We start from the raw sequence: 144,179 nt of genomic DNA on the forward strand, positions 1-144,179 counted from the left end.
AACGAGGCATTCCCAATGCCAAAATCGTAATCAATAAATAATCATAGAGATTTATTTCAAACGAACTCCATTTATAAATAAAGTCTCAAATAAAAATTCGAATAAATAAACAAGAATTTATTCCATCGAAATCCCATTTCGAAAATCTTTCAGAAATCTCAAATCGACGATTATAAAGATAATATAAACAGTATAAATCTCAAAAATCACATCGAAAATCAATTCGTCGAAAATCAACATCATTTATAATTTCGAATCCGAGCATAACATCTTCATAACCAAAACTCACAACCGGTAACAAAACATAAATACTTCATGAGAATCATTATTTAAAAGTAAATCCATGAGATAATTCGCAATTATCTTTATATGCTCGGAAAATACGTTAATAAAATAGAACAAGCTTTAATAAATAAATGCATGCATCACTTATTTAAAACAAACGTCCACTCACAGTACTATTGGGCAACCACGCAGACGAGTTCCTTCATCTAACCGTAGCTCGCGACATTGCCCTGTACACAATTATATTTCCATAAACGGTAATCCGATATAATAATTACGAACTTAAACGAAATCCGAAAATCCCTATCTCCAATACTTCTCAAATTCAACCCAAATCTCTTCCACAATTCTAATTCCTCAATTTACATATTCCAAAAAGAAAACGTGGGAAATCCGACGGCCGGATTTCCATAATTCCACCACAAAACTCCAAACTTCGAAAATTCACAAACAATTCCAAACTCCTCCAAAATTCACCAAACTTCACATATAAGCTCTATGATAATTATAGAATTTAACTAGCTAAAAATTGAAATTTATAAACTACCCTAGCCGCCGCTACCGCCGCCCACAGTGGCGGCGCCGCCGCCACCATCTCCGATGGCCACCAAAATTTGACAGTAGCACCTTCTCAACACACTGATTCAACTTCTCAACTACAACATTCCCAAATAACAATTAAAAACGGCCGAAATCGATCAATGAACAAAAACCCAGAAATCCTCAAGAACCCTAGAATTTCAATTCGTCGATTCGGCATCTACACAACAAATCGTGATACAAGGCCATAGGGGAAATGATCAGTGATGAAAACCGAACCTTCGACGGCGAGATGGGGACCGGAGGTGGCCGGAATCGCCGGAAATCGGCAAAAGTACCCAACTGCCACCGCAGCTTCCTCCGCTCCAAATCGAGGTTCTCCGGCCAAATTGTCGTGAAATACCTCCACAGACGTGACAAGGGGAAGAAACCGAGCTTGGGGGTGGCCGGATTGTGTCCTGGGTCGGCCGGAGGAGGAAGAAACCGGAGGAAGAAGCAATCGGGCCGAAGAGGAAGGAATCGGGGGAGAGGAGAGAGAAACAGCCGGGTAAGTTTCCAAAAATGGAAACTTACCACAGTAACTCGGCTATTTATAGAAACTTACCATGAACAGTAACCGTGAACAGTAATTTTGTATTTCGCTTATAACTTTTGCATACGAGCTCCGATTTTAGCGTACCACATATCCACGCGCTCGGTTTAACGTCCCCTACAACTTCCATGAAGAACATTTTCTCAAATTTTGACCCGAACAAAAAGTCAACTTTTAGGGCCACTAAAAGTACTAAACCGAAAGTAAAAGTGAAAGTAAAGGTCGTTTACCGTCCCAATGACTAGTAAACCGGTGAATTTAGGTTCGGGACGTTACAGAAGGTGATTCTAATATCCTTGTTGATGCTTTGACTAGCAGAATTCCTTCTCCCTGGCATGTTAAATCTATCATTCATGACATCCAGTCCCTTGCTCGTCATCTTTAGATCCGGCCTATTCATCATGATCACCGAGAAGCCAACTTAATAGATATACTAGCCAAAATGGGACAGCCTGGCGTGGTCTAATTCTCTTCCACTTGTGGCTGGACATGCTTTCCTTTTTTATTCTTTAGTTGTAGGTTGCCTTTTACAGGACCCGCCCCGAATTTCACCCTAAAATCCGAGGTGGGCCTGTGGGGCCCACCTTAGGAATAGCTCTACCGAAAATTCGGCAGAGTCACCCCTAAAATGGACTACCCAAAAACCTGTAAAACACACAAAACACTTCAAGCAAGCCAACCTTATACTCTTGGAGCCACCCTGCTCCAAATTACTATCAACTCCACTTTCACAAAACACAAAACTCAACAATACTAAAATCAAAGGTTATCAGAGCAATTCTAATACACAGGGATATAAAAAGAGGAGTAAAGGATCAAGGAATCCTACAATGCGGAAGTAGTGACAATTATGCCTCATATGCCATGTACGCCCGACCTCCACTAACTTGCCTGCAAACTGGGCATTTGAAACCGAAGGGCCCAGGGGAAAGTATTGAAAAACACGTTAGAGTGAGTGGACAAAAATAAATAAATGGAATAATTCAAATGAAAGTAAAGCTTTGATACTTTCCCACATCTATTCCTTTAAAACCTTGATGCATGCAACGTATATAAAACATATTTCTCGCAATACGAAAATTCGTGAAAAAGTTCTAGCCCCGTTGGTCAAAAGAAATCGAGCTAGCCCCGCTAGCTGAAGGTATCAATCAAATATGGGGAAGAAGTTCTCACCATACAAATAAGGGAGCCTCCCAGGCTCGGGTCGGAGTGTCCCACACTCTGGAGCATCTCATGCTCTGCTCTACTCACCCACAAACACATAGTAAGCAGGGAGGAGTACCACTACACCAATTTTGTTATCAGACAACGGCAGAAAACCGTTGTGTGATTTGAAGACCCACCGTTGTAGAGTGAGCCGTTGTCTGATGAAAAATCAGACAACGGTGGAACACAGTTGTGTGATAAACACACAGACAACAGGTATGTGTTATAACTGTTGTGTGATAGCTCGGCAGATGTCAAGCGCGCAGCTGCGCAGCAGTTGAGGGGCGTCTTCAGACAACAGTGCCAGTTTGCAACCGTTGTATGTTAAGCATGTCAGACAACATTTTTTTATTTTGTCTGTTGTCTGATTGCTCTTCAAACTTCAGTTCTTAGACTATATCTGTTGTGTGATTAACTTTAGGACAACAGAGTTCAATTGCTTCCGTTGTGTGATTAACTTGTAGGACAACAGAGTTCAATTAATTCTGTTGTGTGATTAGCTTTTAAGACAACAGAGTTCAATTAATTCTGTTGTCTGAGTATTAATCAGAAGACACTGATTCGTTAAAAACCGATGTGTGATATATTGATTACAATGTGTTTTTCTCCCATTTTTGGTCATTCAGACAACAGGCAGTGATCATTAGCTTTGGTCTGTTGTGTGATCATTTGAACATTCCATTCCTGAATTAGATTGGGCATTCATTTGGTCTATTTACGAAATGAACAGTACTCTATCAAATACAAACATTGCAAACCATCAAATGATTCATATAACCATTACTTTAAACTTCAAAAGCAAAAGGGATGCATTTCCCAATCATTGAAACCAACATTTTACACAAGAAAAGCATTCTAGTGCATGCCCATCTACTTGGGACATCAAAAAGCTGATACACATATATTGTTCCAAAATATGCCACACATGGTGCATGACAATGTACCAGCAGAGAAGCACAAAAAAGATGCTTTCCTTATCTAAAATGTACCAGCAACAAGTGTGCTACTTCATGACTCGTGCACATATGTGTTGACAACAAACTTCCCCCACTCATTTCGCACTTGATCAATATCTGCCTGGGTGTATTGGCTACTGCCTCTCCTCTCCCACTGAAATCAGTTAATTATATCAAAAGGATCAGTTAATCATTTTGGTGAATGAGGCATAGATATAATAACACACTTAATAGAAATTGAGTCAAGTGACTATATTTATAGCTATATATGTTGATACCTTGGAAGGAAACAATGACATGTCTTTATCCTCAATGATATCTCTCATGTATCGCATGATAAAGTACCCGCACTCCTTGTTGCTAGGTTGGGGAGGAATGCCCTAAACACAAGCAAATGAATGAACAAGTGAAAACTTGGCATGGAAAACTGTTTTTTGAAAACCACAAGTGGTGAAACTTACAGCCAAATTTTTCCAATGGACTGAACTCCGACTTTGCTTATTCTTTTCAGAAATATACAAACGCATAGCACTACACCAAAACAACAATATGATCAATGATGTACCATAATGCAAGGGAGGCAAACAAGTGTATTAAACAGATTTCATAAAATTGAGGCGTTTCGATCAATATGTAAACGAGGGACTTACGTATCCACGATAGACATCCAATCTCCTGTGGGTAAGCATCTTTTCAGCGGGTCCATAAAATAGGCAGTTCCTTTCTCCGGATCAACAAGTGTCAACACCCAATGATCACTACATGTATACAAAATGTCATATATCTTGAACACTAATTTGTTATATATGTTCAGACACAATAGATATGAAAGTTTGCAAACATTCATTAACTTACCCTGAGTTATATGGCAGCATGAACATCTGCCCTGGTTTAGCAGTTACAAGCCTATCTTTGATGTGTTGGGCCTTGACAGTTCCATTCCCACACCCCACAGCACCAATAAGTGAAGGGTCAACAAATGCAACCATGTCCAGCATTTTATAAGCCTTCAACTTATCATAGAGGTACCTAATAACAAACATTTGCACCAACTCATTGGGTTTCAGCAACTATACTCCTTATCAAGGCATTACGGACAAAGCATATATATATATATATATATATATATTTATATAATATCAGTTCAAGGACTTTTTCTACCTCTGATACACAGCAATGCAAGTTCCAGTTACTTCCCTCATGCTTGCAAGTTGCCTAACATATTTTCCCAATATAAATGTCTTGCGAGAATATCCAAACACTTCAGGCTCCATGTAGAAGTTGATTGTATTCCCATCTTTGAATGCATCCTCACCCCACAAACATAACATCTTCAATGAAGCTAGCAATGATGGTGCCAATTTGGCCAAGCCAAATTCAATCTCCGAGTCCTCTTCCCTATCTCTTTCCTTTTCTTCTTCTTATCAGCTTTATCCTTGGTAGGTTTCTAGAATAAGAAAATAAATGTAAGGTACAAATCATAAATATAAGCTGCATCTCTACAATTAAGTGAATTTCTATAAACAAATGAATGTTATCAAAGTAGCTACAGGTTGAATTATACACAGTTCTTACCTTGACTACAGATTTTATGACTAGGTGTTTAGGCCATGCGACCCAACTCCCCATAGCCTGCTTCACTGTTTCAATTTCATCTTTCACAGGAAATGACACTTTTGCTTTCTCCTCAAGCGCGGCATAGATGGAAACACGCACATTACCATCCCCTAGTGGAGTGCCATGACCGAGTTGGGAAGGATCCTCGCACTCCATAACAGTGGCATAAGCAACAATATGTTCAACAGAACCTATTGCCAACTTGCAATCAACCTCAGCTACGTTTGACTAAAAAATGGACCAAAAAACAAGATTTATAGTTGTTCCCTATATATATTCGAAATAGTAACAGATTTAAATGTAGTCCACAAGCATACTCATAAGCAACTCATAAGCATTCTATGAGTAACAACATGCTGCAAGCTTCAGACAGTTTCAGAAAACTGGTAACTTGAAAGAAAAATTCACCAACAATTATTCTTTCAATGATTTGAAGCACAACTTCCAGATTTCAAGTAGACATGCAAAGCTACTATTTTCCAGAGTTTCATGCTATTCGCAGTTCAAATGAATTGTCAAACAAGAATCTAAAATGATAGAAACGCTGAATAAAACAGAAATCCTGAAACAGTGCAATTTGATCAAAATAGCATAAGTATTTCATTTTAACTTTGTTTTTCACGAAACCAAGTTCAAAATGATCATTGAAGAGTCTCCTTTAAGCTGTCAAAAACTGGGAGTATAGCTACAAGTAAAGGTTTTTCAAAAATCATGAAATGCCCCACTGGTTCAGCTTGGGTGTCAAACACATGTATGCAGTAATCGAACTTTGATCTTTTTCCAGTTCACTATTGGCTTTAAGTAAAACCAAATTACCTTTAATGTAGGTTGACGCATCGTCAAATCCACATATTCTGCCCCCTCCTCATTCTCCGGCTCCTTGATATCTATCATATTGACATTTTCTTCAACAGCCTCATTGACCTCCTCACGGTTGACAACTACTTTCTCAAGCAACTTGGGAAACTCATTCCCTTTCTTGCACCCAGGACTTTTATCCAACCTGCCTTCCTTAACAACCTTTGTCCCTTTCCTTTTACACATGATGGTTTTGTTTTCCATTTCTTCAAAAACGCTCAGAATTTTAGCTCCATCCACATTGTTCACTACTTCTTCCAACGAACCTTTATTCGTTTCTTGAGCAATCTCATTAGCTGTCATTGAGCAGCTTCCATGGCCAGATACATGTGGGTGAATAGTTGCAGCCTCTTTTCCATTTATCTTTGCTTCAAGTTCAGCAAACTTGGCCGCCCACATAGCCCTCTCATCTGCAACAATTTTTTCCCTCGCTTCCTTGATTATCTCCTCCCTTGCCTCCTCTAGTATCTTCTCCCTTGCCTCCTCTACTATCTTCTCTCTCTCCACTGACAATATTTTCTGCACACTAAGTCTGACAGTAGCTTCTATGCTCTCCTTTCTACGTTTAGGGAGGTGGAAGTAAGTAGAGGGAGTGACAAAACCTCCTACTCCCCTCACTCTTCCCCCATGCTCCGGAGTCCCTAACGCCAATGTTAAGACATCATTACTTCCTTCAGCGCTTAGCTCTCCACTGTCAAGCTTTCTTTTCAAGTTTGTCTGACAGTTTAGATTAGGAAATATCATCACATATCATCTAAACAAACCTTATACATACAAAAATAGTCCAATAAATATATGGACTTACTATCTTTTCAGCGGTCTTTGCTGACTCCTCATCCTTGAAACTGCCATCCTTTGTCTGTCGTCCTCTTATCCACAAAGTGGCCCTATCAACTTCTCCATCACTCATTCCATCAGCCTACAAAATAGGATAGTTAATGCATACATTACAACTAGGAACCCCACATAAGTAAGGTAGAAAACAGTTTCACTAACCAACTCAGCCTCCAACCCTGCATATCACTATGCCAAAAACTGCATCAGACGACAGACAGAAACTGTTGTCTGATTTGGAGTGCCACCGTTGTAGAGCGAGCCGTTGTCTGTTGAAAATTCAGACAACGGTGGAACACAGTTGTCTGATAAACAAACAGGCAACGGGTATGTGTTATAACTGTTGTGTGATGGATCGACAGATGGCTCGGCAGATGCCATGCGCAGCTGCGCAGCAGTTGAAGCGCTGCCTTCAGACAACAGTGCTTGGTTTCAAACTGTTGTATGTTATGCATATCAGACAACATACTTTTATTTTTTCTGTTGTCTGATTGATCCTCAAACTTCAGTGCTTGGACTATATCTGTTGTATGATCAACATTTGGGACAACGGAATTCAATTGCCACTGTTGTCTGATTTAGTTTTTGGACAACAGAGTTCAATTGCAACTGTTGTGTGATTTAGTTTTTGGACAACAGAGTTAATTGCTTCTGTTGTATGATTAATGTTTAGGACAACTGACTTTAGTTGCTTCTGTTGTGTGAGTAGAAATTATAATACACTGATTTGTTAAGAACCGATGTGTGATATGAATCATGGCAATCAATTTCTGCCCCATTTTCGGCCATTCAGACAACGAGCAGTCGACATTATATATATTCTGTTGTGTGATCACCTGAATTAGATTGTGCATTCATTTCGGCTATTTACCAAATGGACAGTACTCCATCAAACACGAATATTGAAAACCATCAAATGAGTAATCTAACCAATACTTTAAACTTCAAAAGCAAAAGAGGTGCATTTCCAAATAAGAAAGCCAACATTTTAAACAAGAAAAGCATTCTAGTGCATGCCCATCTACTTGGGACATCAAAAAGCTGATACACATATATGTATTGTTCCAAAACATGCCACATGGTGCGTGACAATAATGTACCAGCAGAGAAGCACAAAAAAGATGCTTTCCTTATCAAAATTGTACCAGCAACAAGTGCACTACTTCAAGGCTCATGCACGTATGTGTTGACAACAAATTTTCCCCACTCATTTCGCACTTGATCAATATCTGCTTGGGTGTATTGGCTGCTGCCTCTCCTCTCCCACTGAAATCAGTTTATTATATCAAAAGAATTAGTAACCAAACTTATTGGTGAATAAGGCATGGACATAACAACAAAGTTCTGAAAAATTGAGTCTAGTTACTATATTTATAGCTATATATATGTCGATACCTTCATAGGAAACAATGACATGTCTTTATCCTCAATGATATCTCTCATGTATCGCATGATAAAGTATCCACACTCCTTGTTGCTAGGTTGGGGAGGAATGCCCTAAACACAATCAAATGACTCAAGAAGTGAAATCGGACAAAATGAAATATTGTTTTCTGAAAATCAGAAGTAGTGAATCTTACAGCCAAATTTTTCCATTGGACTGAACTGCGGCCTTGCTTTTTCTTTTCAGCATTATACATACGCATAGCACTACACCAAAACAACAATATAATCAATACTTCTGCCATATATGAAAGGAAACAACAAGTACTGTATTCAACAGATTTTATAAAATTGAGGCATGTGTGATCAATATATAAACCAGTGACTCACGTTTCCACGATAGACATCCAATCTCCTGTGGGTAAGCGTCTTTTTAGCGGGTCCATAAAATAGGCGGTTTGTTTGTCCGGATCAACAAGTGTTAAAGTCCAATGATCACTACATGCATGCAAAATGTCATATATCCTTAACACTAAATTTTTGTTTCTGACACAAGTTACTTAATTATGAAAGTTTGCAAACCTTCGTGAACTTACCCCGAGTTAAATGGCAACATGAACATCTGTCCTGGTTTAGCAGTTGCAAGCCTTTCTTTGATGTGTTGGGCCCTGACAGTTCCATTCCCACACCCCACAGCACCAACAAGTGAAGGGTCAACAAATGCAACCATGTCAAGCATTTTATAAGCCTTCAATTGATCATAGAGGTACCTGATAACAAACATTTACACAATGCAAGTTTCAGCAACTGCATTTCTTATCAAGGCAACAAACATTTACACATAGTAAGTTTCAGCAACTGCATTTCTTATCAAGGCAACAAACATTTACACCAAGTCAGTAAGTTTCAGCAAGATGCATTTCTTATCAAGGCAACAAACATTTACACAAAGTAAGTTTCAGGAACTGCATTTCTTATCAAGTTAACAAACATTTACACCAAGTCAGTAAGTTTCAGCAACTGCTCCGATTATCAAGGCAACAAACATTTACACCAAGTCAGTAAGTTTCAGCAACTGCATTTCTTATCAAGGCATTGGGGAGAAAGAAAAAAAAAAAATATATATATATATATATATATATAATAACAGTACTGCATATTTCCTACCTCTGGTACACTACAATGCATGTTCCAGTTAATTCCCTCATGCTTGCCAATCGCCGAACATCTTTTCCCAATATATAAGTCTTGCGAGAAAATCCAAACACTTCAGGCTCCATGTAGAAGCTGATTGTATTCCCATCTTTGAATGCATCTTCACCCCACAAACATAACATCTTTAATGAAGCTGGTAATGATGGTGCCAATTTAGCCAAGCCAAATTCAATCTCCGAGTCTTCTTCCCCTATCTCTTTCCTTTTCTTCTTCTTTTCAGCACTATCCTTGGGAGGTTTCTACAATAAGAAAATAAATGTGAGGTATATATCATAAATATATGCTACAAATCTAAAGTTATGTGAATTTCTATAAACAATTGAATGTTACCGAAGTATCTATAGATTGAATTAGACTGAGTTTTTACCTTGAGATGTGATTTTATGACTAGGTGTTTAGGCCATGCTATCCAACTCCCCATAGCCTGCTTCACTGTTTCAATTTCATCTTTCACAGGAAATGGCACTTTTGCTTTCTCCTCAAGCGCGGCATAGATAGAAACGCGCACATTGCCATTCCCTAGTGGAGTGCCATGAACAAGTTGGGAAGGATCCTCGCACTCCATAACAGTGGCACAAGCAACAATATGTTCAACAGAACCTATTGCCAACTTGCATTCAACCTCAGCTACCTTTGACTAAAATGTAGACAAAAAAAAACAAGATTTATAGCTGGAAAGTAACAATAACTTGCAAGCTTGAGACAGTTTCAAAAAATTGGAAACATGAATAATAGTTATTCACCACCAACTATTGTTTCTTCGATTTGCAGCAAAACTTTCCAGATTTCAAGTAGACATTCAAAGATACTATTTTCCAGAGTTTCATGCTATTCGCAATGAAATTCTTTAACTGTGCAGTAACTTAAAAATAGCATAATGGACTCACTTCAACTCTGTTTTTCTCCAAACCAAGTTCAAAATGATCATTGAAGATTCGCCTTTAAGCTACCAAAAACTGAGAGTAAAACAAGTACAGTTTTTTTGAAAAATCATGAAATGACCGACTGGTTTAGTTTTGATAATTAAACTTTGATCTTTTCCAGTTCATTATTGGCGTTAAGTAAGACCAAATTACCTTTGATGTGGGTGGACACATCGTCAAATCCACGTATTCTACCCCCTCCTCATTCTCCGGCTCCTTGGTCAGATTGACATTTTCTTCAACAGCCTCAGTGACATCCTCACGATTGACAACTGCTTTCTCAACCAACTTGGGAAACTCATTACCTCTGTTGGAGCAAGGACGTTTATCCAACCTACCTTCCTTAGCGATCTTTGTCCGTTTCCTTTTATGTATGAGGGTGTTGTTTTCCATTGCTTCAAAAATGCTCCGAATTTTAGTTCCATCCACAATGTTTGCTACTTCTTCCAACGGAGCTTTATCCGATTCTTGAGCAATCTCATCTACTGTCCTTGAGCAACTTCCTTGGCCAGATGCATGTGGCTGAATAGTTGCACCTTCTTTTCCATTTACCTTTGCTTCAAGTGCAGCAAACTTGGCCTCCCACATAGCCCGCTCATCTGCAAGTATTTTTTCTTTCGCTTCCTCAATTATCCTCTCCCTTGCCTCCTCTACTATCTTCTCTCTCTCCTCTAACAATATTTTCTGCACACTAACTCTGACAGTAGCTTCTATGCTCTCCTTTCTACGTTTAGGGAGGTGGAAGTAAGTAGAGGGAGTGACAAAACCTCCTATTCCACGCACTCTTCCCCCATGCTCTGGAGTCCCCAAAGCCAATGTCAAGACATCATTTGTCCCTTCAGCATTTAGTTCTCCACTAGCAACCTTTCTCTTCAAGTTTGCCTGAAAGTTTAGAGTAGGAAATATCATTACATATCATGTTCAGAAACCTTATACACCTAGTCATAGGCTTTCTATATTGGACTTACTATCTTTTCAGCAGTCCTTTTTGACTCCTCATCCTTGAAACTGCCATCCTTTGTTTGCCGTCCTTTTATCCACAAAGTGGCCCTATCAACTTCTTCGTCACTCATTCCGGTAGCCTACAAAGTGAAATAGTTAATGCATGCATTACACATGGTGTAAACTCCATACTAGTAAGGTAGAAAACAGTTTCACTAACCAACTCATCCTCCAACCCTGCATATCCCTTACGGGACATTCTATGAGGATACTTATTCAAGCTGCGCCTCTCTTGTTGCTCACGACGCTTTTCCTGCAAAATAAGGATACTTAGTTAAATGAGAAGTCTATATATACATAACTGCATTTGATATTTGTACAAGTAAATGATTTTAATAGAAGTGCATTTATACCAAGAATGAGGCCTTCGTCCGCATTTTCACAAATTCTGTCCAATGGTCAGCAAGGATGAAAGGATAATCATCCGGAGGATATCGCAAGGCTTCATGGTCATCCAAATAGGGGATAATGTACTTGGAAGTAAGTAGAGACTTGAATTGCCTCCACTTCGTTGCAGCAGATTCCAAGACCAATTTTTTAGCTTCAGGACCAATCAAAAATGGAACCTGTGCGTGTTTCGTTGCTAAATATCAGTTCAAGGTTAAGAAAATAGCGAAAAATTGAAACAATATAATGAACACTATTATACCAAACTAACTAACTGCACCTTTAATTCTTAATAAAACTGAGACTGATTTGCATACCTGAACACGTTGCCAGATTTTGTTCTTCTCTTCATCAGTTGCCGCTTTCCAGTTTTCCCTTATTATCGGTACTTTCCTTCTTGCCAATACACCAATGTAGCTTTGCATTTGCTTAGCCACCTTCCCACAAGGGGTCCCTTTTCGGTTAAATAAAACAACCTTCTTCTGAATACGATTCTTGCGGCTTGTAATGCGTGACATAGTCACCGCATGCCGCTTCAGCAACTTTAGGCCCCCGGTTGGTTCAACTTCTTTCTTTTTGGACTTTCCCTTATTTGAGTGAGATCCATCAGAAAATGAAGATGTTGTTGGTGACTTCAAAGACTTGGTCTTCTTATGCTTCGCACGTTTTTCCTTCGACTTTGTCTTCTTCGATACACTAGCAGATGGTGATCCCGCCATTATCTACACAAATGTTAGCCCCATTAGTACAGCAAAACAGAAAAATCATAGTCATTTCCAAAACAAACACTTAACACATAGTAGTACATAAATCTGCAAGTGTTTAAAATAACACACTTTAACACATATTACTACACATAATTAGTGCAGAAAATAAGAGTAATTAAAATAACAAACACTTAACACAAATTGAAGCAGAAAGTAAGAGTAATTAAAATAACATAAACTTTAACTTGGTACATTAAACTTAACAGAAAATAACCAACGTTGACCACACATTTAGTTAGCCAAATATCCTTTACACATGTCAATTATAAATTACATGAATACTACTATGTGAACTACTCTCCCTCAACTACTATATCCTCATCCCCTGCACGCCTATAACCCATTGGCTCCTCATCCGGATAGTTATCAAGTGACTGAATAGTAGGCATCGTAGTTGCGATGGGGGGGGTGAGAAAGAATGGTGTCCCCAACATCATCATACTCAACAGATTCATGGTAGTCTCTTTTTGGGACTCTTACCACAACATGCCACCTACGATCTACAGGGTCTTCAACATAAAATATTTGCTCCACACTTTTTTCTAAAACAAAACTATCGTTTAGATAACCTTTCCTATTCAGATTAACCAAAGTGAACCCAAGATCATCTACTCTAACACCCTTTTGATTCTCTACCCAATCACACTTAAAAATAGGAACCCTAAACTGACCATAGTCAAGTTCCCATATTTCAACAATCACCCCATAGAAGCTCATGTCTTCAGTAATAAGGTTTTTGTCCCTAGCAGTAGCTACTTGAGGTGTTTTGGCAACCAAATAAACCCCACTGCTTTGTGTCGACCGAAGATCATCGCGAAACTTAGTGTTATATTGCACCCCCCCTATTTGGTAACCACTAAACTTCGGGACTTCATTGCTTGGTTCATCTGCTAGCCACCTCACAATCTCTGGGATGTCACAACCTGGTTCTGCAAGCTGTGATTCAACCTACAAAATAAAATATAGCAGTCAACATTTCTGTGCTCAAATCATCCAAAACATTTCTAGCTACAATTATATACAAGAAATGGAGAATACTTACCCTCTCCTTCACCCACTGGCCAAAAGTCTTGTTTTGTTTGTCCAGCAGCCATTTTTTATTCTTTTTGTACTTGGGAAACTCCCTCTTCAAATGCTCCATGTGTTCCCTACAAGAATATTTGTAAAGTGTTAAGTGTATAAGCATTAGAACAACAAAATAAACAAAACTGTAAAAAACAGAATTTAATGATTGACTTACAAAAAGTAGCTTCTAAATTCATCAGTGTTTTGAAGCACGCATAGATGAGCTTGCTGAAATTCTTTGCCATAAACTGACTCAACAGTTGCACCGGAGGTAGGCTTGTCAACTATGTATTTTTCTTTTGGGATGCCAACAGTCTTGTCATCAAGGAGAAGTTCAGCTAAGAACTCAATCGCCTCTTCAGCTATATAACACTCAGCAATGCACCCTTCCGGATGCCTTTTATTTCTAACATACCCTTTGCACACCTTCATATACCTTTCGAAAGGGTACATCCATCGAAAACAAATCGGTCCACATAGTTCAACTTCTCTAACCAAGTGGACTGTTAAATGAACCATTATGTCGAAGAAAGATGGCGGAAAATACTTCTCAAGCTCACACAAAGTTTCGACCAGATTACTTTGTATTTTTGGAAGCCTTGAAGCATCTATAGTCTTGCTGCAAATTTCATTAAAAAAAAGGCAAAGCCTGATTACTGCAACTCTGACCGGTTTTTCCAACACCCCTCGGATAGCAATTGGGAGTAGCTGTTGCATTAAGGCATGACAATCATGGGACTTAAGTCCGGTCAGCCTCAAATCATCCATTGAAACAAGGCTCGAAATGTTTGAACAATAGTTTTCAGGAACCTTCATGCCATGAAATGATCCACACATACATTTTTTCTCATCTACTGTTAGGTTCCAGCTTGCCAATGGCAAGCGCTTCTTTTTCGGACCATCTAGATTTGGGTGCAGCTGTTGCCTTATACCCATTTCCGCCAAATCCAAACGAGTTTTCAGTCCGTCCTTGGTTTTTCCGGGAATGTTCAACAACGTCCCTATTAGACTATCACACACATTTTTTTCAATGTGCATGACATCAAGGCAGTGCCTAACAGGGAGATACTTCCAATATTCAAGCTCAAAGAATATCGACTTCTTCTTCCAACATGGCCTGGTTTCATCCTCAGCACCCCTATAAGTAGGAGGAGGTTTTTTTTTTCCAAACGGCCACTGTGGAACTTCCTCCTCCAACCTCCTCAACAATTCTTCTCCACTCAATGGCACTGGAGCTGTTGCATGTTCTGGCTGGTTATTGAAAGCAGCCCTTAGCTTTCGATAAGGATGGTGTCTTCCTAAAAACCGCCGATGAATGGTGTAGGCCATCTTTCCTCCATGAACTAGCCTTGTAGGTTCTGTTTTATCAAGGCAAATAGGACATGCATTATAGCCTTTCACTATACTTCCTGAAAGGTTACCATAAGCTGGAAAATCATTGATTGTCCAGAACAGTAAAGCCCTAAGGGTAAAATTTTCATTCTTAATGGCATCGTAAACTCCATTCACCCCTTCCCATAACAGCTTCAAGTCATCTATTAACGGTTCAAGGTAAACATCAATGTCGTTTCCCGGTTGTTTAGGGCCTGATATCAATAAGGTCAGCATCATGTGTTTCCTCTTCATTACCAACCATGGAGGCAGATTATAGGTTACCAAAATAACGGGCCAACAACTATACTTGCTACTTAAGGAACTATGGGGATTGAACCCATCTGATGACAATGCAAGCCGTAGGTTTCTTGGCTCACTACCAAAATCTGGCCATTTATCATCTACCAACTTCCAAGACGTAGAATCTGCAGGATGCCGAATTAAGCCATCCTTGTTTTTATTGGTGGCATGCCAAGTTAAACTCTTCGATGTTTCAATTGATTGAAACATTCTTTTGAACCTAGGAATCGGTGGAAAGTACCACAACACTTTTGCAGGTACTCCCTCCCTTTCTTTTTTGTTTTTGCAGACTTCCCACCTAGAAATACCACATGTAGGACAACACATTTCATCAGCATACTGTTTTCTATATAGAATACAGTCATTCGGGCAAGCGTGTATTTTGGTGTAATTCATTCCCAATGCACTCAAAGTCTTCTTTGCCTCGTACACAGAGGCAGGTATCTCGTTTCCTATGGGCAGAAATTCAGCAAAGGCAATCAACCAGTCAGAGTATGCTGCATCACTCATACCATGCTTCGCTTTCAAGTTGTAAAGCCTAACCAACACATTCATCTTTGTGTGCCTATTGCAACCCGGGTATAAGGGTTTGTTGGCATCTTCTACAAACTGCCTGAATTCATTACACTCAGTTGAAAGCTCATCATTCTCATTGCCTTCCAACTCCACATCACTATCTAATTGTACTTCATAATCTGCCCCTGCATTACCCTCCACAGATTCAGATTCAACACCCTCTGTCTCTGCGCTATCAATATCACTATCTGATTCTGACTCTACCACAACCTCCCCATGTTCTGTCCATTTATCATAACCTACGTCTATCCCATTCATAAACAAGTGATCCTTTATCACTTGTGCAGAAAAGTCTTTCACATTTCCACATTTTGTGCAAGGACAACAAATGCGATTAGGGTCTCTAGCATTATCAACAGCAAACTGACAAAACTCCTTCACTCCTAGCTTATATTCATAAGACCTCCTATCAGCATGCATCCATGACCTATCCATCTACATTACACGAAACTAATTTATAACACAAACCAGGCCTACATTTACCAAACCATTTAAAAAAGACAGCAATTTGCATATATATATACTCCGATATCAAGTGACTAAGCAAAGCATCTATATAAACCAATTTACATGTCAGAGAAGTAAAAAACAAAATTGTTCGACCAAAAATTCATTCAAAAAGTACCTTAACAGTGCTCAGAAATATATAGGTACTCAACATCAAATTAGTTCAGTCAATACATGATATAAACAACAATTAGCATAAATATATGGATATTACGAAATGCATCTCTTTTAATAAACTTCTAGTAGCCTACCTGTCTTATACATTCAAAATGCATTAATTAATCATGGTAAATGCAGATCAATGCATAACCATAAGACACCAAGTCAAACCATACCAAAATGTTTGGACAACATTTTCCCAACTAATAAACATGCTCCACACTTAGTTTGATGTAATATTTTATTGTTTTCTACAAAAGCTTACTGCCCACACAGAGATAAAACAGCCTATTTCAATAAACAAACAACATAGATGCAGATCAATGCATCATGGTAAATGCAGATCAATGCATAACCATAAGACACCAAGTCAAACCATACCAAAATGTTTGGACAACATTTTCCCAACTAATAAACATGCTCCACACTTAGTTTGATGTAATATTTTATTGTTTTCTACAAAAGCTTACTGCCCACACAGAGATAAAGCAGCCTATTTCAATAAACAAACAACATAGATCAATAATTCACAACCATTTTTTATGAATCATATAAAGAATACAAAGAATCATTTTACAGAAAACCTTACCAGTTAAGCTCCCAGCAATACTCTTGCTTAACTCTAGCTAGCTTCAATCTCCCAACTCTAATGGATAAAACCCTATACAACAAAAGCAGTGGTTAAAAGCAAAACCAAAACATGGAGCCGAGAATTTAAGGCGGACCTTCAAAATTAAATACTCTTGTTTTGTATAAACCAAAAGCATATCCAGACTAAATTAATAGAGAACTGAAATCCCTACATCAATACTTCACCAAAACTCAATGCCTTATCAAAGTTATTCACATTGTCAAAAGTGGGAAAAAAACTCAACATATAAGCCACCCTCATTGACCAGTTCACATTACTATGTACTTCAATTAGGTATCTTGATTACAACAACAGAACATAAGGCGGTTTATTTATACTTTTAACTTCATTACTATATGTTAAAAAAAAAACAGGAAAACTAGTTTCACTCTCATAAGTCTACCTCTAAAAAAGTTCAGTTCTTTTGCTCTCAAACAGTGTAGTATACATTACAAAACGAACTGCAATTTGAGCTCATAATATGAATAATCCTTGAGCCAAAAAAACACACCTGAAGTTTAACAAAATGGGAATGGTATCCTACAGCATTGACATTCCATTTTCTTTCAACATCCACATTTAGAATCAGAAGCAAATTTCGACCCAGATTTGTTGTTCTTAGAACTTCGATTCCTCCCTGCAATTCGAAAACCAAAACCAACTTCAGAACAACAAAAAATGTAAACTTGTTTCATTCAATGCACACACATACATAGGTTTCTACTCAAGAAGATTTACTAAGTACCTACAGACAACAAGAATATCTAAATTACAATCAGGTTGTTCATACAAAACATAATAAAGAAAAATTTCACCAACAATTCAATAAACAACTACTAACCACAAAGTCCACAAACCAATTAACAAAACGATCAAATAAGTATAATCTACCAAGAATTAACAGACTAAAAAGAATGGTCTTTCACCAAACAAAGATGGCACCCACTTTTGGACAACTAACATTTACATTTGAAAATATACCCATCTCTTTAACACCTGACAGAAATCGGAGGACTTGACAATCATCTAACAAGGTAAAGTTAGAACAACCAAAGAGAAGAATATGAACGATTGCACATGCAGTACCAATTAAGGAAGTCGCACTCACCCCAAATTCCTAAACGGAACAAAAATAGAATTCAAACACATGCAGCTCAATTATTTTTTCCCAATTCCAAACTTTACCTTGACAAACAGACCACCTCGGGCAGAGGATATCGACGATGATCTTCTTCCGCTACTGTTCCAAGTAACCCAGCTCGTTGTTCTTGTTCTTGTTCTTGTTATTGTTGAGTCTTCGTCTTCCTCCTCATCTTCTTCATCCAGATTTAACTCCCCCCTCCCTCCTTTTCCTCCTCCTCCAAATCCCCAAATTGAAAACCCTAATCCCGTGTTTTCAGAAGATGGTGTTCTAAGAAGATGGGTTATGGGAAGAAGATGGGTTTGGAGATGAAGATGGGTTCGATCCGTAAAGAGAAGAACACGGCGGGGTTTTGCTTTGAGATATGAGTTTTCAGGTTTTTGTCGAAGACTAGCTACACCAGTGTTGAAAACGGCCAAGTACATTTAAGTTTCGCTGTTTTGTCGAAGATGGGAGACAATATGAATGCCCTAGCTATTAATTCTTGTCAGTGTGGTAGCTAGACATGCGTTTAAGTTTAGTTTTTTATTTGTATAACCAATTCAGACAACACAGAAATTCATTTTGGTTGTCTAATAATATACAATGAAACTTCAGCATAGAGATCCATGATTAGCAAATCTCCCGCCCAGACAAATCACAAACTCATTTTTCCCTCCAAGGATTACCATCGCACATTCACACAACAAAAATAAGTCATTCCGTTGTAGGAGCTTACTATCGTGTAACAGCATTTCACTCAAATATTGGTCTTTTTGCGATACTCACTCACATTTTGGGGTACATGTGATTTTCTTCCTAACTTGCACAACGGAAACAAAAAAATGCGTTGTATGTTATTTTGCAACTTACTCTCATACAACATATACAACAATACTGTTGTGCAAGGTGAGTCAAAATTTCGACCCAAATTTGAGCAAGGTGAGCGGGAATTTTTTTTTCATTCAGACAACAGACAAATCCTTAAAACTGTTGTACAATAATCTTGGACCCAAAAAAATTTATGAACAACCCCCTTATACAACGCCAATCTCATTAAACCTGTTGTGTGATGCAGTTTCAATGATCACACAACGGAAATTTTTTTTTCGTTGTCTAAAAAGTGTAGTGTGATGCATTTTTTGGCATAGTGTATCCTTTACGGGACATTCTATGAGGATACTTATTCTTGCTGCGCCTCTCTTGTTGCTCACGACGCTTTTCCTGCAAAATAGGGGTACTAATTAGTTAAATGAGTATTCGATATTTACATAACTGCATTTTATATGACTACAACTAAATGATTGAAATACAAGTGCATTTATACCAAGAATGAGGGCTTTGTCCTCATTTTGACAAATTCTGTCCAGTGATCAGCATTGATGAAAGGATAATCATCTGGAGGATATTGCAAGGCTTCAGGATCATCCAAATAGGGGATAACGTACTTGGAAGTAAGTAGACACTTGAATTGCCTCCACTTTCTTGCAGCAGATTCCAAAACCAATTTTTTATGCTCAGGACCAATCAAAAATGGAATCTGTGCACATTTCATTGCTAACTATCAGTTCAAGTTCAGAAACTACTAAAAAATGAAAACAATGAACACTATCATACCAACCTAACTAACTACACCTTTAATACTAAATAAAACAGATAAGGAACTTAATCACCTGAACACGTTGCCAGATTTTGTTCTTCTCTTCAAGAGTTACGGCTTTCCAATTTTCCCTTATTACCGGTACCTTCCTTCTTGCCAACACACCAATGTAGCTTTGCATTTGCTTAGCCACCTTCCCACAAGGGGTCCCTTTTCTGTTAAATAAAACAACCTTCTTGCATTTACGACTCTTGCGGTTTGTAATGGGTGACATAGTCACCGCATGCCGCTTCAGCAACTTTAGGCCCTCAGTTGATTCAGGTTCTTTCTTTTTGGACTTTCCCTTTTTTGAATGAGATCCATCGGAAAATGATGATGATGTCGGTGACTTCAAAGACTTAGTCTTCTTAGGCTTCGAACGATTTTCTTTCGACTTTCTCTTCTTTGATACACTAGCAGATTGTGATGCAGCCATTATCTACACAAATGTTAGCCCCATTAGTACATCAAATCCACATATATGAGTAACTTGTATAACAAACATATAAGCTGCATATTAGTAAACAAATCTGCTAATGTTTAAAATAACAGACACTTTAACATATATTACTACAAATATTAATGCAGAAAATAACAGTAATTAAATAAACAAACACTTAACACATATCCAAGCAAAAAATAAGAGTATTTAAAATAACAAACACTTAACACTTGGTACAATCATGTAAACAGAAAATAACCAACATTAAAAACATATTTAGTGAGCCAAGTATCCTTTAGGCATGACAATTATAAATTACATCAATACGACTGTATGAACTACTCTCCCTCAACTACTATATCCTCATTCCCTGCACGCCTATAACCCATTGGCTCCTCATCTTGAGAGTTATCATGTGACTGAATAGCTGGCATTGTAGTTGCGATGGGGGGGTGGGAAAGAATGGTGTCCCCAACATCATCCTCCTGAACAGAATCAATGTAATCTCTTTTTGGGACTCTCACCACAACTGCCCACCTACGATCTACAGGGTCTTCAACATAAAATATTTGCTCCACAGTTTTTCCCAAAACAAAACAGTCATTTAGATAACCTTTACTATTTAAATTAACTAAAGTGAACCCAAGATCATCTTCTCTAACACCCTTCTCATTCTCTACCCAATCACACTTAAAAATAGGAACCCTAAAATGACCATAGTCAAGCTCCCATATTTCGGTAATCACCCCATAGAAGCTCATGTCTTCAGTAATAGGGTTTTTATCCTTAGCACTAGCTACTTGAGGAGTCTTAGCAACCAAATAAACCCCACTGCTTTGTGTCAACCTAAGATCATCGCGCAACTTAGTGTTATATTGCACTCCCCCTATTCGGTAACCACTAAACTTCGGGACTTCATGGCTTTGTTGATCTGCTAGCCACCTCACAATCTCAGGGACGTCACAACCTGGTTCAGCAACCTTTGATTCAACCTGCAAAATAAAATAAAACATTATACCAACTGTGTTCTGCATTATTAAAAGCTTTATCAGTCTATAAATTACAGTTACATTAAATGGAAACTACTTACCCTCTCCTTCACCCACTGAGCAAAAGTCATGTTTTGTTTGTCCACCAACCACTTTTTATTCTTTTTGTACTTGGGAAACTCCCTCTTCAACTGTTCCGTGTGTTCCCTACACAAATATTTATTAAGTATTAGTGTATAAGCATTAGAACAAGAAAATAAGCAAAACTGTAAAAAACATAGATAGTGATCAACTTACAAAAAGTAGCTTCTAAATTCTTCAGTGTTTTGAAGCACGCAAAGATGAGCTTGCTGAAATTCTTTGCCATAAACAGACTCCACAGTTGCACCAGAGGTAGGCTTGTCAGCTGTGATGTTTTCTTTTGGGATGCCAACAGTCCTATCATCAAAGAAAAGTTCACCTAAAAACTCAAGCGCCTCTTCAGCTATATAACACTCAGCAATGCACCCTTCCGGATGCGTTTTATTCCTAACATAGCCCTTGCAGACCTTCATATACCTTTTGAAAGGATACATCCATCGGAAGCAAACCGGTCCACATAGCTCAACTTCTCTAACCAAGTGGACTGTTAAATGAATCATTATGTCAAAGAAAGATGACGGAAAGTACTTCTCAAGCTCACACAAAGTTTTGACCAGATCACTTTGGATTTTGGGAAGCCTTGATGCATCTATAGTCTTGCTGCAAATTTCATTAAAAAAAAGGCAAAGCCTGATTACTGCAACCCTGACCGGTTTTTCCAACACCCCTTCGATAGCAATTGGGAGGAGCTGTTGCATTAACGCATGACAATCATGGGATTTAAGTCCAATCAGCCTCAAATCATCCATTGAAACAACGTTTGAAATGTTTGAAGAGTAGTTTTCAGGAACCTTCATGCCATGAAATGATCCACACATACATCTTTTTTCATCTAATGTTAGGTTCCAGCTTGCCAAAGGCAAGCGCTTCTTTTTCGGACCATCTAGATTTGGGTGCAATCCACATCTTATACCCATTTCCGGCAAGTCCAAACGAGTTTTCAAGCCGTCTTTGGTTTTTCCTGGAATGTTCAACAACGTCCCTATTAGACTATCACACAAATTTTTTCAATGTGCATGACATCAAGGCAGTGCCTAGCAGGGAGATACTTCCAATATTCAAGCTCAAAGAATATCGACTTCTTCTTCCAACATGGCCTAGTTTCATCCTCAGCCCCCCTATAAGCAGGAGCAGGTTTTTTTTTTTTCCAAACGGCCAATGTGGAACTTCAGCCTCCACCCTACTCAACAATTCTTCTCCAGTCAATGGCACTGGAGCTGCTGCATGTTCTGGCTGGTTATTGAAAGCAGCCCTTAGCTTTCGGTAAGGATGGTGTCTTCCTAAAAATCGCCGATGAATGGTGTAGGCCATCTTTCCCCCGTGAACTAGCCTTGTAGGTTTTGTTTTATCAAGGCAAATCGGACATGCATTGTAGCCTTTCACTATACTCCCTGAAAGGTTACCATACGCTGGAAAATCATTGATTGTCCAGAATAGTAGAGCCCTAAGAGTAAAAGTTTCATTTTTGAGGGCATCGTAAACTCCATTCACCCGTTCCCATAGCAGCTTTAAGTCATCTATTAATGGTTCAAGGTAAACATCGATGTCATTTCCTGGTTGTTTAGGGCCCGATATCAATAAGGTAAGCATCATGTGTTTCCTCTTCATTACCAACCATGGAGGTAGATTATAGGTTACCAAAATAACGGGCCAACAACTATACTTGCTGCTTAATGAGCTAAAGGGATTGAACCCATCCGTTAACAATGCAAGTCGTAGGTTTCGTGGCTCATTACCAAAATCTGCCCATTTTTCATCTACCAACTTCCAAGCCGCAGAATCTGCAGGATGGCGAATTAAGCCATCCTTGTTTCTTTCGGTGGCATGCCAAGTTAAGGCCTTTGATGTTTAAGTTGATTGAAACATTCTTTTGAACCTAGGAATAGGAGGGAAATACCATAACACTTTTGCAGGGACTCCCTCTCTTTCTTTCTTGTTTTTGCATATTTTCCACCTAGATGTACCACATGTAGGACAAATAGTGTCATCGGCATATTGTTTTCTGTACAGAATACAGTCATTAGGGCAGGCATGTATTTTGGTGTAATCCATTCCTAATGCACTCAAACTCTTCTTTGCTTCGTACACAGAGGAAGGTATCTCGTTTCCTTCCGGCAGATACTCAGCAAAGGCAATCAACCAGTCCGAGTAAGCCGAATCACTCATCCCATGCTTGGCTTTCAAGTTGTAAAGCCTCACAAGCACATTCATCTTGGTGTGCCTATTGCAACCAGGGTACAAGGGTTTGTTGGCATCGTCAACAAATTTCTTGAATTCATTACACTCACTCGAAAGCTCCCCATCCTCATCACCTTCCAACTCCACATCACTATCTAATTCTACTTCATAATCTGCCCTCATGTTACCCTGTACAGAGTCAGATTCAATTGGCTCTGATTCAAGACTTTCACTATCCGTATATGATCCCGACTCCACTACAACCTCCCCATGTTCTGTCCATTTCACATAATCTGTGTCAATCCCATTCACAAACAAGTGATCCTTTATCACTTGTGCAGAAAAATCTTTCACATTTCCACACTTTGTGCAAGGACAACAAATACGGTTAGGGTCTCTAGCATTTCCCAAAACAAACTGACAAAACTCTGCCACCCCTAACTTATATTCATGAGATCTCCTATCAGCATGCACCCATGACCTATCCATCTACATTAAACAAAAACCACAAACCAAAACTACATCATCGAGCAACAAAACCCCAATCACATATCCTGCATGCATTCACTAAGTTCCATAAACTCGACCAATTCAAACTCTGGTACTCTTAATCACCGACAACAGTTTATTTACATATATACATGCTCCAATATCAGGCAATGAAAAAAAAAATATCGACATATATTCAGCTAAGCAAATTCAATAACAAGGACAAAACAGAATAGCATAATATATATAGAAAAACAAATCGATATACATTTAGGGTAAGAAAATCCAATAACAAGACAGAACAGTATACCACAATATATGAAGAAAAACAAATCGATACACATTTAGGCTAAGCAAATCCAAAAAAAAATGCAAAAAAAAAAAAAAAAATTAAAGGAGGTTCATGAACAAACACATATCATATTCTCCATTGGGAAAAGCTATGCTAAAACAACATCCAAACAATTCTCCAACAAGAACATTAACTGCAGATGTAGTATATATGAACCAAACCAGTCCTACACATTTCACCTGAACAAATCCAATGATACCATGATATATATTAAGCATAGAACAATAGATTTCAACAAATTAAAGCTTCAAAACAAATTTAATAGCAGTCCACAAATTCAACAGTGAAGCTCATAGTACTCTCCAATCCAGCTCCAGCAATGAATACGAACAATTGCAGTGAAGCTCAGTGCACGAGTCCAACTCACTCTACAGCTTCTTCCAACTCCACCAGATATATATGCCTTAATTGTGCGGCTGCTGAGAATAATAAACAAGGCCATCAGATTTAGGAAGAAAGGTCAACAACTCCTAGCTTCCATAATGCATGACTAGACAAGACCTAAATGAAATTTGTTCAATAAAACCACCAGCGCTTAGTACTCAAAGGCCATAGTTTTTTTCTAACCTATTGGCATTCTTGAATAAAGACTAGAATCTGCAGGATTTGGAAGCTTGTACAACATGTTTTGTTAAATGCTGGCAATTCTAGATATTAGTAGTGTTGCTAAGCCGTAGTTTCTTTAAATGAGGACTTTGAAAATACTTTCAGTCAAGTTCCCTAACAGCCTTGGGAGGGAGTAGAGTTTAAGTGGTTCAAATTTAACATTTGAAGTCACAATATTGAACTTTCAAAAGCAACAACATTGACCCTAGACTGAAACAGTTTCGATGTATAGTCTATGAGACCACTCTTGGTAACCGGATGACAGTTCTACATCTTTTATGTCTTCTAAGTTCAGTAATCTAATTATGTCTCGACAAGCTAAAACAAATTTGCATCATGTTCAACACTGCATCACATGATCACACTATCCTCATGCATCTTTCACAACAGTAGATGATAAACACATAACAACACTGAAACATTTGTAGAGTCAAAATGTGGGGTAACTAACTAGCACTTGAATGCATGCATAAAACAACCATTCACTTAATTTCATTTTTTTTTAGCCTTCTGTTGGTATTTGAGTCTTTTGAATATCTCCTCTTCCACCCTATCAATTCCCAAGAGGGATAAGACTCTTCATATGATTGTAGGAAGAAAGGTCTTAAGCACATATATCATAGGACTCCCTTCTTCCCTAAAAACTAGCTTTTACCACATTATTTCCTCCCGTTAATAATAATCACATCACTTTCTATAAGCAAGATTAGCATGAAAAAATTCATTGCAAGCCAATAAAACTCATTCTTCCCTGTCCCAACAAGAAGAAACTGAAAAAAGAAAAGCTCAGAAAACTAGTTCCAACCAAATAGATACATGTTTTTAAAGTGCATATTCACAACTTGCTTTTCGTACACTATCATACTTGAGGTGAAAAACAAATATATCCAAACTTCAAAACGATATTTGTACACAAAAAAACAATTAGGCCTGTTTTGAAATGCTGTCCTTGACTTATGGAATACTAATTGAAGAAAAATCACCACATTTTCGGTTTGGAAAGTAAGATTCACATTCAACATTCAAGCAATACAAGCCAATGGAAACTGAAAGTCACCATGATACTCCACACTTTCAATATTGTAACCGAACCCTCTATTTTTCCATGAATTTACAATCACTTTACTGCACAGAATATACATCTTCAATCAAGGCAAATGCAAAAAGAACACTGAATCTACTAAGCCTAAACTAAATTCACTTTCTGGGGTCTAACAATATCATGAAAAGATCAAATCACATTCCAAACACTAACACCATCAACTCACCACCAATTTAGATAATCTAAATTGTAAGTCTGAACCAATCAAATACTATTTTGTTCCCTGGACTCTAATCAAACAGAGTTACTATTTGTTACGACATTACTTGAGCAATTTACTTATGTCAAAAACCTTATCTCCAAAACCTTATCTCCATTTTGACAAATCAGTTATCCAATTTCCTAAAGCAACAGTCTTTTCCATTGAAAAAAAATCCCCAAAAAACCCTAAAATCAAAATTAGGAAATCCAAACATGGTAGGATGGGGCGAACAGACCAAATTTAGAGAAGGAGAATTCGTGGGAAACCACTCACACAATCACAGTAACTACATCATTTTTTTTCTTTGTAGGCATGCTCATTTTTTTTCTTTGTAGGCATGCTTGTTTTTGCTTTCTTAGTTCAATACAATCACATAACTAATGAAAATAAGCATGAATTACACGAATTTAGATGACCCATATTCGAGAGGTGGAATTGGAATCTTACCTGAACCCACAAGCTTCGACAGATCACAGTGGAGGTTAAGTCTGGTAGGATTCGCCGTCAAACTGCTCACTATAGACGGGTTCGTGGCCGGAGCACCATTAATAGCGAGTGACGGATAGAAAAGAGACAGAGAGAGAGAGAGAGAGATCTGCTCAGTGGTTTCAAGTGGGCTGCGCAAGAACAACAAGGTCAGTGCTTCGTGGTGATTTTGCTTAGAATCAAAACTCCAAGCGGCTTCCTATTTGGTTTGCAGCTGAGGGGAGATGAGAGAGGGAATGGGTTGGCATGGCTTCTGAGAGATAGACCTAATCGAGATGCATGTGTTTTGTTGACAGATGGTGTTTTCATGAGAGAGCCATGGTGTTTTGATGAGAGAGTGATGGTTTTTGATGAAGTTGAGAAGAGAGCTACTCGACGAGAGGAAACGGCTGTTTTGACAAAGTGTTGACGCGCGGGGAGAGTAAATCCAATAAACCTACCTAGCTAATTAAGTTGTCAAAGGCGGGCTTTTAATTTTTGCTTTATAAATCAGACAACATAAACACGAAGTTTTGTTGTCTGATTGTGAACAAATTAAATCTCAGCTAAGGTTCCAAAGAGGGAAAAGTTCCCGCTATAATATGCAACCAAAGTAACATGCTAGCCAATGCTCATTTACACAACGGAAACAACTCATTTGGTTGTCTGATTATCAATTTGGTGCTATATTTCAATCAAAACTTGGAGGTTTTTGGGGGGCTCCAGTGCCATTTTGGGCCAAATAAAGGCACATTCAAATATTTCCCACTTCATCACACAACAAAAAGTCAAAAACCGTTGTATCATGTTTTGCATGGTACTCTCATACAACAGATATAACTATACTGTTGTGCTATGTAGTACCAATTTGGAGCCAAATTTGAGTCGATCTGGGAGGGAAATCTGCCGCTATTTTTTTTTATGATTCAGACAACAGATTATTCTTGTAACCGTTGTGCAATGACCTTCTAAACAAAAACTTCATAATCTTAACCACCTTATACAACGTAAGTTTACTAAACATGTTGTGTGATTCACTTTTCTTCATCACACAACACTTTTTTTTTTTCGCTGTGCAAAAAGTGTTGTCTGATAACAAAATTGGTGTAGTGAGTACTAATAGGCTAGCTAGCAATAAATATGACGACCCAAGTATGGTGGTTTAAAACCACACGAAAAACTCGAAAATCCGTAAGGCTTCCCCAATATCTCACGAGAAAGTACATAATCCAATGACGTGGCCCCGCACGCCAAAATATTCTCGAAATCATAAACCATTAGGCGAGAAATAATCAATAAAAATAATTCCATCGAAAATCTCATTTTCGAAAAATATTCCTGAAATCTCAATATCGACGAATAGAAATGTATTATAAATTTCCGGAAATCGCCTCGGAAAATAATTCTTCGAAAATCACTTAAATCGTGATTTCAAACAAAGGCCATATATCGGAGACTCAAAATCCATTTCCGAAACACAATTGAAATAAATCATAGTTAATCTCCGAAAATTAACTCATATTTCCGAAAATAAATCATAACCCCAAATCCGAGCATAATAAATTCGTATCCAAAATTCATAAGGAAAAACAATGCCAAAATTATAAGCAAACCAAAATATTATGCTCGATGAATAAAATAATCAAATATTTCAAAATAAATGCATGCATCATTATTTAAAACAAAAATCCACTCACTGTACTATTCAGGCGATCATGCATACGAGTTCCTTCGTCGAGCAATAACTCGGTACATCGCCCTGTACACAATTATTTTCCGTAAATAACCATTCAACAATTAAACACGATTCCCATAATCAAATCCTCACAAATCATCTCTCCACTTGTTCACGGATTCAACCCAAATTTTACCTCTAATACCAATTCATTATCTTAAAGGTTCCAAGTCAGAACTGAGAGATATCCGACGGTCGGATTCTCGTAAATCGTAAATCAAAACCCTAAACTTCAAAAATTCATAATTAATTCCAAGCTTCTCCAAAATTCACCAAATTTCATATACAAGCTCTACAACAAATACAGGATTTACTTGGCTAAAAACAAGAATTAAAAACCTGCCCTACGCGCCTCCACGCGCCGCCGGCAACCACCTCAGATGACCACCAAAAATTGGCAGCACCACCTACTGAACAGACCCAACATTTTTCTCAACCACAACACAATCCAATTTTTACCTTTAAGAGCTCCAATTCGACCGGTGAAAAACATTCCAGAAAACTCCAAACCCTAGGATCGGGTTTTTCCTTGATTCTGCTTCTACGCTGCAAATCGTGGCTCAAGGCTAGGGGGAAAATGATCTTTGGCAAAAACCGCACAGTCGACGCCGGTTTGGTGGCCGGAGACGGTCGAAATAGCCGGAAATCGATGAAACTTCCGAACTGCTACAATGAACTTCACGGCTCAAATCCGAGCTCCTCCGGCCGAATCGCGACGACGCACGACCACCAACATGTAGAGGGGGAGGAGGTGAGTCGGTAGCCACCAGGGTTTCACCGTTTGGTGGCCGGACAACGGCAAATCGAAGGAAAAAGGGAAGAGGGCCGACGCGGGGGAGAGAGGGAAGGAGAGGGTCAATCTCGGGGGGTAGGTTTCCGAAAATGGAAACCTACCACAGTAACTTTCCATATATATAGATAGTTACCGTGAACAGTAACCATAAACAGTAACTTTAATCTTTCGCTCATAACTTTCGCATACGAACTCCGATTTAAGTGTACCACATGTCTACGGACTCGGTTTAACGTCCCCTACAACTTTCATGAAGAAAATTTCTCAAATTTTGGCCTAAACAAAAAGTCGACTTTTAGGGCCACTAAAGTACTGAAACGATAGTAAAAGTGGAAGTAAAGGTCATTTACCGTCCAAATGACTAGTAAACTGGTAAATTCAGGTTCGGCACGTTACAGCCTTAGTGGTTATGGATTGTAATTTTTCTTTCAGCTTTTTGAAAACATAAAAAAAAAAAAAAACATTATACTCCGGAAGGCGAACAGAATTATGATCATTAGTATTTGCATGAAGCCATAAATAATGATGATCAGAGTTTAAATTTGACATGAATCATTGAAAGTGCCGCCAGCAAGCTGCTTGTGTAACACCGCCAAAGTCATCGTCATAGGAACGATCACCGTCCTTCAACTATGCTCCAAGGAAACATCCTTGTATGGAACTGCAGGGGTATTGTCAACCTTGAAACACAACGAGCATTCATTGATCTCATTCATGCCAAGAAACCTAGCCTAATTTTTCTATCAGAAACCCTAGCTAGCAAAAAAGAGTTTGATTAACTCTATCATACACCGTCTGGGATTTCAAGACAACATTTGTTTTGATTGTCAGGAGGGCTCTCAAGGAGTAGCCCTGATCTGGAACAATGAAACACACGCAGACCTGAGATCTTCTTCGGCTCATCACATTGATGCTGTGATTGGAAAACCTGGTGAAGAACTGTGGAGATTCACGGGCATATATGGCTTTGCAGGTCAGGGACAGAGAGAGAATACCTGGCAACTTATCCAACAGCTTGCCGGGGAGGATTGTCAATTGGCCTGGGTTATGGATGGAGATTTCAATGAGGTTATATCTTCAACAGACAAGTCTGGCGGCCCGCCGAGATCTGCAGCAACAATGGCACAATTTCGCCATACCATGGCACAATCAGGACTTGTAGACATGGGTTTTAGTAGAAGTAGATTTACGTGGAGCAATAAGTTTACTAAGGAGATATTAGATTGAAGCTTTCAATCCCCACAATGGAGGGCTCGTTTCCCATTCAGCAGAGTCATCACTTTGCGCCCTAGTGAATCTGATCACTGTCCTCTTCTCATAGAGGTTAATGCAGAGAGGGCTTTGCGTAGAAGAGTTGCACGTCGATTTCGCTTTGAAGAGATATGGTATGGGAATGAGGAGTGCAATACTATTATCCAGCATGAATGGGCTACACCAACTACGGGTAATGCACTCAGGCAACTCGGGTACAAAATCAAACAAGCAGGCATGAAATTGAGTTAGTGGCACAGAACTGAATTTGATAAGCAAAAGATTGAACTAAGGGTTATTCAAGAGAAATTGTTTGACCTCATGAAGCAGCCCTACTCTCCTAAACAATATGAGGAACAACGAGTCCTCCACACAAAGCAAAGTAGTCTACTTGCAGTTCAAGAAAAATATTAGCGTCAGAGGTCTAGGGCAATCTTGCTTAAAGATGGGGATAGAAACTCTGCTTTCTTTCTCATAAAGGCTAGTAATCGGAAAAGTAGCAATACCATTCAGGGATTGGAGGATGAGCTGGGTGTACGGCGCACTGAACCTGCTGATATTCAACGTCTTATCATGAACTATTTTACTAAGTTATTCTCCACCGAAGGCTCTGATCCTATAGCCCTTCAAGAAGTTATGGATGCTACTCCAGTCAGAGTAACCAATTATATGAATGATGAACTTACAAAACCCTACACAGATGAGGAGATAAAAATAAGCGGTCTTTCAAATGCACCCTTCTAAAAGTCCAGGGCCAGATGGCATGACACCTTTCTTCTATCAAAAATATTGGAGTACAATATGTCTTGATGTGTGTACTGCTATGAGAAATCTCCTTGATGATGGAGACATGTGGGAGGAATCGAATTACGCACACTTATGTCTGATTCCAAAAATAAAAGATCCTAAGGTGGCTATGCACTTTCGACCAATTGCTCTATGCAATGTTATTTGCAGAATTTGTTCTAACGTAGTTGCAAATAGATTGAAATGTTGGTTACCTGATATCATCTCTCCTCTTCAAAGTGTGTATGTACCTGGACGATTAATTTCTGACAATACGCTTGTAGCCACAGAAGCAGCCCATTTCATGCACAAGCTCCGAACTCAAGAAGCAGGTTTTTTCTCTCTCAAACTTGATATTAATAAGGCATATGACAGACTAGAATGGAATTTCTTGCAAGCCATTCTCACAAAATTAGGTTTTTCCCCACTGGATACAAATGATAATGAAGTGTGTTGTTTCAGTGCATTACTCTATCTTGATTCAAAGGGAGCCTACACCTGTTATCTCTCCCACAAGAGGAATAAGGCAGGGAGACCCTCTATCCCCATATCTCTTCATATTATGTGCTGAAGGATTGTCAGCATTCATCTCCAGGGCAACTGAATCCAATTTGAACTCTGGCCTAAAAATGTGTCCAGTGGCTCCCACTCTGCATCATTTATTATTTGCAGATGACTCTTTTCTCTTTGGCTCGGCTAATGCAATGGAATGCGCTCACTTTAGAAGAATACTTGACGTCTATGAGAAAGCCTCAGGACAGAAAGTTAATTTTCAGAAGAGTAGTGTGGTATTCAGTAGAAATGTTCATACTATCACTCAGCATGAATTGGCCTCCATTCTAAATGTGAAGTGTGTTTAGGAGCATGATCGATACCTTGGCCTTCCTCTCAGGGTTGGACGTTCCAAGACTGCAAAGTTTGAGTAGATCAAAGAGAAACTGTCAAAGAAGCTCATCAGTTGGAAATCCAAAATTCTCAGTAGTGCTGGTAAGGAAGTTCTAATAAAGGCTGTTGCTCAAACTATGCCATTATATGCCATGAATTGTTATTTGCTGCCTAAAGGACTATGTGATGATATCCATCAGTTGTGTGCCTCCTTTTTTTGGGGTGACATAGAGGAAAAGAAGAGAATTCTCTGGAGGAGTTGGGAAAAGCTATGCCTCACAAAAAATGAAGGTGGAATGGGTTTTAAAAACTTATATGCATACAATTTAGCAATGTTAGCCAAGCAAGGGTGGAGTTTAATATCTAATCCCACATCTCTTATTGCTAGGCTATTGACTTGATGCATAAACTCTCGCAAGCGTATGAATCGTTGTCAAGTAAGGGAAGTATTAAAATCTTGATTATCGTACCTCGGGGATTAGGTGTTGGACTAGAGTGACTCAAAAGCATACAATGAAAAATAAAAATAAAATAAAGTAAAATAATATTCACAAGGTAACTGGCGCTAGAGTGACTCAAGCTACCTAATCCCCGAGGTAATTGGCGTTAGAGTGACTCAAAAGCATACAATGAAAAATAAAAATAAAATAAAGTAAAATAATATTCACAAGGCACCAAGCCTCGGCAATGCTCGGCTTAGCTCACATTAAGCCTAATCAAAGTCACTAACTTGTAGCCCAAATGAGTTATGCACAATGGAAGGTAGAATTTTGCTTGGGAGTTTTGAATGGAGAATTAACTAAATTAAATGCAAACTAAAATAAAAGCAAACAACTAATTATCAAGCAAGAAATTAAATTCGGATTTCAAATTAATAGAAACATGGGAGTGTCGGGTGATTCACACTAACTATCTTGCAAATATCGATGTCAATTTCACAAATGCGTGCATTTCCTATATGTGTCGAGTCCCGTATCTAGTACCGGTTAAGGCTACTAAACCTAATTCCTTTCGGTGTTTTGATTATGCCGGTTAAGGTCACAATTAACTCTCTAATTTGGGCATTACGCCGGTTAAGGCCGCAATATCCAAAATTAGAGGCCTAGAGAGCAAGATAATAGAGACTCAAGCAAGCTTAGCTACAATTAAGCTGGCTAATAGTTACCACACTTAAATCCTAGATGTAACAAGACCAATAAGTTGTCAATTTATCAATCTATTCATCACAATTGCCCACAACATAATTTCAAAGGGTGACAAAGCCTAGAAATATGCTTCTAAGGACCAATACATTCGGATTTAAAGCATACACAATAAAAATTGTATTTATTAAAATTAAAGCATCAATATTTATACAAGGCCCATACTCAAATACATCACCAAAAGCATAGAAAAATTATGAAATAGATAATAAGGAAGAGAGGGGAGAGTTAGCTTGGTCCCTTCTAGCTATGGGCTAGTATGAACCAAGAATTTCTTCACCCAACTACCCAAAAATAAGATGTGTGCTCTTGATGATGATTCCCTTGAAGCCTTGAGTGTCCAATCCCAAAAGATAAAATTAAAAATGAAGGGAAAAAGAGAGAGTGTGAAGTGATGGGTGAGAGAAAATGGGAAGAAAAATGATAAAATCAAGGTGGGTGTATGTTTCGGCTGTAGAGAAGAAGGAAGAGAGAAAAAATGGATCTGGGGTCTTCTCCGCCTTGCAGCTGTTTTGGGTTTGAGGTGAGAGTAATTGGGCGTGCAGCTGCCCTTGAGAAGAGAGAAATATTACCATATATATATATGTGTGTGTGTTGAGAAATTTTTCTATGCTCCTGTCATTCCACCTGGCATATGTGACGGCAATCCTATTGGTCCACGTCATTACTGCTTTCTCTCCTTTAAACCACCCCTCACCTCTGTTATCTCTTCTATGAGGAATATAAAAAAATCAGAACACAACAGTAAACATGGATCTGGATCTGGAAGTTCATCCCTCCCTAACCATTTGCAATTATGCGAAGCACTTTGCAACCAAACTGCCAGTAATACTTGAACAACAAAGTGAAGACGACTTGGCAAATTGAAAGATTTAAACATCAAAGTGATGATTTGACCAGTGAGGACGTTCCTGGTTTTCTCCTTTCCATAGTCAAGTTGATTTGGGTGCTTGGTTTTTGTTCTCTTAGATTTGGGGTTTGATTATTCCACTGGAAGTCTAAATGATCAAAACCCAGTCTTCCAGGAAGACTTCTCCCTCCTTCTTTTGGATGTTCATATCAATTGTATTCATTCTTGTTTGAATATCAATTCTTCTCGACATAACAGTATACATGTAGGAATACCATTTTCTTCTGTCACTCGATCTAAAATGACGAAATTCTTGTATTGATCCATTTAGATATCATATATTTGTGGATAGTGCCTTGGATTTAAGGTTTAGAGTTTCTGGCGTTCATCATTTTTTTTGTTCTTCATGAAAGAGATCTCAGAGCTGAAGAGGTAACAGAGGAGATGGGTGATTTAACTGAGGGGAAGGAGAGATGACGTGGACCAATTAGGATTGCTCGTCACATATGCCAGGTGGTGTGACGGGAACATAGAAAAATTTCTCGTGTGTGTGGTCTCCCCTGCCGTTTTTTTTGTCACCTAGAGGAATAGATGGTTGTGGCTAAGATTTGAATGAGGAAGACCATGTGGCAAGCTGCAATTTGGTAGAGTAATTGCTTAATTCCCATTGTTGAGCACGTGATGGATGATGGATGATGGCTGACTTTGATTGATTAATCAAAGGTTTGATTAATTAATCAAATCATTGATTGACTAAAAGCAATTTTCTTCTTCTTCTTTTCTATTTTTCTTTCCTCCTTTTTTTTTTTTTTTTTTTTTTTTTTTTTCCAGTTTCTTCTCTTCTTCTTTTGCTTTTCCCTGAACTCAAACCAATGATTTTCACATATTTGCTTGCATTGACCCGCTGACCATTGTTCACTTTTCGTCTTTTTGTCAATAACTCCAATTAGCTCTATTTTCGCTTTGTTTTCTCGCATTTCCATAACTCCACTTATTACCTACAAATAAATAAAAATAGATTAACTATATATTAATTAACTTGAGGATTAGCTTAATTCTAGTATTTTATATATAATTACACATATAAAAATGCGTGTAATCAGCTATACAAAGTTAGATATTATCCCAATACATCCTTTTGGGAAGTGGAACTAGGTGAAGCTCCATCTTTCTCGTGGAGAAGCATTCTACAAAGTCGTTCAATCCTAAATACAGGTGTACATTGGTGCATTGGAGATGGCAGCATGGTACGAATTTGGACAGATAAATGGATACTTGAATGTCCTCAATATCAAATTCATAAGCCCCCAAACTCGTAGCTAGAGATGGTATCCGAGTTGATAGATGAAGACACCAAAACTTGGAAGTCTGATGTTGTACTTCCGCTTTTTTCAGAAAATATTGCTGATAAAATTATGTGCATTCCTCTAAGTGCAAGAACAAGTGCAGATAGAATTTTCTGGAAGCCAGAAAAGAAGGGTTTTTACTCTGTCAAGACCGCCTATTCGATTGCACGAGAGCAAGTTCTAAGCACAACTTTGGCCTCCACATCACAAGGAGATCCTTTCAGACCTTTATGGCAGCAAATCTAGAAATCAAAAGTTCCAGGTAAAGTCCAGATCAATGCCTGGCGTGCTTGTAACAATTTGTTGCCCACAAAGGAGTCTCTTCTTCAGAAAGGGTTCACTGGTGATACTAGCTGCCTTCTCTGCCCTGCCAAGTTTGAGGATAGAACGCACATCTTTTGTAAGTGTCCTATAGCTCACAATATTCTCTCTGCACCACCTTTTAATCTCCAGCAGCATATTGCACCAAATATGGACTTCAACTATTGGATGCTCGACATGGCAACAACGATGCAGTATGATGTGTTTGACAAGCTGCTCATGAGTCTTTGGGCAATATGGAAAAATCGGAACAGCATGTTCTGGCAAGGTATTTCTTAATCACATAATGATATATTGTTTGCTGCATTTTCATGGCTTGAGGAGTTCAGAAAAGCAAGACAATCCAACCAACCGGCCAAAATAACAAACCGGAAAAACAAGTGGCAACCGGATATTCATGGTAACTGGAAGCTCAATGTGGATGGTAGTTTTGTTCCAAATCAAAACTAAACTAAACTAAACTAAAGGAGGACTTGGTGGAATCCTGCGCGATACGCAAGGAAATTTTAAAGCTGCATTTACGTTACCAGTTCAACATGTGGAGAGTGCTAAACAAGTTGAGTTGCTGGCAATCAACGAAGGACTAAAATTGTTGTGCACCTTTCCAAGGCAACTGGTTGTTATTGAAACAGACTGTTTGGAGGCCACTCTGGACCTCAAAAATCCCAGATTTGATCTACTGGCATATGCAGCAATAATGGCTGATATTCATGCTATGCTGAAGGCCAAACCGAAACTGAAAGTGTGTTTTGCTCCTAGAACTTGTAATGGCGTGGCTCACTGTTTGGCTAGTCTAGCTTTTGATGAGAGTGATAGACATGTATGGAGAGATACTCCTCCTGAATGTATCCTAGATGTACTAGCCCCGTAGCCCGAGATTATAACTCAGGCTAATCTCCCATTAATAAAGATCATTCTTTTACTCAAAAAAATTTGACATGCATCTTATTTGAACTCCTAGGATCTAGGATGGCCCAAAATGATAACCTAAAATAAAAATTTAAACCCTGATCCAAATTCACATACCATTCATGTGGTGGCATCGCTCTTGAATGAATTATTCTATATATATATATATATATATATATATATATATATATATATACACAGAACCATTCTCAGGTGCGGACGTCCGTACCTAAGCAAAAGGTACGGATTTCCATTTTTTTCCCCCTTTCCGATCACACATTTAGATCTTAACCGTTCAGTTTTTAGGTCCTAATGTATAGATCATCCCTACAAATTTCAGCCAAATTGGTGATCGTTAAGGCATTCAAAACTGCAATTTACGACAATGAATACGAACGGTTCCGAATCTGTCGAACCGGAACCGTTCGTATTCATTGTTGTAAATTGCAGTTTTGAATGCCTTAACGATCACCAATTTGGCTGAAATTTTGTAGGGATGATCTATACATTAGGACCTAAAAACTGAACGATTAAGATTTAAATGTGCGCTCGGAAAGGGGGGGAAAATGAGAAATCCGTACCTAAGGATTAGGTACGGACGTCTGCAGCCAAGAACTCGTGTGTGTATATATATATATATATATATATATATATATATATATAGACACACACACAGAGGTGTATATAGGTACACCCTTGATGACCTTCTAGATATATTCTTTGTTTCTCGAGTATGTTGTATGATATCTAGAACTTGTATGGTGGAATATGGGTCTCGGAGTTCAACGGTAATTTAACTGATTAATTTTTCTTCTTTAACATGATATAATCAAGGAACAGACTATTTTTAGTTTCACGTGACAAACAAACCAAACTCGTCTCATGCCACCTGACTTAAGAACGCGTACTTAATTATTGTTCATGTTTGACCCGTGGATTGTTCTCATGACTCACGTAAATATGCTAAGTGTATAAAGCTTGCTTGGCAGTAATAATTATGGTACGCGTCCTAACTTCTCATCACTCATTATTCAAATTACTACGCACGGTTGGGAGTTATTTTTCTACTTGCTTCACAAACTATCAACTCTCAAGAATAATTAATTAATTATAATAGTCCAGGTCGTTTGTGCGGTGAAAGTTTGACCTAAAGTATTGAAATAAAAGAAAACTATATACTTTCAAAATGAAAACTATCCACGTGGGAATTAAATATTGAACTTGTGCCCGCGAGGTAAAACTAGTAATATATATATAACGGGCGGGGAACGGAGATGAAATGAAAAGAATCATAGAATGGAAGAGCATAGTTCATCAGCCAAATCTGGGCAGGAGATGAGTGAGAAGATAGCTGTTGTTTCTTATGATGCTTACAAGACCAAGCCAAATCTGGGCAGCAGTTTTCTTGAATCAGCAATGAGGGCTTTGTTCAAGTGCTTGGGTCAGTTGGGTGTTAACGTCGAAGCTCCTTCAAACACACAAGTTTCTGATCAATCACCAGACCAAGTTGATGATCTACCAGCAAAGACAGCAGTGGATCAAACCTCAGTATGATCTCTCTCTCTCTCTCTCTCTCTCTCTCTCAAAAGAAGAACCTTATTTAGCATATGTGTTGTTGATATTGTACAGGGCGGAGTTGTTATCGTTGCAAGGAGTACCTTAGGCACAGGGAGTGGTGCACAGATAAATTGATCAATCAATTTATTGTGAATGAGGTTGATTAATCACAAATCTGCTACTTTGAGTTCGTCGCAAGTTAAACCAGCTTTTTTCCTCTTTTTTTTTTTTTTTTTTTTCAATAATAATAGGTTTTGCTCATCTGAGGGGGCATAACTTGCTTACATGAATTAGTATGTAGCTATTTAATGTATACTCTTACGATAAAAGAATTAGTCCAGAGCTGTAATTGTAGCTTATATATGAAATATACATATTTCCACATCTTCTGGTTAGACATTTGTGTATTTTACTTTATAAGCGGCTTTTACTTAATTTTAGCCTCACTTTTGAATTCTCGATGATATAATTAACACATGCAGTTAGCTACACTCACTGTGTTAATTATATCTAATCTAATTGTCTGTTCATGATATTATCAACCCTTTTAGCGCATTGCCTTGTATGGTGTATGTTGCTTACATGTGAAAACCTAGTGGATTAACAAAATTAATCTTTTTATAAAGCACATGCCACAAACCACGAAGAGGGCTTTAAAGGAATAATAATTTTTGAAATCAAACATAAAATTCGAAGTCCCTAAGCCACATAACCGTAGACAATTTGCCGAACGCCGCCCCGGGGGGGGGGGGGGGGGGGGGGGGGGTTGGGGTTCCTACGAAATTCCGATGTGGCATGGGGGGAGGGAATTTCCGAAGTCCGACGTCTCTTTCATGCATCCTCATCATTTATTTTTTATTTTTTATTTTTTTATAAAGATGGCTCCCCGAGCTTGGGCAGGGCAATATTGAATGCTTATTAAGCAACCTAAACATGCAATTTTTTTTTTTAAGGGAAACAGATCAAATCAGGTTCCATCAATAATACCAACGATTACACTCGGTACACATATTAAAGCTGCACAAAGCAGAAAGGTCTAAAAACAAAAATTCAAACTATTAATACAAAAAGAAAAAACCCCACACCTATCCAACCCTAAAACAGAGCCACTGTCTTGACAAGTATAGAAGCCTAAAAACCTTCTTGATGTACATCACTACTCATCAACCAGCATACGACTATGACCAAGGACAGAACATGGTAAGAGCACTTTTTTCTTCAAATAAAACCCAAACCTTCAATCGACTTGCACCAAACTTTTTTATTTATTTATATGGGGAAATTACTGGTCACTCCCTGTACTTTTAGGGCGTCGACAGTTCAGTCCCTGCTATCCTAATTTCGACAAGTTACTCCTCAGACTTTCAAATCTCACACAATTTGGTCCAAAATGACTATTTTGCCCCTCCCTTCCTCTTTTTGTTTTTTATTTTTCTCTCCTCTCCCCTCCTTTCTTCTAAAATTCATAATTAATTCATACGAACTCCGATATTTGCGTTCCATATATGTACGAGATCGTATCGATGAGCTCCACAACTTTTATGAAGAAAGTTTTTCCAAATTTTGTATGTATAAAAAGTCAATTTTCACGACCGCTCCAAATAACATTCGTTTCGAAAATCCACTTTCTTCTAAAATTCATAATTAATTCATACAAACTCTGATTTTTGCGTTCCATATATGCACAAGATTGTATCAACGAGCTGTACAACTTTCATGAAGAAAGTTGTTCCAAATTTTGTACGTATAAAAAGTCATTTTCACTACCCCCTAAATAACGTTCGTTTCGAAAATCTCCTTTCTTCTAAAATTCATAATTAATTCATACGAACTCCGATATTTGCGTTCCATATATGTACGAGATCGTATCGAGGATCTCTATAATTTTTATGCAGAAAGTTTTTCCAAATTTTGTATGTATAAAAAGTCAATTTTCACGACCCCCCCCTAAATAACGTTCATTTCAAAAATCTCCTTTCTTCTAAAATTCATAATTAATTCATACGAACTCCGATATTTGCGTTCCATATATGTACGAGATCGTATCGATGATCTCTACAATTTTTATGAAGAAAGTTTTTCCAAATTTTGTATGTATAAAAAGTCAATTTTCACGACCCCCCCTAAATAACGTTCATTTCGAAACTAAAATTGATACGAAACCGAATTTCTCGTACAACTACTTATGAAATAGTCTCAATATTCATAATTCAAATATTTGATATTTCTTGGGTTGAAATGTGCATAATGAGAGAGAGTGTGTGTGTGTGTTATTTTGTGGTTGGGGGGGGCGGGGGGGTCGTGAAAATTGACTGTTTATACATACAAAATTTGAAAAAACTTCCTTCATAAAATTTGTAGAGCTCATCGATACGATCTCGTACATATATGGAACGCAAAAATCGGAGTTTGTATGAATTAATTATGAATTTTAGAAGAAAGGAGATTTTCGAAACGAACGTTATTTAGGGGGGTAGTGAAAATGACTTTTTATACGTACAAAATTTGGAACAACTTTCTTCATGAAAGTTGTAGAGCTCGTTGATACAATCTTGTGCATATATGGAACGCAAAAATTAGAGTTTGTATGAATTAATTATGAATTTTAGAAGAAAGTGGATTTTCGAAACGAATGTTATTTGGAGCGGTTGTGAAAATTGACTTTTTATACATACAAAATTTGGAAAAACTTTCTTCATAAAAGTTGTGGAGCTCATCGATACGATCTCGTACATATATGGAACGCAAATATCGGAGTTCGTATGAATTAATTATGAATTTTAGAAGAAAGGAGGGGAGAGGAGAGAAAAATAAAAAACAAAAAGAGGAAGGGAGGGGCAAAATAGTCATTTTGGACCAAATTGTGTGAGATTTGAAAGTCTGAGGAGTAACTTGTCGAAATTAGGATAGCAGGGACTGAACTGTCGACTCCCTAAAAGTACAGGGAGTGACCAGTAATTTCCCCTATTTGTATTTATATTTATTTTTATTATTATTTTTATTTTATTTTATAAAGATGGCTCCCCGAGCTTGGGCAGGGCAATATTGAATTCATTTAATAAGCAACCTAAACATGCAGTTTTTTTTTTTTAAGGGAAACAGATTGAATCAGGTTCCATCAATAATATCAACGATTACATGCGGTACACATATCAAAGCTGCACAGAGCAGAAAGGTCTAAAAACAAAAATCCAAACTATTAATGCAAAAGAAAAAACCCCACACCTATCCAATCCTAAAACAGAGCCACTGTCTTGACAAGTATTGAAGCCTAAAAACCTTCTTGATGTACATCACTACTCACCAACCAGCATACGACTATGACCAAGGGCAGAATATGGTAAGAGCACTTTTTTCTTCGAATAAAAACCAAATTAGGGCTCTGTCACTCCCCCAAAAGTCCACAATAGGCCCGATCCGACAGAGAAAGATGAAAGGAGGACGAGCTAGCCTAGTCAAGCCACAAACAGCAGCGCAACCAAGCATAGGTCTAACACCTCGTCTCCCTCAATCGACTTGCACCAAACCTTCAAAGGGTCAGCCTCCCGTCAGCAGTCTGGTGGAGGGTCGCGATCCTCGCCATCGCCATGGTCAACAAAAGAAAACTCCTAAAACCCCGACCTGGAACAACAAAGATCAGACCGCCGCCCTCGAACTCAGAAACCCCTTCCTCAAGAGTTACAACCACCGCCGCTTCCTTTGCGGACCTCCGATGTCGCAAAACTCGGCACGAAAGAGACCACTGCACACCCAGACCCGCACCCTCAACTGCCTCAGCCGAGAACTGCTACGATTGGAGCCTTTACGGCCTCAACTTTTTCTGTCAAGCAATCCAACTAAACAATGACGTTGATGAACAAGAGGCCTAAACCGCTTGATGCAACTGTAGCGCTCTTCACTGTAGATTAATGACTCTTGATAATACCAGCGGTTGCCCCCTCATAGGCATGGAACCCTTCCACGCACAGACGATTGGAGAGCGGAGACACTTCAATTTTCTTCACGCACAGACGCTTCAATTTTCTCCACGCACAAACGCTCCAATTCTTCTCTTTGTCTTCTCGCTTCAATCGACTGATGGAGATATCTCTTGAGGGTAAGCATGTTGAAATGGAAAATCAAAGAAATAAGGGAACTATTGGTTTGGTGGGTATCTAGATGATTACCACGTTTTTCATCTTTTACTACCTAATGTGGGCTATGCATATAGCTAGCCATGTTGCAAACTTTGATTTTTCATTGTATATATACTGCATTCTCATATGCAGATCGCATTGGTCAAGTTTCAATGTTTGTCTGATAGTTGTGTTGTAAGAATCCCTGTATGAGGGATCAAGTAGTACATTGTAGATCAATTAAACTACCATCAATAGATAGCCCTAGTTTTCTTATGAACAATATCAATTTCTGACTACAAACTGTGCAAATGAGTCCGTTGATGCTCAGAAAGTGTTTGTTATAGTTGGTTCCATGTATCTAAGCCCTGCACTAGAGAAGATGAGTGATGCTCTCCGCAATAGTAGACATTTAAGTTATATACTGTTCCAATTACCTTTGACAGGGTGAGTGTTAATGGTAATGATGCACCACATGGAATCAAATTGCTCACTGTCCCAGTGTTAGTAGATAGAGAAACAAAATTCAGACCTGCTGGAAGGTAAAGAATGTAAAGAAAAAAAAGGACATCAATTGAGCTTGAGGCACGGTATTCCCATAATATTTACAAGAAAAATATTCTGGAATTTCTAAACTTTGACATTCTATGGAATGTGGGTTACACAGAAAGGGAATGTCATTTAAACTATTTGAATCTAGAATGAATTCATTGTTTATGCTCACTGTGTCCTTGTGATCATCAACAGGGAGGGCTCTGATTCTGACTGTTTATCAAATGAGACCAAACTAGTTGGGTATCCACAGGTGTGTGACAAAGAAGTAACAGAAAGGCAACCTGTAGTAGGAAGTGTGCAGAGAAAAAATATTAAAGATCTCAGGTGAGGCCTCTCAATATGATCCTCATCCATCTTACTATTTGCTGTTATTGTTTGAAGTTGAACTGTTGCTGAGGCCTCTCAATATGATCTCAGGTGAGGCCTCATGGTTTTAGCTTTCTTTATGACAACTAGTGTTGGATGTTAATTTGGTTTGACATAGAGAACTTTAAAGGTACCATTTTGCTTCTATTGCGTTCTGGTCTTATTAACAGATGTACGAAATAAATTGTGAACATGTTCCATGAGTAGGGTTCTCTGTATCTTTTTTTGGTTTGGTCTATGCTCCTTTGAACTTCAATGATTACGCATGTGAATTTTCTTAGCAGTGAATGAATTGGAGTGAATTTTGACCGAGTATCTGAAAGTTTTATACCAGCCAATCATATAGAATTTGACATTACTATGTATAAATCCTAAGCCTATATATATAAGGATTTCTATGGTAAAGGTTCAAAACTGCAGAAATAAGTAGATCCTATGCTAATTGATTAGTTCAATGGTGATGTTTTCTTTGTAAATAGCTTCCTGAGCAGTTTTCTCTTCGTGAATCTAATGCAACCAGTTCTTGTTGTGTCAGGTGGTAGAGAGAGCTCTGTTTCTGTGGAACAACGATCACATTGAGAACTTGATCAAACAAAATCATAATACTGCCCATTATGTTAGAGAAGGCAATGTCCAAAGATTTAGTTTAAGGTGATATGTTGGATTGATGTAAAATAGCCTTGTTGAGGCATGATTGACATGTTTATATTGACCTGGGCTTTGATGCCTTGCTGGAACTATTTAGTTGCTGATATTCATTATTGTAGCATCATATGAAGCTAGCAAAGTATAAACAGATTTACATGTATACATTGCCATCTTCTGTAGATGTGATTAGTGGCAATAATGTTTATTAATTTGATTCCATGTTAAACTTGGGTGTTGGCTGTTGTGAGGACTTGGAAAATTTCTTGGAGAACTTGGGTGCTTGTTGTGTTTCATCAGTTCATGATAATAATGAGATTTAGCAAGACTAGAGGTATTCAAAAGAGTAAGATCCTCAAAATAACCTGCTATATAAGCTTGAACTACATTATATTACCAAACAATCAAGGCAATATAATCTTTCATGTCTAAATTGGTCATTCCACAAACAAAAAGTACGAGCCAGTTTTGAGTTTTTTAAAACACATTGCCATTGACAGCACTTATAAAAAGTCAATTTACCAAACGCTCAGGTGCTTTGCTTTTCAGTCACTTACTCTCAGAAATAAACAAAAGCCAGTTTTTCTTAAAAGTACTATCATATCAAACACACCCTAAATTGAAAGATTTTTGGTTGTCAATTCCTAAGGGCACAATATATATTAATTTTTAAACTCGTTAATTATGTCAGAAATAGGTGTAGTCTTTTGTCTTGTAGCCCTAAAAGAATATTTATGACATCATCTGTAATCTTTGCTCTATTTATACTCTAATATTTTTGTTATTGGGAGTGGGAAATGACCTATTTCTCGACATCAAGTCCTACCAAACCCTTAGGCTATTGTTTAACCATGTCAACTAGGTACTGATGTGGTATTGAGTAGACCTGTCAATAGACTTGATTTCGATCTTTATCCTCTTAGAACTGTCAATGGGCTATCCTTTAATCCTTCAACTTCAAAATCAAATATGAATTGATGTTAATCTGATGCATCAACAATCAGCTGGTTGGTTTTTCATCATAAAAATAATAAAAGTATTAAGAGAGTTTCTATTGAGACCTCCAAATTTACTCATTTGACCTCATACTCTTTACACCTCCTTTGTGCTTTTAAATACAAATATTTGCTCACTAAACCTCCTTTTGAATTCCTCAAATAACCTTAGTTATATTATTCACATACAAAAAATAAAATATACTCATTATACCTCTAATTCACTAACTACACCTCCATTCCTTTATTTTTTTTATTTTTTGCATGCAAACCTAAAAAATGGCCAAAATAAATTTCTAGAACTTTAAATCATGAATCAAATGGTCATAACACATAAATTGATCAAGCAGTCATAAATCAAATGGTTGGACATGATTCCTATGTTTCTAACTCTTATAAAAAATGAAAATGAAAGGTTACAAAAATTGATATAAATAAAAAAAAAACCGGAACACAAAAAAAAAAAAAAATTAAAAACCACCATATCCCACTCAAAGCTCATACTCCAACCAAACCTTGAACAGAGTCTAGTTGATTATAATTCATTGTCTATAATTGTCATTTTATAAGAGAATATATATGTAATTCATTAATTCAAATGATATAGAGGTCAAATGAGCAAATTTGAAGGTTCTAATAGAAATCCTCAAGTATTAAAAGGATTGGAATTCTAATAATCATTGATTGATACTAAGGGAAACAAAATATAAACAGTACTCCAACTATGGTCCATTCTAAATTTTCATACCCAACTTTCCGAAACTATCACATTGGTACCCCAAATAGCCAGTCCGACCCAACATATGTACTTGCCGTCCATAACGGCGTTAACTTGCTCCTCTCGTGGCATCTTTAAATCATGCCAGCTGTCAGAAGAGTTAACGTTGTCATGGACGGCGTGTACGAAAATTGGGTTGGATTGAGTACTCCAAGTATTAAAATGATAGTTTCCAAAAGTTAGGTACAAAAATTTAGAATGGGTTTTACCTCAAGTACTGTTTATATATTTTTCCCTTGATACTAATTATGTTGCTCAATTTGCCCAAAAGCATAATCTTATAATATATAGAGTAAAATTTGTAAATCATCTATGTAAATTGGCATGGGATGATACTCATTATTAACTTTTTAATTCAAAAATATTTAATTTCACCCGTGCGATTTTTTAAATTAATCAATGTTGGTCTAAGATGTTGGACATTTGGACGGAATCAAACCCCTATACTCGCCTAATTATCAGTTCTCTCACCACTTACTAAACTCAAGAGCTTAAGAGACATCTCTCCTTAACTTTATGCCCTCACTCTGGTTAACTCATAAACCGAAATAAAATGAAAACCACAAAAAGACAAGTCGGAAATGGCACCACTTGTTACGCAGGCTATTCATTTTTTTAAATTTTTTCTTTTGATAGACATTACGTATGTAATATTTCTTTAAGAACATATATTCTGCAAGAGTTGGTAGCATTGCTCTTCTGGCTTCTTATATAATTTTAGAATCCCACCTAATACAAACCTACGAATTAAGAAGCTTTACATTATTACTTACCATGCGTGATCCTTTCGGATAACGGAATACTAATTGCTACTGCGCACTGGCTACTACTTGGCCCCATGAAAACTTTTATTCATATATATACAAATCCATCATTTTCTCTTACAAACCATTTCTGCAAACCAGGTCAATCACATGGTTTGTATGCATAAGATCATGAAAGAAGCCAGAAACTAATGCTGTCAGTACCCTTGGAGGAGATTCAATTCATTGAATTATCTATCAGTCAACAATGTGCATGTGAAATAAACTATTTGTTGGATATGGTTTTAATTGGCAGCATAAATTATATATTTGCAAGTTTTGTGCAGGATTTAAAATATTTGAACAATGCACTTAATTGGGTTTCAGGTAAAGTGGTGAAGTAGCTAGACTGTGACACTGTGTATTAGTTGATAAAGACAAGGTAAACCAGCAGGGTACCTTTGTAATTACAAATCTGAAAGAATTAAGTTATTTAAGTCGATCTGAAGGGAGAGAAGAACCATTTAAGGGCGCCATCAATGAATTACGTGAAGCTCTTTCTCATAGACTCAAAGAAGTAGAAGAAAAAGAGGAGGAGGAGGAAGAGGGGCATTATTGAAATGGAGTATTCGAAAGTAACAGCTCTTGATGAGGAGGAGAAGGTGACAGACAAGAGACCTTCAGTTTCCTATCATTACTTATATCCATGCGATTTCCTTGAAGAAGCACTAAGGGCCCTGTTCAAGTGTTTCGGTCTTGATAACAACTCACAGGCCTATGAAGAACAAGAACCAGAGAAAACCACCAGAGCAAACCCAGAGACAAGCACTCCTAATTCAACCCCAGAACTACAAGTTGCAGATCCATCTGACCCAAAAGAAGCTGCTGATCCTCCATCTTCAACCTCAGTAACCACTGTATGATATATAATTATCCTTCGCTCTGTCATATTCTAGACAAAATGTCATATCTATTAAGCACACGAAGGTCTTTGTTTATTGTGTTCATGCAGGAAATTGCTGCTGCAAGCACAAGGGCTGTAAGTCCACCAATAGGCAGTGGTAGAGGACCGCAGATTAACTAATTATTTTGAAAACTGAGATCTCCTTACTATGAATCAACCTCGTTCTCTACTGGTCAACAAACTTAATTTTAATTAGCTTGTTACATATCTACATATCTACAATCAATGTAAAGTAGCTACCATTGCGGGAACTATGCATAATTGATCTCTTAATTTCCAGTTTCCACTTTCTTAATTTTTGGATTTCTCCGTGTTTCAAAGTTTGTATATCAGAGATTGCAATTGTTACTAGTTTACATTTCAAAGAATCCATTGTGCAACTTCAACTACATCGAGTAAGCTATGCTTTAATTGGGTGAACTAGAATAATGATAATAATAATAATAAAAAAGAACAGAGTTAATAAGAGAGACAAATTAGACATAAAAATACCTATGAGCGAATCACACTATGTAGGTAAATTTCACAGTTGCCAACAAAAAAATCAGAAACTTAAGCATGTCAGGTAACATTTTTAAAAATGATTTTCAAAAACAAATTTTGAAAATGAAAACAAGAAAACAAGATTGTATTTTTGAGATCCAAAAAGAATTTTTGAAAATGAGAACGGCAAAAACACTTCCAGTATTACCGTACGAAAATGCAAAACACAATGAAAATGTATTCAGTTGTAGTATTTTTAAAATCTCATTTTTCAATAATTAGTGTAGAACTCAAATTTATTATAATTATTATAACACAAATATATTACCATATAATAAAAATAAAGATAGTCACAAAAGAAGTGTCACTAAATTAATTATCAAATTATTCATCAAAGAGTGAATAACAATCTTATTTGTACGAAGAAAGAAATACTCAAAATCCTAATGAATTTCTAATGACTAACTTAATGAAGTGTGACAGGACCCGCCCCGGATTTCACCGTGAAATCCGAAATGGTCCTGCAGAGCCCAGTTTAAAAGAATTCTACCAAAAAATTTAACGGAACTTCTCCTAAAAGTGGACTACCCAACACCTGTAGAAAACAATTACACTTCTAATATCAAACACCATTCTCAACTCCTAGAGTTACCATGCTCCCTGAATCACAACAAACTCCACAACACAACACAAGCCTCAATTTAAGAACATTTAGCCCACAAGTTATTAGTGTACGTAATCTAATACACAAGGTATACAAGAAAATAAAAAAAAAGGTAAAGGATCGATAAATCCTACAACGCGGAACCAGTGACAACTACGCCTCAACTCCATGTACGCCCTACCTCAACTAGCTGAATCTCCAAACTGGGCATTTGAAACAGAAGGACCCAGTGGAAATTAATTGAAATACGTTAGTGTGAGTGGACAAAAATAAATAATTAAAATAAATAGGAACCCGAGAACTCATCACTTTCCCACAGTATACTTTTATAATCAATGCATGCAAGTTTTAGGAAAAAATATTTCTAATGAAATTTAGTTCAAGAAAACCAAACTAGCCTCGGTAGTCATAAAGAACAAAGTAGGAAAACCGAGAAGTTTTGATAACTCCTAAAAATAGGGCCAACCCTGCTAATCGAGTAAAATTAGACTAAACCCGCTAGTCAAGTATAAAGTAAAGTATGGGGAAGAATATATCAGCCATACAAGTGAGCCTCCCAAGCCAAAGTACTCCCATACCTCCGTACCTTTACGTCACAGAGGCGAATAAGGTACCGGGCTTTCATGATACCACCACTAAGGTAGCATCAAATCACCACAAAGGTGGAAAGGGATTCGTGACTCCACCCTAAAGGTGGTAGTCACATCGACTCGAAAGGCAGAATGACATGCTAGCATGGTAATATGATCACAACAAGTATGGCATAGGAAAATCATATGGAAAGTCGAAAGTCAAATAAAGCTTCCTAAAAAATCTCACAACAAACAAGGTGCGAGTATGTTCCTAACCGTACTCAGAAAGTCTTAAATAAAACCATGCTGACAAATATAGTAACAAATGCGATTCTCAAATATCACACGATTTTCCAAATCGATAATGAATAAGAGCGAGATCAAAGAGATTCAAAACTTGATCACTAAACTTATTTCGGCAAAGTTCAACGCAAGCCCAAAGTGAAATCAAATCGTAAAACAAATCCCTTCCCGAAATCAATCCTAGAGATACATCACGATCCAATACCGAAATCAAATCAATAAATTAAAATCAGTTAAATTTTATTTTCCAAACCCAAATCATATGCATCAAAACAAATAAAATGATAATTAATAAAAATTCTTGCATGTACATATTTAAAATGAAATTGTCCACTCACAATATACAGCTAACGCACCCAAGCATATGGATCTTTGTCAAGCGATGGGTCGGTACCCCGTCCTGTACAAAATTATATTTCGTAAACTACGATTACAAAATTAAATACGATTCAAAACGATACCCCGAAAACCCCTAGTAAAAACAACAACTCCATTTCTTCTTAGATTCATCCCAAATCGATTCCTTGACTTAAGTATTATATAATAGAAATGAGGGATATCCAATGGTTAGATTCCCGTAAATTGACAACCAAAACTCCGCACTTCAGAAAATGACAATTAGTACCAAATTTCCTCCGATTTACACCAGAGTTATCTCTATAAGTTCTACACGCTACAACCAACCCAACCAACCAAATTAAGAGGCTGCAATCGGCCCCAAGGAGCCACCAACAGTGGCTTACGAGCTGCTGAGCCAAGCCCCGGTTCGGGTATCACCACCTATATCAAAATCTTCCTCTCAACAGCCCTAACAACTTCTTCAACTACGACATTGATCAATTTTGAGTGTAACATTCAGAAATTACCTCGAAATGGAAAAGAAAAATCTTGAACTTCAAATCCTCGATTCATCCTGCTTGTTGCGAATTGGTGCAAGCCCTTTGGAGGGTTTGATGTACATTGGAAGAGCTCCAGAAAGCAGGTTGTCTCTTCGCTTATGGTCACAAGAGAAGAAATTTCCAGCCAGGTTGAGCTCACAGACCTTCCCAAGCATGAATCAGACCAAATTGGAGGCATAGGGTGGTACGACATGAAACAGGAGTTCAAACACCACCGGTCCGGCGGTCTGGGTAAGTCTGACTGCGGAGAACCTGTTGGGTTGTCGGGTCAGGCCGGAAAACCGAGTCAGAAAGAGAGAAATCTAAGTTAGCGTTTCGGGGTAAGTTTCTGAAAATGAAACCTTACCAAAATAAATGGACTATTTATAGTAAATTTTCCCAGATCACTAACTTTAGTTTTCTGATCATAACTTTCACATACGAACTCTGATGTGAGTGTGCTGTATGTCCACGAATTTAGTTTGACGTCCTATACAATTTTCATGAAGAAACTTTTACCAAACAAGGAATGAAACAAAAATTCAACTTTTATGTCCATTAAAAGTATCGAAATGAAGTAAAAGTAACAATAATTATCATTTACCGTCCAAATGACTAGTAAACAGGTAAATTGAGGTACATGACGTATCAAAGTGTGTATTATACTAATTAAGTTTCTCGCGGAATAAAATCTTTCCTCAAAGTTGCTGCAGTCATATCCTTGATAGTGTTCATTATTGTAAGGTTTGCTGCAGTCATATCCATATCTGGTACTGACCTATGTTCTGTATCAAATATCATGTCTTCTACACCAAATGTGATGCCCCGGAAATTTGTTATTATTTTTCGAGGATTTTTCGGAATCTAATTTGTGGTTATTGGACAGTTTCGTGGCTCGTGGACGGAGCGGAATTGTTTCGGACGAATTTTTATTCGAAAAGTGTGGATTTAGGGGGGGGGTTCAAGGTTGACTTTTGATATGTTGAGATTCTCCTAAAATTTTATTCATGAAAGTTGTAGAGCGCGTCTATACGAGTTCGTGGACATATGGAACGCGTCATTTGGAGTTCGTATGAGGAAGTTATGGCTTTCGGAAAAAGTTTCCGTTTTAGTATAAATAGAGGATTTCCAGAAATTATTTCATAATTTCATTTCCTTTTCCAGAAAGTTTTCTTCTCTCTCTCTTTTGTCTCTGCTACACCTTCAGAATCAAATTTTTTCGACTGACCTGACCAGAACCCGGCCGACCAGACCTGGCTTTTCCGGCGATCTCTGGCCGTGAAACTTGGTCAGCTGGTTTGTCTCCTCCGTCTGGTCATCTCTGTGGCTTCCTCTAGCGGCGATATCCATTGTGTGCGGCGCAGTTTGGTGTTTCCGGACCCGACAGGAAAACATAGCTCCGACGACGGTACAACTTCAAGTTTCCTTCTTTGGGTTCGTGGAAGCCTTCTGGATCGATCTATGGTGTTTGTTTTTATCGATTTACGTGGAAATCGGTTCAACTTGGATTGAGCAAAATCCAAAGCTTGTGAGGTAGTTTTTGACCCTTTATGCTTGTTTTCTGACTTTGAGCTAGTTTTTGACCCTTTATGCCTAGATGAACAGCTTTGATGTTGGGAGTTTTGTGAAATATTGAGTTTTGGCTGGTGGTGGTGCGCCATCTTCTGTGGAAGCGTTTCGGTGATGTTCCAGCCATGTCAGGGACTGTTTATGGTATTATATATGTTCTACTCGTTGATACGAGCATTTCGATATATAATACGCAAATTTTGGAGTTCGTATGAATTTGTTATGATTTTATCCGTTTCATACATGTTGATTTATTCTATCCGTGAGGATCTGAGCGTCCGATCGACTTGTGGATTGGACATATCGATCGTGGAAGTATTCTGGAGACATTGGGTGGTCTCGGATATGGTTTCGCCTTAATTGGCATCACTTTGGGAATTTAGGTTCGATTTAGGGTTTCGAACGTTATTCCTTGTTCATTGACTGAATCAAGGCTATACTTTCCTTAGGTGCTTGACAGAGTGCATTCTATAAGTAGTCTAGTGGTGTGAAGACACAGTAGGAGTTTCAAGGTGAGTAATCTCACAAGGTTCATTAATGAACGGAATACCTTTATTTTTGAGAGTTATTTAGTAACTGCAAAATATAGTTGGTATTAGCAGGCATTCCTAAGCGGATGATTACGTATATATATATATATATATATATATATATATATTTATTTATATTTACATGAAATATATATGTTTTGGTGATTTGTGGATTTATGAAAACAATAGGCATGAATGATGCGTTTTATTGTTTTGGGTTGTGGCTTTTGGAAAACAAATGATTGTGGAAATGTTGATTTCGATTTGTTTTGAAAAGTATTGAGATTTGGGAAAAGCTTTGAGATTTGTGTATGAAAACAATATGCATGGAAGGATGCTTTTTATTGTTTTGTGTTATGGCTTTTCGGAAAACAATGAGTATGGAAATGTTGATTTCGATTGTTTTGAAAAGCGTTGAGATTCGTGTAACATTTTGGGTCCAGTGTGACTCCTTTAATGTTTTTCTCCAAGGGACTGTGCGGCCCGAGGAATGAATGTCTATGACCTTAGGTAGAATATCAAGTAATCACATCTTTGGCCGGACGTGTGGTTACGTTTCAGTTAGAGCTCTAGTTTGTCTGCCATATAGGTAATTCATGGGGTAACTGGAACTGGTTATTGATAACTCATGACATTAAGCGTTTTTAGGGAACAATGTATGAGTTGCTTCCTTATTAACGGTTTTTAAGGGGACAAGGTGCAAGTTGTTTTCCTTATTAACGATTTGATAGAAATCAAGATGTGAATTGCTTTCTATGGTATGATTATGGTACAATTGATAGAATTTAAGGTGCAAGTTGTTTTCTATGTTATATTTGATAGAAATCAAGGTGTGAGTTGCTTTCTATGGTATGATTATGGTACGATTGATAGAATTCAAGGTGCGTGTTGTTTTCTATGTTAAATTTGATAGAAATCAAAGAGTGAGTTGCTTTCTATGTTATATTGATAGAAATCAAGTGTGAGTTGTTTTCTATGGTACGGTTTTGGTATAATTGATAGAAATTAAGGAGTGAATTGCTTTCTATGTTTTACTGATAGAATTCAAGTGTGAGCTGTTTTCTATGGTACGATTTTGGTACAATTGATAGAAACCAAGGAGTGAGTTGTTTTCTATGTTTCGTTTTAAAAGGAATCAAGGTGTAAGTTGCTTTCTTTTATTTTGAATTGAATGGAAATTAAAGTATGAGTTATTCTCCTTTATTTCATGTTTTAAGGAATCAAAGCGTGAGTTGTTTTCCTTATTTTTGATGTGAGTTGTGTTGACTGTTTTGAGTTACTCATACGGGCTTGCAAAATCTTACTGGGTTTGTTGTGCGGCAACCCGATACACTATTCAAACGGTGTAGGGGTTAATCTTGCAGGTTAGAAAAATTGTGGTTGAAGCTGAGGTAGCGCGCGCCTTTGCAGCTTTACGGTAGGAAGCTATTTCTGTGACCTTATAAGGACTTCCGTTGTAGTAAACTCTGAGGAGTATTTACGTTTATCTTGTTGTTGACAATTTAATTCGTAAGTTTATGTAATATATGACTCTGCGGGCGGGTCAATATTGACATAGTGGGTTCAAGGAATCAATACGTATGTAGTTTAAAGGGGAAAAAGTTTCCAGGTTCTTGGTATTGATGGTTGAACGATCACGCATATGTAATTATGAGATTATATATCTATTTTTATTGTATTAAAAATCAGGAGCGTGACACCAAATTCATCAAATAACCTATCACGTTGATCTTATTTTTGAGTAAAATTATGTAAAACACAACAAGTAATAGGAATAAGTCTTTGCCTTCGTGGAGGGTAATGAGACATGACCTTCAAAGAAAATCGACATTTCAACACACCGAAGCACCGCTCTATTATATATGTAATGAGGAATGTCTATAATTGAACAACTCCGTGGAACCTTTCGGTGCATTGCAAGGTCCTTTATTATCATATAAATGATATCGCCATCCTCGATAAGGTGCCAGAAACCCAGGCATGTTTGAATATTCTAGAATCCACAACATAGCAATATCCTGTTTAGATTTGTTATCACTTGATTGTTAGATTAATGCAAGCAATGATAAAAATAATCGATACCTTCATCTGGATGAGGAAAATAATTTTCTTCCCTTGATCGACACTGCATCTAAGAATACTCTTGTATCGTTAGCAGTTCCTTTCCATTTGGTGTAAACAAAAGTGAATAACATATCAAAAGAGCATGCAAGCATGACGATTTGAGTAATCAGAACCTTTCTTCCTCGATATGATGTTTGTTTCTGAGCTGGTTCCCATGCAGCAACATGAGTGCCATCAATTGCACCCATACATTTCTACACAATGCATTTATATATAACTAATATAATAAGTAACATAACAACTATCAAGGTTACAAAAATAAATTTGATTATAGCAAAGAGCTTAATAACTTACCTCAAAATATGGATAAAACTTTCTTCTATTCAAAGTTTCAGGAGTTGTGTCCCTAACACTATGGGGACGTATAACATTTGGAGCATACCAACATAAGGCTTTCAACACCTATTTAAATACCCTGTGAATTGTATCCTTACATCATTTAAAATGCTTTGCAGCCATTCCCATGCGTTTACTATGATCCACAATGTATAAGAAAATTGCTACTGCATTTTCAACCCCCACATGTCTATCATGTTCCAATAAATGTGAAGACTGATGTGTAGAGCACAAAATTGTAACTACAAATTTGTCCACGTGAAATGAGTCATACATTGTATTAGAATGTCCATTCAACAACACTTGCACATAATGTCCTGATGACACTGAATTGTGACATCGAATCATGTTTACATATGTCATCTAATACTCATAAAGTTGCAAACACGCATACACATGAATACATGTTCTGCGAACTCTTTAAGATTTGATGAACTATCAGAACTAGAATTGTTATCTTCATTGACAATATACACCTAATAACATCAAAAAGAAAAAAGTTACTAAGATGTAAACAAAGTATCCAATGGATTAAACATAATTAGCACACCAGACTAAAACATAAACAATTAATAAAAATACTCAATTGATGATTAAGTAATAGATTCACCATCTTACAATAAATTCACCTTAACAAAAACACAATTCATGAAAATTCACCTTACCAAAGTATTTATCTTATGAAGTGTGAAAATACTTGGATGAAACGTTTTTCTGTGGTTTCGGGGATTGATAGACACGTTGCAATTCTTACTGGGCAGAAATTAAAAAATTCACACAAAAAGCACAATTTTGGTTACGCAGTGAAAACCTCAATTTTGAGATTAAAAACACTGCGGGGTTCTTACTCTTGAGAACCCAAATAAAATCAATCAACTTATTGATAAAGGATATGGTTCTTTACAAACACATAAAGCTCTCTACGCGGCTACAATCTCTAGACTCACTGGATAGGTGCTTGTCTTGAATCTTGACCTTCTTCTTCACTTGAACGATTTGCAAATATCGCTCCATTTGCACCACCAATCTTCTCTACTGATCTCGAGACAATCAATGCATGTATATGAATGAACAATGAAACACTTAGACGCTGAACAAGTGTTTCATGGACTCCTATGGAACTCTTTCTAAGCAAGCAAGACAGACAATAATTCTTACATCAAAATCTCTACATAATCAACTCTGCTTTACTGAATATATTGAGGAGAAAATAAATTCTCAACAATTAAGACTTAACCCTAATTGGACTCCCACTAGGAAAGATCTTTTAATAAAAGATATCCAATTAAAATAAACAAATCCTAAATCACCTAGGACTTCAAAAGCACTATTTTATCAGTTGAAAAATATCTTTGTAAAATAAAATCTAAAAACCAAAAGATACTTTCCAAAATTGGACTCCCAAAAACGTAGGGTTGACTAGGACTGACTCAGGCTGACTCGGGGATTGCAACATGTGCTTATGCATGAGATGCAATTACCTGTAATTCTTTGAGATCAGTTTTGATGAACTTTGTAGGCTTCTTCAGTCAACTGTAAACCTTATACCTACAAAGTGCAAATCATGACTAAATGAAAATCATATTTCATAATTCTAAAGACTATCTAACCAAGCCATTCTGCTTGCATCTGACATTTTAAGAAAAATTTTCCTCCACTCAGGAGTGACACTTTTATGCATCATCTTTATGAAGGCAATATGATCAATGTCTCCCATTTCCTCTACAACTTACATACACTCTTCAATTGAATACATCTCTTTTGAATTAACGCTTCAATTTTTCAGCCATGACTTCACTACAAACATATAAATAACTCTCCACTTTTTCCCATTTCTTTTACTTGCGATCATATGAAGAAGGGGCATCAGTTGTAGCTTTTCTTTTTTCCTTTACCTCCATCACATTCTCCATCAATGTTGCATTCAGGCAATGTGTGCATTCAAGGAGTGCAGCTACTGCTTTAATAACTATCTCTCTATGTTTCTATGTGTGTGCACTTGAGTCATGCACACATCCACCACATTCTAAGTTTATTTTTATTTAGCTATTTACTTTGTTGCCATTTGTGTAAGTTTGAGTATACAGTCTTGGAGCAGAAGCAAGATGTAGACGCTAAATATGGTGAAAACATGCAGGAACTTCTGTACAGTCTAATGAGTTTTCTTGTGAACCAAAATATGCTTGGATAAGAGGTGGGAGGACTGAACCTTGGTGGCAGACAACTGATATATGTGTTAATTGGATTTGTCATCTACTTTTACTCTGTAGTTATTTCCTGAAATTATTCTCTTTGGTTCTATTTCATATATTTATAAACTGAAATTATTCTCTTTGGTTCGGTTAATTGGATTGCTCATTTTGCTCCCACATTTGCTATTTTGAAAGATCACTTGTCTTCTAAACTGGGGTAAATGTAAGTCTTTTTATTTTGTTCTTTCATGCAGCTTCTTGCATGTGTCATTTTGTCGTGTTGCTTATGGGTAGTGTGGTTTTTTGATGTGGGAGTATTGTATGTAGCTTCTTGAAACAAGTTGATGTGGTGGCAAAAGCAGAAGAAAAGAAGAGAAGCAGTAGGAGCAAGCATTAGTTGTGGCCGAAGTGGGCAAGCAATCATAAATAGTCCAATAATCACTGATCCATTTCTAGCATACTAATATTTTTGTCCCTGATACAATGTTTAACAATAAATTGTCACCGATTCATGATTTTGTGGAAAAATGACCAATAAGAATTGTATCTTGGTGGTTCCAATGTATTTTGAAATTTAAAATATTGGTTGGAGTACTATTAGTTCATTTGATTGGTTGCATCAAATTTTATTTCCATTTGATCATTACTGTTCATTAGGTAAAATGGATATTTAAACGATCATACAACAGATTTCTCATATATCAGACAATGGTTTTTTTTTTCAAAAAATAAGTCTTCTAATTTACTCTCACACAACAGAAAACACTAGAACTCCGTTGTCTGACAAGCTTAACAAACTACAAATTCAAACAAGTTTTGTTGTATGAAGGCAGCGCCTCAACTGCTACGCAGCCTCGCCTGGCATCTACCTAGCTATCTGTCGAGCTATCACACAACACTTATAACACATACCCGTTACCTGTGTGTTTCTCAGACAATTGTGTTCCACCTGTTAATGCTCAAAAAGTCTGGCGGCAGCCAAACTTTGGTCTAACGCTGGTCCGGCGGGCGGACCGCTACTCTGCCGATCTGAGGATTACTGCTAGCTGCCAAACACAAGACAGGGCGTTAGAGGGAGACCGCGTTGGGCGGTCTTCAACTCTCCGATGCCTAAGTCAGTCAACGCATATAGGCAGCATAACAATAATGAGTAGTAAATGCGTAATTAATGAGGAGAGAGGAGAGGACCTTTTATAGGTGAGGAAGAGGATGATCTTCTCCTTGTTTTCGATGTGGGACTGATGTGCTTCAGTTCCCAGTTTTAGTAGCTTCTGATGCTAACTTGACACGGCGCGTGGTGGCGCGTCGGCGGTGCTTTGGGGTTGATCCGGGGCTCAGGCGGTAACCCGGCTAGCTGTCTTTACGCCAGTCACACATATGGTGGGCGTTGGTACCCCTGGCGGTACAATGAGCGTGGCTCATTATAGCTAATTATGCTTGCAAATGCACATGTATGTACACCACCGTTGTCTGAATTTTCAATAGACAATGGCTCGGTCTACAACGGTGGCACTCCAAATTAGATAACGATTTTCTCCCGTCGTCTATTAAGGTTTTTGGCATAGTGTATGCTTTCAACATCTTGATTGCTATGTTGCTTTTGTGAGATTGCTTAATTGATTTCGAATTACAGATATCTCTTGTATGCTTGTTTTATGTGGTTGCAAACATATAGGATTTGCATGTGATTGGAGATAGATTTAGGTAAACAATTCACCTAATAGTTTTTTGAACTTATTTCAAAAGTAGTAAAGACTTTGGACAAAAGTCAAGATCAATTAAGAAGGATTGCAGTTAGAAAAGCTTTCTTGTACTAGGTTGTGCACTTGAGTTGACATTCTTTTTTTGTTCTTATTAAGTTGATTGTGTTCTTGATTAGCTAGCTTTCTAGACTATCATTGCATGTTCAATAGGTTTAATTCAGGTGATTTCACTTAGATTAAATATATTCAAGGAAAGTAAAATATGGGAAATAGTTTGCTTTTAATGTTTCACATGCTCAACTTCTTTCTCATGACATAGACAATTGAGTGTAGGGAATATAACTTGTTTCATTCATATATTTGTGGTGGATTCCTTCTGTAAATCCCTCATTGTTTATATGTTTTACTTTAATTTCTGTATTACAAAACCTAAAACCCCATAATTTACGATTTCATAATTCTTTGATTCTTTATCTTTATATTTTGTGAATAATACTATATACTATACTTTTTTTCTTTTGAAAGAGGGCCGGTGAGGCTACCCTCAAGCCTTGGTTAATGAAACCATAGAATTAATGTATTCTAACATGCACCAGTTAGCAAATAGTGCTCGATTGGGTACTCTATTTTCTTTGATAAAGTGGTTACATAACGAAATTAAAGATAGCTCTACTAAGGAGAAGCATCTTAACCAATAGCGCAACTTTCCTACTATTTGCAATATGGAATAATATCTGGTGACTCTTCGTTTCATCTTGCCACTAGGAGGTTGTTTCAATTTAAAAACAAATAGCCGTCTCGCTAGGCTAGATAAGGCACACTGAATGTGCAAACCTAAACAATGCCCACATTCACCTACCATACTTGGATGGAGACTTATTGGAAACACTAAGCAAATTAACACTAGGGAAATAAACAACTTAAACTAAAAACCAGCAGAAACCCAGCAAAGTCCAGGCCCACAAAATTTTTTTCAGCCCATCTCTCCAAGCCCAAGTTAGCAGCTGCAACACCACCTTCATCTCGTCACCAAAACCACCTAATCACTACCCGTGTCGGATCCCCATCACCAATGTGCCTCCGCCGCAATTGAACCATTGGCCGGCGGCACAAAGCAGTGTCGTCGCTACCCTGCCCTGCCTGAGTCCCCATCCGCAACGCACTGCCTCCCAAAAGACCTCCTGCCCCCACACCGCCAGTCTCAGGGCTCCACCCCATAACCACCCACAGATCCACGATGGATGTACACCAGATCCTACATTGTACGCCAAATCAACGGCAACCACCAAATAATCGAGCCATTAATCTCCTCCCTCTTTCCCCTATGGCGACATGTCTTTGTCCAGAGCCGGGTACGATCTGGCCCCTCTCCTACCCCACTCCACCGCTGTATCTCTTTCCCAGAAGCAGTCACTCCCTTTAGCACCGAGAAACAAATAACGACTCCTCCCGACCCTTGACTTTGAGCAATAGATTTGCACATAAAGCAAAACTTGATCGAGCTAATATTTTCTATGTTTTTAGTACATTTCTCTCTACATTTTGCTTAGTTATTCCTTTAACAATATCATTTCTGACTTAGTTTTGTGTTTTTAGGTAGAAATGAACTTCAAACGCAAGAAATGAGCTAAGAAGAGCTGGAAATGAAAGAAATGAAGGCAAGGAGGAAATGAGGCACAGAAATGGGAAAGAAATGGAGAAATGGAAACCTTCTTAATCCAAAACAGGAAATCCCGGTTGAAGTAAGAATCCTAATGCAACTAGGAAAGAGCTCGGAAAAATGATGTTCGGAAATGAGAAATGACAGAGTCCTAGTTGGACTAGGAAACCTGATGACACTAGGAGTCCTGGTGGTACTAGGAGATGCTGTGTCTTGAAGATGACTCAAGATAGTTCAAGATTGTTCTAGAATACTAAAGGAATTTCGGCAATGTTGATAATGGATTTCGAATTGGCCCATTTGGGGAAGTTTGGCCCTAAGTTTGAAGCATGTGACGTGCAAATGGGTCTCCAGAATGTTCCTTGACGTCTTGAGGTATTCTTGGCCCATTAAGATTGCTTTTTGCCGTGATATATACAAGAGATACTTAAAGATTTCGGCAAATATATTTTATGGGATTATTATTGGATTTTCTTGAGATTTTATGAGAGAAAATAGAGGAATAAGAATTGATTTATGACTCTACATACATGGAGGCCGAAATTGAGTCTAAGTACATGGAAGAATTCGGCAATAGAAGGTTACTTGCTCTCCAAGTTCATATGCCATTTTTCTATTTGTCGAAGTGATGCAATTCAAGAGAAATTCAAGGGAACTATGAGCCCCGGAAAAATGTATTGAGCTTAAGTGAAATAGTTCGATAATTTACTTATCGATCTCGATAATCATCCAAGCGCTCAAGAAAGTTTTCAGAAATTTTCACACAGTGAAATCCTTGCTTTAAGAGTTGGATGATAAAGTATGCGACACGACGAGTTCATGGAAATTTTCGGGGAATTTTTCAGACAGAAGTATTTATAATGAATTTCCGAAGTTTGGAAATTATGGAAATTCATTTAAATAAAAAGAAAATTTCTGCAGTGCAATCCTAACCATCCATAAATCCACCGCTTCATCCTAGCCATTAAAATAGTTTGAGCTTGGGGTTATAAATACCCTTTGATCAGATCAAGGATCGTGATCAATTGCTCCTAGAAAGCTCGAGAGAGCATCAGAGCTCCCTTACCTGGACACAATCGCAACCCGAGTGAGAAACCCAACCGAAGCGACGCCGTCCGACCACAGATCGACCACGCATGACCACCGATCTCTTCCTCTCGTCGTTGCCGTCACGACTGCAGTCTTCGATCGCTCATGCACCAGACGAGGAGGGAGAAACAACAGAGAGAATGTCTGACTGTTCTGGCAAATTCCAACAATTTCAGGCCACCGTCTAGGCCGCATTCGGTATTGAAATTCCTCCTCTTGCCTTTCTCTACACTTTAGATCAATTAGTCTTTGAAATTGATGGAGTTTTGCTGATTTCGTTTCTGGGTTTGGTCTCGGCTGCCGTGTTCTTCGACTCCGGCAACCTTTCCAGCTTTCCTTAGCTTGGTCTCGGCCTCGACTGCAACTGTAGATGAGGAATTAAGGAGCTTTCTGGGTTGTAGCACGAGGAATCATCAGTTCATCCCTTTCCCAGTCTCGGCAATGTGTTGAGCTTGGTTGCAGTTGATTTCCGAAGGTATAATTCCAAATCTTGAATTAAAAGGTTGCCCCTGTGATGAATTCGAAGTTGCGGTCTGAAGAGCTCTTGAATTATATCTGCCTTGGTATTATGGTTACTGTTGCCGGTTAAGTTTAGTTGAGTTTGGAAGATTATGTTGTGTTGGCTATGCGATGTACTTTGCATGTACAGAGTGTGTGTTCATGTTTTGGTTGGAATTGGTGGAGTTGCGAATTGAGAAATTGTTCGAGTTGTGTTGTTCCGTTTGGAGTTTGGATAATGTTGAGGAATCTGTGTTCAAGACTAGTAGTTGGCATTATAGTTTAAAATTGGAATTATATTGTGGGAAATGGCCTAAAGTAATATTAGGTGTTATGTGACGAAGTTATTAAGTAAAGAAAAGAAAATAACATTTTGGGTGGCCTTAGTAATCGGGTGCACTCAATATATGTTTGGTCGATATCGTAATTTCAAGTGAATGTTCGATAATCTAAGTTAATTATCGAACCTATCTCGATTGGTCAAATGTGGTCAAATTGGTCAACTCTTGGTCAAACCAGGAAAAGTTGGTTGGACGATCTATTAATCGTCGAGATTTCATATAATTGTTATTGTGATATTAACGGTCGAAATGTCGGAATCTAGGACTCCAGTTAACCGAGGAACGGAAGGTTCGCAACTCTTGGAGTACGTGAAAGCAAGCACCAGAATCCAGGTAGGGATTCAGGACTCTTCTCGGTTGGTGATTTTCTTTTATATTTTATTAATGTGATGCATGATAAGTGGTATGGGTTGGTTATGTAAAATGCAATGCATACTAACCAATTCGTGAGAAAATGTGTGATGGCTTGAGAGCGAAGGGTGGCTCTGACTTCCTTGGGTTCGATCCCCTTAACCTCCGGAGGGTTAGTTACGCCGGTCGTCCGGGTATTCCTATCGTAATAGCGGGCCCGGTACGTGTGTGTAGCTAGGTAGTGGACACTCTCGCTACGCTTACCTGGTGATAAATTAATTTGAGGTAAGGTCGTGTAGTGGGTCTATGGGACCGGCCATCAGGTAATACTTGGTTTTGGCGCCGTATTTATTTAAGCATCATGCATCGGTTTTCAAGTTGAAAAACATTAAAGTTTGTCGTTCTTTTAAATATTTGGTTTAAATATGTTTTCATACTGGGCATCCCAAATAGTTGTTTATTGGTTTTGAGTCTAGTTGAGGTAGAGTTCCTGTTGAGCAGCGAGGACGAAAGCTCACCCCTACAACAGTATGGATGCAGGTACTGTGCACTAGTGACGTGACAATGGCGGACGGAGCTGCGTGTGCAGAACAAGTTTGGTAAACCACCTTCTGGGCTTTATTCTGAGTTCCATTTCTCAAACTTTGTGTCCCGGAACTTGCGTGAAACTATTCTTGAGTCAAATCTAGCTAAATTCTTATTCCTTAAATTTTGTACCTCTTGAGTGAGCATTCAGTTCAAGTCTAGACGAACAAATTGAACCTAACGTTTCAAGGATTTCACCTCAAAAATATTTGTAGCTTCTGCTGTGTTTTGCAAAAAGTTTTCTAACAAAATGCCTAGCGGTTCTCTAGGATGTAAATCGAGCGTTCGGTTTATGTTTTAGAGACTCGCGGCACTGTGACATGCTTAAGCTGGTGAGGTGCAGCTTGGGGCGTTACAGGAACCCTAGCCCTTGCCGTTCACTATATAAGGGAGGCTTTGTGAAGACATTCAACACACCAAAAAATTCAGAATCAAAAGCCATAAACACTCCCCTTTCTCTTCCAAGTTTCGGCAACTACAAGGAGTTCAAAGATCAAGACTGTGAAGCATCCATTCCTCCATTCTTCATCCTTGCCGTAGCTCTCCTCCATTCCATCACTTTTGAAGCTTCTTGCGTCCTTGAATATCAAAAAGTGTAACCATGAACACCATACTTTGTTTTCGGTTTTGTATAAAAATTCTATTTCGGGTTTTATTAAATTTCGATTTTGGTTTTCTTTCTTGGATTGATAATTTGCGATTACTTGTGTGGATGAAAGATTGAATTTAGATATGTGATTTCCAAATACTATGAAGCATGATTTTGGTTTTACGTTTTCAAATTAAAAGTTGCGATTTCATTATGTTCTTGCATGATTGTTAATTTCGAACTTCAATCCCATCTTTTATGTGTTAATTGATCTTTGGATGCATACTTAGGTTGATAAACATGTAATTGAATCCATATTAAGGTTCTAGCGTTCTAGGCTTTAATAAATTCGGTGGAAAACCTATAAATAATTAGGTGAATTAACAATGAGTTTTGCATGCTTGATTAGCATTCTAACTTGTGTTCTTGACTTGAATTGATCAAACTTTCATAATTCTTAATGCGTTATGAGTGTTTTTGTTAGTGATTAGCTACCACTAGTAATTGCATGATTAATAGGGTTAATTATGGTGCGTTCATCTAGTTAATCTAATTAAGGGAAGTAAAAAGAACTTATGCATGCGTCCGTGGTTTGTTCTTGATCGATTCTATGCTTGGATATATTTTGATTCATGATTGGATGTTTGAAACCTTGCCAATGTGTTAATAGTAGTTAATTGCATGATAATTTCGTTCCATTCATTTAATTCTATTTGATTTTTGGTTTTGATGTGTCACGTGTATATTACTTAGTTGTTAGACAAAATAAATCTTAAACCCCCTCCTTATTTTCATAAATAATGTATAGATGTATTCTTTAATTTGTTTTGCTAACGTTTATTTTTCAGGAATTAATTAGGCCCTAATCCCCAGTTGAGAACGATCCCTACTTATTCTTACTACATTGATAGGGTTTTAAATTGATACACTAATTTGTGTACGTCAAAACTCCTGTCCGGCAGCAACCCCTATATCCTGGCGAGGCCAAAGGCCATCACCAGCATAACAGCACAGCCGGACAGGGACGCACAAGACCAGCGAGTTTAGGAGCGCATTCTAGAGAGGAGTTGATTGATTTCTATAGTTTTTGTTCTCCTATATACTGTACTTTAATTCTTTATTTGTTACGTGATTACTTGTGTACCCTCAATCATCGACTTGAACGATTTCTACTTATTCTATACTGATAATTGATATTTTTACAGAGTTAAATTGCTTGCTACTTTTAGCATATCAACGCTCCTTTTCAGAGTTTTGTGGAACTTGGCCAGATGCATAATGCAACTGACTTGTTGTAGTAGTGTTGTTGAATTATTTTAACTAAATTTTAAAAGTGGGCCAATCCTTTTAGCTGAAATTTCATCATCTTTGGCCTTTTCTAAAAATCATAGAAATCACCAAAATTAGATACCAAACTTTGCTAAAGTCAATTAATGAAAGGAATTGTGGAAATCTATGGCTTGACATATAATAATACCTAAAGAGAATTATCCCAAATATCTAGAGATGCGCGTACTGTGTTGGATATAGAATGCCACCCAAATCCTGTATGCTCTAATAAATAGAGAATTCAAGATGTAAAATGGGAAGCCTATTAAATTTACCAGTGACCTGGTCAAGCGCAAATTGTTTACCTACTTGTGCAAACAATTCATCACCTTTCTCTACCCAAGTTTTTGCTTTGAAAGTAGTAGAAATTATTCTATGCACCGACGGTGTAAGTGAACCAACCCTTATAAAATAATCTCAACCCTTGAAATTTATTATCAACTTTATTTTTAATAAACAAAAAGTGTATTTAATGCAATCTAACCATTCATTTTTGTTGGTGCAAGTGCACGACGGTGCTCTGAATAATCTCTCTGAAAGTAGATGCCTGCAATTCCCCTTTCTTCCTAGTTGAAAAAAAAAATGCCCTTTCTTCATATGTTCGTACAATATATTTCTTCTTTATTGTTAGATCAGTCAGCTGTTTTCTTTTCATTATCATCATCAACATTCTTATTCTTGGCAGGGGCTATCTCCTGCTATTTTTTTAAGGGCCATCTACTAGAAAGAAAGGGAGGAAAACAATATCCTAAAGGTATTCTAAGTACTGTTGGTTTTGGGTAAATATAATATCTAGAATCTAGACTAAGTTTGGTAACTTATAAACTATAAAAATAATAATAATAATAATAATAATAATAATAATAATAATAATAATAATAATAATAATAATAAAATTAGAAAAGGTTTTGTGGTATAAGTTAGAGAGTAGCAGATATTATCACTTATACATGCATGGATTCATGATTGCAGATTATGATCAAGCTTGACATCAGCGAAACCCAACTTTACAATTTAAAGACCTTCATATAATAGACCAAACAAATACAAATAAAACCACAGGGATTCATGATCGCAAATTATGGTCAAGCTTGACATCAGTAAAACTAAGGCTGTCAATGGGTCGTGTCGGGTTGAGTTCGTATATGGTCAAGGTATTTATCGTGTCATAGGAGACAAACCCAAACTCAACCCATTTAATAATCGTGTCAAAAATTTAAACCCAAATCCAACTTATTTATTAAACGGGTTACCCGTTTCCAACTCATTTAACCCATTTAATAAATAGGTCATGTCGTGTTAGACAAAATGACCCATTTAAGAGTTAACAATGCGACCCATTTAACTAAAAAAATGCATAAATTGATTAAATTCACTAAAAACTCCACAAGACGAAGAATATAAATAATAATATATAATTCATAAATAATTAAATCCAATGATTATAAAGCAAAATATTTCAAATTGTCTAATCCTATAATCAAATACTCCCAACTTCCAAAATTTCAAGATGAAGTATAGCATAATCGGGATATACAGGTTCACTTCGTGTTGGCAGGTTAACCCATGGCCAACCCATTTATTAAATGGGTCATATCGGATTGACCCACGGCTGACCCGCTTTTTAATCGTGCGGATTTCGAGTCGTGTTATTGGGTCATGTAGAAATTAACAGCCCTAAGTAAAACCCAACTTCACAATTTAAAGACCTTCATATAATAGACCAAACAAATGCAAAGTAAACGAAACAGTAAAAAAATAAATAAATAATAATAATAAATAAATAAAAATCTTACAAAACAAGTCAATTTAAAACAAAGCATAACCAAATTGAATGGAGATCACACACTGTTAATCAATAAGCCTTATACCCTAAAACATCTATAGGTATTCCAAAACTTAAACCTTAAAACACAAACCCTAAAACATACGCTCTCGTAATTTTCATCTAGAAAAGCGAATAGATTTCATGCAAAACTCATAGAGATTCTTATGAGAGCTTGGATTGATTACTTAAGAAATACATATTGTAGCAAGACGACGGTAACATTAGCTCCATACTTCAAATCGTTATATATATATATATTAGGGTTATATATATAGGGTTATATTGTCACGCCCCTGATTTTATACATAATAAATCGATATATAACCCCATAATTACATATGCGTGAAATGTTCAGTCATCAATACAAAGTACTTAGAAACTTATTCCCTTTTAACCCAAGTACATATTGATACCCTGAACCCAGAAATTCTATATTGACTCGCCCCACAGAGTCACACAACGCACAAGTTTACCAATTAAATTGTCAACAACAAAATAAAATGTAAATACTCCTCAGAGCTCACTACAAACGGAAGTCCCTATAACGGTAAGGTCACAAAATTGACTTATTACCGTTAAGCTGCAAGCACGCTACCTCAGCATCAGCCACGATCAACCTGACCTGCAGAAATAACCCCTACACCGTTGGAATGGTGTACCGGGTTGCCACACAACAAACCCGGTAAGCTTTTGCAAGCTCGTATGAGGAACTCAAAACAACTCACACCAATTCACGGGATGAAAGCCCACACAACTCACGCCAAACACGAGGAAAACCTTTCAACTTGAGAATAAGGAAAACATACCATGTTTTCCCAAAACAGTACATTCTTTTCCCAAAAGAAACAATAAAGGTCACACCGTGACCAAATCATATAAATTGAAACTCTGACAATTAAATATGATAACCAAGTCCTCCCAGGATATTTAAAAGAAAGAATCCCCGAAACTCCCTTTTAAAACACGTACTTAAATCAACACAAGTCACCCCGTGACAAAATCATAATAATTGAAAACTCCGACAATTAAATATGATACACAAGTCCTCCCAGGACATTTAAAAGAAAGAATCCCCGAAACTCCTTTTTAAAAACACGCACTCATGAGCATCATATAGCTTCCTGCTACCCCCCATGATGTACCAACAACAAATCAGTCCAACCTAGACACACAACACAACAACACAGATTCACCACGAAGCCACCAATACATGAATACATGTGTGTATATATATATATATCCCATAATATATATATGTACACACATAATCATTCACTCAGAAATGTCACCAATACATGAATACATATGTATATATATATATATATATATATATCCCATAATATATATATATATATATATGCACACACGTAATCATTCACTCAGAAATGCCATTAATATCATCTATAGTCACAGTTAATTCCATAACTCAAAGACAACATGGTAACTAGACTCATAACACAGATAAATCATTGGTCACCATCTGTGCTCGGTCACCATCTGTGACACATGATCTTCAGACCCCGTCTGGTCATGAAATCAAACATCAAGGTCACCGTTTGTGACTCTTGGTTTTCATACCCCGTCTGGTCTTAGAACCAACCGTTGGTCACCATCTGCAACCCATGCTTTTCAGAGCCCATTTGGTCTCAAGTCAACGTCAAGTAAGTCACACCTGACTTAAAAACGTTACGACTATCTAGTTCCGGCTTTCCCCATCCCTGCTCACCATCTGTGACCCTTGGTACAAGGACCAATACATTTAAAATGAGTCACACTTGACTCCAAAATGTAACATCAAACTCAATACTTTTCAAACAATAGAAAACATCTTTTTCCACAATATTGTTTATATGAAAAGTCCCATTCAACAATAATATGAACCTATCATGCATATTATTCATCACACATCATCCACAAGAATATATATATATATATATATATATATATATATATATATCACATAAATATATATATACGTAGTCATTCGCTCAGGAATGCCTACTAATACCAACTATAGTTTGCAGTTAAATAATTAACGCCAAAATGATAATGGTGACAGGACCCGACCCAAGAATCACCCCGAAACCTGGATACGAGCCTGCGGGGCCCACGTTAGGTGAAATCCAACCGAAAAATCGGCAGAACCTCCCCTAATATGGGCTACCCAAATAGTTCACAAACCTGGATATGATTAATATTTACCTCCTAATCAAAAACACAAAACCATATTTACATTCCAAGCATATATGTTACCTTCGGAAAGTTCAAATCCCATCACAACCTCCGTAATAAACATCAATTCGAACAAAAACATCCACCAAATTAAAAAGGGTTATCAGAGCAACACTAATAACTAAGCCGATATCATACAAGGTAGGTTAAGTAATAACCTACGGACAAAAACGGAAGCGCTGATTCCAAAGTCTCTAGAGCTTGGACGCGATCTCGGCAAATCTGAAATCTGGGCATTTGAAAACGAAGGGCCCAGGGGAAAACATTTAAAATCCGTTAGCGTGAGTGGACAAAACCGAAACAAAATTTGAAACAATTAATGGAATGCTTCCCCATTTCTCTTTTTAACAAAACCATCATGCAGCAAGACTCCATAAAATTCCAACTCAATCCTTTTTCCAAGAAAACTCATTTGATGACTAGGAAGGACTGCTTCCTAGGCATCTCATACCATCTGGGAGGGACTGCCACCCAGATGACGCATCGGAAGGGACTGCCAACCCGAATAGGAGGCGGTGGTTAGATGGGACTGCCAACTAGCCACAAGTAGTAGACGGGACTGCCGACTAACTACCTCATGTCATCTGGAAGGGACTGCCAACCAGATGATGCATCGGAAGGGACTGCCAACCGAGCTGTAGTCTGGATGGGACTGCCAACCAGACTATTACCTAGAAGGGACTGCCAACTAGGTAAGATACGCATGTGCCAAAACTGGCCTCCTTGTCAACTGCTTTCTTTTTAAATCTTTTACTTTCCATAGAGTCACATTTTCTCAAATAATAAATCAACTGAAAACTTATTTCCATGCTGCATGCATTATTTTAACAAAATAAAAGTCCACTCACAAGTGAGTCCCGCAGCTAAACCTGCTGCCTGCCCGTGTCACCCTCGCTCGAGGGCTCAATACGTCCTGTAACAATTGGCAGGATATAATTAACCATAATGAGGAAACAATCTAAGAAACAAAGCTTAATCCTTCGGAAATTAATCTCATTACACATAATTCTTCTAACGACCAAATTCTCCAATTTAGGATTAAATTCTCGAATTTCAGAATTTCTTAAAATTTCAACGCCCTCAAAACTCTTTAACAACTCAACCGATTTTTATTTCGTTTCCTTAACCATAATTAACCACAAAAATTATAATACAATTCCCTTTCCGAAATTCCAATTCCTTCTTAATTTTCCCTTTTCAATCCACAACTTCATCTCCAAAAATCTCAATTTCTTTCTAAATTTTTCTTTTTCAAATCACAATCTCCTCTCCAATTTCCCAACAAAATAATTCAACAATAGCCTTTTACCAAGAGATTTAACCCAAAACATTTATAAACCATAATCATCAAACAACCATATTCAACATCAAATCCCAAAGAAATCTCAATACCCAACAATCTCAAGTTTAACACAAAACTCAAAGATTAAATCCAATTCCAATCAACCTATTTAATCCAAAATCATCTTCATAACACACCCAACCATCTCTATACCTGCAATAGCAACCAAAAACAAGCAGAAATATCCAGAAAAATCAAACAAGAACCCAAGAATTCGAGAGTTACTGTTCACTGTACTGTTCACAGTCTCAAACACCTTCAAATCTTCCTCCACCGGTCAAAACGAGCTGCAACATGGTTAGGAACAAGTTCAGCACTTCCCCAACAACCAAACCCCCCAAAGAATCCGGCCGGAAATCGCCGGAAACCGAAGATCAAAGCAAAAACTAATTTTTCCCATTTCTGGAAATTTCCTCTTCAAATCTCAAAAACCAAAGCTACCCAAGTCAGAAATCTTACCTTAGATGCAAGAGGAGGAAGAGAAGATCCTCTAATGGCCGGTGGTGCGGCCGGTGGCGGTGGTTTCACCGGAAAGAAGGAAGAAAAGAAAGAAGGAAGAAGGGAGGGGGGGGGGGCGGGGTTGGAATCGGGTTTCCCGATTTCTCTCTCCTCTTTTTCTGTTTTTTTTCCTCCTTTCCACAAATAGGAACTCACATTTTTAAAATAGAAACCATGTTAGTAAATTTCCATTTTTGGTCATAACTTTTCCGTAGAAACTCCGATTTAAACAAACTTCGTGTCCACGAACTCGATTTTTCGTATTCTACGACATTCTCAAACAATTTTCTTAACTCAACGGACGAGGAAAAAGTCAACTCCTTGGTCAATAACGGTAAAAAGTAAATAGTAAAAACTTTAAGGTACGGGGTATTACAAATGGTAATTCTGTTCATAATGAACCTTGTGAGATTACTCACCTCGAAACTCCTGCTGCTTCTTCACACCACTAGATTGCTTACAGAACGTCCTCTGTCAAGCACCTAAGGAAGTACAGCCTTGATTCAGTCAATGAAACACAAGGAATAACATTCGAAAACCCTAAATCGAACCAAAATTCCCAAAGTAACGCCAATCGAGGTGAAACCACATCCGAGACCACCCAATGTCTTCGGAATACTTCCACGATCGATATATCGAATTCACAAGTTGATCGGACGCTCAATTCCTCACGGATCGAATCATTGAACGGTCCGAAACCGTAAAAATCACAACATATTCATACGATCTCCAAAAATTACAAACAATATATCGAAATGCTCGTATCGACGATTAGATCGAACTCAGGAACAGAAACTATCCCTGAGGTGGCCGAAAACCACCGGAAAACACCACCACAGTGGCGGCACTGTCGCCGGACCAAAGTCAGAATTTGACAAAACTCCCAACACCAAAGTTCTTCATCTAAACCCCAATTTCAACTTTCATAACTACAACAAAGTCCAAATATGAACCAATCGATCGAATTTTACCTTAGAACAAAACAGCTTGATTGAAACCCTAGAATTTCAATTCCAAAATTCGACCTCCACGAGCTGAATCGATGCAAGCCACCTTGTGGGAAGCATCAACGTCCTCCAAGCTAAAAAAGCCCTCAAGAATCACCGGCAAAGGTGGCCTGAATCTCCGACTCCGATCAAGGTGATTTCATCCCCGAAGCGGCCACTTCCAGTTGATGTAGCTCCCTCCACAGCTCGAATCTCTCTTCAATCCTTCCACAGACCTCAAGAGGGGATTGAGGCGAGCAAAACCCACTTTTGAATTGAAGCAAATGGTGGCTGGAGGAGCGAGAACGACGCCAGCGAAGTGGAGGCTGCTCGAGGGCTCGGGAGAGGGCTGGGTTTCCGTTTTTGGAAATCTGGCCTTCTTTGCAATTTCCGGAAAATTTCGTCCTTTTATACCAAAATGGAAAATTTTTCCAAAGCCCATAACTTCTTCATACGAACTCCGATTTTCGCGTTCCGCATGTCCACGAACTTGTATCGACGCATTCTACAACTTTCGTGAAGGAAGGTTTTGGAGAATCTCAACGTATCAAAAGTCAACCTTGAAACCCCCTAATTCCACACTTTACGAATAAAAATTCATCCGAAACACTTCCGCTCCGTCCACAAGCCACGAAACCATCCGATACCCACAATTTAAATTCCGGAAAATCCTCGGAAAATAAATACAAATTTCCGGGGCATCACACACACACACACATATATATATAAACAACACAAATAATTAATATAAAAGAAATTTTGGTAAAGGCTGTTGGTGATGAAAGAAGAGAGCAACCAGAGGAGATATGAGAGATGAGAGAAAACCTGAGAAGAATAGAGTGACGTAAGAATATGGAAGATAGCACGTTTTTTTTTCTTATTCTCTTTATTTTGGAAAATATTTTTCCATGTTTTCTAAAATATGAGGGGATTTTCTTAAGTACTCAGGTGTTTGGCATACAACCATTTTGTTGAACATTTTGAACCATTGGCTTAGCAATATATCCAAAATATTTAAAATTTGGTAACCAGTTTAACCCTTAGCCTCTTCAATCAATTGGATGAATGGTCTTTATTACTAATTAGTTACATCATTAACTAATTAATATTTGATTATCAATTAACAATTACACAATTGACAATTATGTTTTTTTTTCATTTTAAATAAACTTCTGGTGGCGCGTGGGGGCACCTACCACCTCTTTTGGCTTTCTAGTTTGGCCTATTGGATGTGCTTGTCATTACGAGCTTGTGGATATGAATTTGGTTGAATTGGTAAAGGTTTGTTATCGATCAAAGAATTCCAAATTTCAGAGCTTCGGGTGTCGATTTTCAGATATCGGATCATTGGATTTCCATCATTTCCGTTCTAGAACACTAGAATCGATGACATGCTGATACTGGTGAAGTTTGGTTTGATTCTAAGGATAATTGAAACTTTTAGATTTCAAAGGGTTGACTATGTCGAGTTTTCGGTTTAATTATTTTATTTCGGACCTTTTGTTCAATTATTTAAAACATAATTTGGTGTATAGGACGATGTATAGATTAAGCTCGAGGAGAAATTCATTGGACGACGGTCATAGCAGAAATTCAGTTAGTGGAATTTCAATTTTAAATGACGCATGTAATTATTTTTCCTAATTAATGATTTATTTAATTACGTTTTATTTGTTGAGCATATGTTTTAGTTTTGGAATACAAATTGAGATTGGTTTATTGATTAAGTTAATTTTAGATTAAGATTTGGTTTTGGATTATATATTATTATTGATTTCGGAAAATAAATTGCCATGATGAAATTTCTGTGCTCAGATTTGAAATTACGATATTAGTCATGACATATGATTTTCGATAATACTTGAGATTTTGATAGCGGTCATGACTTATGTTCTTGAATAATTGCTTTCTGAGGAGTATTCTAGAATAAAGTACGATTTACGATTTCTAATGATTTTTGACGAATTGTTTTCAGAGGTGATTTTCAAAATTGAATATATTTTTAATCGTTGATTTTGAGGTTTTTGAAAATGAAATTTTAGATGGAAATTAAATTATCTATTATTTATCGGCGGTTGATTTTATCAGTGGAAATGCTTTAGCAATGATTCCTTTGGGTTTTGTTATGAATTTAAATTTGGATCTTGATTATGATATTTAGTTATAGTTTAAATCTCTCATATGAACTTTATTTATGAAATTGTTATGATATTTTTTCAGTACTCGTGTTTTTTATTTTATTTTTTTAATTTTTTTTTTTACGATTATTGTTTATTGAGAGATTTTGGGGAAGGTCTCCTGTTTTTATATTTTCGTATGTTTTTGTTCACCATACTTGGGTTGTTATATTTTATTGCTAGCTAGCTTATTGCTCATTTTCACAATTCTTTGTGGGTTGTAGTCGAGCCTTTAATAGCTCCTCCTCAGAATACTTTGTGGGTTGCAGCCGAGCCTAGAGTCTGGGAGCTCTCTTTACTATATGGTGAAATTTCTTCTCCATACTATACATTTATGCTTAACCAGTGAAGCTAGTTCGTTTTTACAAAATTTTTAGTTTTAAAGAAATGTATTTCATATAGGGAAAATTTCACAAACAGTATACCAAATAAAGGCCACTAATAATTCTTATACATAAAGTTCCAAACCAAACATTTCTGAAACTCGACCCACTATCAACACACGACATCAATTTTTGACACCAAAATGTCTATTATGCCCTCAGTTCTTTTTTTTTTTAATAATTTTTTTTTCTATTATTTTTTTGCCTTCGTTTTTATCTCTTTCTTCTTCCTTCTTCCGGCTCCATCAAACCCACCTCTGTTTTCATGTGAGAAGAAGCCCGAGCTCACCCACCTCTGTTAACTTCTCAGCCACCAAAATAAGATAACACAGGTGCACACGCACTCTGAAAAAAGAACAAGATGTGAGAAAATTTTAAGATCAAAAGAAAGAGCAACGAACCAATTCTCTTTTCCTCTCCTCTAACTTGTCTAGTATAGCTTTCTTTGATGATTCCATGTCATCTCCAGTTTCAACTGATGTTTTGGAGTTGCCAACAGCTTCATCTGATCCGCGAGATCAACTGGTATCCAATGCTGTTTGTGCATTTTCCAGCTCATCTCTCAAATTCTTTTCAGTGTCCTCCAATTCCTTATAACAATATTCATCAATTTCAACAAATTGGCTTAAAACTTAACTACAACGCATATCCTCAACATTATAAGACATATTTCTTTTCAAGTCTAAACTTCTGAATTACAAATTACAATCACTAGAAGAAGGCACACCAATCAGATACACAGTTCCAAGCATCAGGGGAACTTTTCACATGACTAAATATTGGCTGAGTTACAAATATAAGCTGTAGGATCATAAATCTCATCTCTAACTTCCTCCTAAGTAACTCCACTTCCTCAATCTTCTCTTGTATTTTACTTTCACAGTTTGATATAGCCTTTTCATATGCAGCATTTTCCTCCTGCAATGTCACCTCTCTCAATTGGGCCTGTCCACAAGTACAAACAGGAACTATATCAACAAAGGAAACATAAAAAAGCACTGATCACCTACAATCATGAAACTCAACAAGGACCAAAAACAAGGAAAAATCCCTGAACTTTAACACAATTTGCAATAGCCACAGCTACACCACAATTGTCTCGTAGAGAGAGAGAGAGAGAGAGAAAGTAGAGAGAGAAAGAGTGTAAGACCCCGGAAAAAAAAAGTTATTAATGTCTTGGAATTTCCTTGAATTAATAAAGTGTTCGTTAGTACGATTTCATGGTTCGAGGGTGGAGTGAAATTATTTTCGGGCGAATAATTATTCGAAATGCATAGTTTAGGGGGGGTTGCGAAGTTGATTTTTTTTACGTAAAGAATTTGAGGAAACTTCGTTCACGAAAGTTTTAGAGCTCGTCGATACGAGTTCGTGCATATGCAGATGCAAGAATCGAAGTTCGTATGAAGAAGTTATCGCGTTTGGAAAAGTTTCCATTTTGGGTATAAAAGGATAAAACCCTAGCTATTTTTGGAAGGTTGCCAAAAATAGCCGGATTTCCATTTCTGGAAACCGACGTCTCTCTCTCTCTCTCTCTCTCTCTCTTGACCAAAACAGGGTATCACTTTGCCAGGCGATATCTCGCAGCTCCGGCCACCAAACCACACCAAACCACTTCCTTTGGCTTCGCCTCAATCTTGCGCAGCTTCCTGTGGCTGCCTTGCGCTGCCTTGTGCCTTGGCGACGGCGACAGCACGTTTTCCCTTTCCGATCGACTTGGGGTGCGAAGGGAATATCCCGAGTTCTAGGTCACCAATCTTCGAGATTCTTAGCTTGTTGACTCTCCTTGAGTTTCTGATCAAGATTCTAAAAGACCTGAACCGGAGGTGAACGTTTTCATGCTCGTCGGAGCTCTCACCGGTTTCTGCAAAAATTTAGGCCAAACCGGATTGTTTTAGGTAATTTCGACCACTTCCACTCATTTTCTGACTTTGTGCTAGTTATGAAACTTTCTCATATCGATGAAACGAAGAGGACTAGCCTGGCCCCGAAGCTGTTGGCGGTGGTCGGCGGCGGCTCTGCCTCTAACTCCGGCGGCCTTTTCCGGCCACTTTCGGTGACCCCAAGGGCAGTTTCTGCCCATTTTTATGTTCTACATGTTGATATGATCATTTCAATTTATAGCATGTAAATTTTGGAGATCGTATGATTAAGTTATGAATTTTACGATTTCGATCGATTTCGATCGTTCGATTTGTGATCTGTGAAGATCGGACTGTTCGATAGACTTGTAGTTTTGATTTAATGATCGTAGGACTGTCCTGATGACTTTTTGTGGTCACGGGTGAAGATCCGACCGTTGGATCTTCGTATAAGTGCGTTTTATGAATGGTGTGCTAAGTTGAGACCCTATTTGATTAGGTGATTGACGGTTTGAGTTGGCGAACGATTGTGAATCGTATTTCTAGCCCTTAAGAAGACGCAGCAGGATTTGAGGTGAGTAAACCTCACATGGTTCATTTACGAACGGAAATTCTTTAATTACATTTAGTTGTTATGTTTGAAAAATGATTTTAAGAAAATGAGTTTTTAAGTATATAAAAATGAATTTCTCGGTTTTTACTACGTGTGAACTATAGTTAGTATTAGTAGTCAGTCCTGTGTGGGTGACTACGTATATATATAATTACGTGGAATATATATATTGGATGATATGGCATTGGGTGAAGTATTGATTTGATTGATTGATTTATCATTTCGAGCATTTCTCTTGAAGATATAAATTATCATATATTGTTGAGTTGATGTTGATAAGGAGTAATTGAGTAAAGTGTGATCCTTTCATTTATTGTCCATGAGAGACTTGGATCATTATTGATTGTGGTGTTGATTTGTATGACTTGATTGATTCATGATTTGGGGAAATTATAGAGCATGTGGGATTCGATTTTGATGATAGCTTGGAGACGAGAACATATTATTTGGAATTGGCTTTGCTAATTGTTGAGGTTGTGGGAGATGAGGAAACAATTTTATGCAACGATCTCTGTGATTACATGTGTGGTGACTAGTGTGAGGGTATGGGATCGGACGCCATAATCCTAGGTGGATGACGGGCTACGATTGAGTAAGTGTGATCGAACGCCATAATCCTGGGTGGGTGACGGGCTACGATTGAGGAGAGTATTGGATGCCATAATCCTAGGCGGTGACGGGCTACGATTGAGGAGAGTATTGGACGCCATAACCCTAGGAGGTGACGGGCTACAATTGAAACGAGTTATTTTGTGAGATTATGTAATCAGAATCGAAGGGTGAATTCTTGGTTTTAGCGTGATTGTTTGATTTATTTATTTATATATTTCTTTTTCATTTCTATCGTGTGATTTCTTTATCTACTTTCTTTTTCATTTCATTTGTTTGATTTTAATGTAATCTCCTGAACTAAATTATATGCAGGGATTACTATGATTTTGTTTGTTTGTTTAATGTGATCTCCTGAACTAAGTTTCTATGCAGGGATTACTGATTTTGTTTAATTCTTATTGTGTGTACGGTTGGGGGTTGTGATCCGTAGCGATCGTGAAATGAGTTGAGATGTCATGATTTTGGCAAACGCTTTATGTTGAGGGGAGTGAGCGTGATTTTGTGGTTATGCTGTTGAGGCAAATGATTGGTGATCTGATAGATTGTGGGGACGTAAATTGTTTAACATATTTGGAGTTATTTTTGTAATTGGAGTTGTGGGAAAAGAGATAAAATGAATTGAGAGATAGAGCATGTGGATTTTAGTTGGATTGAAATTTTTGAGCATGATATTGATTGATATGAACTCGACGTTTTTGTTGTGATAATTGCTTATTGATTTTGTTAGATTGAGATAGTGAAAGCATGTTTTTGTGGAATTAAATGTTAATGCTTTAATTGTCTCACGAATTGAGGAATTATAAGCATGCGTGACGTGAGTCACTTTAATTGATTTTACTCATACGGGCTTAAAAGCTTACCGGGTTTGTGGTTTGCAATCCCGGTGCACTATTTCTATGGTGTAGGGTTATTGTGCAGGTTAGAATATCGAGTGACCGTTATCGAAGCTGAGGTGGACTTTCCGTCACGTGGGTGTAGAAGGGCACTTATACTTGTAGTCTTCCGCTGTGTAGTGAGTTGGTGAGTGTGGTTACATGTTGAATTTACATTCAGTTTAATTTGTAAGCTCAGCTGTTTAGTTGCTTATTTTAAATGAAAAAATTTCTATGTGTTTTTGCGTTTCGGATTTGAATTACTGTATTCAAAATTCGAGGCGTGACAAAGAGTGTCAGAGTTTTTAGAGTGAGAATGAGTGAGAGAGAGAAAAACAATGGGAAAATCTAACTCCTGCTTCAAAATCAAAGACCCAGATAGAGAAACCTCCTAATTCGAATTAAAAGCAACACGCCCAGATAAGAAAGATCCAAACTTTGAACAAGATATGCAACAATTCAGAGTTGTACACAAGAATCACAATCAAATTCAAAAACCCAGCTACTAAATTTAGAGCAGAACCTGTTCTCGGGTGGAGGAATGGGTGTTCAATTGGAGGGCAAGGGCGGCGTTGGAAGCGAGGGAGTGAGCGTGGAGGTGAGGAAGACAGCGTTGGAAGCGAGGGAGTGAGCTCGGAAGAAGGAAGAAGAAAGAGATAAAAACGAAAGGAAAAAAAAATAACAGAAAAAAAAATTATTAAAAAAAAAAAGAACTGAGGGCATAATGGACATTTTGGTGTCAAAAATTGACGTCGTGTACTGCTAGTGGGTCGAGTTTCAGATTTCGTGTACCGAAATGTTTGGTTTGGAACTTTATGTATAAGAATTATTAGTGGCCTTTACTTAGTGTACTGTTTGCGAAGTTTTCCCTTTCATATATAGCATGCATTGATGATTTTAAAGGAAAATGTGGAAAAGTATTAAAGTTTTATTTCGATTTCAATTACTCGAATATTTATTTTGTCCACTCACGCTAAGGAGTTTTTCAATACTTTCTCCAGTGCTATTCGGTTTCACATGCCCAGTTTGCATGATAGATTAGTTGAGGTCGGACGTATCAGGACTTAAGGCATAGTAAACATCACAGCTTTCACATATTTATGTTTTTTATTTTTATTTTTTTGTATGCCTTGTGAATTAGAATCGCTCTTGTAACGTCTCATATCTCAATTTACCCGTTTACTAATCATTCGGACGGTAAACTACAACTACTTTCACTTTTTACTTTGTTACGATACTTTTAGTGGCCCTAAAAGTTGACTTTTTGTTCGGGTCAAAATTTGAGAAAATTTCCTACATGAAAGTTGTAGAAGACGTTAAACCAAGCGTGTGCATTTGTGGTACGTAAAAATCGGAGTTCGTATGCGAAATTTATGGCCTAAAATGTGGAAGTTACTGTTCATGGTAGTAGTAGTACATAGTTGAAATTTTTACTGTTGGGCCGGGTAACTTTCTTTTTCCCCTTATCTCTCCTCCCGCGCGCTCTCTCTTTCTCCTCTGCGCGTTTTCTCTCTCTCCTCTGCAACTCCAGTTGCTCTCTCTTTTCCAGCCACCAAAAGGCGTGAAACCGGTAGCTACGGACTCGTCTTTACCTCCTCTTGGTGCCTGCGATGGTGGCTCACGACGGCTTGGCCGGAAAACGATGCATCGGGTCCTTGAAGTTTCACTGTAGCAGAAGTGGTCAACGCCTGTTTCTCCCCATTCCGGCCACCTCCGGCGACAAACCTTGGCCGATCAGAAGCGGCTTGAGACGTAGATCATCTTCCCTAAAGGTTTTACAGAGAATCGAAACATGGAGGAAAAATCGAAGGTTTGAATTTCTGGGTACTATTCATAAATATGGGTTTACTGTTTTCTTAATTGTTGATCTAGGTCTAGTTTTTTTCTCGGGTTGTGGTAGTTGAGAAAAGTGTTTGGAATGATGAGATGATTGTGCTACCAAAATTTGGTGGCCATCAGAGCTGGTGGCGGTGGCGGCGGCTGCAGCGTGTAGGGCAGTGTTTTGATTCTAGTTTTTAGCCCGTTAAATCCTATAAATGTTGTAGAGCTTGTATGTGAAGTTTGGTGAATTTTGGATGAGTTTGGAATTGTTTGTGATTTTCCGAAGTTCGGAGTTTTGTGATTGAATTGTGGGAAATCCGGCAGTCTGATTTCCCTCGTTATGGAATATGTAAATCAAGGAATTGGTGTTATGGGTGTGATTTGGGTTGAATTTGACAAGTAATGGAGATAGGGATTTTTGGGTTTCGTATAGGTTCGTAATTATTTATTCGAATTGTCGTTTATGGAAGTGTACTTGTGTACAGGACGATATATCGAGCTACCGCATACGAAGAAACTAGTTTGCGTGGTCACCAACCAATACTGTGAGTGGACGTTTGATTTTGAATATTGATGCATGCAATTATTTCTCTAAAGTAATGCTTTATTTAATTATAATCTTTTATTTTTTGAGCATATGATGATTTGCTATCGGAAGTGATTTCGGATTTGTTTGGGTTTTGAGATTATGAAATATTATAAAGTAATTTCGGGAATGAATTGTTTTCGGATTTTAAATGGAATTTTTGTTTAATTATTCTTTTTGCGTGTGGGACACGCTGTTGATTTTTGTGACTTACTACAAGAATTTCCGGGTACGGTTGGGAATTGTACCCATGTTTTCTTTATTCGCGGGACTTACGGGGAAGCCATATAGATTTACTGGATTTGAATGGTTTTTACCCACCATACCTGTGTCGCTATATTTTATTGCTAGCTAGCCCATTAGTACTCCTCCCTGCTTACTATGTGCTTGTGGATGAGTATAGTAGAGCGTGGGATGCTCCAGAGTGTGGGACACTCCGACCTGAGCCTAGGAGGCTCCCTTCTTTCGTATGATGATACTTCTTCCCCATATCTTATCGATGCTTGACTAGCGGGGCTAGTCCGATTTTCACTATAGCCAGCGGGGCTGATCTTATCTTCTTGAGAAACGAGATTTCGGTTTTACGATATATTTTTCGAATGTTGTGACTAGCGAGGTTAGTTGGTTTATCGTTTTGAAATTCTTTGATATAAAGCTAAATGTGTTTTCTTATTGTTGCATGCATCGAGTTTTTAAAGGAATAAAAATGTGAGAAAGTATGAAATCTTTTTTGTTTTAAATGGTTTATTTTTGTCCACTCACGCTAACGTTTTTCGTCTACTTTCCCCTGGGCTTTTCAGTTTATAATGCCTAGTTTGCTGGCGTTATTAGTTGTGGTCGGGCGTACATGGTTCGGGGCATAGTTGACGAATAGCTTCCGCACTTCTTCGTTTGGCTCTGATCTATTGTGGGTTAGTGTTTTGGGTAGTCCACTTTAGGGGTGACTCGGCCAGTTCTCGGTAAAGTTATCTCTAAGGTGGGCCCCGCAGGGCAACCTCGGATTTCAGGGTGAAATCCGGGGCGGGTCCTGTCAGCTCTGATAACCAATTTATTGTATAAATTGTGCAAATTTGGTAGATGCAGACTTTTTTATGTGTTATGGAGTTTGGTATGGAAATGGGGAGCATGTAGGCTCTAGCACTTGAGGTTGGTTGTGAAATATTTAGAAGTGTGAGTTTAGTCGTCCACAGGTTTTTGGGTAGTCCATTTTCAGGAGTATTGCTACTGAATTTTTGGTAAAGTTATTCCTTAAGTATGCCTTACAGGGCCACCTCGGATTTCAGGGTAAAATCCAAGCCGGAACCTGTCAGTAATAGACCTAACCTCCTATTGGAGATGAGTTTTGGAAAACAAGGGTCTATAATTTAGACTATAAACTCATCATTAGAGAAGGCTGGAGCACTAAACAGATTATGGCAGTGCAATATTGCTGATAAACTGAGATTACCAAGACACTGAATGTTATGCGAGATGACCATTATGACAAAATTTGTTCCCCAAAGTTTGGGAGCACATACTCGACTTAATTGTGTTTCTGGCTCTTCGTAAACTCTTGCCTTGAGCTTGCCACGTCAGCATAAACAATCAAACAGTTCATAAAAACATAAATTTTCATTCCAGTTCATAAAAAGTGAGCAAAATTGGCCCAAAAATTGAAAAAATCGGCCCAAAAAAGATTATCGGACCTGATTCGGTGTGAAAAGATTGAAACGCAACTTTTAGGCCCGGTCCGAGCCTGATTCAATCCCAAAAGCTTGAGACACAACTTTCAGACCGGGCCGAAACTTAAGTCTGAATTCAGGCTATTCAGATTTTATACATGGCTCGGCCTGTGTCCAACCCTACCATGTTCAGCTTGATTTGAGATGGAATTGGATTATGCTATAATTTATGGTACTAGAATCTAACAGTGACTCTTGACTTGAGGTTGCCACATCAACATAAAACAATCGAACGGTCAATAATGAAACATCCCCAAACTTTCAATTTTCATTACAGCACACTGCCCCTTTAAATCTTTGTGAGTGGCCGTAACCCGAAAGCCTGATGCCAAGACCCAGTCACCAAACTCAAAAAAGGAGAATGGGGTCCAAGACGGAACGCCGACGTTGCAGGCGGTGGCTCAGAGGCGGCGGCGGGCCTTTTATCCTAAGGTAGATCCTTTCGATCTCAATGACTAGATATGAGGGCCCTAATATCCTACACTTCTGGGATTACCCCCTCCTCAGGTACAAACAAGTAATGGAATCTTCTACATGTTTATTGTCAAGTTCCGTGGTTTGATTATAATAGTTTTTGTTCCTTATTTCTATTCCATTTTTTAACGATGTCTGTTGGAGGGTACTTTTCCAAGTCTTGATCAAGCATTGACTTTCTCTTGCTTCTGGAAGAGCATATTAGTCCAGCCCCTCATCAGAGACGATACTCAGAAAATCACTAGTGGGTTAGGAAATTACAATATAAATAAACATTCAATTACCAGTTGATGACTTTTCCGTGTAGCAATTGGTGGTGTGACTAGAACATCCAAATAAGAAACAGAAAAAATGGAGACGGAGGCATTGTGTGGTTTTTCTTCGTTGAATATTTCAAAGCTGACTGATTATATATGAATAAAGACATTTGTGACTTTGGGTTGCCGCACTATATTACAAAGTTTACATTATTAGCTAGCAGGCTTATTCTTCGTTTTCGTTACTGGTGATGAGCTGATTCCTGACCATTGAGCCTTCCTAGCTAGCTAATATGAATTCCTTTGTGCTACTTCAGTCCTCTTTGATTCCTTTGCTTTTGATCACTTCCTTTCTGTCGATCAATTTTCAATTGAGTGTGTGCGCCGATGATACAGTGGAATATGCCAACTGCAGCCAACTTATTACCTGCGGGAGCGTCAAAAGCAACATCTCTTACCCCTTTTGGGGAGCGAACCGACCCGAATACTGTGGCAAATCTGGGTTTGAGGTCACATGCGAAGCCAACGTCCCAGTGATCACCATGAGGAATATCAAGTTCAGAATTCTTGACATGAGCAATAGTAGTACTACTACAACAACTCCTACCGTAAAAGTTGCTAGGCAGGATTACTGGGAAGATATCTGTCCCTCGACATATGTTTCCACAACCCTCGACTTCTCTCTCTTCGCTTACTCTTCTGGGCTTCTGAACGTGTCTATTTGGTACGGATGCAATGCAACCGTAACAGTCACAGGTAATTCGTATCCCTGCAACAGTAGCATCGCTGCTTCCTATCTCACACAGACGAGAGCTATTAATGTCCCAATTGATCCAGTTACTACGGGAGCCTGTCAATATAAGGTTTTAGTTCCGGTATTTGAATCCGCTTCTGAGGCTCTGGACAACAATGCTACAGATATTGAGACTGCCATAGATGGTGGTTTTGAATTGGATGTGCTAGATGCTGATAATGGCCTTTGCACCGGTTGCTTGTCATCAGGGGGAGTTTGTGGGCAAGACACTACTGTTACCAACGAATTCAAGTGCTTTTGCCAGACTACTTCATCTTCGACAACCACATGTATTGAAAGCTCTTCACCATCTCCAACTTCAGCTCCATCAGGTATCATCAGTTTCTCCCCTTATCGATATACAGATACTAATTAACTTTTCCTAGATAAGATATACGTATAGATAAACAATTGGCCGTGAAAGTTTATGTTAGAAATCAATTCTCTATGTAGTTAAATTGATCGGATTTCAGGATAGCTAATTAGCCACTTGCTTGACATCCCAGAACCAAATTAAGATACGGATTTTGGTGATTTACATATCATGTTTTAGACCTTGAAGTTCATAATTGTTCTTGGACAAATATGCAGCAGTATTGTTCTTATTATTATTATAGGTAAGAAAATTAAGACGTTGCCAAGCCCGGCCGCTGTTGACTTGATCATCCTTGGAATATGTTTGTGTTTGTTTTATAAGCTTTTAAGCTTAGACTAGATGGTCTGGTCGATGGAGATTTAGGCAAACAGATTGAAAGGGTTTACCCACTTTTCAATTAAGGCGGCTGATTTGTTTAACAACCAATACAAACTTCGTGCTGAGTCCGCCCGCTGCGAAAGTTGACCCAAAAAATGATCTAGTTCACCATCATTTTAATTGACTAACACCATTAACTCCTAACCTCCCAATAGAACCTTCTCATCTCTAATATAAAAATAAAATTGTAAAAACTTATAAATGTTTCACTATCCTCGATCCTGACTTTTATTTGTAACCCCCCATCAGCTGAGAGATGACGAGACGACTTCAACCTTCATCTTTGATTAGGTCTTAGATCTAACCAAACCACACAGTCTCCATCTCTATCTCTAGAAATGCATCCCTATCTTCTCCTCCAGCAGCTCTTAATAATAATACTAGTATTCTTATCTGGGGTACCAAAATCCTTGGGGGCTGATGATGAGCGGTACCTCAACTGCAGCCAATCGTTTGATTGTGCGAGTATCGAGAGCATCGGTTACCCTTTCTGGGGATCAAACCGACCCGACTACTGTGGCTTCCCGGAGTTCAAGTTGAACTGCAGCGGCGACGCCCCGTCGATCTCAATCCAGGAACAAGAATTTCGAGTCCTTTCTATCAATCAGAGTCAAAGTAGTTTCACAGTTGCTAGAGCCGATTACTGGAACACCGTTTGTCCGGCGTCCCTTACCAATACCACCACCATAGATAATTCCAGTGTTCTTGAATTTGCTTCGGATGTTCAACAACTCTCGATCTTCTATTCATGCCCCCCACTTAATATTCCTCTCCCACCTCAGCTTACCAGCCAATTCAACTGCACCATAAACTCTACTACGGATTCCATCAACTACTATGTGACGAAAGATCTCGACATTTTCGGGCTCTCCAACATCAGTAGCACCTTTGGAACGTGTAGCACAACTGTCAGAGTCCGAGTTTCTCAATCGGCAGCTTCCAATTTAGCATTGAATACGTCCAAGGAAAATCTAGGCGCTGCGCTAGATTCCGGGTTTAATTTGACATGGGATGCAAGCAATACCTTGTGCAAACAATGTCAAGGCTCTGGTGGTCAATGCGGCTACAATACATCTTCATCTGAATTCACCTGTTATTGCAAGGATGGACCTAATCCCTCTGATTGTAGAGGTATGAATATTACCAAACAAACTTATTTATCTATCTTTTATTATGAATTCTTTTGGTCTATTAGCCATTTCTTAAGCAAGATTGATGATTGAGCAACACTCATATTGATCCATCGGTGATCACGTTGTGGTATACTAACATAGATATGTTAGTGTTACTGGTTTAATAACTTCACTCCCCACACCCCAAAACCCAGCGCCAGAACCCCCCTCTCCCAGCTCTTCTGTTTTTATTTATTTATTTTTGTTTTTTTTTTTTTTGAATAATTTGTTTTTGTTTTTTAGTGCTGAGAATATTTTATTTGGCCGGAAAATGACAATGTTGAATCTATATTGAACTACAGCACCGGTCAGCACCTCTACCTTGATAACGCCATATCTCATTCGGCAATGGAAGTTATTTCCTAATACATCTAAAACAAATTTCAAAACTTTACATCTTTACCATATTTTGTTCCGTTACATCTAATTTCCAAAACTTTACGTTGTTACTATATTTTGTTTCGTTACATCTAATTCAATCATATTCTATATTACCATGGCATTATGATCAAATGTTCTCTTTCTTTTTACCTCTTCAAGCTCAAGTTCTCTCTAGCCCCATTGTTTGGCTTAGCTCTTTGAGATGGCCAGAGAAAAAGAGTTGTTTTTATTTCATAAAAAAAAAAGGAGTAGTTTTAAAAATCTTATTAGGAACTAAATAGAATTATATTCTCTTGCAAAAAAAAAAAAAAAGTGACGTACTAAGAATGCATCTTTTTTTTTTCTGTAGTTTAGCAATGCACCATTTCAAAAAAAAGAAAAAGAAAAAAGTTCAGAATTTTGTTAAAACCAATAGCCAGCCTCTTTTATTTGACCACAGAATAAAGCCAGCCTTTTAATTACCAAAGTACCCATCAATTATTGAAAAGTATAATAAATTGCCCCATAACTTTTTCTTAAATTTCCGTTTAATAAGCTAAGGTGACATTTTTTTATCATATTAAATAGAAGAAAGAATGAAACTTCCACATGGGAGCACAGATTTGGTGACCAGCGTCCAAACCTTTACAAGCTGCGATATACTCACAACAGTCCAAGTCAAACATGATGGCCGCCCCCTCAGCTAACCACACCCCAAAACCTTCACATAGTCCCCAACTGTGCAACCCCTCTCTCTCTCTCTCAACTTCCCAATGCCTCAAATTTTTCTCTCTCCGTCTCCAATCTTCACCGTCTTTTCCTTCTTCTTCGTCTTCTTATGCTCCGTCAACTTCACCCTTTCTCTTTCGTCCAACTCAAACCTCCCCAACTGCACAAACACCTTCAACTGTGGCACACTCCACAACCTCACTTACCCTTTCACCGGCGGCGACCGCCCGTCCTACTGCGGCCCGCCGGAGTTCCATATCAACTGCTTAAACGACTCGCCGGAGCTGTCCATCATGTCGCTGACTTACCGAGTCCTTGCTCTCGACCAAGCTGCTCAAACGCTGAGCTTAGCCCGCACGGACCTCTGGAACGAGAACTGCACAAGTGACTTGGCTAACTCAAGTATTTCTTCCGGTTTCTTCAGCTTCAGCGACGCCGATAACGTCGACATCACCATTTTCTACGGTTGCAATTCTTCTAGTATTGTGCCCAAGCCCGAGAATTGGTTCCACTGTAATATCAATCTGACTTCTAACGACGCGTACTACTTGATCGGTCCGGTTCCTCTCGATCCAATTATGAGCACATTTAAGTGTTTTATTGGCATCACGGTGCCGATTCTCAAACTCACTGCGGCTAAGCTCGTTGCGAATCGGTCTCTGTTTAAGCAAGCGATTATGGGTGGCTTCAACGCTAACTATACTAATCCCTACCTCCGTCAGTGCAATAAGTGTCTTAATGTAAATGGGGAATGTGGGTTTGACTCTGATTCGAACCGGCCCGTTTGCATTTGTGGCGGTCGCCTGTGTGACCCAGCAGGTATCCGATACTAGCATTATAGCATTTTTCACTTTCCATGGTTAACTTATGTATGGTTCAACTAGTGACAGTTTGGAAGCCTGCCTAGTTATTAGTTTCTGCAATTTTTATTTTAGCTAGTGTTTTCAGACTGAGTCCACTTTGTTCTAGTGCTCTTTATCTGTCTTCCGTTGTGTTTCTGCAACTGACGAAAGTCAGCATAGATATAGAATTGTGCACCTTAAACCATTTTCTTATTGGCCAGAAATTAACACAGTCATAGAAGGTCTCAAGTGTAGACTGATTACATTTTACACCTGTTCTTTTTTCGTTTTTCTCCTTTTGAGGCGAAAATATGATATCAACTATCTGCTTTGCTTTGTTGACACCAGAGAGGAATAATCTTTTGTGCATTGCTTTGCTCTTACAGAGTAAATCCTTATTTTAGAATAGCACTTCATCACTTAATATAGTTATAATATCATTGCCTCTTGCATAGTGATCCTCTGTAGTCAAGAGGCCAGCTAAACATAAATCAATGGCCATTGGAATTTGTTAGAAATAATTGGAACACTGTTCTTGTAAATAAGTCATGCTTATAGTAAATGTAAGTCACCAATTGTTGATTCGTCCAAAAAAAAAAGTCACCAATTGTTGAGACTTGAGTTTCATTAATGTTGTGTGTCATATATGTGTTTCATGTAGTCTTGGCCTTTGTGGGCAGAAAAACAAGTATTTATGAAGTTCTCCAGACGATAACGTGTTCTCTTTCTTAGTGATCTGGTTGAGTGATTCCCAGATCAAACTCCTAAATCAATACTCTGTATAAACCTGCATCAAGTAGTATCAGAGAGTTTATATTGATGAACCGGAATTTATAATCTCATAGTCTCATAGTTCACAAACTGATTCCACATGTTCCTTCAATGATATGCATCTTTTTTTTTTTTTGGAAAGCCAATATCTAATATATATGCTGATACAGTTCAAAATTATTTTTATTTTTAATGTTTCACCTACGTTGATGAACTAGTTGCCAGCTTTCAACTAACAATTGTTTATCTTTTGTGGTTGTTTCAGGAAAGAATAATCAAATACCAATAGGTAACTTCATTAATAACACATTGTAATGTTTCAATGAGATGGTCATACTGAGAAGAAAATTGAGCAATATTCTATCCTATTCTCAGGTCTTGCTGTTGGAGGTGCAATCCTTTTTGGCATTTTCGTGGGATTCTACGCATATTTTGTCATCCAGCGAAAGAAGAAGAAACGTGCAGCAGAAGCTCAGAGCAAAGAGATTCCCACCCCACTTACAAGCAAAAGCACTGTTACTCCCTCGACTAATCTTTCTCAATCTCAAAGCATCCCTTCGTATCCTTCCTTTAACTCAAAATCAAGGTCTGACCTTGGAAAAGCCAGCACTTACTTTGGAGTTCAGGTCTTCAGCTATGCTGAATTAGAGGAAGCCACTGAAAATTTCAACCCTGCTAAAGAACTTGGAGATGGAGGCTTTGGCACCGTTTACTATGGTTAGAAAATACTTTATTTTGCATCTCTATCAGTTACCAATATCCGTGTGCTTTGTAAAATTTATTTTCTTATTTGTCTTCAGGTAAGCTACATGATGGCCGTGTAGTTGCAGTGAAGCGCCTTTATGAAAACAATTTCAAACGGGTGGAGCAGTTTATGAATGAGGTTGAAATCTTAACACGTCTGGAACACCAGAATCTTGTGAAACTCTATGGATGCACCTCAAGACGTAGCCGAGAACTCCTCCTTGTCTATGAATATATTTCTAATGGAACAGTGGCTGACCATCTCCATGGAAAACGAATGGAGTCTGGCTTTCTCAGTTGGCCTGTTAGACTGAGCATCGCCATAGAGACAGCTGATGCACTGGCTTTCCTTCATCGCAATGATGTGATACACCGTGATGTCAAAACCAACAATATACTTCTGGATGATGACTTTTGTGTGAAAGTTGCTGATTTTGGTCTGTCACGGTTGTTCCCCAATGATCAGACCCATGTGTCAACTGCTCCACAAGGGACGCCGGGCTATGTTGATCCCGAGTATTACCAGTGCTATCAACTCACTGACAAAAGTGATGTTTATAGCTTTGGGGTCGTCTTGATCGAGCTTATATCATCCTTACAAGCTGTTGACACCAACAGGCACCGGCATGATATAAATTTGGCCAACATGGCTATCAACAAAATTCAAAATCATTTGGTGAATGAGTTGGTTGATCCACTTCTTGGGTATGACAAGGACTATTCTGTGAGGATAATGGCAACAGCTGTTGCAGAATTGGCCTTCCGGTGTTTGCAGCAGGAGAAAGATATGAGACCAACCATGGAAGAAGTACTGGAGGGTTTAAAAGCAATCCAAAATGAAGACCTTGGTGCACAAGAAAATGGGGAGGCAGAGGCAGTGGTCCTGGATATAGGGGCTGATGAAGTTGGGCTTTTGAGGAATTTGCCTCCCCCACTCTCACCAGACTCGGTTGTCACTGATAAATTGGTTAGCAGCTCTCCCACACCTAGTTCCTTTTAGCACTTCCATCTGTTCAGATTTCCATATCCTTTACTTTCCTGTCTTAATTATGCGTGGTAATTAAGCTTGTAGTATTGTACACTAGCTGTCAAATTAGGATATTAGCGATCCAGTGGGTTTAAATTGGTCATTGTTGTTCCATATCGATATGGTTTGCTGTTTTCATTTGTTGTTCCATATCGATATGGTTTGCTGTTTTCATTTGTTGTTCATACAAGCTGACTATTCCACGCGGGCATGTATATAATGAATGAAGCTGTTAGCAGTTGGAATATCATGTTTACAAGCATTGCGGTTTTGCTTTATTTTTTTTCATTCTTTTTTATTTTATTTTTATTTTAAATATTTTCAAATCAATTTCAAGGTATAACAAATACATAGCTTTCTAGTGGAAAAGATTTTGCCCTAAAATGTCTTTCTTTTGTTCTGTATTTTTTTACCAGATTTTAAAAAGGTGGGACAGAACTATGTAATCCAAAGCATTGAAGCTGGGGAGAGCAATCACGCACGGAGCCACGGAGGTAGCTGGCGTTGGCTAAATGATATACTGAACCTTAAATGAGATATATGGTTCAACAAAATCGGTTTTGTTCTAGCCTCAAGGACAGCATTTGACATACCTTGATTTCTTAAGAACTCGACACTTGCTTAAGTGCCTAGTTCATTCAGAACTATTTCGGGCCTTTTACTTAATAGTGAATACATGTAACTATGTCTGTACAGGAAGACATTTTTGTAAAAGCGGAATTCATTCCCTTCCTACATTTGTAACTTTTACCAAATGCTTCGTATGGTTTGGGGTCGTAGATCTTGTTTTTCCTATGGTCTAAAAATTAATTCAATCTGTTGAATAGAACCTTTTATTCAATAATAAAAAGATTATAAATAATGACATCTCCCTTGACCACAACTTGGAGTTACAATTACACACAACTATAGAAAAGTAGAAAGCATTGGCTATAAGTAGTAAAATTATCATCATGACTTAACTAGGCCCAATCTTGAAGCACTGGAATAATCTTCTCGGACTACAAAATTAGCTACATAGTTGAAAATGTTATATCGCATCAGTAATTCCATAATACTAGCTGCGAACACTTCTAATGATGAGATGGTCCAAAAGAAATTAGTTTTGGAGAGGAGAAACTAACAAAAACCAAATATCATTTTGGACCTATATCTTTGGTTAATTTTACGATGACAATCATCTTCAAGCAGCAAAGATAAATAAAGCTCCAACAAGTCTAAGCTTCAATTAACCATAACCAAGTACTTGCACTACCCGAGAATGATTGAAACACAGAAAAAAACAAAACAAAACATAGAAACAAAGAAACAAATACATGCATATATTCATGAAATTAATCATATCGGAATTCTTATTAGGGGAAAGGCCACATTAAACATATACACATGCTCCAATTCATAACTAGAAAGGGCAGAGCCTGAGTACATATCTTTTGTTAAAAGATGAAGGAGGCGCCAAAGGCGTTTTGCTTCCTTGAGAAAAGGAGTTTCGGGGCTACCCATCTTAACGGAAGGAGTACATTCAGAAACCCGCTTGGCCTTCTTTCTATTATGATAAATCCGCTTTTACAGAGGTAATTAACTTACTGGACTCAGTGGACTGAAAGGAGAAGAATGAAATAGCTCGACTATAACAGGAGAGGGTATAGAGCTCGACCATCGGGAGAGGTTATGAAATAAACAAAGTGAAGGGGAAGTGAAGTGAAAAAGGTTACGAAGTAAAGGCGGAATGCCAATCCGCGGACTATGATCCATTACAAATGTGTGAATTTGTGTTGTACATTATTTGAAGTGAAATTGTTATATGTCAAGATGTTCACAGGTGGTTACTAGATAACTATCAAAGTCGATTTCAAACTAGATTGTTTAGTAATGAATTTCTTCAATCGTCCTTATTTGGTATGAAACATTAGTACTGTAGTTGACATAGAGAAACTAAGTTTTGATGACTTCGTTGATTTCGAAAGTGAAGTGATGACCAACAATATTCTTTATTGGATTAACTGTCTGTTAGTGCAATGTTTAATTGATTGGCATTTCCTAAGCACAACAACCAAAAGTCATGTTTTCATGTAATAACTTTCTACTCTTGGATCCTTAGAAGAATGGAATGCTTCAAGCTTCATGCACAACTCTCATCAATCAGGTATGTCTTGCATACATGTGCATGCTTGTAAAGTGCTTAGGACTGAACTTGCCTTTGAATCTCATTATAGGATGCGATCCTCTTTACAATCCTATTGTACTGATATGCGTTGTTTCAGATGGTTTAATCAAAAGCATTCAAACTTTCTTAAATTGGTTTATGGGCTTTTCTAAATGATGATTCTATTTTAATCCATGATTTTTAAAGGAAGTCATGAAGCCCATGTACATCAGAAACCCTAGCTCGTCCTCTCCTATATATATGTTTCTCTTAGGGTTGTTCAAGTAGTGGAACATATCAGAATATTTGGTCGTTGCCTTCTTGAGAGTTTTCTGCCTTTATCTTCAGAAAGCATTGAGCTAAGGTTTCATGTGAGAATCCCTCATAAGCTATTCCTTGTTTAGCTTTTGAAGGGTTATCAAATCCCAAGCTTTTTCTGTCAAAAAAGTTATCTGGTTTTATGCTTCATGTGTGTTGGTAGTTCATGCATGATTTGTGCCTTGAGGTGATTGACAACCGAGGTGAGAGTTGTGCCGTCTCAAGATTGACAAAGGAGAACAAGGTCACTGATTTGGAAGTAGCAAAGACAAGGAGACACCGCTGCCCACTAGATTGGTTCTAGTAGATGAGTTGTGTAAGATCTTTATGTACTTTCATATTCATATAGTAGATTGTTCACCGGCATAGTGCCCGCAGTTGTTTACCTCTTTGGAGGGTTTTACTGCGTCAACAGATCTTGTGTTATGTGTGATGATTTTACTTTGGATGGTTTGGCAAATTGAATAAATAATAACGTCATTAAAGATCTGCAGTTTCAATTAGGATTCAAGTTCTACTGCAATCCTATATTAGGATGCGAACAGGCCTGCACTACTAAGACTGATTTCTAAAGTTGTTGACATATTGATCAATTCCATTAGTTGGGAAATACATACATCCATTATGTACTTACACTGTCTGACTAGAGATTTTAGTTATCCGAAAATAAGATATGGTTGGTTTGATGAGGTGCAAATCAAGTCGCTATACAAAAGGTTATTGTTTATGAAAAATAATAGAAAATATACGATGATTACAACAAAATAAATATACAATGAAGACATCAAGAATTTTGATACCCCATTAAGATATAAAAAAACAAATCATGGAAGTAAGAACAACGTTTCTAAAGGCCGTTTGTCATCTTATTAGTCATATTTCTACTTTCCCACAATAATATGAATCAAATTCATGCACACATGTTTTAATTTTTGGCAAGATAGAAGAGGGAATATCACTCTCTACATCTGGGGTTTAGGCTTTACGTCCCTCCCTTGTATTCTGCAATTTCATTAATCAAGGTTTGAGGGCAGCCGCACCAGCCCATTTTCAAAAAAAGAAGAGGGAATATCACCGTCAACCCTAGTTTGTGGTTGTTTTTTGTTTGTTTTTTTTTTTTCTCAGAAAAGCAAAATAACAGCTAACTCCTCACTCTTATTTAAAATTTTATTAACAAAAAAAAAAAAGATACAAAAAGCAGGGGGTACTAGGCCAAAACCACTCCCATGAAACACAAAACAACATTAAAAAGTACAGAGTTAACAAAAACATAAATAGAAGAAACAAAAAACAAGGGTACTTTAACATTACAAGTGACCAAAGTAAACCGAGGAACTATGATCTTTATCATAAATTTCTGCAATAAAATCAGGGGGTGGTCATCCCACCAAGACAATCCAATGTGATTTGCTCATACCCAGCTACCATGTTTCCCTCTCAAAGGATATGTGAAATCCTGAAATTGAGTTGCTTAACAAGATGCAGGCAATTCAACCATATCACAAATAATCTCTGATGGACTAATTAGGGGAATGAAAGTAGTGAATTACCTCATTGGGTTGTTGAATATACTAAAGTTATTGTTATTATTTATTCAAAAGAATGTACTAATTAAAGTTCAAATGACTTATGCTTCTTGCTTTTCGATGGGTGTCGCCCCCTGCAACTTCGCATATATAGCTCAATATGAATATTGCATGTTGCACTTAGACCAACCCTAAAGGGGTTGGTATTGTGGTTTGAACCTTTGGTATATACTATTACTTGTACATTACGTGTTCACACCTTATCAAGTTGGTGGTGATACTCTATAAAGCAAAATATGTGCATACAATAAGGAAATGGTGCATACAGTAAGGAAATGGGAGTGAAATGGTGCATACGGTAAGGAAATGGGAGTGAAATTTGCACTCCCTAAATTATAAACCACACTCCCACTTTCTATATTTTATACTTTTATAATTTATTTTGCATATCTTTCCTATTCTGTGATTTCTACCTATACAAGGACTCTCTCTCTCTCTCTCTCTCTGTGGAACTTGTCTACTTCTGCTCTGATGCTTATAAACTTCTCTGCTGCAATCCTCATATACCACTTCCACAAAACACAAACCATAACATAAGCATCACATAGAATCCCACAATCATATTCGCCAGTTTCTCACAAAAACCCTAAAGAATTTGTGATTCAGATAAAACAAAATCCACTACATCATCACCTCTAGATCTCTCTGTTCTTTTACCTTTATGGGCTATACTAAAGTCCATAGAAAACCATGACCAAGTTCAAGAATTTCCTCAACAATCTCATCAAAACCTTCATGTTCAGCTCAAGCAAAGGTAAAGAACCAAACCCAGATTTCAATGGGTTTGACATCAGACCTCTTCACCTTTGCCTTAGGAACAGTCACATTGAGAACCCTATGCTCCGTAGCAGCCTTAATGTCATTAACTTTCGCATTCGAACCTTCTCGAGAACTTGCCGCTGCTTCTCTCGATCCGATGCCACTTGCTATTCTTGTCCTCCTCTATCTTCCTTTCTCTGCTGATCTGCAGCACCCTGTCATCTTCAATCTCAACCTTGACCTCTTCTTTCCTCGGCCCCCGAAATATCAACCTTGAACACATGGGCTTTTGCCTTCTGGGGTCTCCTTCCAGTCGATCCTGGTGACATGAAAGCTGATTTTTCTCGAATGTGGAGAGCGATGAGGAAGAGAATTGGAAATCTTTGAATGGGTCCAAGAGATCGAGGCTGAAGATAATGTTTCGTCGAAAATTGGGAATGAGCGACATGGCGAATCGATTGGTTGGATCAGATGTTTTGAGTATTTGCTTGCTTCACTCATTTGGTTCTCATATGATTAGTTGATCTAGAAATAACGTAAAAGGTTAGTATTGAAAAATCACATGCCTTAAAGATGAGGAAAATATTAAAAAATGAAGAGGGTGTGTGGTTCACAATTTGGAGAGTACAAATTTCACTCTTCTAAAGAAGGGGAATACAATGCAAACAATATTTGAAGAGACAAAAAGCTATATATTCTCAAACTGTCATTCCACTCATGTGTATCTAAGCCACAATTACACTTTTGGGGCTCACATAAGTGGGTGTGATGTAGAAGGTAGCAAAAATACATAATGTTCCTTTATTAATTTAACGTCGTTCGGGAATTTGGTCTTCAATCTGAAATTCAAACTCAATAACTTAAATTAAAGACAAAATAGTGAATAAGAGAATTGGATCACCCTTTTTCAAAGCGCAAAACTCATGCCAAAAGGCCAAATTCCCCTTTCTCTCCTTCGTTCCAGTTCATTTATCCTCCTGTAGCAACCTAAAATACACAGAGCAAGCCAAAATCCCTGAGATTGAATGATTCTCTCTAGTAATTGGTGGATGAGAGCCTTTGTAACCAGATGAGGAACTTTTTCTTCTTCCTTAGATGATGAATTTACAATTCTCAAATGTTCTCATCTACCTTGTTCCTTATTTTTTGTCACTGCAATAGCTTCTGCCGTGACACATATTGACTACTACAGCAACCATTACATTTTCTCAAGTAAGCATATCTCTTTTCCTATTTATAAGTCCGAGATTATGTATAGATTAAGAAAACGTTATTTACCTAGAAATTTGAATGTTCTGAAATATCAAATCCCCTCGAATGAAATTTATAAAAAGGGCACTTTGACAATGGAAATGGAATCCAACAATATTCACTTGCAGATGCTCAAACAATCTGGCACTCTCAACCATTCTCAAACTCTTCCAAATCCAGAATTTCCTAGAACCATGACCTAGAAGTCATCCAATTCTCTCATTGCCATGTATTTCTAGCTCCCACACCACGCATCAAGTTGTAAAGCCCTTTTTGAATTTAGATGATCTGAATTACATACAAAATCACCTCATTAATCAAGTTGCCGAGACTGATGTAGAGCGAATGGTAGCCCAAATTGAAGAACAGTTCGATCGTGCAAAAGGAGGAAAACCAAAGTTACTATTGCAACTTTCACATTTGATGTCCGATTCGATCGTGCCATAGCTTTCCTGAAAGGGAATCGCGCTAGGAACAAAACACGTGGCTATGCCATGACGTGTGGGCTTTTTCGGGCTTTCGGGGTTGTTTAGGGCCTCAAAAATGCAATTTACTGTTTTTCAGAACTTTCGGTTTCCTAGTTTGTTTTGGATTTGTTTTATTTTTACCCATGGGATTTAGGGTTTCATTGTTAGTCGCCCTAGGGTTTCTTTTCTCTTATATAAGCAACCTTAAACGGCTGCAGAACCTATCTTTTATCTTATTATCAATCAAATTGAGATTTATCTCTTTTATCTCTGGTGGACTCTAGAACCTTTGTTTTAGGTTTATTGCTTGTAAACCTTAGGTGATCTTTCTGACTGCGTCAGGTGGTATCAGAGCAGGTCTTCCCTGTCTCTCTTATTTACCTTAGTATCAATGGGTGAAGTTACGAAAGCAGATATTGAAGCTCTTACAACATCGTTTACTGCTACCTTCAACTCTGTGAATACTCAGATTGCAGAAATTCATGGAATGTTGGGCAAGAGGAACAACAACCACAATAATCGGAATAGAGGTGGGGAAGGAGGCCAGCGAGTTAGGGCTCCACGTGGTGAAGTTTAGATAATAATTCAGAATCTGGTTCTGAAAAAGAAATTGTGCAACCTGAACAACAAGGACAAGCTTATTAGGATTACAAAGTCAAGGCTGAGATCCCTTTCTTTTCGGGCAACTTGGGTGTGGAAGATTATCTGGATTGGTAGCTTCAGGTGGACAGATTCTTTGAGATTATGGAGGTGCCTGAAAACAAGCCGGTTAAGCATGTTGCCTGGCGATTAAAGAGTACTGCTGCAGTTTGGTGGGATAAGTTGCAGAATACTAGGAAGAAGCAAAGAAAACAGGGGGTTAAAACATGGCGAAGAATGAAGCAACTTATGATGGAGAGATTCTTGCCGGATGATTATGAGCAGATTCTGTACAAGTTGTATATTGAATGTGTCCAAGGTATGAGGACCGTTGCTAAGTACACTGCTGAGTTCTTACGCTATTCTGAGCGCAATGAACTAGGAGAAACTGAAGGTCAGAAGGTGGCTCGCTATATTAGTGGGCTGAACAAAACCATTCAGGAGAAGATTGGGTTGCAAACTGTGTGGACTGTGACAGAAGCTTCAAGCCTAGCATTGAAAGCAGAATTATTAGAGAAGCCTTCACGAGCTTCTTCCTTCTAGAGGTATACCTATCAGAGGAGCATAGAGTTGGCGAACTGTTCAGCTGGCAAGGGAAAAGTCATACAGCAAAATACAGAAAGTGCTCCCCTAGGGTTTCTAATCCTCCTTTTAAAGGGACTAGCGGTTCTAGCAGTTCCAGTGGTGCTCAAAATAGGGTCCCAAATTAGAAGCCCAATAATCCTTATGCGAGGCCTACAACAGAACTCTGCTATAGATGCAACAAGCTTGGAAATAGGTCTAATGTGTGCCCATAGAGAAGACAAACTGCCCTTATAGGTGATTATGATGAAGATGAAGAAGAAGTCGAAAGAGGTGATGAATATGAAGGGGTTGAGTTTGCGGTGGAGGAGTCTCCTGAGAAGGTTAATATTGTGTTGCAGAGGATGTTATTAACTCCTAAAGAAGATGGGCAGCGGCGCAATATTTTCAGATCACTTTGTTCCATTAATAACAAAGTGTGCAATCTAATTGTGGATAATGGGAGCTGCGAAAATTTTGTAGCCAAAAAATTGGTGGAGTATTTGCAGCTACCTACACAGCCTCATGAAGCACCTTATTCTCTAGGATAGGTCAAGAAAGGTCCACAAGTTCGAGTTGCTGAGTCCTGCAAAGTACCAGTATCCATTGGTAAGCATTATAAAGATGAAGTTCTGTGTGATATTATTGATATGGATGCTTGTTATATTTTATTTGGGCGACCTTGGCAATATGATGTGGCTGTGACTTACAAAGGTAGAGATAATGTGATGATGTTTATGTGGAATAATCATAAAATTGTCATGGCTCCTATTTCTCAATTTGAGAGATCGGGTGTAAAGAAAGGAGAGAGTTTTCTGACCTTGTCTAGCAGTGAATTCGAGATGGAGGAAGCCTTTAAAGAAGCTGAAGTTATCTGTCCAGTGGTGATTAAAGGGCTGTTGATTGCAGAAAAAGAAGATATATTGATCCCTAAGGAAGTGCAGAATATGTTGAGAGAGTTTGAGAAGTTGATCTCGGATGAGCTGCCCAATGAGTTACCACCTACAAGGGACATTCAGCATCAGATTGATTTAGTTCCTGGAGCTAGTTTGCCAAATCTGCCCCATTACCGCATGAGTCCTAAAGAGAATGAGATTTTGAGGGAGCATATTGAAGACTTGCTGAAGAAAGGGTTCATTCATGAAAGTATGAGTCCTTGTGCAGTTCCAGTCCTCCTTGTTCCTAATAAGGATAATCAATGGCGGATGTGTGTTGATAGCAGGGCTATAAATAAGATCACTGTGAAGTATAGGTTTCCTATTCCTCGTTTGGAGGACATGCTTGATGAGCTGGAGGGTTCCAAGGTGTTTACCAAGATAGATCTTCGAAGTGGTTACCATCAGATTTGAATCAAGCCAGGAGATGAGTGGAAGACAACCTTTAAGAGCAAGGATGGATTATATGAGTGGATGGTGATGCCATTCGGGTTGTCTAATGCACCCAGCACCTTTATGAGGCTTATGAACTAGGTTCTTCGTCCTTTTATTGGTTCTTTTGTCATGGTGTATTTTGATGATATATTGATATATAGCAGGACCAAAGAAGAACATCTTATACATTTGAGGTAGGTTCTAGGAGCTTTACAGGAATATAAACTGTACATTAACCTAAAAAAGTGTACTTTCTGCACCAGCAAGCTATTGTTTCTGGGTTTTGTGGTTGAAAAAGAAGGCATTCAGGTTGATGAAGAGAAGATAAGAGCTATAAGAGAATGGCCAGCCCCAATAACAGTTTCTGAGGTGCGAAGCTTCCATGGTTTGGCTACTTTCTATAGGAGATTTGTTCGAAATTTCAGTACCATTACTGCTCCTATTACTGAATGTTTGAAGAAAGGTAAATTCTAGTGGGGAGAAGAACAAGAAAAGAGTTTTGCTTTAATCAAGGAGAAACTCTGTAATGCACCGGTTCTTGCTCTTCCCAATTTCGACAAGGTGTTTGAGGTGGAATGTGATGCTAGTGGCATGGGAGTAGGTGCTGTGTTGTCATAAGAGAAGAGGCCAGTAGCATTCTTCAGTGAAAAATTGAGTGAAGATCATCAGAAGTGGAGTACTTATGATCAGGAATTTTATGCATTGTTCCGGGCATTGAAGCAATGGGAGCACTACTTAATCCAAAGAGAATTTGTATTGTTCACTGATCATCAGGCCTTAAAGTACCTTAATAGTCAGAAAACTGTGAACAAGATGCATGCAAGATGGGTGAATTTTCTGCAAAAATTTCCTTTTGTAATTCAGCATAAATCTGGTACTCTTAACAAGGTGGCAGATGCTTTGAGTAGGAGGGCTTCCTTGCTGGTCACTTTAGCTCATGAGATTGTGGGTTTTGATCTCTTGAAAGAATTATATGAGGAAGATGTTGATTTTAAGGAGATTTGGGCCAAATGCAGTAGCAATCATGCAGTTGTAGATTTCCATGTGAATGATGGTTATTTATTCAAGGGCAATCGGCTTTGTATCCTAGTTCATCATTGAGGGAGAAACTGATCAGAGATCTGGGTGGAGGGGGTTTGAGTGGACACTTGGGCCGAGATAAAACTATGGCTAGCCTTGAGGAGAGGTATTTTTGGCCGCAACTGAAGAAGGATGTAGGAGCTATTGTGAAGAAGTGCTACATCTGCCAGGTTTCTAAGGGTCAGTCCCAAAATACAAGCCTTTATTCACCTTTACCTATTCCTAAAGATATTTGGCAGGATCTTGCTATGGACTTTCTGTTAGGATTACCCAGTACCCAAAGGGGTGTGGATTTTGTGTTTGTGGTAGTTGACAGATTCTCCAAGATGGCGCACTTTATAGCTTGTAGGAAGACTGTTGATGCTTCCAACATAGCGAAACTATTTTTCAGGGAGGTAGTCCGTTTGCATGGAGTTCCCAAGTCCATTACTTCGGATAGGGATACGAAGTTCCTTAGTCACTTCTGGATTACGTTGTGGAGGATGTTTGGAACAGCTTTGAATCGTAGCAGCACAGCGCATCCTTAAACTGATGGGCAGACAGAGGTTACTAATAGAACTTTGGGTAACATGATTCGGAGTGTTTGTGGAGATAGGCCCAAATAGTGGGATTAGCTTTGCCATAGGTGGAGTTTGCTTAAAACAGTGTTGTGCATAGTGCAACAGGGAAGTCACCATTCTCCTTAGTTTATACTGCTGTTCCTCGACATGTGGTTGATTTGGTGAAGCTTTCTAAGGTTTCTGGTGTTAGTGCTGCTGCTGAGGGCATGGCTAGAGATGTGCAGGCTGTTAGAGACAAAGTTAAGGCCAAGCTAGAAGCAACTAATGCTAAGTATAAAGCTACAGCTGACAAGCATCGAAGAGTTAAAGTGTTCCAAGAGGGCGATCATGTGATGGTGTTTCTGAGGAAGGAGAGATTTCCTGTTGGTACCTACAACAAGCTGAAGCCCAGAAAATATGGTCCTTTTAAGCTGCTGAGGAAGATCAGCGACAATGCTTATGTTGTTGCACTTCCTGATTCCATGGGCATTTCTAACACCTTTAATGTTGCTGATTTGCATGAGTTTCGTGAAGATGAGGTTCTTTATCCTGAAGAGAACTCAAGGTCGAGTTCTTCGGAGGTGGAGGAGACTGATGCAGAACTAATGGCAACCCGAATTGAAGAACAGTTCGATCATGCAAAAGGAGGAAAACCAAAGTTACTATTGCAACTTTCGCATTTGGTGTCCGATTCGATCATGCCATAGCTTTCCGGAAAGGGAATCGCGCCATAAACAAAACTTGTGGCTATGCCACTATGTGTGGGCTTTTTCGGGCTTTCAAGGTCGTTTAGGGCCTCAAAAATGCAATTTACTGTTTTTCAGAATTTTCGGTTTCCTAGTTTGTTTTGGATTTGTTTTATTTTTACCCGTGGGCTTTAGGATTTCATTATTAGTCGCCCTAGGATTTCTTTTCTCTTATATAAGTAACCTTAAATGGCCACAGAACCTATCTTTTATCTTATTATCAATCAAATTGAGATTTATCTCTGGTGGACTCCAGAACCTTTGTTTTAGGTTTATTACTTGTAAACCTTAGGTGCGTCAGAGATAATTTTGGCCTAGTCTTTGCTCAATTCTAAAATGAACCCTCACCCAAGTTCTTGTGTGGTCAACATATCATATGGCTTTATTAATGCATGGTTTATCAAAGGTTTACTTTTTTGTTTGAATCTATCATGCTTTCTCCTGTTGTACCACAGACAGTCTTTTAGACGGGTGCAATGTGATATACCACTACATCTCCCTAATTTTTCTTTTTATCGTGTTCATTGTGAAGCTAATGGGGATAATAATCTACCCTGCTTTGCTCTTTTATCTAATAGTTATGTTTTACAGAGCGTTGTTCGAACATAGAGAGAGAGAGAGAGAGAGAGAGAGAGAGAGAGAGAGAGAGAGAGAGAGAGAGAGAGAGAGAGAGAGAGAGAAGGTGTTTTCTTTAAAAGAAAAGCAAGGATGCCATTATTCCGACATAATAAGCTAATGATCAGAATAATCCATATACATGATCATTCATCAAGGATCATTCTTCCAATAAATTAAGGGAAAATTTCGCAAATAGTACACCAAGTAAAGGCCACTAATAATTCTTATACATAAAGTTTCAAACCAATCATTTCGGTACACGAAATCTGAAACTCGACCCACTATCAGTACACGACGTCAATGACGCCGTTAATTTGACACCAAAATGTCTATTATGTCCTCAATTCTTTTTTTTTTTAATAATTTTTTTTTCTGTTCTTTTTTTTTTCCTTCGTTTTTATCTCTTTCTTTCAGGTCTGGTGAGGTTGGGTTTCGAAGTGGGTGAGCTCGGAGTTCCGTCAAACCCCGAGTTCCGTCACCGCCACACCCTCCAAAACCCGAACCCCAAAGTCTCTGCTTCCTTCTCCCACACAACCCAAGACTTCACCTTCATTTCTCTCCATAAAAACCCATCTGGGTCTTTCCCACCTCGTCATTTCGTCCATGACCTTCACCCTGGTAACCATCAACGCTCTATCAACCCCTTCAAAAGTCTCAACATCTTTAATAATTTCGTCTAAGGTGATCGAAATGGGTTTGGGTTGAAGATTCTTCAGTCCTGCAATGGCCTCTTTCTGTGCATTCCATCTATTTTGGCAATCCCACATCACAGTATCATTCTACCTATGTTGTCAATCCCACCTCCAACCAATTCTTGGCTCTTTCGCCTCCGAGGGCTGGGAAAAGCACATAATTCGTGCGATATGCTCTGGCTTTTGACCTTCCAAATCGCCTTATTACAAGGTGGTCTGCCTTAGTACCACCCGCAAGCACAATTGGGTGCGCTAGGTGGACGTTTATTCGTCTGAGACAAGATCTTGGAGGCTTCTTGAGACGCCTTACGCCTCCAGGGACCTTGAGATGCACTTGGATGGCAAGAGCAGGGAAGGAGCTGTGTACTGCAACGGCGCGATTCATTGGATGAAGAAAAATCAGAAAGAAAGAGATAAAAACGAAGGGAAAAAAAAGAACAGAAAAAAAAATTATTAAAAAAAAAAAAAGAATTGAGGGTATAATAGACATTTTGGTGTCATATTAACGGTGTCATTGACGTTGGGTACTGATAGTGGGTCGAGTTTCAGATTCCGTGTACCGAAATGATTGGTTTGAAACTTTATGTATAAGAATTATTAGTGGCCTTTACTTGGTGTACTGTTTGTGAAATTTTTCCATAAATTAATTCAAATCAAACAGCTTTTAATCATTATTGATTACATAATCATCATTTCAAATTTATTTGAGAGACTGTATTACTCTATAAATTGTAGACTGAATGGAATGACCCAGTGATCTTGTGCGGTTCCGAATATCAAATTGTATAGCAAATTAGCTAAATAAGCATATCCTTAAAAAAAAAAAAATAAATAAAAGAGGACATTCTCTTTGAAAGGGCATATATATAGACACACACACACACACACACACTAAAAGATCCTTTTTTAGATAAGGGATCACTTGAGAGATTTAATTTTCGATCACATATTAGAAAATTGACTGCCAAATTTCTAAGTCTCAATAAGTGAATCACTTAAGCAAATTTTCAACCAAATTGAAAATCATTAAGGTATTCATATTCAGGATTTATCATTATGAAAATGAATAGTTCATGTTGGCCAAATTTGGTTCATGCATTGATTTGATCTAGTTAGGTAACTTAAAGCTGAAAATTGCATAAGTGATCTACTTATAGAGACCTAAAAGCTAAAAACGGTTGAGATGCCACTATATAATTGAATAGTGGGTTTCAAAAGCGATCTCTTAAAATGATAAAATATATATATATATATATGTGTGTGTGTGTGTGTGTGTGTGTGTGTGTGTGTGTGTGTAGAAAAATTATACAATATGTTAACATATGACACACATAAAATTACCACTTTTAGGAAGTGGTAATATTATATGAAATAGAACAGATATGAGAAATGTTAACATGCAACAGTCTTATTAATCTTAGAGGTCACTCATAATATATGATTCGTGCTGAATTTCAGTCCCATTCGAAAATTGTTTAACCATTTGATTAGACACTTACCATTCAATTATATTCGACGTTCTATATTTGTCAATAATCACTACTGCAAGAATGTTATCACACAACATTCATCAGATAACGGAACAAAGGTTGCCTGTTATATGTTCAAGTGAACACTATTGTACAACCCTATTAGTCATGTTCTGTTGTGTGAATGATAGCAAATTAATAACTTTTTTCACAGAACTACATTGGAAAACATAATTAAGTATAGTCTTTTGTTTAGTCTTACAAAATTGTTGAGTAAAAATTGCACACAGTGAGCGAAAATGTCACCCAACATAATTTCACTCATATTCATTTAGTGAATAGAGTTTTAATTATTTCGGCTTCGACCCATTCAAGACAGAATGTGTCTTTTAATTACAATCCTTTGTTACAGGGAAACACCCTTTGATTCCATTTATGAAGAAACCAATTGTAGGGATGTGTGTGTTTGTTTGTTTTTGCGGCTGCACCCGGATATCTGAATGGGTTTCCTACGTACCCTTGGAGGGGGATCAAGCCATTCATAGTTCAAGAATTTCAATGGGTAAATGACCCATTGGAAGGCATTGCTTTTTGGAATGAGAATAGTGTTTGGACGAATTTGGTGTGAGTGAACCAGGGATTCGATTTGTGTCTAATGTCATTTTGGGAATGATTTGACCTTTGACTGGTGAGGTCAGGGATTCGGATTGGATGAATTTGACATTTGACTAGTGGTGTTAGGGATTCTGTTTGGATGAATTTGACTGGTGGAGTCAGGGATTCTGTTTGGACTTGCGGTTGTATCTAGTCGGGTCTCTAGATTGCCTACATACCCTTGAAAAGAGATCAAACCATTGTAGTTCAAATGAATTTGTATTTCTGGTGTTGGAAGAATTTGACTGGAGTCAGTGATTCAATTTTGGACTAGCTGAATTTGACTGGTGAAGTCGGGGATTATGTTTGAATCTATGTGAATTTGACTGGTGGAGTCAAGGATCCGATTTGAAATTATGGTTGCATCTAGTGGGTCGCTAGATTGCCTACATACCCTGTAAAGGGATCAAACCATTGTAGTTCAGAGGGAATTGGGTTTCTGGTTTTGTACCAACTTTTGGGTTTGACGGGTGTATGTACTTTTTTGAACCCGTGAAATGTATTTCTTTTGGACACCCAATTTGTTAGAGTGTCCTTTGACTTGATCCGGGGACCCGTTGTACCGAGCTTTGCAGTAGGCCCAAGGTTTGAAAATGGGCTTTATGCTGCCTATGCTCTTGTCGACGAACAAGTTAATAGGGCTCGAGCTTCAAAGGTAAATTTTTTTGAAGTGGGTAGTGCTTCGAAATTTGTGGCCAACCCATAAAACTGATTTGGACACCCATCTTTTCTTTCCGTGCCTTTTATCTTCATTCCGCTTCAGGCCCAATAGAAACTCGTCGATCTGTTTGTGTGCAGTGTTAGTGGGAACCCAATTTGATTTCTGGTACGGTACACCATTCTGAATGTATATAGCACCGTTTCGATTAACATAATTGCCACCATGAAACAAATGTTCGGATTTGAATTGCTATTCTAATTAAGCTTTGTCCCTAAACACTTAAAGTTGTTCCCATTTGCTATCACACCACCACTTTGATTAAAATCAAGCTTTGCCTCATGTCTTCTTTCTGACCATGTATTAAACAATTACCACTTCAAAAGGGCTGCTCCATTAATTAAATTTGCCACCATGTTTTGCTTTGATTGTCACCATTGTTTAAGCATTCACCCATAATTAAGCTGGCCTCTTTTGTCTTTCTTTGTTAATTAAATTACTGCTTCCATGAACAAGGAAAGGAATTCGGTTAATTAACAATTAGTTTCAAATCTTCTTTGCTTCACTACCACTGCCACTGTATTCATTTAGTAAGGGGGCAGCTCGACTTCATCTAGTTGGCAAGGTGAGTCTGATGATAAAGTAATCTGGGTTCACATCCAAAATTAATTGGCAATTGATGGAGTGGCCCAAACCCTTATAAACCCACTAGCAAGGTCTTATTTTTCCCATGTGGCATGTATATATTTTCAACATCTGAAACCTATGAGCAAATGTCGTTCTGAGCCTGAAGGTTTTGAATTCCTCTAAACCTCCCTTCTGTTTGCAGGTTGCAGAGAAGGTTAAAGGTGAGGCTCTTATTGCTTTGCTTGATACAGTTGGTTTTTATTTTAGGTTTTGTATTTCTGGTTGGTGCAAAAACAACTTGACTGCAGATTTGTTCACTTTGTGGCATCATGATCAGCAACAACTTCTTGTCAACTTCAAATAACAATCAACTGAAAGCATTGGTCGACCATGGAGAAAACGTTGGTCGTGTTCATGAACGACCTCAGTTCTCGTAAGTTTTGGTAGGATGACCATGGTAGCATCATTTTGGGGGGAGTTTTTAGCACTTTAACGGATGTTCGTGAACAACCAATTTTATGCAATAACTCTGGCAGGAGCAGCACCATTTCAGAGGAGTTTTGAGCATGAAACTTGGCTATTCATGAACAACCACTCTTGTTTCAATGCTTGAGCATTTGAGGCAGCAACAACGTCAATTTGATAGGCATGGGAAGACTCTAATAGTTGTGTTCGTTCATGAACGGCCTATTAGAGTCTTGAAGGGCCGTAAGACATACGAGGATTAATTGGAGAAGCATGTATCACAGAGAAGGCATATGTATACTTGTAGCTTTTCTCTTTCTTTCTCTGGCGGCTTCTTCTCTCGTGCGTCTCTTCTTCTCTGTATTTCTTTTGTTCTGCTGTATAGCGTTTTCTCCTCTCTGCTGATTTATGATCTGTTTAATTTATATATCATAGTCGATGTTGAATAACAACATTTTGAATTGTATAGTAGCTGATCACCATTTTTCTTTTGCCCCTTCATTTGCTTTGTCAACGTAGAGTCTTTATATGACAAGGAGTCTACTCACCATGTACTGCTAAGCTAAGTAATCTGGGCTTTAAAACTGGACCAACATATTAATAATTAATTCTTTTTTTTGGTTTCAAAAAAAATTTAGTGGCAGATTAGTTTCCCTCCACTCTTAAGTCATAATTTCCTTTCAAAACAATGAAATTTGGGCTACAAAATACAACAGTTTAACTATTTCCATTGTATGACTGAAAACTGAGTGCCAAATTTTGAGGAAGCTCGCTTGAATGTCTAATGTCTTGGTTCCAAGTTTTACTATGTACACCTAGTGCAACATGAAGAGGCTTCGGGGCAAAAGATTAATCGGGATAAATCAGCTATATGTTTTAGTCCGAAAACTCTATTGACTGTGAAGGAGGAATGTAATGCCGTTCTGGATATGCCTATTGTGCCATGCCATGAGCGCTATTTGGGCCTTCCAACGGTGACTAGTAAAGACAAGAAGAAGCTTTTTCAGTCCTTGCCGGATAGAGTTTGGAAGCGGGTACATGGTTGGGAAGGAAAGCTGTTGTCTAAGGCGGGGAAAGAAGTGTTAATTAAAGCGGTTGCTCAGGCCATTCCAAACTATACAATGAGTGTTTTCCAACTGCCAGCTGGTACCTGTGATGATATTAATAAAAGTCTGCAAGGTTTTGGTGGGGGAAGCATGGAGGTAAGGGCATCCATTGGAGGAGATGGGATAATCTTTGTTTCAATAAGAATGATGGAGGTTTAGGTTTCAGGGAGTTATCCCTATTTAATCAGGCCTTACTTGGTAAGCAAGGTTGGCGTTTGTTGTTATTTCCTGACTCCTTAGTTGCTCGTATGCTCAAAGCTAAATATTTCCCGAGCTGTGACTTTATGGAGGCCGAGGTTGGTTCGAGTCCTTCTTATCTATGGAGATCTTTTTTGTGGGGAAGGGAGTTGCTCAGGAAAGGAATTAGGTGGAGGATTGGGGATGGACAGAAGGTTCGTGCGCTTACCAAGTTTACCTAGCTTTCGTCCTATATTGCGCCCTGGTGCCCCTATGTTTTTGAAAGTTTCTGATCTATTATTGGATAATGGGGGATGGAATGTTGGAATGATTGATCAATGGTTTACGTTGGAAGAACGGGAAGCCATTTGTAGTATCCCTGTTAGTGCAGCACGTAGACCTGATGTGTACCTTTGGAATTATTGTAAGAATGGCAGATATACAGTGAAGAGTGGGTACTGGTTGGCATGTCAGGAAACAAGGGATAAAGCGGTGGAGATTATTCAAGCTCCTAGAAACTTCTGGAAACATCTTTGGAAGCTTAAGATACCTCCAAAAGTTATTCATTTCTTATGGAGGTGTGCTATAGGGTACATTCCTTGTATGGAGGCTCTTTATTGGAAACGAATTACTCATTCGGATACTTGCTTCAGATGCAATCGGAGTCGGGAGTCGCCTGTACACGCAACATGGGGTTGTATGAGTTGTGTTGCGGTGTTCGAAAGGGCGGGTTTTTACTCAAAATTGTCGTCTGGTCAGTTCCTTTCTTTTATTCAATTGTTTCATCATGCATTTACAACTTTGGCAGAGGAGGAGATACAACTCTTGGCTGTGCTACTGTGGTTGAATTGGCATGAGCGGAATAATTGTTATCATAAGGGGACTGTTGTGCCTTCTGAGATTATATTTGCGAATGGAGTTGAGTTTTTAAAGAGGTATAAGGATGGCCTATGTCAACGTAAGAGAGTGGAGGTTGTACATGGTGACATGGCAGTGGGTCTGGCTAGGAGGTGGATTCCTCCAGACCGGGGTTTTTTTAAGGTTAACTGTGATGGGGCAGCAAGTGATGGTGAGAGATGTTATGGTGGTGGGGTGACTATTAGAGATGAATTTGGTATGTTACTTGCGGCAGCAGGGGAGAACTATCAGTACCAATGCTCACCTTTGGTTACTGAGCTACTTGCAATTAAGTTGGGTCTGGAAGTAGTTGTGGAAAGGAGTATGAGAAATGTGGTGGTTGAGTCTGATTGTTTGGAGGCAATTCAATTGCTTAATTCTAAAGATAGATGCTTGAGTGCTGAGGGTGGAATCATTGAGGACATCCAACGTCTTATGGCTCTACTCAACATCCCAACCATCCACCATGTTCGTCGTGAAGGTAACAAGGCTGCTCATGCAGTAGCAAATCATGTAGCCCGAGAGCGGGGGCGTTTTATTTGGTTAGAGGATGGGCCTAATTGGCTCATGTCCATTATCGGTAGCAATATGCCTTTAGCCGGTGTTTCTATTAGGGACTCTAGTACTTCTCCTCCTGTTAGGGAGGCTCTTGGGAGTACATATATTCATTCCAATGGTTGTAATCTTGTCAATTAAGGAATAAAAGTCTTTCCCTTCTCAAAAAAAAACATGCAGAAATTATACAATAGATTTTAGCCATTCTGATTCTGTTGTCTGAACTAGGAACATAGACGGTAAGATTTTGAACCAAAATGAAGTAGGCGGCATGTGTTTCCCTCCATATTTTGACATTATTAACTCTTGCGAAAGTGCGGTACTTTTCTACTGTGTGAGCCACTCGAGAATTTATTGAAGTTTAATTGTATCCCCATATACCTAGCAACAGCCAACATCTGTCCGAAAGCAAAAAATTAAAACATAAGACCTCTCATTGATCGTCCGATTTGGATTGTTGTCCTTCACCGTCCTCCTCCGCCTAGGTTTGCCTGGGTTTTGTTTACAGAAATTGAAATGGGTTTGTTGGTCATTGTGTTTCTCTAATGATTGCGAGTTTCTCTTAGATTTAGCGTTTGCGAGTAATTGTGATTAGATTTAGGGTTCTGCATCTGCTTAGATTTAGGGTTTGTCTGACTTCAAATTTCGTAATCATACTTCGAATTTTACTTCACTAGGTTGCTGAGAAACTGACGAGGAAGTTTTTGAGCTTTTTGTGGGCTTTGTTCTTTGAGCACTGTGTATGTACTGTCTCGAATTTTATTTGGAATTGGGTTTTCAGTTTTGTTAAATCGTTAAACTGATGAAGAATGAGAAGCTTTATGCATCACAGGGAGGACCCATCATTTTATCCCAAGTTAAATTTTCTATCTGCTTTTGTTACCTTATCCAATTTTGGTCTTTGAGACTTTGGTACTTTATAAGTTTCTAAAGGAGATTAAATGTTGTCTGTCAAATATCTCAGATTGAAAATGAGTATGGAAACATTGGTAAAGCATATGGGCCTGCTGCCAAAACCTTCATTAATTGGGCAGCAAACATGGCTGTGTCTTTGGATACAGGGGTGCCCTGGGTCATGTGCCAGCAAGCAGATGCTCCTTCTTCAGTGGTAAGAGTTTCTTGTTCACTTTTCATTTGTATTGCATTGGCCTTGTGTAAAATAGCATCCATTCTCACCGTGCTTTCTATACAGATCAACACTTGCAATGGATTTTACTGTGATCAATTCACCCCAAATTCTAACAGCACACCCAAAATGTGGACCGAGAATTGGAGTGGATGGTAAGGAGCCTTTGGGGACTCCACTCATTAGCAAGGCCACCCAGTGTGAGGGGACTCTACTCATTAGCAAATATCCACTTTTTAAGATATACTGTCTTTCTGGATTATGTTGCCTGGGTCCTAAGCCTCTGAAGGATACAAATCTCCATGGAATATGGAAGAAAGTTCAACCTTTTGCTGTATGTTACCTTCATACCATATATCTAGAAGCGCACTGATGGTTATGCTTTACTTATGATAATCTCTACTTCATGTTGGAATCTTGTGCACTTGCAATGATGGTTGTTCATATGCTCCATTGATAAAATATTTTGAATATTCACAACCCAAATGCATATCACCTAAATTGCTTCCCTTGTCCTCTTTTTTGTTTTGTTTTGTTTTTGGAATCAATTTGACATCCTTTCTGTTTACATATATTGTGCATATCTAGTATGTTTGGCCTCTGGATCTGGATGATGCAAGAGGTCTTTAGGATTCATTCTTCTACTTTACTTTGTCATCTATAACGATGGGTTGTTAGTTTCGCTCATGACCTATGAATTAAGAAAGCTTGTAGGCAGATATTAATGTGACCTTTGGTCAAACCAGGAAAAAAACATGCAGTGATTTGTTCTGTGTTGATCTTTTACTATACCATGGTGGAACCAACTTTGGGCAGTCTAATGGAGGACCTTTTATTGCTACAAGTTATGTCTGATGCTCCACTCGATGAGTATGGCATGTGGTATCTCTGTATTAATGCTTTACTATCTATATAGAACTCTTCATCTTTAGTGAGTGTAAATGAACTGACATTTTCTGTCAACCTGATGCTTTGACATCAAGGGGATGGGCAATACTTTAATCTTAAAATGTAGTTTTTATTGTGAGAAGACATACTTAATAGATCATTAACACTCAAAATATATGCTGCTGCACTTCAGCAGATTAATATAAGTTGCTGTCAGCATTAAGAATGCCATAGAGAATCAACTTAACAATTCATTTATGTTGTAGGACTTAGGCAGCCAAAATGGGGTCATCTAAAAGATGTGCACAAAGCGATAAAGCTTCGTGAAGCTGCAATGGTGGCCACTGACCCAACATTGAGGTAGAATCCTTTACTTTTGTTTGAGATTGATTTGTGGCTATCATATAAGAATATGTAGCTGAACTTCTTCTGAAGTTCTAGTTTTCAAGATCCCAGCCTAGGTGAATGGCTCCATATGGCCATATATATGGTGCGGACTTGGCACTACCTATTTAGTGTTTACCAGCTCAACAGTGCAATAGAGCTTACAACTTAGACAAGTGAGAAGTGATATCTGGGGATTCTGAACTTACAGCTTTCTCAAGATGTAGTAATTGCCTTTTCAGCTAGTCGTCTTTCTTTCGACATTTAAATTTCCTTTCTACATCAATTTGGCAGCATTGATGTCAAAGATGGATATAAAGATGATCTTCACGTGCAATCGCTTGGTCATGCCTTTCATGTTTTTGTCAATATGAAAGCTTGTAGGTGATCTATAAATTAACTACCTTGAATTACACATATTTGGTTATACCCATCTGCCCTTTCTGAGTTTCAAATTTTAATTTTATACATTTCTTGTATTTGCTTGGGTTCCTTAGTGGAAATCTAGTGGCTGCTTTGGTTACAATTGCAAATAATCTGGAGAGATCATTCCTAAGATAGGATTCCTCTGAGGAGTGTTGAGGAATGACCATTGCCTTTTTTAAAGTTAGTTTTAAACTTTTAATTAGCAATTCTTGTAAACTTTGAAAGTTTAAACCATAAATCTTCTGCCAACTACAGTGCAACAAATCTTTAAAATTGTGCCTCTCATAGGTCACAATTAAACTTAGGGTTTGTTCTCTTTCTAACTTAGTGCTCGAATGGTTAGATACTTACAATCCTGAATTTTCAAAGTTAAGAAACTTCTTGACTACCAACCACCACTGACACTTGGAATTGTTTTCGTTGTTTTATTATTGGATTTCTTTTCTAATTTAATCATTTTCAGAGAGTGGAACATGCAACAGTGGCAATGCCAAGGTTTCTATGGACACTACAAAAAAAAATTCAAATTGCCGCGGCGATGTGCCGTCGCGGAAAGTGAAATTGAAGTCGCGAAAGACCAATGGCGACGACAATTGCGCCGATGTCGTTGAGGGCGTCGCCATTGATATTTGCGACGGCAAATGCACCGTCGCAAGCTTATTAGCAATGGCAATCCCTTGCCGTCACAAGAATTTTGCTACTGCAAAAAGCCGTCGCAAATATCTATGGCGACGCCACCGACCGCTACCAAAACTTTGCGACGGTAAAATTGCCGTCGCAAAATTTTATTTATGAATTAAAAAAAATTTGGCATGCAAATATGCATTGCCAGATTTTTTTTTGGATAAAAGCGCGTTGTACAAAAAGGAATTAAACATATTGAAAAGGGAATGTTTGTCACGCCCCTGATTTTACACACATGAAAATCGATATATATAATCCTATAATTATACATGCGTGAATGTTCAGTCATCAATACAAATACCTGGAACATCTTTCCTTATAACGAGTAAATACTGATGCCCTGAAACCATCCGAGTTAATATACACTCACTCCATAGAATTATATATTACATAAATTTACGAATTAAATTGTCATCACAAAATAAAGCGTAAATGCTCTTCAGAGCTTACTACATAGCGGAAGTCATAACAATGGCAAAGCCAACAAAATTTGCTTCCTAACCGTTCAGCTGCCTGTAGCTACCTCAGCTTCAGCCACGATTTTCCTGACCTGCAGGATTAACCCCTACACCAAAAGAATGGTGCACCGGGTTTCCACACAACAAAACCCGGTAAGCTTATGAAAGCTCGTATGAGTAACTCATGAACATCAATCAACAACTCACACACATCAGCTAAAGGAAACCATGCAACCATGATTCCTCCTAACACTCCAAAATCTTTCCATCTAAAGGGAAACATAAATCACCGCTGTGACAATGTTCTATTTGCTAACTTAACCATCAAGAAGCAATTCAAGTCTCATCTAGACAATAAAAGAAGAATACTCAAGGAATTCTCCTTTAACTACATACTTATGAGTCTCCAGCAACCTCGATCGTTACTCCCATAATCTATAATGGCAGACAGACTGTCGCCCTATTGAAATCGTAACCACTCGTCCGACTACGGACGTGATTACCTATTTCCTGCCTTGGTCACCATCTGTGACTTGTCACCATCTGTGACATGTGGTTTCAGACCCCGTCTGGTCTCAAATCAACATTTAGGTCACCATCTATGCTCTATCACCATCTGTGCCCTGTCACCATCTGTGACACATGATCTTCAGACCCCGTCTGGTCATGAAATCAAACGTCAAGGTCACCGTCTGCAACCTATCACTATCTGTGATATGAAATCTTCTTAGACCCTATCTGGTCTTAAAGCTAAACGTTAAATAAGTCGCAACCGACCTAAAAACGTTACAACATCTAGCTTCGGCTTTCCTAACCCCTGCTCACCATCTGTGAGTCTTGGTACAAGGACCAATACATTTAAAATGAGTCACGCTTGACTCAAAAATGTAACATCAAGCTCAATACTTTTCAAACAATAGAAAACATCTTTGTCCACAATATTGTTTCCTGAAAAGCCACATTCAACAATAATATGAACATCATCATGCATATTATTATTCATCACAATCATTCACAATGATATATACATTTCACGTAAATATATATATACATAGACATTCGCTCAGGAATGCCTACTAGTACCAACTATAGTTTGCAGTTAAATAATTAACGCCAAAACAATAATGGTAATTATGTTCATAAAGAACCTTGTGAGATTACTCACCTCGAACTCTTGCTGCGTCTTCAACAAAACACAAAGCCGCCAATTCACAAATAATCGCCTACTGTATTTCGTCAAGCACCTATTCACATATGTTTCCAATTTAGTGACAGTTTACATTTGATTTAAGTTCGAAACCCCCTGTTTTGAACTAAAACCCCCCAAAGTGGCGCCAATCGAGGCAAAACCACATCCGAGACCTCCCAAAGTCTCCGGAATACGCCCACGATCGATGTGACCAAACCACAAGTCGATCGGACGCTCGAATCCTCACGGATCGAATAAATCGATCGGTATGAAACTGTAAAAATCATAACAATTTCATACGAACTCCAAAATTTACATATTATATATCAAAATGCTCGTATCAACGACTAGAACATATATAATACCACAAACAGTCCCATACATGGCCGGAACGCCGCCGGCCAAAACTCAATATTTCACAAAACTCCCAACATCAAAAAGCTTCATCTAAGCATGCTTGTGAACTTTCATAACTGGATCGAAGTCAGAAAACAAGCTTAAGGGATCGAAAACTACCTCACAAGCTTTGAACAGTAATCCCAACTGAGTTGAACCGATTTCCACGTAAATTGATTGAAACAAACACCATAGATCGACTCAGACGACCACCACGATGCCAAAGAAGGAAACTTGAAGCCTTGACATCGCCGGAACTGTGTTTTCCGGTCGTGCCCGAAAACTCCAAGCTGCACCGCCTTGCTGCGTCGTGCATGGTGGTTTTCGTCACAAGAGGATGCCACAGAGACGACCAGAAGGAGGAGACGAGTCGTTCTGTGCAGGTTTCACGGCTAGAGGTCGCCGGAGATCGCCGAAAAAGCCGGGTCGGATCGACCGGGTCCGGGTCGGGTCAGTCTGAAAGTTTCGTTTCTGAAGGAGTCGACCGAGAGAGAAGAGAGAGAGAAGAAAGAGCTTCCGGAAAAGGAAAGGGAAAAATGAAAATAATTTCAGATTTTCCCTATATATACTAAAATGGAAACTTTTTCCAATAGCCATAACTTCCTCATACGAACTCCGATTGACGCGTTCTGCATGTCCACGAACTCGTATCGACGCGCTGTACAACTTTCGTGAAGGAAGTTTTCCGAAAATCTCAACATATAAAAAGTCAAACTTCACACGATCCCCTAAACTGTGAAATTCGAATAATTATACGTACAAAAACTATTCCACTTCACATACAACCTACAAATAAAGTACAATAACAAATATTCGTACAACTGGTCCATTATTAAATACCAAATTTAAATAACGGAAAACCAGGTCATCACAATGTTAACTTTTGATTTTTCTCATGAATGTTACAAAAGCAATGAAGCTCTTATACAAGAGTTTACAAGATAATACAAGGTACTTTTCTTCCTCTACTTCAAGAAAAGCTTTGCATGGATCATCCTCCATCTTCCTCAAGATATGTGTCCGTTTTCCATCGACATAGATAAGTGAAAAGTATTTAGATAAAGAAACATAAATCAAATGAAGAGAGGGAGGATAAGCATGAGTCTTGGGACTACACTTACAGATATTAAAGTTTAGGCAAATTGATATTGATATCCTCTGATTAATTACTTTATGAAAGCATAGATCCTAGTGTGGAGAAGTGTACATTTGAATGACATTTAGAGTGAAATTTGGAGAAGTGTACATTTGAGTGATTCATTACTTCATTAAAGCATAGATCCTAGGTCGGCAAATTTACTGTCTACCAGATCAAACAATATCGGTGTACACACTACACACCAATCCACATAAAAAAACTTAAAGTGAAATTTAAACTGCATATGAGTTTTTCATACCTGTAAATCCCCAAAAAATGTTGCTGAAAGCTCTGCCTCTCATCCTCCTTTTTCAACTGTGCACTTCAGAACCTATGCTCCAGCTTCTCCTTTTCCTTGTAATTCTGGTCATACCTGCATCAATTCAAGATTCAATGAACATATATAGATTTGCAAATTTAGAACTTGATAAACAATCAACAAGAATTACACACATAAGAAATAAGATACAGAACAAAAAAACCTTTACTTAGTTTCGTAGCTTTCAGTCATTTCATTATAGTTTCAATTCATATATACTCTATGAAAGCATTTAGTTCCTACTGTCTTATGGTATTGATTTGCCCTGTTTTACTTCTAAGCTTCATTGTCCTGTGCCCAGGAAGGATCCAAAAGAAAAACCCTTAGAGGAATAAGTCACATAATCAACTCATCACAAACAACTGAGATCAAAAGATTGTGAATCATCAATAACTATCATTGTTATTCACCAATTGATGTCACACACTCAAGAACATTATCAAAATCAAAAGCTTACACCTTTTTCATTCCAACCTCCTCAAACCCCAATTCAAAACACATACCCTAGCTAATATCAAAACCATCAAACCAGTCTCACAAAAACAAAGGATAGTCTTTCCCATTAAATTGTTTAAAAAACGATTTCGGGAACAAATTAGTGCTCAGATTTTATGACTACCAACTAAAGCTGGGATATATCTGTTTACAATGATCCTATTGTACTGGATATAATCTCCAGCAAAGCAAATCAAATAGATAGAATAGCAAAGTAGCACAGCAAAAAACAATATTAAATTTTGATGAGAAATTACACTAAAACTAGATTGATTCTTGAATTCTTTCAAAAAACGGTGGGCATGAGAACTTAAACAACAAAGTTTTAAATGACCACCAATTAGAGCCAAAACAAGAGTCCCTGTAACATAATCGAATGGAATCATGACTGAGCATTCTGTCGATCTTTAAGCGTTTTTTAAACTGCAGCTAATGTTGACAAAGGATAATTTAATGGAAGCAACACAACTTCGCTATCTATAACAGCATGATCATTACCGTTACAACCTTACAATTACTTATTGTTGCAGACTAACTTGCTCTTTATATTCCTATTTTACTGAGCCTAACTTATATATATGCTTGAGAAATCCAAAAGCATAAATTAAAAACATATTGAAGAGATTCATCTAACGGCATCTAGTCTCGACCAAAATTCAACTATTATCAGTAAATACTCAAAATTTGACTCACGATTTTGCAGAGGTTAGGCTCCAAAATTGAGGCAAATTCTTGCAAGCTAACCACCTTCAGGGCTTCAAGGATTCCACTGTGATGACCTGGTTTTCTGTTATTTAAATTTAGTATTTAATAATGGACCAGTTGTACGAGTATTTGTTATTATGCTTTATTCGTAGGTTGTATGTGGAGTGGAATGGTTTTCGTACGTATAAATATTTGAATTTCACAGTTTAGGGGGTCGTGTGAAGTTTGACTTTTTATATGTTGGGATTCTCGGAAAACTTCCTTCACGAAAGTCGTAGAGCGCGTCGATACGAGTTCGTGGACATGCGGAACGCGTAAATCGGAGTTTGTATGAGGAAGTTATGGCTATTGGAAAAAGTTTCTGTTTTAGTATATAAAGGAAAAATCAGAAAATATTTTCATTTTTCCTCATTTCCTTTTCCGGAAACCTTCCTCCCTCTCTCTCTTCTCTCTCGTCCACGCCCTCAGAGTAGAAGATTTTCGACTGACCCGACCCGAACCTGGCATTCCGACCCGACTTTTCCGGGGAACTCCGGCCATCTCCGGCGACGAAACTTTCCAGACAGGATCGTCTCCGCCGTCTGGTGGTCCCTGTGGTGTTCTCTAGCGACGAGATCCACCGTGTACGGCGCTGCAAGGCTGTACAGTTAGCATTTTTGGACCCGGCCGGAAAACACAACTCCGGCGACTTCATGGCTTCAACGATTCCTTGGTTGAGTTCAGAATAGGCTTCCTGATCGATCTATGGTAGTTGTTTCGATCGATTTACGTGGAAATCGGATAAACTCGGATTGGATTACTGTTCACGGCTTGTGAGGTAGTTTTCGATCCCTTAAGCTTGTTTTCTGATTTCGATCCAGTTATGAAAGTTCACAAGCATGCTTAGATGAAGCTTTTTGATGTTGGGAGTTTTGTGAAATATTGAGTTTTGGCCTGCGGCGGTGCGCCACCGCCTGTGGCGGCGTTCCGGCAGTGTTCCGGCCATGTAAGGGACTGTTTGTGGTATTATATATGTTCTAGTAGTTGATACGAGCGTTTCGATATATAATATGCAAATTTTGGAGTTCGTATGAAATTGTTATGATTTTTACAGTTTCATACCGATCGATTTATTCGATCCGTGAGGATTCGAGCGTCCGATCGACTTGTGGTTTGGTCACATCGATCGTGGGCGTATTCCGGAGACCTTGGGAGGTCTCGGATGTGGTTTTGCCTCGATTGGCGCCACTTTGTGGGTTTTAGTTCAAAACAGAGGGTTTCGAACTTAAATCAAATGTTAATCGTCACTAAATTGGAAACGTATATGAATAGGTACTTGACGAAGTACAGTGGACGATTATTTGTGAATTGGCGGCTGTGTGTTTTGTTGAAGACGCAGCAGGAGTTTCAAGGTGAGTAAATCTCACAAGGATCTTTATGAACAGAAGTACCATTATTGTTTTGGCGTTAATTAATTAACTGCAAATTATAGTTGGTATTAGTAGGCATTCCTGAGCGAATGACTACATATATATGTTTAGATGAAATATATATATCCTTGTGAATGATTGCGATGAATAATAATATGCATGATGGTGTTCATATTATTGTTAAATGCGACTTTTCAGGAAACGATATTATAGAAAAAGATGTTTTCTATTGTTTGGAAAGTATTGAGCTTGATGTTACATTTTGAGTCAAGTGTGACTCATTTTAGATGTATTGGTTTTAGTATCAAGGGTCACAGATGGTGAGCAGGGATTAGGAAAACCGAAACTAGATGTTGTAACGTTTTTAAGTCAGATGTGACTCACTTAACGCTGACCTTAAGACCAGATAGGGTCTAAGAAGATCTTAAGTCACAGATGGTGATAGATCATAGATAGTGACAGGTTGCAGACGGTGACCTTGATGGTTGATTTCATGACCAGATGGGGTCTGAAAATCATGAGTCACAGATGGTGATAGATGGTGATCAATGGTTGAGCTGAGACCAGATGGGGTCTAAAGATCATACGTCACAGATGGTGACAGGTTGCAGATGGCTACCTTGATGTTGATTTCATGACCAGACGGAGTCTGAAATCATATGTCACAGATGGTGATAGATCGCAGATGGTGATCAAGGCAGGAAATAGGTAATCCCGTCCTTGGTAGGACGAGTGGTTACAATTTCAATAGAATTCTAGTTTATCTGCCATGATAGCTTATGGGAGTAACGGTCGAGGTTGCTTGAGACTCATAGGTATGCAGCTTAAAGGAGAGTTTCGACGGCATTCTCCTTTAATTGTCTAGATGAGACTTGAATTGCTACTTGATGGTTAAGTTAGCAAATAGAGCATGGTCATAGCGGTGACTCATGTTGTCCTTTCTTTGGAAAGGATATGGAATGTTAGAAGGAATCATGGCTGCATGTTTCCTTAAGTAGATTGATGTGAGTTGTTGATTGATGTTCATGAGTTACTCATACGAGCTTTCATAAGCTTACCGGGTTTTGTTGTGTGGAAACCCGGTGCACCATTCTTTTGGTGTAGGGGTTAATCCTGCAGGTCAGGAAAATCGTGGCTGAAGCAGAGGCAGCTTGTTGGCAGCTGAACGGGTAGGAAGCAAATTTTGTTGGCTTTGTCATTGTTATGTTATGACTTCCGCTATGTAGTAAGCTCTGAGGAGCATTTACGCTTTATTTTGTGATGGCAATTAAATTCGTAAATTTGTGTAATATATAACTCTATGGAGTGAGTGTATATTAACTCGGATGGTTTCAGGGCATCATTATGTACTTGTTATAAAGGAAAGATGTTCCAGGTATTTGTATTGATGACTGAACATTCACGCATGTATAATTATGGGATTATATATATCGATTTTCATGTGTGTGAAATCAGGGGCGTGACATCCACAAGCACACTGCATAAAATGAAGCATGTATATAAATAATAGACACATAACATCCGACACTAAGACAAATCTCAGTTATCACTTATAATTACGAATGATGGCAAGTTATCTTACAAACATAATGCAAATATATAAAAACCGTTTCAAATTCATTTCTGTGAGATATTGCTTTATATACAACTTTTAAAGCATAGGAATAGAATAGGAAATATACAACTTTTATATAAAGGCTGTAAGTACAGAAAATTACCTCATTGAATTTTGGTAGGGTTCAATTTGAACAGCTGCTTGTTAATAGAGTCATGGTTCTATTTTTTTTTTGTCGATGACACCTTGGACGATCCGATGTAAAACAATTTCATAATGTGCTTCGTGAAGCTCTCCTTTTTCAAATAGGATCAAGGCTTCCACCGGGACCATTAGCGTCCTGCTAAACAAAAGACATACTTATCTTCTAACTTATAAGAGCACACACATTACTCAAGAGTATGAAAACAATTAGAAGTACCTTCAATTTTGCTTGGATTGCACTGCAACAATCATTTAAGCCCTGGCCACTCAGAGCTGATATGCAAACAACAATACAACATCATCTCTTTTCTGCTTCTATTCGGATATGTCTGGATTGCTCACCATATCAACCTGCAAAAATGTAGCTCTCTATCATCAATCTTGCGCATTTCCATATATATATATATATATGTATATATAAGTAGTAGCAAGACTCACTTTCACTAAAGCAACTAAATGTTGTGCATTATGATCCCCACCACTAACTATAACATCAAAACCCTTTATATCCCTTTGTGGAGGCAAAAAAAAAACCTTTATTTCCCAATCTATCTAGAGACAGCAATATCAGAGTTCACCGAAACAAATGCATGTAACAAATTCCAAGAATCAGAAGCAATTAATAGAAATCACATCTTGAGACATTTGAATAACACTATCTGCCAAGCTTGAAGCCAGCTTTTGCTCTGAAAGAGGGAGAGGACATAGGGTTACTGTTCTATATCTATTTTGGTTATGAGACATGGCATACGATAAAATTAAAAAACGAACCAAAGACTATCCAAAACATTCAACACAAATTATCAAAGCTAAAAACTGATGTAGCAAGGCAATAATATCAAAGAGAGGAAAAAACACAAACCTGCAAAGACATTGGGGAATAAAATAAGGGTCAAATTCCTTAACTACATCTTTGTTCATGCAAACAGTATCGGAGATCGGCTTTGAGAATGGATCAGCTACTTTTACAACCTAGGGACCTGTTTTTACTTGAATACCATCTCTGGAGAACTTTTGTTCAACGAATGTAGTAACTGATCTTGTGTCAAACCTGTAAGAGCAAACCAAGCACATAATAGTTAACTTGATCAATACACCAATTGAAATACCATCAATTACAGAAACATATAAGAATTCATAAAACATAGATAAGATAACAACAGAAAAGCATAGTTGGTCATTACGAAAACCAAATGAGAACAGCTTCTTACATTCTATATTTGAAACAACCATATGAATTAGTTTCTTTAGATAATATGATAATCGTCATGGAAACCAAGAACAACTTCCTACATTCTATATTTCAAATAAGAAGGATTCTAATTCATTCTTTAGTCATATTCGTACATCAGTTGCGAACTTTAAAGTATATAGAATTTGTAATGGACCTTTCACGTCAACAGAAACTCACAACTTTATCAGTCATCAGTAGAAGAAGATATTTTACTCATGGAAACCAGTGACAATTCACTAAATGATAACAAAGATGAGTCAGATTAAAAACCAAACCTATTTTATTTCTTTTCAACGGAATCCTTTTCCTTCAGAATCTCCAAAAAAGTTGGATCTTGGAATCGTTGAAAGGTTAAAACCCCTGCTACAAAACAAAACGAAATCTTATACATTAATAATTCAATCAGATAAGCTTTAATTAACAAAAGAAAGATTATAACAATCAATACCAACTAATCTGATCAAATATCACAGAATAAATCCATGAAATCAAGTAAGTCAAACTCGAATTCAATTGAGATAAGAGGGCCAAAATTTATCAGATCTGTGATTCAATGAAAAAAAAAAGTGAAACATAGTGATTGATGATGCTAACCCAGTTTCTATGGAGATTGATGTTGATGGAAGATCTCGAACAGTACTTGGCTGTAAGATCACTTTCCCTGCAAAACTGATATAAAACAAAACCCATTCAATCAGAAACCAAACCAACATGCGAACGAAATTTTAGAAATTTACAAACTGGCGCAGTTGATTACGTGATTACAGCAACAATCGAGCTCTCTATCTCTTCGCACAAAGCAAAAAAAACACGCTATTTCTCTCTCTCTCTCTCTCTCTCTCTCTCTCTCTCAAGATAATTTTGATGGCAACAATGGAATGAGAAGCCTGTAGAACAATGATGGGAGAAAAAAGGAGGGCAAAGCCGACGTGACCTCGTTTTCGTCGTCAATCCTTCAGGTTTCTCTTTCTGTATTTCTCTTTGTTTGTTTTTATTTTTGGGTTGTTGTTCTTTGGAGGATTGGTGAGTAGAGAAGACGACATCATGTATTACTGTAGCTAAAATTAAAGAAATTTGGCGACGGAAAGAATATGTCGTAGCCATTGAGGGCATATTTATGCGACGGCGACACCATGCCGTGGTAAATAATTTTTCTCCTTGCGACCCCACATTTGCTGTAGCGAATTTTAGATCAATGGCGACGGCATTCTCACGCCGACGTTAACTGGTGAAGCCAAATGAATTCTTTTTTGTAGTGGGAGATCCCTGTCGAATTTGCATCTGGGAAGAACACAATTGATCTTCTGAGTCTGACTGTTGGGCTTCAGGTTTGGATAACTGATACTGCAAAACCTGTAAAGATTTTCATGCTGCCGCATAACTCAGATTTTCATGCTGCCGCATAACTCAAGATTTTCATGCAACCATGTTTATTGCCAAGTGGATATTGATATGTGTAGGAGCCATCGTGTATGTTTTTGGAAAGCATTTTCTACTTGTGTGATAAATATCACATGATATTGCATATGCGCACATGTTTTTGGAACAATCATCTGCTTTTGATTCATGTTCTTGGAATGCTTTCTTTGTTAATTTGGTAGATTAATTATCTAGTTTGGATATTTGGATGTACTTGAAAAATGAAAATTGTCAGTTACACTAATGATATGGACCACTGTGGTTTTATTTGGTAATATGTAATGTTTCTGTGGTAATATATATGGAGCATTATTTCTGGAAAAATATTCCAGGCTATGTATAACATAATGAACAAACAGCAGTTCACAACAACTTTTTGAGAACCAAGCTCAGACAACAAATCATATATTACTGACACAACTAGTTTATAATGCTCACACAGTGGTTGATAAAAAGAATATGTTATCTCAATTCTCCTCACACAATTTGTTAAGGCAGTCTCAGTTGTCTGAGTTTCACTCATACAACACAATACAAAACAATGTGTTGTATGATTGTAAAGGGTTCAAAATTAAGGATTCTCTTACTACAGTCATTGGTTGTTAGTCAATTTGATTACAATAATCATACCACAACTAACCAAATATATTTGTTGTGTGAACTGACAACTAACAACAAAAGAAAAAATATTATGTTGTATGAGATAACCAACACAAGGAAAAATAACTTTGTTGTCTGAATGAACCAAAACACAACAGCTACAATTCTGAGTATTATTTCTGCATGACCATGTCAATGCCGTGGCATCCCCACGCATGCCATGCTAGGCACATGCCTGCGCAAAATTAGCATAACAGAAATAGCTAGTCTATTGAGCTAATGATCCATGTGTAATGACGAAATCACCGTTATGTGATTTCCTAATCACACAACACCAAGATAATCGACGGTTAGGCTGGTCGTGATACAATAGTTTTTCACCGTTGTGTGTTGACATTTTGTAGTAGTGAATGTTTTACTATTTTAGTATGGTTGAAATTTTGCAGAGTTACTTATCAAATTAGAATTTAAAAGATTGATGGTTCCAACTGTTGAAATCTATGGTGTTAACCTTACTTTATTTAAAAATAGCGCCATATCCGTGAGATGAACGTGGTTGTTGAAATAAGGAGAATCTGAGAGTTTTTTTCTTATTCACTTTCTCAATTTTATTTTATTTTACCATAATAATTATTTTAAATAATCTCACTTGAGTTTTCATTTTTATTCTAAATGGTATTATAGGTACTAGCATTATACCCATGCGATGCCAGAGTAATAAGTAAGAACTTGATTTGTTTTGGTCTCAAATTTCTATAACTAAATACAATAAAATTTAGAAAACTACTTGCAGTAATTTTTGGATTGAAATTATGTTTCTCACTCACTCTTTTTTCTTTTTCTAATTTTTTTTATTTGATTTTGGTATTTTACTATAATGACATCTTAGGTTAATTAATTTATTTCATTTTCACAGGGCATATATGGCAATCTAAATTTTAGTGAAGCCTTTAACACCAAAAGAAGGGCCTCCCTTTATGGGTAAGGCTATGATATTTTAATATTTCTTATACATCAACTATTTTTACCACTTTAAGGACTCATTTTACCACTTTAAGGCAATTGTATGTATGTTATACATTAGAGAAGTTTTAAATACACACCCCAAATTACTTAATACACACTCCATACTGAATACACCACCCGTTTAATTTCTCATTCTAATATTTTACTAAATACACAACCCAAAGTACCTAAAATATCCTTAATCTCAAAAATCATGAAATATCCTATTATTAATTTGACTATATTAAGGCTACTATTTAATATGATTAGTATATTCTAGTATATTAATTGATGTTTTGTAAATAACCATATTGATTACTTGTGTTAGTTATTAAGAAATCCATAAAGATTTATTATTGTTCCCTTTAAATAGAAATAGGTTTTGTATTATTTGAGTTCTCATCCAGCAAACACCATGTTGATCAAGTATAAAATTCTGAGTTGAATATTTAACCAAAACTATATCAGTAGTTTCTCCACAATGGCAGAACTACAAAGTTGTTATTAGAGGGGCCAAAAAAATTGACAATTACAAAGTTTTTTCACCCGTGATGTTTTATGTTAGAAAATAAATGGATTAATCATATCTCTTAAGAAAGAAAAAAAGGAAATTAACTAAAAAATGGGAGTAAAGTGATCAGTTTTAAAAACATTTAATGCCATTGATTTTGAAATTCTAATTATTATGGTTTCTAACCTCAATTAATTACAATTTATTTAAGGAAAATTAAATTAGATAGTTTCTAACTTTATTCTTGTATTAAATTAGGAGGCCATGTATAGAAATTTGTTGCTTTTATCTAACTATTTATACATAAATAGAATAATATATATGAGGAAAATATGACTATTTTTTTGTTTTCTAATGCATAGATGTCTATTTTTGTCATTTAACCTACCTATAAAATTTAATTTGAAATATAAAATAATAGGGATGTGTATCAAGTGATTAGGGGTGTGTATTAAAATTTCTCTATACATTAATACATTGTAAAATTTCCCCTCCAGTTACAGTAGTAGAGATTAATTAATTAATTAATTTCATTTTCCCCGGGCATATATGGCAATCTAAATTTTGGTGAAGCCTTTGACACCAAAAGAAGGGCCTCCATCTATAATAGTAGTGATGTTAGTGCAATGTTTAATTGATTGGCATTTCCTACGCACAACAACCAAAAGTCATGTTTTCATTTAATAGCTTTCTACTCTTGGATCTGTAGAAGAATGGAATGCTTCAATCTTCATGCACAACTCTCATCAATCATGTATGTCTTGCATACATGTGCATGCTTGTAAAGTGGTTAGGACTAAACTTGCCATTAAATCCTATTATAGGATGTGATCCTCTTTTCAATCCTATTGTACTGATCTGCGAATTTTCATATGGTTTTATCCAAAGCATTCAAACTTTCTTAAATTGGTTTATGGGCTTTTCTAAATGATAATTCTATTTTAATCCATGCTTTTTAAAAGACGTCATAAATCCCATGTACATCAGAATCCCTAGCTCATACTCTCCTATATATATATATATATATATATATATATATATATATATATATATGTTTCTCTTACGGTTGTTCAAGGTGTGGAACATAGCAGAATATTTGGTCGTTGCCTTCTTGAGAGTTTTCTGTCTTTATCTTCAGAAAGCATTGAGCTCAAGTTTCATGTGAGAATCCTTCATAAGCTGTTCCTTATTTAGCTTTTGAAGGATGATACGCCTAAATTAAGCGCACAAAATTACCCTGCAAAAGACAATTGTTAGTATAGGATAAGCAGGGATCGTTCAGTCCGGAGATTGAGGGTACTTTCACAAATTTCGTTAATTGAACAAAACTATATAAAAAATAAAATAAAGAAAAAAAAGTTGACGCAAAAACTAAATGAAAGGGGGGGGGGGGGGGGTTTAGGGTTTGAAAACGCAGACAATAATAAAAGGAAGAAAACGTTGCAATTTTTAGGGTTTCTAAATCAGATGTATGGAGGTTGAGAACTTTGTAACCCACCACTAGTTATGGTCAGAGAAAGACAATTTAACCTAATCTTCAATTACTATGGCATGTGAATGAAACCAATCAAGAACTTTAGGATTGCCGCTAAAGCCTTATTTTTCCTGAAATTACTTAGAAATGTGAACGCACTGCATCCTAAGCTTGCTTATATGCAATCAAGGTGTAGAACGCTACCCTATCAAAATAACTCATTAAGTACACATAAACACATTAAGCTTTTTGGAAAGATTGATTTTAGAGTACAAAACTAGTGAGGAACGCCATCCTAGAATGCCTTCTATTTGTTTGATTTCACCTAACATGTAGGCTTTACTACTTTAGTGTTTTAAGATCATGAACGCACTGCACCTTAAAACTAGCTCATATTTTAGGTGATCAATCTAAGACGTAAACATATAAAAGATTTTATAAAACAAAACCAAACAAAGCATTCACAATACCTTGTAATCAAAAAAGAGATTCAAAAGCTAAAAATCCATCACATAACTAGGGTTTCATACTAGTTCTCAACAAAGACAATTACTCGCTCATGGTCTGGAAATCCAAAAACGTATACATAAAATTGAAAAGTACAAAAGGAATAAACCGTAGAGGGCAGTAGATATCACGGTCTCACTTTGAATATTCTTCAAGAAAGCTTGAGGCGTCTTCAAAGCAAGAGCACGACATGATGGTGGAGGATGATCTTATGAAAGACGGAGGCTGCGACTTCCTCTTGGGGTAGGGATTTCGTGAGCTATGATGAGGAGAGAGTATGGAGGTGAGGTTTCTGATTTAGGGCAGAAGATGGAGTGTATGTGGTATAGAAAAACGTGGAGGAGGCCCTTTATATAGGAGTTACAAGTTCAAGGCTTCCTCTTGAAGTTAGGTCAAGTTTTTCCTTCTCCAATTGGAATTCCTCTTCGTTGGACTTCTAGATCTTTCACAGCTCATATGGGATGTTTACAACTCAGAAAATAATCCCCAAGAAGCCTCAAAACAATCTTCCAAGAGATACGAAAGGTAACTGCGCGAAACTTCCTTTTCCTGCCTCAATTAGGATAGCCTCTATAGCCCATCTTTTGAATAGGTTCCACCTCAAATTTCAACGTGATTTTTAGGCAGGTAAAAGTCTTGATGTTGATCTTCAAAATCGTGCAAAAAACTTATAGAAAGCTTCCCAACTCGTTGCCCATAAACAGCCTTGAAAAGTCTTCAAAATAAAGTCTGTCAGAAATTTCCAGATTTTCCTTATTTTCTTGTCAATGTGACTGGCTTTTAAAATGACCTTGTAGCAATCTTTCTGAAAGTTTGTTGATCCTACGATTCCCTATGACATCAAATCCTTAAGTCCAATCTACAAAATTCCAGAAGACTCTCCAATAACATCTCCAAAAGATGCCTAAAAAATTCTTCGCAGATAAGACTGTTGGAGAGAACTGCTCGAAATGCCTACTTTGTGCAACGTTTCTGACTTCATCCTTGATTCTTCTGACCGCTGCTTTCGCTCCAGTTGTAGTACAACATCTGATATTCAAATGTAGCCAAGAATTCCTGCCAATGTCCACTCGAGAGAGATATCTTCAAAATGGCTCCCAAATACATAAGAAAATAAGGCAGATTCCAGTTTCCAGATTTTGCTTCTCGACAACTATTTTGCACGAATTTTTCCACAAGCTTTCTTTCTTGTTTCTGACCATGTAAATGGTCATATTTCATCTTTTGCATCACTACTATACAGCAGAACCTTAACTTCCCCCAATTGAACTCCTATTTCTCCACGGTTGCTCCACAAAACTGCTAAGAAAATAACAAAGTTAGTTTGATATTTTTAACGAAATAACTAAGCAAAAGTGGAAAGGGTTAAACTATAAATTTGTCGCATTTTACGCTCCTATCAAACACTACAACAAATCTGAGAATTAATGACCAAATCATAGTGACCAACTTATAGGTGGTCATTAATAGAATAGAACTAGTGACCAACATTATTCATTGGTCATTAAAATAGTTGGCGCCAGATTTTTTAGAACTCCCGCCTAATTATTATTTTGCAGTGACCAAATGTTTAATTAATAGTGACCAGCTTAGGTTTGGCCACTACGAGTTTTAATAACACTTGCACTTAGTGACCAACTAGATCTTTAATGTATTTCAATCGGTGCTTGGCGGTCTCCCAAAATTATAAGTGCGCTACTCCCAAATTTTCACAAAGCAATCTCCCAAAGTTATAAGCGCCCTATTTCGTGTTCTTCACCTAACTCAGATTCATCTTCTCCTCGTCCACTCCTATTGCGTTCTTCACCTTCCATCTTCTCCTCCACTCATATCCGCTCCCTGCTTAAAGACGAGGTACTCCTCCTCCTTCCTTGGTTTGAATTGTGTGAAATGGCTTCGTTTGTGATTTTGGGTTGAGCTATTTGACTTTCGATTTGGTTTTTTTTTTGGCAATCAAATTGACTTTGGGGGTTTGAATAGAGAGGTTTCGTGAAGTAATTCGGTACTCAATTTAAATTTAGGGTTATGGTTGTTTGAGTTTTGATTTGATTTTCCTTATTTGTAATGATTAGGTTGCTGGGCTTTTCATATTTCTAGTTCAAGGTTCAGCTGGAGACGATAAGAAGGATTGGCTTTTTGTATTTCTGGCAAGTAACATATATATTCAAGTCAAAAATAAGGTTGCTTATTGTTTTTGATTGTGTTATGAAGTTTTTCATTGTTCTTGTGGTGTGGAACAGAATCAAGGGCTTCGGGAGAGTCAATTCAGCTCATTTTGGGTGAATAGGAATCAGAAGATTTTGGATTGGCTATTGTATGAATCGTCTGCTATTATATGTCTCCAGGTAATCTTTGTGTACCCTTTTGCTCTTTTGTGCTGAATTTCTGTCTAAACTGAAAAAAGTGAACTTTTTAGTTTCTGTCCAACTATATGTGCTTAATAGACCATTTTTTGTAAAATTAGGAGTTCTGGGTTGGAAATGAAGAATTTGTGTATATGTACCTGAAGAGGCTTGGTGATGCTGGCTATGGTACCTTCAAGCTTGCCCGAACTAACAACCGTGGAGATGGTATGTTGTTACCTTTAATCGGTCCCTTTCCCCCTCGGTTCAAACTTTAGACACATTGGACTTGTTTGGCATCATTCCTTTTGCTGTTAAATTTGGTAAACTTATAATCTTATTGCTTTTTCAACTTTAGTTTAGCTGTATAAGTAACTGGAAGTTCTAATTAAACATGTACGTAATCCTTAACACATGTAGTTTAATTTGATGGATTCATGTTTTACGTAGTTACATAGGTTTCTACCATCAATAATCTATAAATCATTTATTTCTATGATTGTTGTCATGAACTGATGACTTAGAAGTTACTTACTTTTGACTTGAATATATATGTTACTTGCCATGCCAGTAGTAACATACTCTTATTCTAATTGAAATGAATGAAAGGATTGGCTGGTTATATAATTGAAATAAATAATGGAATTAATATATGTTGAAGGAACTAATAAGATTTTGACCCTTGAAGCTATAAGACAAGTGAATGTAAAGTGTTCAACAGCTTTTTATTATTTGAGGTTCAAGAGTTGTAAACTACATTTGAGTAACAAGACACACTTTAGAGTGCATGCAGATTATACTAGTACAAGAATGTTGATAGACATCAGCTAAACACTGATGTCTATTTCAGTAAGCAACCGATGTCTCGTTAAGTGATGTCTAATGTCATGCATTTAGACATCGAGTTTTGCCCCATGTCTACATCATATTTAGACAACACAGATTTACAAGAAAATGATGTCCTGTATATACTACAAACCCATCACTACCTAGAATTATCGATGTCTAAGCACCAACTTCTGATGTCTGACATTACTTTAACATCAGCGAGTTTTTCACCTAATGTGTAATCCTGAAACCAAATTAGTGTTTTGCTTATATTTGATGTCTAAGAAGAATTTGACATAAGTTATTTACTAGTTTCTGTTTACATATGCATCTTTACACCAATAACTGCAATTAAATCTATTGTTATCTAGTCTTTGGGCATCCCTTTGTAACTTAAATTTTTACTGTAGAAATAATATAACTTTTGTACTTCAAGATGAGATTAATACAACCATTTACATACTAAGAGAGCATTTCTTATTGCTCAGATTAAAAACAGACTAACAGTAAATTGAGATTAATAAGAAATATGATTTATTAGCATAAAAAAACAAATACAATAAAGAGGGGGACATAAGGCCTTACCTCTTAGTACAAAAAACAAAAACAACTTGCATAATGGGAAGCAATAAAAGTTCAATTGATCAAAATTAAATATCTTGGCTATCGAAATCAAGTTGGTACCCAAGAATTAATATAATTAAAATGTTACATGAATATGTAAGCACCTTTGGAATGAGAGAAGAACAGCTCTTCCTTGCACAAAACAGAGCAGAAAATCCTCTTGCAAATCCAACAGAACAGCAACCCCTCCTTGCATTATCCCGTGAAACCAATGCAACAAGTAAAATAATGTCTAAACACATAAGCTTAGGAATAGATGCGAGAAAACAAACATCTAATATTTAATGACCAAAAGTACCATTAAGGCTACCTTGCCAAGGACATTCTTAGCAATTCAAGAAACAAAACAAAAAAAAAAAATGCTTTTGTTAAAGTTCTCAAACTCAGTATGTTAGAGGAAGCTCAATTTCACTCCATAGCATAATTCTTATCGCCTTATTTAGTTAAACCCACAAAAAGAAGTTAGTTAAATTAAAAATGATTAAGAAGAAAGTGTTTAAAACTTATACAAATTACAGATAACATAATAATTTATGGGTATAAATCGTCTATTGATTCAGCAAATCCATATATAACTTGTGGAGAGATCTCTCCGTTAGGAACAACTATTTATGGGTGAAATGTGTTGTCATCAAGTAAGTGTATGCAGCACAGTAACAAGCATAATGCATCATGTATTTCTTTATAACCATGTTTGATCAAGTAATAAAAGGAAAACTAGTGAAGATATTTATGTTCCTTTAACTGACTGATCAAAATTAAAGTTATGTGACCAACTAATTCTTTGGTTTATGATTTACTTTTAGATTGAAGTTTTACCTCTTCCTCAATCAGGTGATGTCTATTAAGAGATTTGTAGTAGTATAGGTTTGTATATTTGCATGCAATATGTCCTTTGTGGGATGCATGTACAGTATTAATTTTTTTTTTCCAAGTTTTCACCAATTTGCATTATTGTGTTTTGAACTTCAAATTACCTTGGTTTTGTTTTTTTAGTATTTGTTTTGAGTCAAATTGACTCATAAAATCTGCTCCTTAGGAACCAATAAACTATCTCTGATGGCATGTTGATCAAATAAACTACGTTCACCATTTTTCCTTGGATGTGAGATATAGATAATTCCACTTCTAGTGCTTTGCTTCGGATATATACTACAACAAATTTGATGGACATCAGTTAAAGACTGATGTCTTTTTTTGTAAGCAACCGATGTCTCGTTAAGTGATGTCTAATATGGTGATTTTAGACATCGGTTTAAACCTTATGTCAATAGAATACTTAGACACCAGATTTCTGAAAGAAACTAATGTCCCATATATAACAAAGATCATTACTACTTGAAACTTTGATGTCTAAACCTCAATTTTTGATGCCTAACACTGCTTTAACATCAACACATTTTTTAGACCTGATGTAAAAGGTAAAATATGACATCAGTTTTATACCTTTCTTTGATGTCTAAAATGAATTAGACATCATTGTTTTCTTAGTTTGTGTTTTTTGATATCACTCTTTTAGAATAATCTGATGTGGAATAGAGATTGAACTTCAGTTTTAACTCTAGAATCATTGTCTTTTTCACTTATAATATAATCATTCACAACAAATCATTGCTTGCATTATAACATAGGAGACCAAAAATGAATTTAAAGTACCTAAAGATTAAAAACCAATATCGATATTTTGATTATTACCAAAGTTAAAGAGTACATTGGAGGAGGGGGAGACAAAGCCTTACCTCCTAGTAGGAACAAAAATAATAACATAACCAGTTACTGAAGTTACAAGAACATATACTATTTTTGTTTGGAAGATACAAGACCATATTACTATGGATAGCATGAAATAAACATTTTGACGAAACCAAAATTGAAAACTTGGGTGTCCAAATCATATTGCGATAACTCACAAACTTGCATATCTTCTTAGCAATTTAAACTTCATCATCTGAAATCCAACCAATTGCCAGTGATATCAACCCTTAACAAAATCTGCAAGTTGTAAAGCAACACAGCCACTCATTGAAATATATACATATATATATATATATATTTTGAGTAATGTATGTAATGTGACCATATGAATGGTCTAATCATTGTCCGCCATCTACTTGATTCCAAAATCATATTCATGTAATCAAGTCTATATAGTTCCTTTTTTAGATTAAAAAATTATATAAAATAGAAAACCTGAAGAAATTACCACGGGAGATAGTCTAGGTCTCCAGGACATTGATCTGCAAAGACTCATTTGATAGATCAATAGTGATAATAAAAAAAATGAAAAAGTAGCATTACTCTCCTCAAGATTTAAGAGATACTAGCTATGAAATAATTTACATAAGTTTTCAGCTTCAACATGTATATATATATATATATATATATATATATATATATATATATATATATATATTCTTCTATCTGTAAAGACCAAAGCAGAAGTGATAAATTGAATTAAGTAGACAGACATTTAACAAACATCAAGTTGTAAGCTTGAAGCAGAAAGAGTTACGTCACTCTTCGTTTACTAGAGTTCCCTTATAAAATCTTAGAGCTTATTTAGTAAATGTAATAGGCAATTACCAGACAAAATTAGCACCTTAATTATGCAAACACTCACTTGAACTTTTGTTTCCATTAGATAAATTACAATATGTACAGTATTCTGTAGCCTTTGTCTTTACTTTGGAGATATTCGATCAATGGCTGCCATGCTTCCTGAATGAAGGAATGAGTATGATAAATCTAAGTACCAAAGAACTCAAAACATTTCAAAAACCCATAACCACCCGTCCGCCCCACCACCAATAAAAAAAAAAAACAATTACAAGTAACACTACAGCATCCTGTTTTAGAGGCAATGAAAAACTCACTCACCTTTAAAGGAATATTGGATTTTTTTTCACCACTGCAGGCAATAGTCAGGTGTAAATCCAAGTAGCAAAGGTCAAGTTTGGTGGCAGAAATGGATACCTGTAAAATGTCAACCCAAAAGACAAGAGTTAGACAATTCCCAAATTCACGAAAACCGAATCCTTAAATCAACATTGTCTTATCCAACCAACCTCTGGTGTATTTGAATCTTTATCAACGTTGAAAAGCTAGCCCACCAGGTGAACCTAACATTCGATCAACCATACATCACAAATACGGAGAGAGCATCTAGCAGACACCATTCATTTCCCTATAATTGATAGTAGAGACCATAATTCAACCTTCATATTTCAAATACCAAATTCAAAGGAAAACAAATAAATCTGAAATATGTGATTAAGAAAGACAGATCGATCTAAGAAATATTGCCGCAATAAAAAGAAGTATAGGTTCTAAGATAGTAAAAAGCATATGATTTGAAGAAATAGAGAGAGAGAGAGAGAGAGAGAGAGGTGTGTTAAGGGAGGTTATGGCGAGAGGTCACGAGAGGTTATGGTGAATGTGGGGATTCTTTTTTTTCCCTGAGATAAAGGGATTAAGATTTCCAAAAAATTTAAATGATACAGCGGCTCAGCTTTTCTTTGAGGTTCTCGAAATTAGTTTTTTTTTTTTTAATATCGGTCAGTATAAGACCCGATGTATATAATTTTATTAGAAATCAAAAGTACAAGAATCTGATGTTAAAAAACTTATGACATTGGTTTTTCATTAACCTAATATCTATAAAGTGATGTCTATCAATATATTTGTACTAGTATGCATTGCGAGAACAAAAAAGCTCGATAAGTTGTTTCAGTAAAAATAATTCTCTTTGCCATCTCTTTTGTATTTTTGATATGAACTCTTTTTGTTTCCTTATTATCTTCTTTCTTTTGGTCTGTTAGCACATCTAGAACTGTCAATATATGGGGTCTTGTTGTGACTTTGATTCTTATGGAGCTAATTGAATAGCTCGATTCAGTGATTGGTATAGCAGGGACCTCAGGGTATATATTTATGGGCAGTCAATGACTAAACACCTTTCGTAATGGAGGCTAAATCAGTAAATCCTTATCATAATGTACCTTGGAAAACAGTAATCCGTATATGTACAACTATTATAGCAATAGACATCGCTTAACAATGATTGAATGTTGAACTATGTTTACTAGACTAGAACATATCTTTCTATTCCTATTCCCTATTCTACAAGAAGTATGATCAAGTGCATTAAAACAAAAAGCTATTACTGTAATATCATTAACTTGTCCAATTTGTGCAGCTTTCAACTACTGAATAGGAGCCAACAAGTCTCAATATCCAATTTACAAAAGAAGTCTTAAGAAGGTAAGACTTCTTTTGTTATTTCTTATTACAAACTTTGTTTATGGTTATCAAACATAGATATGCTCTATCTTATATTAAAATATACTAAAACATAGATATATAGTACTTCTTGGCTAGTATAATCAAAGCAAGATGGTCCTTTATTGAATAGCTTTCTGTTGAAATTTAGTTGTTATAACTTAGTTTACTGTCTCTTTTCTAATATTTGCTAGAGTTAGTCTGTATCGTTGATGGATAAAAGTTGGATTCAGTTACCCACTAGGGGAAGGAGAGAATATATCAATGGGGTGAAACAATTCATGAATTTCGCAATTGCCCACATGAAGCCAGGGTCTGATTTGATACCTTGTCCGTGCATGGATTGCAATAATTTTCGTAAATATAGCCCAGACCAAGTTGAGGATCATTTATATGCAAATGGAATGGCTAAGGATTACACTAAGTGGACAGATCATGGAGAAAATGATGATGATTTTGAACTAGAAGATAATATTTTGGAATCTGAAAATGAAGAGGATGTTGATGATGTAGTTGAAATGTTAAATGATTTCCAAGCTCATGATGATAGGAAATCTCAAGAACATGTCCCTATTATGGAAGAAAATTAGTTTAGACGATTGATGAGGGATGCAGAGCAAGAATTATATCCTGGTTGTCGAAAATTCTCTAAATTATCCTTCACTGTAAAGCTGCTTCATTTAAAGATAATGTTTCGTGGTAGCAACAAGTTCTTTTCAGCGTTGCTTGAGTTAGTGAAAGAGGCATTACCTAATGGAAATACATGTCCTAGATCTCATTATGAATCAAAGAAGATTATACGAGACTTGGGTCTTAGTTATGACAAGATCCATGCATGTAAAAATGATTGTGTACTCTTTTGGGAGGAGTATGAAGATAAATTGGAGTGTCCAATATGTCAGGAACCTAGGTACTCTTTTGACAATGGCAAGGAGAAGATTCCCCAGAAAATCTTGAGATACTTTCCCTTAACTCCAAGGCTGCAAAGATTGTTTATATCAAAGAAAATAGCTGTAGATATGAAATGGCACATGGATAAACGACCAGATGATGAGTATATGAGGCATCCTGCTGATTCTCAAGTGTGGAATGACTTTGATCTAAAGCATGAGTCATTTGCCATGGATTCTCGCAATGTTAGGCTTGGATTATCAACTGATGGTTTTAATCCATTTGGTAATTTAAGTACCTCTTATAGCATGTGGCCTGTTTTTCTTGTTCCATACAATCTTCCGCCGTGGAAATGCATGAAAGATCCATACTTCATGATGTCATTACTTATTCCTGGACCAAGAGCTCCTGGAAATGACATTGACGTGTTTCTACAACCGTTAATCAAAGAATTGAAGCAATTATGGGAGGTTGGGGTTGATACATATGATGCTGGTTCTGGACACAATTTCCGTTTAAGAGCTGCATTGTTGTGGACAATAAACGACTTTCCTGCATTTGCAAATTTGTCTGGATGGAGTACCAAAGGAAAAATGGCGTGTCCTACTTGCAATGACCAGACACCTCATCAATGGTTGAACAATTGGCAAAAAACTATATATTATGATCACCGTCGTTTTCTGCCACAAAATCACAGATTCAGAAAAAATTTGGAGTTTAATGGTAAAGTTGAGAAGAGATTAAAACCTGCTTTATTTTCAGGGGATGATGTGGTTTGCCAATTGACTCATGTTTCACAACCGTGTTTTGGAAAGGGGAAGAAGAGAAAGCGTTGTGCTGATCATTTGAATTGGACAAAACGAAGCATTTTCTTTGACTTACCCTATTGGCACACACTCAAGCTACGCCACAACCTTGATGTAATGCACATAGAAAAAAATATTTGTGATAATATTTTGGGTACATTGATGGACACTGAAGGTAAGACGAAGGACTCATATAAGACTCGTCTTGATATGGAAGAGATGGGCATCAAGTCTGATTTACACCCCAAATGTATTGATGGTGTGATTAAGTTTAGACCAGCATATTACACTTTTAATATAGATGAGAGGAAAGGTTTTTGTGAGTTCTATAGTTGTACGAAACTTCCAGATGGCATGGCTTCAAATATCTCTAATTGTGTGAACAGTGTTGATTCTAGGATTTATGGTTTGAAAAGTCACGATTGCCACATTATATTGCAGCGACTTCTTCTTGTAGCCTTGAGTGGGTACTTGTCTAAAGATGTTCATGAGGTCATTATTAAATTATGTTTATTCTTTAAGGAGTTGACTTCCAAGACTTTGAGATTGGTTGTTTTGGAAAGGCTGGATAAGGATATTGTCGTACTCCTATGCAAGTTAGAGTTGAACTTCCCACCCTCATTTTTCAACATTATGACTCATTTGCCAATTCACTTGGCTTATGAGGCCATACTTGCTGGACCAGTACAATATCGATGGATGTTTCCATTTGAGAGGTAATATTTAAAACTATTAATTTCTTATGTGGTTGTGTGGATGCATTTATTTCTTTTTGGCATGTGTTGATGCTTCTATATTTGTGGTTTGTGCTTATGCATATATTTGTGGTTGTGGTGGTGCATTTAAATTTTTTTTTTCTTTGGTATGTACTGATGCTTCTATATTTGGGGTTGTGCTGATGTGGTTGTGCTGATGCATATATTTTTCTTTATTGTGCTGATGCACTTGTTTCTTTTGTTGTACTGGTGCTAAAAAAACTATCAATTTATTGAGAATGTTGGTTCATTGCTTCACTAGATCTGCATCATTTTCAATTTGTTTTGGATGAGAAAATTTGTCTTATTTTACCTCATTAATCTCTATTTGTAATATAATTGGATTACATTATATATACATAGTTTGGTATTAACTGTATATTTATATTTCTTTGTAGAAAAATGCATAACTTAAAGGATTATTGCAAAAACAAAGCCCACCCTGAAGGATCAATTGCGGAAGGTTATTGTGATTGTGAATGCCTGACATTTTGCTCCATGTACTTTCGTGATGTTGAGACAAAGTTTAACCAAGTAGACAGGAACCATGATGTAAGTGAGAGAAGGATGGGTTTATCTATTTTCACACAGAATGTTAAGTTGTTAAAGGGAGCAGTTGATGATGTTCTCAGCCTAACTGACTTAGCAAGGATTCGATGGTATGTGCTGAATAATTGTGATGAAGTACTACCATATATAAGGTACATGAGCTGCTGTAATGTATCTGTGTATTCCTAATAGGCAATAATTTGACCAAGTTCTGAATATTTTGTTCTGCATGCAGGGAACATAAAGCAGAACTTGAGAGGCAAAATATTCCAAACATAGAAAAAGAACAACAACAGAAGTTTCATAAATGGTTTTTGCGACGTGTGAGTGATGAATATTTTAGCATATATAATTCCAAACTATACTTGTGTATTTTTCATTGCTCACTCTAATTTTGGTAAGTTGTGTATATAGGTTCAACAGATGCAAGTTGAGGGTTCAACAGAAGATGTTGAATCCTTACTATACTTAGCCAGTGGACCTCAACGTGAAGTGGCACGATATAGTGGGTGTATCGTCAATGGCATAAGGTTTCATACTCAGAAACGTGATGCAAATAAAAAAACTCAAAACTATGGAGTGGTAGTCAAAGGAGAGCATCGTGGTAAAAGTATTGACTTTTATGGTGTTTTGAAAGATATAATTGTGTTATCATACCTTGGAAATAATCAGGTGGTCGTTTTCAAATGTGATTGGCTGGATCTCAATGCAAGAAGGGGAATTCAAGTTGATGAGAACCAGTTTACAAGTGTTAATTTTACCAAAAAATGGTATATGAATGATCCATTTGCATTGGCATGTCAAACACAACAGGTATACTATTTGAAAGATACAAAGCATGGTAGTAATTGGCGTGTCGTGGAAAGGTCGCAGCCTAGAGGGATGTATGATTTTACAGAAAAAGAAACTGAAGTGGGTGATTCATTAGAGGAGGTAGAAGATCCATATCAGCAAGAGTCACATGGGTATGTCGATTCAGTTGAAGTTGATGTTGGAGAGACGTCATTACATAGAGATGACATGGATATGATCGTTGTTGATTTGAATGCTAAAGATAGTGATGCAGAAGATGGCGACTTTAATGATGAAGATAATGAGTTGATGTCTTATGATGATATCGAGGACGACTCTACGTGACAGAATCCATGCATATTCTATTCCACAATTTTATATTGTCATGATTTTATCATATGTATGTCAATGTCATACAAAGCTTGGGTTTTCAATTCTAACTTCCAAGTTCATTTTGATACTAGTTCATTAGTTTGTTTAATGCATAGGATAAATATATTTATTTTGTTGTATAAGGTAAGCATTAAAACAATTACTTCAAGAGATTTAGAGTCATGCTAATAGCTCTTTTTTTTCATGACAGGTTGTGTGCATATATATATATATATATATATATATATCATTATGGCTAATGGTAGACAAGGTCCAAGGTTTCTACATCAATTGCGGACAAAAGCACTGCCACAGCACCAAATGCGATCATCTACTCAAAAGATTTCAAAGCTTGCAAAGTCTTTAAGTAAGCCTACAACACTAGCACAAGCACCGACAGCCCCATTGCACTCATCAGTAGAGCAGATTATCACTTCCATTCCTACTCATGTTCCAAAACATCATTGTCCACCTCAAGTTCAATCATCACCACTTATGCGAATGCTAAGATCAGCTTCTGTTAAGCAAGGGTCAACTTCTATTAACCAAGGATCAACTTCTATTCAACAAGAATCAACTTCAACTGCAAATGCCACAGAGCCTACTCAAGTTGCTTGTTCCCCCACGGTAGAAGAGGTCACTAATACTAATAGTAAGTAATGAAACAAATTGTACATAATATGATTAGTAAGTAAAACAAAAATAATTTGTCAACTGAGCTTTGATAATTTAATGGTATAAATGTATTTTAAATTATTGCTTTATATGATCAGTTTGATAATTCATGTAGGCAGTGCAGTTCGCAAGAAAGTACGTGGTGAGACTCGATGTCTTGAGCTATCCAAGAGGAAGCGTGATGGTGTTCAACTTGATATTGATATTCCAAAGCATACTATGAGAGCTGTAGGAACAAATTGTCAATTCTACATTACTGGTATGGGGTGCTTTGTTCGAAAAAATGTTCCATTGCAAATTAAGAAGTGGTCTGAGCTCTCAAGAGAAGATGTTGCTTTGCTAATTCGTCATGCCCGTGTAAGTACACCATTCCATTTTCTTCAAATATACTAGACCTAAATTATGTACAACAAATTATAGTCTATTACATGAAATCTGCCTTGTTTGCTAATATGTCATCATCATATGATATTAGGAAAAATTCAAGTTGAGCAATGAGTCTCATGTGGATGAGGCAATTGAGAAACATATGATGAGATATTTTACCACTTGGCGCTATAATTTGCGTAAGAAATTTCTGAAATATGACTCAATAGAGGAAGCTATAGAAAATCGACCTGAAGATGTGGAAGAGGAAGATTGGAACTATTTGATTGCAAATCTGTGGCAAGATGGAAAGTGGCTGGTTAGAATTCTTTCAATGTTTATTTTTTCAAGCCAATTAGTAATTTTTTTTTCATCTATAGTTGTACTTGCTATAGATTGTGAAGTTTGTGATTTGATTTTTATACAGGAAACAAGTGAAAAAAACAAGAAAAACAGAGATAAGTTGGAGATAACACATTGTGCAGGGACAAAGGCATTTAGTCGCCTTAGAACTGAAAATGTAAGCTTCAATTTCAGTTTTTTTTTGTTGTTAAGGCATGTTCAACTATGAGAGGTGTATATGACAAATATTTTGGGTTGTGATTAAACTTAAATAGTGAAATCCTGAGAATGGAGAGGAAGTTGGTCATATTGACCTTTTCAAGCTCACACGATATAGCGAAAAGAAATCTGCATGGGTTGGTGATACTGCAAAGAATGCTTTTGTGAGTTGCTATATTTTTTTATCTCAATTATTGCATTATTGTAAAAATAACAGTACTTAAAAAATGGTTTATATATATATATATATATATATATATATATATATATACATGTCCACTCTTTTGTAGGAAGAGATGAAGAATCTACAAAACGACCCACAAATGAATGAAGAAACTGGTGAAATAATGACTGAAGATGAGATCTATGATAAAGTTCTTTCAAAAATTGTTGGTCCACCTCGATCAGGCTATATTCGCGGCTTAGGAGCTGGGCCAAAGCCTAAAAGATCTAAACTTGCAGCAAATGATGCTCAACTGAGGGAGGCAAATCAAAGGGTAGATCAAGCAGAAAGACGAGCAATGCAGCTTGCAGAGGAGTTGATGGCTGTGAAGTCTACTGCAGCTCAGCAAAATGAGGAGTTAAAGACAGTCAAAGCTGGTGCAGCTCAGCAAAATGAAGAGTTACAGGCAGTAAAGGCTAGAGCCACTCAACAAAATGAAGAGTTAGAGGCACTAAAGGCAAGACAAAATCAGACCGACACTCTTTTACTTAAATTGATGGCACAATTATCCCAAAACTAGAGGTATGCATACATGAGTCATTGAGCTGTTGCATTTATATTATATTATGGAAACATAATATAGTGTATGTAGTGAATACTAGGCCTTTTTAGATGCAACTCTTACTACATTAGGATGAAGGTTATAACTTGTTTTATATGTTTTGTTATATTGCAGATTTGGTCTAAGCTTCAAAAAGTACGTACATCTTGCAAACTCTCATTCAAGGCTCATTGAACTTCTAGAAAGACTTGAATGTATTTTTGTCTATTTTGAAACTGTTATCAAAGATGGATATTAACATCTCTATATTTTGGATTTGCGAATGTAGTATTTCAAGATAGAGATCTTGATAACTGGTTTTAGAGTACATTTCACTTTCTGGTGTTGGACTATATATTGAATGCTACTTTTAGCAGGTTATTGCATGAAAAAATGTACATTGTCTCCATTTTGAAAATGTAGTGACACACTTAATGTCAAGTTTGTTGGTTATTAACATCAAACTTAACAACCTAGAATGATTGCCAATTTAGTTACCAAATTATCAGTGACCTAGTAATATGGTCACTAAAATTATTCAATTTAGTGACCATTGGTATTACAATTTAGAGATGAACATGTAGGTCACTAATGTCATTATCATTTGTGACCATTTGTGACCATATGATCATGGTCACTAAAGACATTTTAAATTAGTGACCAAATTTTGTGGTCATTGAAGACATTTCGAATTAGTGACCAACTTACAATTGTTGGTCACTAAATAGAATCAGTGAGGGACCTATAGTGACCACCTAGTGACCACCCGAATTTGGTCACTAACCATATTTAGTGACCAAATTTGATAGATTTAATGACCAATGCAGTGGTCACTAATACCCAGATTTGTTGTAGTGAAAGGATTATCAAATCCCAAGCTTTTTCTGTCAAAAAGTTTTCTGGTTTTGTGCTTCTTGTGTGTTGGTAGTTCATGCATGATTTGTGCCTTGAGGTGATTGACAACCGAGGTGAGAGTTGTGCCATCTAAAGATTGACAAAGGAGAACAAGTTCACTGATCTGAAAGTAGCAAAGACGAGAAGACACTGCTGCCCGCTAGATTGGTTCTAGTAGATGAGTTGTGTAAGATCTTTATGTACTTTCCTATTCTTATAGTGGATTGTT

At 37.4% G+C, this 144,179-nt stretch overlaps 7 protein-coding genes, 5 long non-coding RNA genes and 2 pseudogenes across 19 annotated transcripts; 8 read left to right on the forward strand and 6 right to left on the reverse strand.

The window, feature by feature from the left end:
* Nucleotides 1–3,539: 3,539 nt before the first annotated feature.
* On the reverse strand, nt 3,540–4,094 carry LOC112169447. The gene is made up of 3 exons (XR_002924683.2): nt 4,041–4,094; nt 3,858–3,959; nt 3,540–3,733 (listed from the first exon to the last, which is right to left on the reverse strand). It is a non-coding gene; the product is annotated as an uncharacterized LOC112169447 (long non-coding RNA).
* A 3,625-nt stretch (nt 4,095–7,719) lies between these two features.
* On the reverse strand, nt 7,720–18,618 carry LOC112169472. The gene is made up of 15 exons (XM_024306499.2): nt 18,363–18,618; nt 17,689–17,814; nt 17,136–17,207; nt 12,116–12,520; nt 11,765–11,977; nt 11,572–11,664; nt 11,378–11,491; nt 10,563–11,291; nt 9,854–10,123; nt 9,439–9,725; nt 8,868–9,041; nt 8,662–8,769; nt 8,469–8,538; nt 8,284–8,385; nt 7,720–8,154 (listed from the first exon to the last, which is right to left on the reverse strand). The coding sequence occupies exons 4-15, from the start codon at nt 12,515–12,517 to the stop codon at nt 8,053–8,055; spliced, it is 2,664 nt and encodes an 887-aa protein (XP_024162267.2). The 5' UTR covers nt 12,518–12,520; nt 17,136–17,207; nt 17,689–17,814; nt 18,363–18,618; the 3' UTR covers nt 7,720–8,052.
* LOC112171214 lies at nt 12,932–16,315 on the reverse strand. The gene is made up of 3 exons (XM_024308426.1): nt 13,806–16,315; nt 13,608–13,713; nt 12,932–13,513 (listed from the first exon to the last, which is right to left on the reverse strand). Exons 1-3 carry the CDS (start codon nt 16,313–16,315, stop codon nt 12,932–12,934), a joined length of 3,198 nt encoding a protein of 1,065 aa, XP_024164194.1.
* A 10,668-nt stretch (nt 18,619–29,286) lies between the features above and the next one.
* On the forward strand, nt 29,287–110,468 carry LOC112171215 (annotated as a pseudogene).
* Nucleotides 38,250–38,932, forward strand: LOC112172400. The gene is made up of 2 exons (XM_024309726.2): nt 38,250–38,528; nt 38,610–38,932. Exons 1-2 carry the CDS (start codon nt 38,277–38,279, stop codon nt 38,670–38,672), a joined length of 315 nt encoding a protein of 104 aa, XP_024165494.1. The 5' UTR covers nt 38,250–38,276; the 3' UTR covers nt 38,673–38,932.
* Nucleotides 41,878–44,400, forward strand: LOC112172402. The gene is made up of 2 exons (XR_002925283.2): nt 41,878–43,531; nt 44,109–44,400. It is a non-coding gene; the product is annotated as an uncharacterized LOC112172402 (long non-coding RNA).
* Nucleotides 47,254–48,039, forward strand: LOC112172399. The gene is made up of 2 exons (XM_024309725.2): nt 47,254–47,651; nt 47,747–48,039. Exons 1-2 carry the CDS (start codon nt 47,355–47,357, stop codon nt 47,816–47,818), a joined length of 369 nt encoding a protein of 122 aa, XP_024165493.1. The 5' UTR covers nt 47,254–47,354; the 3' UTR covers nt 47,819–48,039.
* LOC121050151 lies at nt 75,815–79,503 on the reverse strand. The gene is made up of 2 exons (XR_005802119.1): nt 79,420–79,503; nt 75,815–75,885 (listed from the first exon to the last, which is right to left on the reverse strand). It is a non-coding gene; the product is annotated as an uncharacterized LOC121050151 (long non-coding RNA).
* Nucleotides 83,905–91,757, forward strand: LOC112172397 (LEAF RUST 10 DISEASE-RESISTANCE LOCUS RECEPTOR-LIKE PROTEIN KINASE-like 1.4). 5 transcript variants are annotated; one of them, XM_024309724.2, is made up of 5 exons: nt 83,906–84,511; nt 84,593–84,880; nt 89,442–89,465; nt 89,552–89,893; nt 89,977–91,225. In XM_024309724.2, the coding sequence occupies exons 1-5, from the start codon at nt 84,049–84,051 to the stop codon at nt 90,918–90,920; spliced, it is 2,061 nt and encodes a 686-aa protein (XP_024165492.1). In that variant the 5' UTR covers nt 83,906–84,048; the 3' UTR covers nt 90,921–91,225. The 5 variants fall into 5 exon arrangements, with proteins under 5 accessions (XP_024165488.1, XP_024165492.1, XP_024165489.1 ...); XM_024309721.2 differs by adding an exon at nt 91,364–91,757 and having other exon boundaries at nt 83,907–84,880; nt 89,977–90,887; XM_024309720.2 differs by having other exon boundaries at nt 83,905–84,880.
* On the reverse strand, nt 95,218–96,393 carry LOC112172398 (annotated as a pseudogene).
* A 239-nt stretch (nt 110,469–110,707) lies between the features above and the next one.
* Nucleotides 110,708–121,066, forward strand: LOC112169714. 4 transcript variants are annotated; one of them, XR_005802268.1, is made up of 4 exons: nt 110,708–111,435; nt 111,520–111,787; nt 112,608–112,701; nt 121,049–121,066. It is a non-coding gene; the product is annotated as an uncharacterized LOC112169714 (long non-coding RNA). The 4 variants fall into 4 exon arrangements; XR_005802267.1 differs by lacking the exon at nt 121,049–121,066 and adding an exon at nt 112,791–113,152; XR_005802266.1 differs by lacking the exon at nt 121,049–121,066 and adding an exon at nt 112,798–113,152.
* Nucleotides 121,067–122,330: 1,264 nt separating this feature from the next.
* Nucleotides 122,331–123,827, reverse strand: LOC121049686. Its single transcript, XR_005801054.1, has 5 exons — nt 123,695–123,827; nt 123,532–123,606; nt 123,213–123,297; nt 122,566–122,754; nt 122,331–122,389 (listed from the first exon to the last, which is right to left on the reverse strand). It is a non-coding gene; the product is annotated as an uncharacterized LOC121049686 (long non-coding RNA).
* Nucleotides 123,828–137,127: 13,300 nt separating this feature from the next.
* Nucleotides 137,128–140,663, forward strand: LOC112171216. Its single transcript, XM_024308428.1, has 4 exons — nt 137,128–138,938; nt 139,376–139,636; nt 139,762–139,849; nt 139,941–140,663. The coding sequence occupies exons 1-4, from the start codon at nt 137,128–137,130 to the stop codon at nt 140,661–140,663; spliced, it is 2,883 nt and encodes a 960-aa protein (XP_024164196.1).
* A 279-nt stretch (nt 140,664–140,942) lies between these two features.
* Nucleotides 140,943–142,147, forward strand: LOC121049998. Its single transcript, XM_040508515.1, has 4 exons — nt 140,943–141,342; nt 141,481–141,722; nt 141,841–142,050; nt 142,127–142,147. The coding sequence occupies exons 1-4, from the start codon at nt 140,943–140,945 to the stop codon at nt 142,145–142,147; spliced, it is 873 nt and encodes a 290-aa protein (XP_040364449.1).
* Nucleotides 142,148–144,179: the final 2,032 nt, after the last annotated feature.

This window comes from Rosa chinensis, chromosome 6 (genome assembly GCF_002994745.2).
Source record: "Rosa chinensis cultivar Old Blush chromosome 6, RchiOBHm-V2, whole genome shotgun sequence".
Lineage (NCBI taxonomy): Eukaryota > Viridiplantae > Streptophyta > Magnoliopsida > Rosales > Rosaceae > Rosa > Rosa chinensis.

Bases quoted from the DNA above. Each gene is read 5' to 3' on its own strand.
- LOC112172397 (XM_024309720.2), top strand. From the start codon at position 84,049: ATGAATTCCTTTGTGCTACTTCAGTCCTCTTTGATTCCTTTGCTTTTG. The intron at 89,466-89,551 runs GTAACTTCATTA...TCCTATTCTCAG, and splicing joins GAATAATCAAATACCAATAG to GTCTTGCTGTTGGAGGTGCA. The intron at 89,894-89,976 runs GTTAGAAAATAC...ATTTGTCTTCAG, and splicing joins CTTTGGCACCGTTTACTATG to GTAAGCTACATGATGGCCGT.
- LOC112169472 (XM_024306499.2), bottom strand. From the start codon at position 12,517: ATGGCGGGATCACCATCTGCTAGTGTATCGAAGAAGACAAAGTCGAAG. The intron at 8,539-8,661 runs GTGAGTCACTGG...GTTTTGGTGTAG, and splicing joins TGGATGTCTATCGTGGAAAC to TGCTATGCGTATGTATAATG. The intron at 8,386-8,468 runs GTAAGATTCACT...GATTGTGTTTAG, and splicing joins TCCAATGGAAAAATTTGGCT to GGCATTCCTCCCCAACCTAG.
- LOC112171216 (XM_024308428.1), top strand. From the start codon at position 137,128: ATGAGGGATGCAGAGCAAGAATTATATCCTGGTTGTCGAAAATTCTCT. The intron at 138,939-139,375 runs GTAATATTTAAA...ATTTCTTTGTAG, and splicing joins TGGATGTTTCCATTTGAGAG to AAAAATGCATAACTTAAAGG. The intron at 139,637-139,761 runs GTATGTGCTGAA...TTCTGCATGCAG, and splicing joins GACTTAGCAAGGATTCGATG to GGAACATAAAGCAGAACTTG.
- LOC112171214 (XM_024308426.1), bottom strand. From the start codon at position 16,315: ATGGATAGGTCATGGATGCATGCTGATAGGAGGTCTTATGAATATAAG. The intron at 13,714-13,805 runs GTAAGTCAATCA...ATATTCTTGTAG, and splicing joins GAATTTAGAAGCTACTTTTT to GGAACACATGGAGCATTTGA. The intron at 13,514-13,607 runs GTAAGTATTCTC...TTTATTTTGTAG, and splicing joins GCCAGTGGGTGAAGGAGAGG to GTTGAATCACAGCTTGCAGA.
- LOC121049998 (XM_040508515.1), top strand. From the start codon at position 140,943: ATGGCTAATGGTAGACAAGGTCCAAGGTTTCTACATCAATTGCGGACA. The intron at 141,723-141,840 runs GTAAGTACACCA...ATATGATATTAG, and splicing joins TGCTAATTCGTCATGCCCGT to GAAAAATTCAAGTTGAGCAA. The intron at 142,051-142,126 runs GTTAGAATTCTT...TACTTGCTATAG, and splicing joins GGCAAGATGGAAAGTGGCTG to ATTGTGAAGTTTGTGATTTG.
- LOC112172399 (XM_024309725.2), top strand. From the start codon at position 47,355: ATGGAGTATTCGAAAGTAACAGCTCTTGATGAGGAGGAGAAGGTGACA. The intron at 47,652-47,746 runs GTATGATATATA...GTGTTCATGCAG, and splicing joins CTTCAACCTCAGTAACCACT to GAAATTGCTGCTGCAAGCAC.
- LOC112172400 (XM_024309726.2), top strand. From the start codon at position 38,277: ATGGAAGAGCATAGTTCATCAGCCAAATCTGGGCAGGAGATGAGTGAG. The intron at 38,529-38,609 runs GTATGATCTCTC...GATATTGTACAG, and splicing joins CAGCAGTGGATCAAACCTCA to GGCGGAGTTGTTATCGTTGC.